Genomic DNA, 116,587 nt, shown 5'->3' with positions numbered 1-116,587 from the left:
ACCGCTACCCCCAAAATATCCCCCAAAACCCTCAAAAACACACCCCAACCCCCAAAATATCCTCCAAACCCTAAAATACCCACCCCAAACCCCAAAATATCCCCCCCAAACCAAAATATCCCCCCAAACCCCAAAATACCAACCCCAAAATATCCCCCCCCCCCCCCGCAAAACCCCACAAGTGACACCCCCCCCCCCCCCACAAAAGGCACCCCCAAACCCTGGCAGCTCCTTGCTGTGGGGGGGGGGGGGTGGGGGTGTCCAGCCCCCAGCTCCAGGATCGGGGGGTGTGTGTGTGTGTGTGTGTGCGCGCCCCCCCCCCCCCCCCCCCCCCCCCAAAACTCCAGCTCCTGCCCCCAGGGTGCAGAAAATTTTTTTGGGGGGGGGGGGGGGGGGTCACCCCCTTCCCTTCCCCCCGCCTCCAAGGGGCGAGGGGGGGAAATAGGGATGGATTCAGCATCCCTCGATGCTGGGTCTGTGTGTGTGTGTGTGTGTGTCCCCCCCCGTGCCCCCCCCCAAAAAAAAGGCCACCTATTTGGGGTGGCAGCGAGCCAGGGCCCCAAGCGGCGTCCTGCGGACCGGCACAAAGCCGCCCTCTGTGTCCCCGGGCCGGAGGGTGCCGGAATAAAAAAAAAAAAAAAAAATTGAAAAAAAAAGGAGGAAAAAAAAAAGAGAGAGAGAGAGAGAAGGGAAGCAAAAAAATTTAAAAATTATTAAATAAATCGGGGGGGGGGGGGGAAAAAGAGGGAAAAAAAAAAAAAAAAACCAAAAAAAAAAACCCCTTAAAAGCAGCGTTTCTTACGGGGGCCGGTTCGAGGGTCCCGCGGCTTGAACGGAGACCGGGCTCGGGCAGGACGGGGCCGCAAGGGGGGGGCGGGGGGGTGTGGGGTGTGGGGGGGTGTTTTTGGGGGGTGGGGCGGGGGGGGTGTGTTTTATTTTTTTTTTTTCTGGATGAGGAGCGGAAAAAAAGCAGCGGGGTCGCGAGGCCTAATGAGGGCCGGAGGGATTAGCGGGGTCGGGGGGGGTCGGGGAGGGGGGGGGGGGGGGGTTGGGGGGTTGGGGGCAGTGGGGGGGCGGAGGGGGGGGGGACCGGGGCTGGGCAGCGCCCGTCGTTAGGAGAAATTACGATCAGGAGTGTCGTGGAGTGTGCAGCCCCCCCTCCCCCCCCCCCCCCGGGGTTTGTCCGGTTTAGGGACCAAAAATTGCACGGTGGTGGCATTTTTTGCGAGGGGGGGGAAGAAGTGACATCGAGAGGGGGCTATCATCCCCCCCCCCCCCCCCCCCCCAAGATGTTGGCAGCTTGGGGGGAGCAAGAGGGGAAACTGAGTCACGGAGTGGGGCCGAATCATACGTTCCCCCCCCCCCCCCCCCCGGCTCCAAGCCCTGGGGTCCCCAGCTGCTGCGGGGGGGGGGGGGGGGAACGGGACTCGGGGGTCTCCCAGCTGCTGGGGGGGTGGGGGGGCCCAAAACGCCCCAGGAAATAAAAAGGGGGGGGGGGGGGGGCACAAGGGGAACGTCAGGCTTAACACACACCCCACACCCCCACACCCCCCCCAGGTCTCTAAATGCCAAGAATTGGACCCAAAGTGGATCCACTTCCCCCCCCCCCCCCCCAAAAAAAGCCCTGAGCAGCCCCACATCGCGGTGGGGGGGGGTCCCCCAAAGTGTCCAGAGCTCGGGTGGAAACTCCTCCCCAGCCGTTTTCGGGGGTCCAACGACACCCCCCCACCACCACCCTCCGCCCCCGAGGTATTAAGCCCCCAGGTTTTGGGGCTTAATCCCTGGATTTTGGGACTTCTGTCCCGGGTTTTGGGGCTCGTACCCCAGGATTTAGGGCATCTACCCTGGGTTTTGGGGCTCATACCCCGGGTTTTGGGTCATCTGACCCGGGTTTTGGGGCTCATACCCTGGGTTTTGGGGCATCTACCCTGGGTTTTGGGGCTCATACCCCGGGTTTTGGGGCATCTACCCTGGGTTTCGGGGCTAATACCGCGGGTTTCGGGGCATCTGCCCCACGGTTTGGGGTATCCCGCCTGGGTTTTGGGGCAGGTACCCCAGGTTTTGGGACATCTTCCCGGGGTTTTGGAGCATCTGCCCCAGGTTTTTAGGGTTTATACCCTGGGTTTTGCGGCATCTGCCCCGGGGTTTCGGGGTACGGGGGGCCCAGGGAAGCCCCCTCCCGCCTTTCCCCCCGCCTCCACCCCGGCACAAGGGCGGCTGTGTCCGTACGCGCCGTAAATCTGGGACTCGGCTTTGGAGGAACTCGTTTAATTATTTCTGGGGAGCGCCGGCAGCGAGGCGGCCGGGCTGGACAAAGTTTACCCAACAATGCGGATGCCAATCGCAACACGCCGCCGCTCGCCGCTGCAGCCCACAAAGGGCATTTTTGTCCCCAAACGGTGCTTTCCCCCCCCCCCCCCCCCCCTTAGCAGCCAGGATGGATTCGGCCTGGAGCGGGGGGTGGGAGACGAACCGCCGCTTGTCACCGTGTCACCTTCTGCGCCCTGCGTTGGGGAGGGGGGGGGGATGCGCGTTGGGTTTGGGGCGAGGGGGTGGCGGTGGGATGTTCGGGGCGGGTTGGTGAGGAAAGACCCCCGGGACGCACGGCCCGGCCCGCGTCCGCGCCTGGGCGTCGAGCGGTGCCTCCTCCCCGGTCCCTCGATCGACGCGGACGTGGAGCTGCTCCGGGCACGGCTGTGGGACAGTGTCACCCGATTGTCCCCGTGAGGGACCTGCCGGTGTTGGGACCTCCCGTCTGGGTCCTGGCTCAAGGGACTCGGGGGCTGCAGATCCCAAAACTGCTGCAGCCGGAGCTCGGGATTGGGCTGGATCCTTCATCCATGGTGCAAACGCAACAGCAGTGAGACCAGATCCACCACCACCAGTGACCTCCTGTGTCACCAGTGACCTCCTCCACCACCACCAGTGGCCGGGTGGAAGCCCACAGCCCACCTTCCACGGAAAGAAGCTCCTGGACCCAGGATGGGGCTGGGAAGCCCAGAGAGAGGTGGCCCAAGAGAAGGTCCTGGCCCATCCTCGCTCCACGCGAGCCGGAGCTCAGCTGTTCACCCCCCGCGTCGAGCAGGAAGCCGGGAGCCCTCCATGGAGGTGACCCCAACCGTCACCTCGGTCCCTGTCTGAATCCACCGGATCCAGGGCAATATCGGAACCGGCTGCGGAAACCAGCGGGGCCGGCCGTCGGGAGCCGGGAAAAAGGGACAAGGGGGAATTTTCAGCAGATAACAATTCCTGTTTTCCTCCTTCGAGGAAGCCAGAGGGACGCGGAGGGTGGGAGGGAAGGATGGAGAAGGGTCCCCGGGGCAGAAGGGACCCCGCGGCAGTGGGGACCCCCTCGCCGGGGGGAGAAAAGAAACAAAACTGCTTCTTTGCAGCAATAATCGCGAAGGGTTTTTTGGCCGATCGGGGTGTTTGCGGAGACGCTCTCGCTCCCGCGCTCCCTGGGCAGCAGCATCCCAAGCGCCGTCTTTCCCTCCCGCTCCACCCCCCCCACCCCCGAAACCACCCCCCACCCCCGAGATTTTGAGAGAAGCCCCAAAAAAACCCCCTCTCGGGGGGATAACGGAGGCTGGGGGCAGGGGGGAGACGCGCGTCACGCCGTTCCGGGAGGCATCCGAGCTGGAAAAGCTCGTTAGCGCTCGGAGCGGAGCAGGTAATTCCCGACTTCGAGGCAGAGCGTGGGGAGCGGATGAATGGAGCATTGAGCCCCCCGGGGTGGGGACGGGACGGGATGGGGACGAGGAGGGGAGGCAGCGCCCGCGGGTATTTACAGAAGCCACGTGTGTGCGTCGGGGAGGAATTTCGGGAGCCGCCAAGAACTGGGCCCTTTGGAAACAGCGGGCAAAAAAAAAAAAACAAAAAAAAAAAACCCACCCCCTTGCTCATGTCTAGGAATAAGGCTACAGGAAGGAGGGGAAAAAGTCAATATGACCTGAAAAATCCCCGGGCCGGGGGGGCCGGGCAATATGATTTATTCTATTAATAAGGCAGAAAGAAGGGCAGGAATAAATGCTGAATGCATTTTTGGTGGCCGCAAAAGGCCGGGAGCCGGGCGGGGGGGGGAGGACACACGCGGACGTGAGCCTCTTCGGGGCACCGGCACAAGCCGCCTTTGACGGGACCATTTTCTCCCCCGGCTTTTTTTGGGAGCGGGGAGCCAAGGAAAACAAGGGAGTTGTTGATTTTCTTGCCGCGACGTGGTAAGGGGGGGCTCTTTTCAGGCCAAAACGACTGGGTTGGAGGGGGACGGCGGGGGCTGGAAGCTCCTTCCCCGGGCGGGTGGGAAGGGAGGAAAGGCCCTAAAAGCAGGTTACTGGGACAGGATCCCCGTTCCCAACTCACCGCCTGCGGAAAACAGCAAAAAAAAAAAAAAATCAAAGGCGATAAGACGCAGCGCGGGACCGTAAAGGCCTTTTAACTCCAGCTCGGGCTCCTTCCCCCACCAAATTGGGCGAAAAGACCCAGACGGTGGGAGGGCTCGAGCCCGCGGAGATTGATTTGATTTGATTTGATTTGATTTGAACCTCGAGGGTGAACGGCGCGACATCGTTTTCCCCAAGCAAGGGCCGCTCGCAAAGGGCGACGCGGGGTTGGGGGGGGGGCTCCCGCGGCAGGGAGAGGGCTCGGCCCTCGCTTTATTTCACCAGGAATCACCAGAGGCGCACCAAAAAAGAGCCAAGATACGGTCGTTTGGTTGGTTTTTTTTTTTCTCCTCAGATCTTTACTCGCAGTAAAAGATAGAAAAAGGTAGTAAATGAAGTCGGTATAAAACACACGGAGGGAGAGGGGGGGGTACAAACCAGCCTACAAAGAACACAACCGGGGGGCGGGGGGAGGCGAGGGGGGAAAGGGAGAAGTTTTGTACAAAACTACTGCTTACAGGTAGAGAAAAAAAAAAAAAAACGTATAAAATATCCCTCCCTAGCTGGAGACCGAAAAAATACAAAAAGGGGACAATTATTTCATTCTTTACTTATACTTAAAAAGGTTCTGTACAGCGGAGCAGGCTGAGCGCCTCGGGAAGCCCGTCGAACCCTCGCCGCTTCCTCCCGCGTCGCGCTCGAGAATAAATTAAAACAATTAAAAGCACGAGCCCAGCCCCATCGGCGAGCGAGGGGGGGAGCGCGGAGGAGCGAGACGCTGGGGGGGGGGCGCAAAACCTTCAGAAGCGTGGGGGCACCTCCCCCCTCAAAAAAAGATAAAAAAAAATCCCATTTTTGGCGGGGTTTAAGCGCTTCTGGCTGTTTTTACTGCTTTTTTTCCCCCCCCCCTCCCCACCATGAATGATGGGGCGGCTGCTCGTCCTCGAGGCTCCCAGGAGCTGAAGGTCCTCGGAGATACCCTTTGGAAGCACTTCCCGCCCTGGCCGCGGCGTCTCGCCTTCCTCGCAACCTTTGCCCTCGCGGCAGCCTTTATCCCCCGGCAAAACATGTGCAAAATCTGCCGGGAGAGAGAGAGAAAGAGGGAGAGAGACGGGAGGAAGGATTCATTCCGCTCAGCCGGGGGCCCTCGGTGCAAGGACAAAGGTGGGCAAGGAGCCGCGGCCCCAGGAAAAAAAAAAAAAAAAAAAAAAAAAAACCCAAACAAGAACCAAAAAAACCCCCCCCCCCCAAAACCCCCTTAAACCCAAAGCCAACGCACACGCGGATTTTGTTCTTTGTCGCTCCAGGGGAAAAAAAAAAAACCAAAAAAAAAACCCCAACCAAAACCCAACCAAACCTTTTGGAAACATCTACAGAACAATTCAACGGGCGCACGGGCTCAACGCTACAGTTTTGTACCTGAATTTCCGTAAACAGTTGATGGCAAAGAACCGGGAGGCCGGTTCCTGGGGCAGGGGAAAAAAAAAAAAAAAAAAAAAAAAAAAAAAAAAAGGACTCCGCGAAAGCGGCGTTTAATATAAAAGTGATTTTCGATGGCTTTTGCCACCCCCCCGAGGGACGCCCGACCTGCCTCCAGCTCTCCCAAACCCACAGCCAGGCCGCCCTAAGCACCGAGGGTGCCAGGCAGAACTCTTCAAATTAGGGCAGAAAAAGAAAAGGCCGGGTTTGAGGACGGGGGTGTGTGTGGGGGGGAGGATAATATGGGCGCAGCAGGGACCCAAAAAACGTTCCTCCGCGCACCAACCTCCCGAACGCCGAGCCCCAAAGCGGCTTTTGCCCACCCGACTTCAAGCGCAGAGCGCCCAGAGCCACCTAAGTGCCTTCCCCACCCCTGAAATCCAGCTTTCCCCCCCCCAGCCCCGAAAAACCAAAAGTCACGCCATCAGCTCAGCAAAGCTGGCAGCAAGAGCTGGAAAAAAGAAAAAAAATTTAAAAAAAAAAAAAAGCCAACGTAAAAATTTAACGTTCCTTGAATGCTGTCCCCTCGAGTCTCAGCACCTGAAATTGCTTGTAAAAATAGGTCTTGAAATAGAATTTAAAAAAAAAAAAAAGAAAAAGAAGGGGAAAAAAAAAAAAAAAGCAAGTGTGCTTCTGAACATTTCTATTGCGCATTGGTCCGTGAACGGTGTTTTATCAAAAATAGGATACAGAGTTCGCTTGCTGTGTCTTTTGAGTCGACGCCTGCCCCGGCTCAGGCTGCGGAGCGGGGCAAATCTGGGCACTTCTGAGACAATCTCGCAAGGAAGCGGCTTTTCGGCACAACGGCATCATAACAGCTTGCGGTGAAGGATTTCCCAGGCCATCCGCTTGCGGAAATAGGGCATGTGTTGCTTCGCGGGGAGGAAAAGAAAAGAGAAAGGAAAAAGGCACATCAGCATCTCTCGCTGCTGGACCAGCCGCTCTCCCGGGCGCAGCTTTTTACGCGGCGCCTTTTTCTCGGGGGAAAATTTACTTTCCCGTCATTCCAAACGGGATCGCGGATGAGATGTAGGTAATAATATAACTCTGGTGTGAACAGACGTTCTCCAATAATCACAAGTGAAATATTCACGCACGGGGTGTATTCCCTGGAGGTTGACAGAGTTAAGTAACACCCAAATTCCCCGGGATTCGGGCTACAACGCCCCACTTTCGTTACCGCTACGAGCGGGTCGCAGGATGGGTTTGGGAGCTTTTCCCCAGCTCACGCGTTTTTCGGGGACGCGCGCCACGGATCCCAGGACAACCGAAGGCCTGAGGGTGGCTTCAGAGGAACAATTTTGCGTGGTGTTAAAGCCTTGGGGCAGTGCCTTGCGCCAGCTCTGCTCCAAGGAGAGTCCCAGGCGGGCTGGGGACGCTTTAAACCCGCCGAGATGGCAAAGGGCGCGTGGAAAAAAAAAAAAAAAAAAAGTCGGAACGCGCACCCAGAAGTGCCACGTGCCCGTCCCTCTCCCTCCCCGAGGACAAGGGGCACAGGCCAAGGCGGGGTTTACCTGAGTGAAGTTGATGGGTTTGTCTTTGGTAATGCAGTCGGCGTATTTGCAGGCGAACATCCCGCAGTCGCTGCCGTTCATCTGCTGCGGGATTTCCTTTAACGCAAGGACACGAAACCGAGTGTCATTTCCCAAGGAGCCATCCCCCGTTTCCTGAATTCTAAGGATAAAGAGCTCCAAACGAGGGACCTCTCCCAAACGAGGGACCTCTCCCAAACGAGGAATAAAGGTCATGGGGAAGAGGAGAGGTGCCTGAGGACTGGAGGAAGGCTGACATCGCTCCAATCTTTAAAAAAGGCAAGAAGGAGGAGCCAGGGAACTACAGGCCGGTTAGTCTCACCTCTGTCCCTGGGAAGGTAATGGAGCGACTCATCCTGGATGTCGTCTCCAAACACGTTGAGGAACAGGAAGTCATTGGAAGTGGTCAGCATGGATTTACCAAGGGTAAATCACGCTTGACCAATCTGATCGCTTTCTATGATGTTATAACGGGTTGGCTGGATGAGGGGAGAGCCGTAGGTGTCATCTACCTTGACCTTAGCAAGGCTTTTGACACTGTCTCCCATAACATCCTCGTTAGGAAGCTGAGGAAGTATGGGCTAGATGAGGTGACGGTGAGGTGGATCGAGAGCTGGCTGAGTGACAGAACTCAGAGGGTTGTGATCAGCGGCACAGAGTCCAGTTGGAGGCCTGTAACCAGTGGTGTCCCTCAGGGGTCAATACTCGGTCCAATTTTGTTCGTTATATACATGTATATTCATTAATGACCTAGATGAGGGGACAGAGTGTATCCTCAGCAAGTTCGCTGATGATACCAAACTGGGAGGGGTGGCTGACACTCCGGAGGGCCGTGCTGCCATCCAGCGTGACCTGGACAGGCTGGAGAGCTGGGCAGAGAGGAACCTAATGAGGTTCAACAAAAGCACGTGCAAGGTCCTCCACCTGGGGAGGAAGAATGCTCAGCACCAGTATAGGTTAGGGGTGGACCTGCTGGGAAGTAGTTCTGAGGAGAAGGATCTGGGGGTCCTGGTAGACAGGAAATTATCCATGAGCCAACAATGTGCCCTTGTTGCCAAAAAGGCCAATGGAATCCTGAGCTGCATAGGGAAGAGTGTGGCCAGCAGGTCGAGGGAGGTCATTCTCCCCCTCTACTCTGCACTGGTGAGGCCACAACTGGAGTACTGCGTCCAGTTCTGGGCTCCCCAGTTCAAGAGGGACAGGGAACTGCTGGAGCGGGTCCAGCGTAGGGCAACTAAGATGATTGAGGGACTGGAGCACCTCCCTTCTGAGGAAAGGCTGAGAGAGCTGGGACTCTTTAGCCTGGAGAAGAGAAGGCCGAGAAGAGAATACCTTATTACGGCATACGAGTATGTAAAGGGTGGGTTGAAGGAGGACGGAGCCAGACTCTTTTCATTGGTTCCCAGTGACAGGACAAGGGGCAAGGGGCACAAGCTGGAACATAGGAAGTTCCGTTCAAATACACGGAAAAACTTCTTTACAGTGAGGGTGACGGAGCCCCGGAACAGGCTGCCCGGGGAGGGTGTGGGGTCCCCTTCTCTGGAGATTTTCAAGACCCGCCTGGATGCAGCCCTGAGGGATGTGCTCTGGGCAATCCTGCTTTAGCAGGGGCGTGGGACTAGATGATATCTAGAGGTCCCTTCCAACGCTGAAGTTTCTGTGATTTCTGTGACCTCTCCCAAACGAGGGAGGTCTCCACGGATGGGAGAACACGAGTAAGGGGCGGGGGGGTGGGGGGCGCTGAAGAGAAGGGGGCGGGCAGCAGGAATGGCGGCGGCACTGGGGCAGCCCTGGGCTCAGAAAAGCCTCCCGGCTTCCACGAAGGTCCGGATGGGAAAAGCACCGATGAGCTGGGATTTGTTCTACCCCCTACAGTCACCGCGGGAATGTGCCCAGCGGGAAAACCAGCCAGAAAAGGTGCCCTGAGGCCAAGAAAAAAAAAAGCAAAGACACAGAGAGACCAAACCTCGGGCTGCCCAAACCTACCTGACTCTTCTTACTCAGCAACGACCAGCCATTAGTGTCGAACTCTTTCCTCTTCTTGTCAAGACTTTCCTGTTTTAAGTATTGCCTGTAGGAATAAGAGAACAAAGAAAGCTTACTGAGAGGAACGGGGGGGGGACGCCAGCCAGTACGCTATATGTCAGTTTACCTAAGATGGCCTCTGCCGTGTTTGCAGAATTAATGCAAAAAAAATGGAAGTCCAATATTTTCGTCTCAGTATTGGCCATTTTTAAAAGGGCTGCACAGACCCGGGCTTTGAGACAGGCAAAAGAAGGACCAAACAGACCTGAAGAACTCATCCAAAAAAAGTACCTGCCAAGCAGAGAGTCAAAACCACAAATAAACCAAGCGAGAACGAATCTAATTCATCGGAGAGAGTGAGTGACGGCGGAGAAAAGCTCAGCAGCCACGGGGCTGCCTCGCCAGGCTCCTGCACGCGGAGCGCTACGCTCCAGGGGGGACCGGAGACCTGAAGCCCGTCTCCGATGGCCTCCCGTGAACTGGTGCCGCTCGTCTTTTGAGGATCTCACTTAGCATAAAAATAGACAGGAATAAATTCATCGCCAGCTTTACAGCATCCCAGCAGCTCTGGAACAATCCCCCTGGGTGTAAAGCCTCAAAAAAGCCACCATGAAGCTCCTCTCCTGGCTGGTGGTGGGGGTTCAGGCGCTGGTAGATGTTCTCCTGGAGCTCTTCTCCCAGGTTTCCCTTCCACTCCTGATTTGATTTCTTCCCACAGCAGAAGACAGACGGCAAGTGCTTTCAAGGAGAGGAAAAGTAGGGAACGGCTCTGATTTTCTCCAAGAATGTCCAAGGCCTGGGGATGGAGAGGAGGCAGCACCGGGAAGAGCCATATTAGTGCTCTCCGACATGCGTTCACAGGGATGGGGTCCAGCAGGAGCACAAGTGGGAGAAGGAGTCAATGGTGGCGGGGGTGGGACATCAAATACCTTTCACAAGCAGAGGGAGAAGAGCCACAAAGCCAGCCCCGTTCCAGTTCCGAGAACCGGAGAACAGGGAAAGCTCACGGGTACTGGCCCACCTCCTCTGCCCAAAGAGGCTTCCACCAGTTTGGCCTCGATTGTACCACCAGAAGAACCAAAAAGTGGGGTTTTATTCCTGCCCCCTGGAAAAAATTTAGAAACTCTATCAAGATCATGCCCAAAGCACATCCACATGTTTTCCTTTGTAGATATAAACACCTTGAACCATTCCCTTCACTGGGAAGTACGGAAAAGGGAGCTCAGGGAGGACACAGACGTAAAGGTGGACTAGAGGGAGCCCAAGGAGACGAGGCGATGGGCCCAAGACACCCTCAATGGCCCTAAAGAAGCCCCTCTCTGTTGGCTGCCGGCGTCATTAAGAGACATCCAGCTCTGCAGACACCTCCTGCTCATCTCGGTTACCAAAAGGACCGGGAAGATCTACAGAAACCATCTCCTGCGCGTTTGGCACCTTCTCAAAAGAGCCCGAGGAGCCTTCTCACTGTGGCGGCTGCAATGAGAAAGTTTGGAAAGGAAAAGCAAGGGATTAGATGCTGCTGGCTGGAACGGAGGGGTCAAGAGAGCGTCTGGCGCGGCGAGGGAGGTGGGTTTGGCCGCCAACGCGGGGAGATGTGCCATCTTTCGGAAATCTGATCCACAAAGACTTGGCTAAATCGCATCTTGCTGTTAGTAAACGCCGAAACGCGATGGCAGGAAGGGGCGATGTGATCCGCAGAGATCATTTAGGGTCAAATTTGCCGCCTTGGTGCCAGTCAGGGGATTTTTTTCTACCGTAACTCCAAAGAACTACTCAGAGAAAAACTCTCCTGGGCTCAAAAGTCGCTGAAACACCCAGGGGCCATTGAGCGAAGTACTCAAAGTGGCAGCAGAACGACCCAGCGGCCTCTGAACACGAAGCCAGACCTTTTTTAGTGATCCTACCTCTAGAAAACAGCCAGAAATGGGGTTTGCTGGGTGTAGAAGTGCCAAGGAGGGGAGTCTCCCTCCTGGGAGCCCCCCCCAGAGCAGATCAGGTCCGGACAAGCGTTTTCTATCAGCCTTCATTAGCCGGACGCAGACTCGCAGCCCGGGGGCTGCCGGCTGCCAGCGACTGCTGTAATTGCTCCGGGGAAGCTCTGCTTGGCTGCTTCGCCTCGGCTGCAGTTTGGACAAGACAAGTTCAGCAGGGGGTAAACCTCAGAAAAAAGAAAACCAACCCAACCCCTTTCACTGAGCACGAGAAGTCTCCGTCTCTCGTCTCCGAAAATAAAACCTAATGGACGGCGAAGAAACTCCTCGCAACGAGGTCAAAACAAGGGTGAGCCGAGCCTCCAGTTCGGTGGCTGGCGGAAGGGAGCGGACTACCTGCACCACAATAAACACGGTGAAAACGTTAATTCATTAAACACCCTCATTTCAATTGCATTAGAAAAAAAAAAAATCCTAGCAATTACTGCCTACTACAGAACCCACTTGAATCCTCAGCTAAATAAAAAGAGCAGCAGCAAACGGCCCGCTCTGTTCTGCGCGTCGGAGACGGGGAGTGAAGCTGTGGAGATAAATTAAGGGACGCAGCACACAGGGAACGGGGATGAAGCCTCCAAGCAACGTCTCCGCATGGACCGGGACTGCACATACGGAACGGGGGCGGAGACAGGATCCGAGCGCGAGACTCGTCTGGCGGACGAGGAAGAAACTGGTGAAGTTTAAATGACGCCGTGAGCTTCAGCGATTAAAGCCATCAGGTGGCTTCAGCCCGTCCAGTTTTATCCGCCACTCCCACCAGCCAGAGCTGCGACGGCAACGCGCGCACGGCAGCCAGGAGATTTTGAGCTGTTTTCTAGAAGAGCGAGGAAATGACCCACTACGCACAGTTCGCGTTAACTGGGACCGTCACCTCTGTGGTTTCCTAAAAGCAGCCTCCAGCCATCCAACCTGCACGGGGAGACGGGCGAACACCAGAGACGTCGTGTAAGAAATACAGCACCTGCCCAGGCAACCGCCTGACCCACCTTTTCGGAAGGGACTGAAAGAAAACGCCTTAACTTAAAACCGCGAGGCAACTTTGGGAGGCAAAACTTAATTGATGAACTTTGTCAGGACCTCAAGGAGCAAAAAAGCTCGACGCAGAACGGTTAAGCGTAATTACACGCCAAATCAAAACCCAACATGCCTGAGATGTCCCATCAAATACTACAGGCTTTTAACCTTGCTTACCTAAATCTGAAAACGGGTATTTGCCCTCTACAGCGCTTCCGTGCACGAAAACCTGAGCAGGTGCCTCAGGGAATTGTTGAAATCTACTCCACAGCATTCCGCTAAACGTCTGAAAGCCCCGAAGTAAAGGGCAGGGAAAGGTAAGCATTTCAAGCCCTGCTGCTAGCGGGAGATAAGAAGGTTTCTCAGGCCCGAGTCGCTTTGTGCGCTCTATCCCCTACGCTTTCCTCCAGCCTCGGTACACCAGAATCAAGTTTTTAACTGATTTTAACAGGTTGCTTTAGGTCAGCTCCAAAAATCAGGCCCTTCCAGCAGAGCTGAGGTACCAAGCACCGTGTTTCCCAAGGAAAAAAAACCCAAAACCAGAGGCAGCTTTCTTAAAATCAGCGAAACCGATCAAATTAGAGAAACAGAGGATTTCTTAAAACCCTCTCCAGGTCTCACACCCAAGTTGCGTGAAAACCCCGCTGCTGAAGCAAAGCACGGCGGCCACCAAACCATGGACATCTTGTGGTCCCTGCTCACCCCGAGCCTGACCAGTGGCCCTCGCATTTCACCAGTTACCTTCCCTGTGCCTCAGTTTCCCTCCTGCATAAAGCCTGGCTAACGGTACGACACTCACCACCTTTAGGAAGCTCTAAAGATTGAAAGCATGAAAGGGTCACTAACCATGAATAGGACCTCCGTCCCTTCTTCCCGGTGTGATCCTCCCACTGCATTCAACCATTAAAAGCCTCCTAAAAGGAAACAGAGGGAAAAAAATTACGTCCAGGGCAACAGTGACCTGAAATCACGGCTCTCTACCACTCACCCTGCGTGGCCGAAACACCTTGTATCCTCCTGTACTCTCTACTACCAATTTGGGGACCTGCTCCCTCATCCCAGACCCCTCAACGAGGCACGGGCAGGACTCCTGGGTCCCCCTCTCACCTCCCAGGTGCTCCCTTTCACCAGACTTTCCCTGCCTTTTTCCCGGGAATCCAAGAAATTCAGGTAGAAAGGAGCCGATTTCACCCAGACCGTCCCTGCCCCGAGGCAGGCCAGCTCTGCTCGCACCGCTCTTAAACGCGGAGGGAGAAACCGCGCTGCGAAGCTGAGAGATGCTGCCCCGAGCCGTTTCCAGAGATTTTATACTTTTCCTTTCCCTTGCCTCCCTTTAGACCAACAGCACAGAACGGTGTGGAAAAGGGAAACAGCTATTTTTACAGTTATTTATACGAACGCGGTGCACACAGGCTGCAAAACACCTGGACTGGAAAACGAAGGTGCTAAATGGACTGGAAATGGCATTTGTCTGCTGCCTGTCTTTATCAGCATTCACATTCCTTGACTGAATGAGTGACACCTCCGCTGACATGCTCAACCTCATGCCAGAAGACTCGGGATCAAATTCCCAAATCAGCGTCAGAACGAAGCCGAGACGAGAAACAGAACCGACGGCCGACCCAGGGTCAACCTGGGAGCGACAGAGGAGCTGGCGACCGACTGCGTTTTGTAAATCACTTCGCAATCAGATTTGCATCGAGCCTGACGCCCCTACGTGACTAGAGACCTTCCAAAAGAGGTTTGGGTTGTTTTTTTTTCCACCCCTAGCCCAAGGAGTAGCTCATTTTTAATCACGCTCCATTCAGGAGCGGCTTCCAAATATGGGAAGAGAGTTGTGGATTTGTCATGCAAGCACCTGTATTCTACAAGAGCCCGGAGCAGGCAGCCGGCTCCACTCCCTCCCGGAGCATCGCTCGGGGTGGGAAAGCCAAGCCCCTCTCTGCGGTTTGAACCGGGAAGAACGACGTTCACCCAGCTCTGGTTTGGAGACACGGCCCGTAACGCCCTGCAGGAACTCCGTACAGAAGAGATCCGCGCGAACCTTTATCCAGGGCCTGATGCAAGAGGCACTCCCGCACCCACCGCGCTCTCCAGAATCTCCCTCTTGAAAGAAAGGGCCAAGCGACCGAGCTGAGCTGCGCCACGGGCAGGAGAAGCTCCCACCGGAGAAAGGGGCCAGGAGATGCCATTTCTTCAAGCGGCTGCAGGACACAGGAAGGACTCCCATCCCTCAGGGTCCAAGAAGCCATTTTCCTCCTCAAGATGATGCCCAAGATGACTCTCTAAGGCCGGTAAAAAGCCTGACATCCTGAACAGCGCGGGTCTGGAACCTGTCTATGCCCACAGAGATAACACCAGCCTGACTGACAGATCTTCTTGGGAAGAGGCGGAGACGGGGCATCGGCACAGGACTCCCTCGCAGCCCAGCGGCAGCAACAGCAACGTGTGGTGAAACACGAAGCATGAAAACCAGGATGTTCCTCGGAATCCTCCTTTCAGGACCCTGAACGGGGCCGTCCCCACGGAAGGGTTGTCTCTTCCAGAGGAAGACAAGAGGCTGTTCGATTTTTTTAAACAGGCACGACTCAAACACGCGTTACTCACAACAGTATCCTGCAGGCCTCGCTGTTGATTCCACCCATGGAGTCGTAATAGGTGATGGTTTTTTTCCTGAAGTCTACAACCTACACAGAGAGAGGTCAGTTAATAACACACAACACGAGGAGCTCATCCCTTGGCCAGGACACAGGCTCTGCCGATAGGAAGAAGCCAATTTAGACCATTTCAGGATGTCAGAGGGTTTCTACCACCCTCGGTACAGCCCTCCCCAGCCCTCCCCCACTTGCTGCTGTGTTCTTTAACCACCTGAATCTCTAAATGGGGTAAAACACAAGAGCACTCTGTTATCCTTATTGTTAAAGCCGCAGACAGATCGGTTTACAAAGGCGTTGCTTCGCCTGACGTGTGTGTAACTGAGCAGCTGAAGACACGAGTCCCCCCAGGTGTTTTTTGGGGGTCCCAGGCCCCATTTCCACCCCACCGCCCGGCCCTTCTGAGCGCAGCTTCACAGCGCTCCGAGGGCTTTGAGCCGCGGAGGCTGACGCGGGCTCAAAGGCCACGCGCTGTCTGTTACCGCAGCCAAGAGAAGGGACAGAAGAAATCAGGGGCAGGAGGCAGAGAAAGCTGCGGTATCTGTCGTCTAAATCTCGTGGCAACGTCTCTAAAGGCGAGTTTGTGGGAACGTGGAAAGGAGACCTTTCTCCGGAGAATAAGCTAGCCTAACGTGACCTTCGCAGCCATCTTTTTTATTTTAAAGACTAGAAACACACCAAAAAGTTGCAGCTACCTTTTTACTCCCCCTAGGCTTTGGTTTTAGCCACAAACACAATTTTTCCCCCCCGGCCCCGTGCAAACACAACTGCATCACTCAAAAGCCACGATATTTTAGCCTTAGCCGGGTGGGTTTATAGGATGCTCTACCGGGAATCACTAAAGCACTCACGGCCAGGCACCAGTGCACTCCCAGATGAATAGGCACCAAGAGGAGATCCACAGAGAAGACATCCACTTTCTTAGTCCACCGTTTCACGGCTTGGTACCCCGCCGTTTTTAATTTGGTAAAGAAGAAAGTATTGAACGCATGAACTGCCGGCAAGCCCTTCTCTTTGCTCCGCTCCATCAACAAATTCATGTAGAAATTAATTATCTGGGAAAGAAAAAAAAGCATCCAGGCCACGTTAGAGTGTTGACGCTTCTCCACAAGGTGCTCTGCCCCTCTGCAAAATTCGGTAAGAAATTGGTTTTGCCTCCACCTGTCCCTCTGACAACCTGTCCCTGGGGGGATTTACACCAGCTCAACAGCCTTAAAGCCTTCAAAAATCCAGAAAGATTTAGGAACGCAGTCTTCTATATGTTTTTGGCTTTTCTCCCTGCTCGTGCCCACGGTCAGTCCCGCTCACCCCAGCATTACTATTTCTTCGAACGCCTGGTCTACACAGGGGTCTCTCCACAGATTAACTGCTCCAGAGCGTGAAGTGCAGCCCACACCGACCATCCACTCTGATTTCTTTCAGCACGGAGAAGGCAGACACGTTTCTTCACTTTAACTTACTTTAAATCGCCAACGAAAAACACCTCAACAGCCCAAGGCAGACTCCTCACCTCATCGTTGAGCCAGTTCAGATTGTTGAGGGTCTGAATGTCTTTCCGAGTGATTGTTAACCGAAAAGCTTCACTGAGGACCTCGTCCTGGTTCCCACCTCGGAACACGTTCTTTATTTCCTTTTCCATTTCCTACAGGGAAGGCACAGAGAGCATGGGAAGGGAGAGCTCCTGCTCTTCCCGTCACCGAGGCTGGACTCAAACCCAGGTTTATTCTTTGCTCCTCAAAGGATGAACTTGCTACAAAATGTACACGGCAAAAGGGAACACTTTCTACACACGGATTTCAGGAAATCGCATCCGTATTTAGAGCTTTCATACACACAAGCGTCTGTTGTGTAGCCTAGATCCAAGCGGATTTACCTCGGTGATTTCGGGGAACTCCTCTTCGCCATCAGCTGATTTAGCGTCCTCCTTTTCTTCCGGAACCACCGTGACAGGGATCTCCTTCTCGAGGGGTACTCGAAGATTTAAATCCACCAGATCCTGCACCGAGTGTTCCTGCTCCTGCAGCCGCTGGAGGAGAGACCTTCACATTTAAGTGGTGGCCAAGGGAGTCACCTCCCCGGGGCTTCGAGGGAGCTACGGAGGAACAATTGCTCCAGGAGATGCAGAAAAGGGCACGGAGGGGGAGCATCTATCCTGGCCACGGGAAGGGGAAGACACCAGACCCCGCAGGAGTGGATTTCTGTCATTTTTCCATTTCCAATTTGCTTTCTGCTCTGTGGTTTAACATTCAAACTTGCAAAGGCTGTTCTTTTAGTAACCGCTCGCCGTTACCTGGCTTTGCAGCTGTAAGGCCAGTGCTTTCTGCTCTTCGATTTGCCGCCACCTCTCCCGCGCTCGTGAATCGTAGACGCTGGTCCTGAAAAGCAGAGTTTCCGTGAACAAATCAGGGTTTCGTTTCTACAGGTGAACACCCACGAGAGAAAAACAGAGCAGAAAACATGTACTTACAGTTCTTTGATCCATAGCTCTGCTTGGAAGAACGGGAGGCTAGAAAGGGGGAGAAAGGAGAGGTGTTAAGTGTTGCTCTTTGCACACAGAGTAAGCAATTGCTGGAAAAGTGATTTGTAAGTATTGTCCGAGGGCATCCTGGTTGCCAGAGCAAAAAGGGTTACGGACACATCTGCCAGCGGGTCTCAACTGCGGCCAGGTCTCAAGAAAAGAGGTTTGATAAATCCCACTCGAGTTCCTGTAACTACAGCAAAGCGGTCTCTCGTTCACGAGACATTCAGAAAGCCGCTGGTCACCTTTTACTCCGCATTTTAACCTCTCCGCAGAATTAAAAAAGCGAATATAACCCACCCCTTCCTCCAGATACCTTTTTACAGCCTCTTACCTTGGTGCTGGGGTTCTGGAATCCTTTACTTTGAGCAAAATGACAGAGTCCGATCCTAAAGACAGTAAATTTTATGGAATGTCGTTATCCTCACAATTACTGCCCACTCCCGCAACCGCCGCCAAGAGTCCAAATACAGGGCGGGGAGGGAAAGAGCGGGTTTGCCACATACATTTAAGTCGATTGCCAGGTTTGGGGGTTTTGTTTTGGGTCTGGCTGGGTTTTTGTTGTTTTGTTTTTTTTTTTACCTTCAGACTGCGCGTTAGATGCTGGTAGATTTTCTTGCTGATGCTGGGCTGTGGAGTTACTGGACTGAAAGACACCGGAGGGATAGGCGGGGGGGGAGTAGAGCGAGGGTTTGTGCGAGGGCTGCTCCTGCGCTCGGAGGACGCTGGCTGCTGAGCTGGCTGGTGCGAGGCTGGGAGCTTCAAACAGCTTCGAGTTCTTGCTGGGAGTTTCTTTCACTACGGTTTTGCTGGAATTTGAACACCTGGATCTAGGGAGGACAGAGAGTAAGTTCCCAGCGACCATGTGGTGGGGGCTGTCGGCTGGGGCAGAGCATTTCGCATACTCACAGGTGGAAGGGGAACAGCGAAGAGGGCTTGGACGTGGAAAATTGTTTTCCTGTGACCATCTGAAGCAACTGCCTGTAGATCTCTCGCTCTTCCTCTCGAACAGTCTGCGGGGAAATAACCAGGTACGTCTAGCCAACGCGATTTCAGCACCGACACCGCGAAGAGTGAGCAGACAAACACGGAAGTGGAGATTTTAAGGGTAAAGGCACATCCAGGAGCCTTGAAGAGTTCAACCATCAGTCTCGACCAGACCAACCGCAGTTGAAGTCTGGACGTCAGCAGAGCGGAAACCAGTTTCTGCCCAGGAGAAGGAGCGAATCCAGAGCTAGACAAGTCGGATAGAGCCGCCTCAAGCGCTTTGCGATGCTCCAAAGGGATCTCCTCAGAAATAACCACCCCCCAAACGGTCTCCCGGCCTTTTCTTTACCTCTTCGGCCGTGCTGATGAACCGCCGGGGAGTTTTCTTGGGGCTAAGCAGGCTGCGGCGACACGGCCCGCTCCAGGAAGGACTCTGAGCCGGTTTGATGGGAAAAGCCGACGCATGGCAATGGTGGTTTGATTTTCCTACAAAACTGTTGGACGTCCCACTGCGAGGAAAGAAACACACACTTTTATTTGATTCCATGCTTGTTTCTGTCCATAACCTCATTCTCTCCCATCCCCACACCCTGCCAAGAGGCAGGTTGTCCAAATGCGATCGAAAATTAGTATTTTATTTCCGTTTTTAGGACGATCTCAAAGCTGAAGTCTGGCTCTCCATCAGCTTGATCCGAAACCATTCCCGAGGCCCGTGCGGCCAAACCGATGCCACCAGGTGGCACTGCGAGGCCGAGGAGCCACCGCCTGGAAACCCCCGGCCAGAGAGACCTTCCCGCCAGCTCCACCAGCTCCCGCTTCCATCCCCGCACCACAAAATGGCTGAACCTGGCCCTGAGACACCGCTCTCCGCATCTGTATTTATCGCCAGCAGCCGATGCCCTCCCTCGCCTTCCTTCTCCTCACTCCCACGCTCGGGCTCACCCAACAGCCCGTAAAAAAAAAAAACCAAAAAAAAACACACCACAAAAACACATGGGGCGATTTGGCGTTTCTCTTCTTGAAATTAATTTTCCCTCTTTGCAAACGAGCGCTGGCCGCCGCGGGGATTTTTCAGGAGAAACAAAGACTTGACCCGGTTTGGAAAGGTCTGAAGCCACACGAGATTATACCAGCTGCAAAAACAGCTCCTGCACCCAGCACCCCCTGCACGAACCAGCACGTCTTCATCACAAAATGACGTGGTGTTATTTCTCCCCCATATCCCAGCGGTGTAACGATGTTCCTGTTCTCATCCCACCACTGCCGATACACTCAAAACCGATCCGTTACACCACCAGCTTCCGCAAGAGGCAGGTTACATCATGCTCTGCCCTCTAAAAATCAGCACTCACGCCCTTCACGAAGCACCTTTGCCACCGGGAGGTTTATAAACAGCGAAAGGCACCTACAGACCTGACCAACCTCAACCCACTCGACTATTTCCACCCCGAATTCACTCTGTATCAATACCAGTGGTTTGTGCGGGTAAAATCCCCACCTGAAGCCCCTCCCCGGGGCTCTGCGGGGAGGGCTGAATGCGAAGGGGAGCTGAACGCACCTGGGGTTTTTGCGGGCATCAAGGTAAGAGCCTCGGCTCACCCTCGGCTTCTGCGGGACGGAGCCCAGAGAGGGAACCAAACCCCTCCACTGCCCGTTGGCGCTGGAGCCAAAGGCTCGAGGCTCCCCCACTGCCCGGTAGCTCTCGGGGCAGGGGATTTCTGCAGGGAAAAAACACGGCAGCGGTCAGTCAAGAGCCACATCTTCCTCCTCAAGCTGCTGGGGAGGGAACAGCCAAAAAAAATGACACTCCAGGGCAGAAAACGATGCCTTACCCGGGCTGTAATTGAGAGCACAGGACGCATTTCCAGCGGGACAAGCGAAAGCGCCGATCTTGTTGGGCAAAAACTGTGTGAAAAGATCGCAGCATTTATTAGAAGAAAACAGAGCTCAATCTTAAACTCCAGGCACGATAAAACTAAGGGGGAAGGGGGGGGCACAACACGTTACAGCTCCTCCCCAGTCGACTCGTTATCAACTAGTGATTACTAAAGCAGACTGGTGTAATCACACACCAGCACTGGTGTGACAACACAGCCAAAGTCTCACTCACTCGTCTGCCCCCTCCTAAAATCCGCTCTGCCACTGTAATGGCAGTTTTAACGAGGAGAGAAAACCCAAACACTGTTTTCATTTTGTTACAGGGCAAAAAAATTAGCAGCTTCACAGCGACGCTGCCGACTCCTCGAGACAGAACGGCAGCGACAAGATACACGCACACACTTGCTGAGGCCGTAAACGGAGCACGCCCGCGTGTGGGTTCACCGTCCATGGGCAGATTCCACCTGCGATTTTGGTTTTACACACCCGTCAGTAACCGACAGCGCGAGCAGGGCTCTCGCAGCACAAAAGTGTTGGGCATTAATGAGACGGAACTGTCAAACCCCAGAACCCCGTCACGGCCTGGGCTGCATCCCCAGCAGGGTGGGCAGCAGGGCGAGGGGGGGATTCTGCCCCTCTGCTCCGCTCGGGGGAGACACCCCCCCTGCGGTGCTGCCTCCAGCGCTGGGGCACCAACAGCAGAAGGACACGGAGCTGTTGGAGCGGGGCCAGAGGAGGCCCCGGAGATGCTGGGGGGGCTGGAGCCCCTCTGCTGTGGGGACAGGCTGAGAGAGCTGGGGGGGTTCAGCCTGGAGAAGAGAAGGCTCCGGGGAGACCTTCCAGCCCCTTCCAGTCCCTCAAGGGGCTCCAGGAAAGCTGGGGAGGGACTCTGGAGCAGGGAGGGGAGCCATGGGACGAGGGGGAAGGGTTTTACACTGCAAGAGGGAGATTTCGGTGAGATCTGGGGAAGAAATTCTTGGCTGTGAGGGGGGTGAGCCCCTGGCCCAGGTTGCCCAGAGAAGCTGGGGCTGCCCCATCCCTGGAGGGGTTCAAGGCCACGTTGGACGGGGCTTGGAGCAACCTGGGCTGGGGGAGGTGTCCCTGCCCAGGGCAGGGGGTGGCACCGGGTGGTGGTTACGGTCCCTTCCCACCCAAACCGTTCTGTGACTCTATGAACCCACCCGGCCGTTTCGCACTCCAGGCTGGGGACGCCGCGCAGACAGACCCTCCCCAGGGGCACCCGCTCCCCACCGACGGGACCGGGAGAAGCCCCAAACCCCTGTCCCCCGGCTCAGACCCCAGCTCGCTCCCCCCGGGACTCGCACCGCACCTTGCTGTCGGGCTGGCAGAGGGGGTCCCGCGGGCCAGGAAAGGCCTTGAAGGCGGAGCCGTGGTTGGGCCGCGCCGCGTCCCGGGCCTCCATCCTCATGGGCTCCGCGGCCGCATCGGAGGGAGCGGAGCCGCCGTCAGCCCCCCCCGGCGGCGACGGAGGAGAAGCGACGGGACCGGGCCGGGCCGGAGAGCGGCGGGTGGCGCCGGTTTTCCCTCTAAAACTGAAAATAACGAGGAAAAAAAAACCGGTCAGGGGAAGGCACGGCCCCGCCGGTCCGCGGCGGCCCTGAGGCGGGGAGCGGGGTGCCGGCACCGGCCGAAGCTCCCTGAGGCGGCACCGCCGACCCGGTGGGGACAGGCCCAGGCCCAGCCCCAGGCCCAGCCCCGCCGTTCCCGCCGCCCCCGGCCCGTCCTACCGGAAGCAAAAGCGTCCCGCGGAGAGCGCGCGCCTTTCCCGGGCTCGGTGGCGGCTGCCGGCAACGAGGCGGCCGGAAGCGGAACGCGGCGGCGCCGGAAGTGACGCCAGAGAGAAGCGGCGGGACGCGGGCGGGGTGACGCGCATGCGCCGTGTGCGGGGGGAGGCCGGAGGAGGGCGCCCCCTGGCGGCGCGGCGGTCCCGGGTGAGCAGTGTCACCCTATGCTGGGGGGGCAATCACCCTGTGGCGGGGTGTCACCCTGTGGGGTGTCCCCTATGGGGGGGATCACCATATGGGGGGGGTGTCACCCTGTGGGGTGTCCCCTTATGGCGTGGGGATCACCCTATGGGGGGCTGTCACCCTATAGGGTGTCCTCCTATGTGGAGGGAAATCACCCTATGGGGGGGTGTCACCCTGCAGGGTGTCACCCTGGGTGGGGGACGACTGCCATGTGGGACTGTCACCCTATAGGGTGTCCTCCTATAGCGGGGGATCGCCCTATGGGGGGTGTTACCCTGTGGGATGTCACCCTATAGAGAGGGGATCACCCTATGGGGGGGTGTCACCCTGGGTGGGGGAAGGCCCCTATCTGGGGCTGTCACCCCATGGTGTGTCCCCTGATGGGCAGGGGGGCACCCCATGGAGGGCTGTCACCCTATAGTGGGTGTCCCCCTACGGCAGGGGACGCTGTGGGGCACCATCACCCCATAGCGTGGCCCGCTGTGGGGAGGGGTGTCACCCCACGGGGGCTCACGCTGTGGGGCCGCGTCACTCCACGTGGTGTTCCCTGATGGGGGAGTGTCACCCCACGGGGCAGCCGGTTCCTACAGCCCATCCCGTTCCGGTTGATCCCATCACAGCCGATCCCGCTGCTGCTGCTCCCTGAAGCCCGATCCTGTCCCAGCCGATCCCACTGCAGCTGATCCCAATGCAGCTGATCCCATTCCAGCTGATCCTGCTACAGTTGATGCCAGCACAGCTTGTGCCTCTGGGCATTCCCGCAGAGCTGATCCCTACAGCCGATCCCATTACAGTCGATCCTGTTCCAGCCGACCCCGTTACAGTGATCCCATTCCAGCCGATCCCGCTACAGCTGATTCCATTCCAGCTGATCCTGTTACTGGTGATCCCAGCACAGCTTGTGCCTCTGGGCATTCCTGCCCAGCTGATCCCATTCCAGCCGATCCCATTCCAGCGATCCCATCATAGCTGATTCTGTTACAGCTGATCCCATTACGGCCCATCCCATTCCAGTGATCCCATTCCAGTGATCCCATTAGAGCTGATCCCATTACAGCCCATCCCGTTCCAGCTGATCCCAATCCAGCTGGTCCCGTTCCAGCTGGTCCTGTTCCAGCCGATCCCATTCCAGCCGGTCCCGTTCCGGCGGCTCGGGCGCCGGCGGGGATGGTGGCCGTCCCCGAGCTCTCCCCCGAGGCCTCCCGGCTGCTGGTCTCGGCCGCGCTCTCCCTCGCCGCCCTCCTCCTCTTCCTCACCTTCCTCCCCACCGCCCCCAGGGGGGGGCACCCGCCAGGTCAGCCCCGCGGCGGGGGACGGGGGACGAGTGGGACCAGCGAGGGGGGCAGACTGGGACCAGTAAGGGACACAGACTGGGATCAGTGAGGAGGGCAGGCTGGAACCAGCAGGGAATACAGACTGGAACCAGTAAGAAGGAGAGACTGGTACCAGTAAAGAAGACACACTGGAACCAGCAGGGAATACAGACTGGAACCAGTAAGGAGGGTAGACCAGTAACTGCAGGGAATATAGACTGGCACCAGTAAGGAGAACAGACTGGAACCAGTACGGAGAACAGACTGATACTAGCAGGGAATACAGACCAGAACCAGTACGGAGAACAGACCGGCACCAGTAAGGAGAACAGACTGGCACCAGTAAGGGATACAGACTGGGACCAGTAAGGAGAACAGACTGGCACCAGTAAGGGATACAGACTGGGACCAGTAAGGAGAACAGACTGGCACCAGTAAGGGATACAGACTGGCACCAGCAGGGAACCCAGACTGGCACCAGTAGGACCATGCCCCCCCCCACCACCACCGGCGGGTCCCTCCCCCCTCGGGCCCCATTTAGGGGCGGGCGGGCGGCGGGTGCCAGTCGGCGGGTGACGGTGACACCGGGGGCACCTCGCGCCCTCCCCACCCCGGCTTTTGCCCAATTCTCTTCTTTTTGCAGCCAAGAAGATGGCGCAGCTGCCGCGGGGACACATCCACGCCGAGAGCCTGGGCATCGGCAAAGCCATCGCCGTCCTCACCTCCGGGGGGGACGCCCAGGGTAAGCGACACCCCCGGGACCCCCCCAAGCTGGCGGCTGCGTGAGGGTCGAGCCCCGTTTTGGGGAGAAATCGGGTGAAAATGGGACTTTGCGGGGGGTCAGATCCTGCAACCGGTTGAGTTGCTTGAGTTTTCTCCCTGCTGCGGTTTGGGGGTGACCTTGGGGGGACAGTGGGGTGACAAAGCCATGGGGCAGGGTTAAGGGGGGGGGTTTGGGGTGCGGGGGGGGGGGGGTCTGGGTGCCCCATGCCAGAATTTGAGGGGGCTTAAAGGGCTGGCACAAAGTGGTGGGGTTGCCCAAAAATGCAAGGATTCAACCCAAAGCTTGTCCTGCACCTGGGTGGTCCCAGGGATGGGGGATACTTCATGGCGGGGGGGGGGGTTCATCCAGCCTGGGGGCGGTCTCCACTCACCACCACCCCCACCCCCCCGCTGCCACCGCGCTTGTCACCCGGTGTCATGTGGCACCGCCGCTAAATGTCAACGGGGCAAAAATAACCCGGGCAGCTGCGGGGCCGGATTCAAGGGGGGGCCTGGGGGGGCCGCCGAGCCCGGCGCTGTGATGATGGCTTTAGGGAGGGGGTGTCCCTATGGGGGGGGTGTCTCCCGGGTGACACTCTTCTCCTGCCCCCCCCCCCCCCCCCAACCAGGCATGAACGCGGCCGTCCGCGCCGTGGTACGGGTGGGCATCTACACCGGCGCCAAGGTCTACTTCGTGCATGAGGTCGGTGCTGTCCCCTTGTGCGTGTCCCCCCCCCCACAAAAAAAACCCAAAGCCTTGGGGTGGGGAGGGGTCATTTCAACATTGCGTGTGTGTGTGTGTGTGTGTGTGTCCCCTCCCAGGGCTACCAGGGGCTGGTGGACGGTGGGGACAACATCAAGGAGGCCACGTGGGAGAGCGTCTCCATGATGCTGCAGCTGGTGAGCTGATGGCTGAGCCCGGCCAACTCATTGCACCGATGGCTGGGGGGGGGCGGAATATGGTGTAACCCTACGCCGCGACGCCGGGGTCAAGCCTGAAAATAACCCGAAATCGGAGCTGAGATGGGGGTGGGGGGGGAAGAGATGGACAGATGGACATGGGGGTGCTGGGGAGGACCCAGCACCCACGGTGGGGGTGGGGGGGTCCCGCAGGGGGGCACCGTCATCGGCAGCGCCCGGTGCCAGGATTTTCGGACGCGGGAGGGACGCCTCAAAGCCGCCCGGAATCTGGTGAAACGCGGCATCACCAACCTCTGCGTCATCGGGGGCGACGGCAGCCTCACCGGCGCCGACACCTTCCGGGCCGAGTGGAGCAGCCTCTTGGCCGAACTGGTCAAAGTGGGTACGTTTGTGTGTGTCCCCCCACCACTTACCAGAACCCCCCCCCAGATTTCATCTGCGGGATGAAAAAGGGGGGTCTGTACCAAAATCAGGGGGTCTGTACCAAAATCAGGGGGTCTGCACCAAAATCAGAAGGGTTGTACCCAGAAAAAGTGAGGCTTTTTCCCCCACGCCGGAGGTTTGTGCCGGTGTTTGGCCCCTTGGGGGTGGTTTTGGAGGGGGGAGGGCAGAGGGAAAAGGGGGTGTCGCACCCTGCGGCAGGGGGAATCACGGCGGAGGAGGCAAAGAGGTCGAGTCACCTGAACATCGTGGGCATGGTGGGCTCCATCGACAACGACTTCTGCGGCACCGACATGACCATCGGCACCGACTCGGCGCTGCACCGCATCATGGAGATCGTGGATGCCATCACCACCACGGCCCAGAGGTGACGGGGACACCCCCTCCCCGTGTCCCCCGCGCCGGGGTTGGGGGGACGATGACGACCCAGGTGTCCGCACCCCGCTCCGCTCTGCCGTGGGGTGAAACTCCTGTCTCCCGCAGCCACCAACGGACCTTCGTGCTGGAAGTGATGGGTCGCCACTGCGGGTACGTCCTTGTGCCACCACCCCGATCCGCCTCCTGAGACAGAAACTGGGGAAAAAACCCTAAACAACCTCTTTTTTACCCATTTCCAGCTACCTGGCACTCATCACCGCCCTGGCCTGCGGCGCCGACTGGGTTTTCATCCCCGAGTCTCCCCCCGAGGATGACTGGGAGGACCATTTGTGTCGGAGGCTGACGGAGGTAGGACGGGCTCCGGCGGGCGCCTTGTCCCCATCCCTGTCCCCGTTGTCACCCCCCGGCTTCCACCCCCCAGACCCGCCTGGGCGGCTCGAGGCTGAACATCATCATCGTGGCCGAGGGTGCTGTGGACAAGCACGGCAAGGCCATCACCTCCGACGACATCAAAACCGTGAGCGGGGAGGGCAGGGGAGGGAGAAACCCCTTGATTTTTTTGTCCCAGCCCTTTCCCGGTCCCGCTCCGGGACCGGATCCAGGTGCATCCCTGTCTTGCAGCTGGTGGTGAAGCGTTTGGGATATGACACCCGGGTCACCATCTTGGGTCACGTCCAGCGCGGTGGGACGCCCTCCGCCTTCGACCGCATCCTGGTAGGCAGCTCCCTCCCACCCCGGCCCCGGGGTAGAGGGGGTCTGGGGCAGCGGTAATGTCCCTGTCCCCGTCCCTGTCCCCACAGGGCAGCCGGATGGGTGTTGAAGCTGTCATGGCTCTGCTGGAGGGGACCCCCGAGACCCCCGCCTGTGTCGTCAGCCTCTCGGGCAACCAGGCCGTGCGCCTGCCCCTTATGGAGTGCGTCCAGGTGGTGAGTAGGGGCAGGGGGACGGGACCCCCCAGGGCACCCCCGTGCTCCCCAGTGACAGGTGCGATGCAAAGCCGCGTGGCACGACGCAAACACAAAACCAGTGTGCAGCAAACCCAGGTGGTGGAAGGCAAACCAGCGTCCAGTGCAAAGGCAGGCAGCGTGATGCAAACCCCCCCCCGGCCGCGGTGCAGAGCTGGCTGACAGTGGTGCAAACCCGGCCGCCGCGGTGCGGCGCAAAGCCATACAGTGCGGTGCCAGCCCAGCCGGCACGCTCCGAACCGTGCCGGGGCAATGCAAACCCCTCTGACACAACGACAAACCCAGCCCGTGCCGTCCAAACCCGGCCGGTGCGGCACAAACCCATCCAATGTAATGCAAACCCAGCGGGGTGTGGTGCAAACCGGGCCAGTGCGGTGCGACGCAAAGCCAGCCAGCACGCTTCAAATCCTGCCGGGGCAACGCAAACCCATCCGACGCCAACGCAAACCCAGCCCGGGCCATCCAAACCCGGTCAGCGTTGTCCAAATCCGGCCGGTGCGGTGCGATGCACAGCCATACGGTGTGATGCAATCCCAGCCAATGTGATACCAACCCGGCCAGCGCAGCGCAAACCCACGTGGTGCGATGCCAGCCCGGCTGGCATGCTCCCAACCCCACTGCGGCGATGCAAACCCACCCAACACAACGCAAACCCAGCCGGCGTTGTCCAAATCTGGCCGGCGCGGTGCGATGCAAAACCACGCGGTGCGATGCAAAGCCGTCCAACGCGATGCAAAGCCAGCCGTGGTGGTGCAAAGCCAGCTGGGGTGGTGCAAAGCCGTGCAGCGCAGTGCAAGCCCAGCCAACGCGATGCCAACCTGCCCGACGCGGTGCGAATCCGGCCAGCACGGTGCAAATCCACGCGGTGCGGTGCCAGCCCGGCCGGCACGCTCCAAACCCCGCCGGGACCACGCAAACCCATACGACACAACGCAAACCCAGCCCATGCTGGCCAAATCCGACCGGTCTGGTGTGCCGTAAAGCCATACGGTGCAGTGCAAAGCCATGCGGTGTGACACAAAGCCGCGCGCTGTGACACAAAGCCATACGGTGTGACACAAAGCCATGCGGTGCGACACAAAGCCATACGGTGTGACACAAAGCCAGCCGGCGCGGTGCAAAGCCACACGGTGCGGCGCAAACCCCTCTAACGCGATGCAAACCCGCCCATCTTTGCTCCCCGCAGACCAAAGACGTGACGACGGCCATGAACGAGGGGCGCTTCGAAGACGCCCTGAAGCTGCGGGGCCGGTGAGTGTCTGCAATCCGTCCCCAGTGGGGGCCCAGGGCTCCGGTCACCCCTCGGAGCTCCGACCACCCCCCGGGGCTCCGACCACCCCCCGGGTGTCCCACACCCACCTCCTCCCACTTTGCAGGAGTTTCCAAAACAACTGGAACGTGTACAAGCTGCTGGCACACATCCGCCCCCCCTCCACCAAGGTATGGCAGCGGGGAGGGGGTGACGGGGACACCCCCCGAGCCCCAGAACCCACCCCCCCAACACTTAACGCCGGCTGCGTTGTCCCCGCAGAGCGGCTACACGCTGGCCGTGCTCAACGTGGGCGCCCCGGCCGCCGGCATGAACGCGGCCGTCAGATCCACCGTGCGGATCGGGCTCATCCACGGGCACCGCATGCTGGCGGTGCACGACGGCTTCGAGGGGCTCGCCTTCGGGCAGGTGCGACACCCCACCCCCCCTCCCACCCCGGGGGGGGCGGGGGGGAAAGGGGGGGTGCACAGGGTGGGGGGCAGCCCCGAAAAACCCAGGAGCCCCCAAGATGGGGATGCTCAACGCCCTTCCTCATCCCAGCCCCCCACGGCTCATCCCGCTGTCATCCCCTGGGTTGAGGGGCACCGGGTTACCCCAATATCGCTCCAATATGGTCACAACACCCCAAAAACCTTCTCCTGCCTGCCCCCCCCCCCATCTTCTCCTTTAACGCCCCCCAACTTGCTGCGTTCCCCCCAGGTGGAAGAGATCAGCTGGGAGAGGGTCGGCGGCTGGACGGGGCTTGGGGGATCCAAACTGGGGACGAAGAGGTAACGCTCCTCCCCCTGAGAAATCCCGTGGGGGGGAGTCTCCAGGTGGAGCCCCCCCACCCCGGGCGGGCTCAGCCAGGGCGGTTTCACCCTCCCAGGACTCTGCCCAAGAAATACTTTGAGGAAATCAGCGCCAACATCAGCAACTTCGGCATCCACGGGCTGATCATCATCGGCGGCTTCGAGGTGAGCGGGGAAGCGGTGGCAGCACAGGGTGGGGGGCACTGTGCTGGCACCAGCACTGACCCCCCCCCCCCCCCCCGCCCCCCGCAATGTCCCCCAGGCTTTCACGGGCAGCCTGGAGCTGATAGAGGGGAGGGCCAAGTTTGAGGAGCTCTGCATCCCGCTCTGCGTCATCCCCGCCACCGTCTCCAACAACGTCCCCGGCTCCGACTTCAGCATCGGCGCCGACACCGCGCTCAACACCATCACCACGGTGTGGCCCCGCTCCCCCCGCCCCCCCACAACAGCAACACTCCCTTAACCTAAATCCCCTTTTTCCACCCCAATTCTTCCGCCTCCGGCAGACCTGCGACCGCATCAAGCAGTCGGCGGCTGGGACCAAGCGCCGCGTCTTCATCATCGAGACCATGGGTGGCTTCTGTGGCTACTTGGCCACCATGGCGGGGCTGGCGGGGGGCGCCGATGCCGCCTACATCTATGAGGAGCACTTCAACATCCACGACCTGCAGGTTGGGGACCCCCCCCCCGTACCCCACGTCAGTGGGGGCTGCATTTATTCCCCCTTCCAAGCCCCCCCCCCCCGCAACACCCATTTCACGCTCCACGTAGGTCAACGTGGAGCATTTAACAGAGAAGATGAAGACGACGGTGAAGAGGGGACTGGTGCTCAGGTACGGCCCCAGGCGGGGTGGGATGGCATTCGGGGGGGGGGACAGAATGGAATGGGGATGAAGAGGTTGCAATGGGATGGAGGGGCTGGAATGGGGATCGGGGCAGGGGGGCGGAACGGGGATCAGGATGTTGCAATGGGATGGGGGGGGGGGGCGGAATGGAATGGGGAGGGTGGGATGGGGGGTGGAATGGGAAGTGGTAAGGGGTGGGATGGGGGGGTGGAACAGGGATTTGGGGTGAGATGGAGGGGTGGAATGAGGATTGGGGGTAGGATGGGATTAGGACGGGAGCGTGGAACAGGGATTTGGGGTGGGATCGGGGGCTCCGGAAAGGGATTGGGGGGTGGCTGAGCACAGCCGCGCTCGTGTCGTCCCCGCCATGAGCCCACCTTTCCCCCCCCTCCGGCGCAGGAATGAGCGGTGCAACGAGAACTACACCACCGACTTCATCTACAACCTCTACTCGGAGGAAGGGAAGGGCATCTTCGACTGCCGGAAAAATGTGCTGGGGCACATGCAGCAGGTTCGGACCCCCGCCCTCGGCAACGGGGGTGCAGCCCCCAGGGAAGGGGCTACGGGTCAGGAGACCCTCGCCCGGGGCTTCCTCCAGTTCACCCAGTGATTTTTCCGGCGTAGGGTGGCACCCCAACCCCCTTCGACCGGAACTTTGGCACCAAAATGGGTGCCAAGGCGGTGGCCTGGATCACCGGGAAGATGAAGGAGTGCTCCCGGCACGGTGGGTGCCGCACAGGGCGGGGGGGTTCTCTGCCGTCTTTCCGAAAGCCCCTACCCTTCCCCACCCCCAAAAGCAACCCCCTGGCTCTTTCCCAACATCCACGCGTGCTCCGATCCCTCAATGCCAGATTTTGGGGGGTGCTGGCCCCCTCCCCCGGAGGGACTGAATGGCTGAGCTGGCTCCCCGCCTCCCCTCGCAGGTCGCATCTTCGCCAACACGGCCGACTCGGCCTGTCTGCTGGGCATGCGCAAGCGCAGCCTCGTCTTCCAGCCCATCACCGACCTCAAGGAGCAGACCGACTTCGAGTAGGTGGCCCCCCCCAGCCCTTTTGTCCCCCCCACCCCGGGACCGTGCCCCAGCCCCAGGAAGGATAAATCACAGAATAGAATCACAGAATTGTCTGGGTTGGAAGGGACCTTTCAGATCGTGGAGTCCAACTGTCAACCCAACGCTGCCCAAACCACCACTGACCCACGTCCCTCAGCGCCGCGTCTGCCCGGCTTTTAAACACCTCCAGGGATGGCATTTAGGGATTGGAGCCATGGGACGAGGGGGAGCGGTTTCAAACTGGAAGAGGGAGATTTAGTTGAGATCTGGGGAAGAAATTCTTGGCTGTGAGGGGGGTGAGCCCCTGGCCCAGGTTGCCCAGAGATGCTGTGGCTGCCCCATCCCTGGAGGGGTTCAAGGCCAGGTTGGACGGGGCTTGGAGCAACCTGGGCTGGGGGAGGTGTCCCACTGGATGTGGGGGTGGAACGAGATGATCTTTAAGGTCCCTTCCCACCCAAACCATCCTATGGTGACTCCACCACTCCCCTGGGCAGCCTGTTCCAATGTTTGATAACCCTTTCGGTGAAGAAATTTTTCCCAATATCCATCCTAAACCTCCCCTGGCGCAACTTGAGGCCGTTCCCTCTCATTCCTTGGGAGAAGAGACCAACCCCCCCTGGCTACCCCCTCCTTTCAGGGAGTTGTGGGGAGCGAGAAGGTCTCCCCTCAGCCTCCTTTTCTCCAGGCTGAGCCCCCCCGGCTCCCTCAGCCGCTCCTCACAAGTTCTCCAGCCCCTTCTCCTCGTGCTCCAGACCCCTCACCACCTCCGTTGCCCTTCTCTGGACTCGCTCCAGCCCCTCCATGTCCTTCTTGGCGTGAGGGGCCCAAAACTGAACACAAAATTCGAGGTGGGGCCGCCCCGGTGCTGAGAACAGGGGACAATCACTGCCCCAGTCCTGCTGGCCACGCTATTCCTGATACAGGCCAGGATGCTGGTGGCCTTCTTGGCCACCTGGGCACACTGCTGGCTCATCTTCAGCCGGTTGTTGACCAACACCCCCAGCTCCTTTTCCACCGGGCAGCTCTCCGGCTGCTCTGCCCCCAGCCCGGAGCGTTCACGGGGTTATTAAACAGAAGCTGGGAATGGTTCCCTGGGCGACGCAGCGTTGCTTCCACCCGCGACCATCCCACCGCCCTCTCTCTCTCGCCCAGGCACCGCATCCCCAAGGAGCAGTGGTGGCTCAAGCTTCGCCCCATCCTCAAAATCCTGGCCAAGTACCACATTGAGCTGGACACCTCGGAGAAAGCCCACCTGGAGCACGTCATGCGCAAGGGCGTGTCATTCGAGGCCAACATCTAAGAGGCGATGGTCGGCACGGCTTCCCCAGAGCACGTCCCCGTGTCCCTCCGGGGAACCTCCAAAACAAGCGCTCCCCGTTGTAGCTCGCACTTCCCCGGGAAGCCGGGCAGCACCTCCACACCCCAAGGGCACCCTCTGCCTCGGCAAAAGAACCGTTTTCCCGAAGCACAGGTTTTCCTCGGGGTAAATTTTGGATTGGTTTAGGTATTTTATGGGCTTTTTAAACAGAAAAGAGTTTCCCCAAGCGTTGCGGCGGGATGTTGCGATGAGCTGAGAGCAAACGGTGCGGGTTAGAGACCCTCAGGCACCACTTTAGTGTTAAAAATTCAGAATTGAGATGCTGCAATAAATTCACCACTCACTCGCGGTGGCAAACACGAATCGTGTTCCAACCCTCCAGCGCTCACCCCCTGGGGAAGGGGAACGCGGCTCCCACCGCCCCGCATGCACCCCTGGCCCCGACGGCTTCGTTTCCCAGCCCAACAGGGAGGAATAAAATATATATAACCTGATTTCCGACACCAACCCCCCCCCCGCCAAGTTTCTCCCATAACGCAATTATGAAAATTTGCCCGCCTGACTTCACCTCGGAGAGCACGGGGCGGCTCTCCCAGGATCCCTGGGTACAGCTGGATCCCTGAAGCCCCAGGAGCCGCGGGGACATGAGCTCTGCCCCGTCTGGGGGGTGTTGAGCTGCGGCCGCGTGCGAGTGTTGGCACCGAGTGAAGGGGCCTGCCAGCGTCGTTACACAACACACAGCCTCGCTACGTGTGCTTACGGTGGGTTTTTCCACCGGAATCCCAGCTGACACGTTCCACAGGACTTCTCCGGGTCCGACACCACCTTCTCTTGAAGGTCCTTCAAAGGAGGAGGGTTTCCCCATTCTCCCCGCACCCAGAAAGCTTTCCTTTCCCCAAGGTCCGCCCCAATACAAAAAAAAAATTTAAAAAAAAAGAGAAAAAACCCAGGTTAATCCAACAGCTGGGATATAATTTGCCGTTAAAGGGGGATTGTTCATCTGATGAGGCCGAATTTGAGGGGAAAGCGCGTGTGAGGAGCCGCCGAGCAGGCGCTGTGGGCAGGGAGACACCACAGGGCCGTCTGTGAGCGGGCACCGGGAGATCCCCGCTGCCCCGCGCCGGCTCAGGCGGAAAAGCAGAGCAGGAGGAAAAGAAAACCAGGACAGCAACCGGGGAGGGGAATGTGGCACCTGGAAGTTCCAAACCCAGCGGCGAACCTCATCCCCGGCGCTGCCAGGAGGAAGCAGTGACAAAGGAGCCGAAGGCCGGCGAGGAAGAGCCCCGGCGCCTCCTCTTTCGCTTAGCTAAGGAGCAACACGTACTCCTTCAGGCAGGTGGGCAGCGGCAGCTCCTTCACCGCCTCCGGGAGGAACCGCACGCCCAGGCTGCGGCGTACGGCGTAACGGGAGAGCGTCTGTAAGGTACCGGGGGCCGAGCAGAGCCGGGTGAGCTTTTCGCAGAGCTGCTGATCCCTGGTCACCTCCCAGGGCATGCTGCCGTTTTTTCTCAGCTCAAAATGTCCGATAGCTCGATGGAGAAGATCAAAGCAGGAATCTTCGCGCTCCGTACCCAATCCCCGCACCAGCAACGCCACCAACCGCGAGATGGGGGTTTGACCTTTCAAATTAACCACCCGGACCTCGGCCCCGAAGTCGAGCAGGATGCTGACGCTCTCCAGGTTCCCCTTCATGGCGGCCCAGCTGAGCGGCGTGTCGTTGTTGTAATCGCGGGCGTTCACCAGGGCGCCGTTCTCCAGCAGCGACCGCACGCACTCGGCGTTGTTCTTGAAGGCGGCCCAGTGGAGCGGGGTGTCCTTGTTGCCGTCCAGCGCGTTGGGGTTGGCCCCGTATTCCAGGAGGATTTCCACGCAGGTTTCGTCCTTTTCCGCCGCGTAGTGAAGGGCTGTTCGGTTGTAGCCGTCCAGGGCATTGACCTGCAGGAGAAAAGGAGGGAGAAGAAAGGATCTGGGGGTCACTGAGACACCCCAGTTCCTGCCAGTGGCAGGGGAAGCTCCGCAAAACCATTCCTGCATCCCAAATTTAGCGGATGGGAAAATAATGCAGGGAGGGAGGGAGAGTACAACCTGCCGGCAGACAGAAGGAACTGGCAAAAATCAGGTAATATATAGGTTTCAGTTCTTCCTTCAGGCTTGCACCACAAAACCACCCTCCCTCCCCAGGCAGCGGCACCCCTGAGCTCTCGGGCACAAACGTTTCCCTCCCTACGGAGACGATAAACCTTCACCTGGGCCCATTTTTCCCCGTCAGGGGGCACAAAACCGGCACTGCTTAAAACCATCGGCTCAAATCTCAGCTGTCCATCGGCACCCACTGCCGCCGCCTCCCGACTTCCCGGCCCCTTTTCAAAGGGATCTTTGCATTTTTAACGTGCTTTTGTTTTTTTTATTTATTTTTTTTTTTAAAAGCCTTTACCTCCGCTCCCTTCTGCAGCAGCAGCTCGACGCAGTCGGCGTCAGCCACCATGCAGGCGCAGTGCAGCGGTTTCAGGGTGCCGTGCATGCAGTTCACATCCGCACCCTGCGAGGAAGACAGGAAACCGCAGCCGGGATTAACAAACCCACCCGTTCTTGGCCCTTTTCCACCCCCAAGCCAGCAGCTGATACGCCTTGATTTGCATCGTTAGAAAGCGTTTATTAATAGATACACGGCGTAACGCTCCTGCGCAAGCCCTCCTGGGGTTTGTTTTCAGACCGGGCACCGCGGTTGCACAGAGCTCCCCGCCGGGCAGAAACGCTCGACAGCCTGTGTGTCTGCTCCCAGCCTCAATTTTAATTAACTCATCATCGTTAAACGATGCTTGAAGAAACCTGGGTGCTGCAGGGGGCTGGAATAACCCACGTGGAGGTTCGCTGCCCGCACACCGGCTCTCTGCGCCAGCAGGATCCTGAGGAACGGCGGGTGCGAGGCCAACAGTGGGGCTGGAGAAATTCTGCCTCCGGCAAATAAACCGGGAGCCGTTTAAAAGCCGCCGGCGTGGCGCGAGCTGCCCCGGGAGCATCCTCTGGTGGGACACAGCCCCGGGCTGAACCCAGGGACTTGTCAGCTCTGAAAGGGCGTCTCTGAGGAGGCTTAAGAAGCTCGGAGGAACCTTCACCACCCAAAATAGCTCAGCAGCTGCCCGGATCAGCCAGGCTTAGCCAGGGTAGAATCGCAGAAAGCCAGGTCAGAAGGGACCCTGAGGAACACCTGGTCCAACCTTTCTTAGACTTATTTTAAAGTCTAAAGCTTAATTTTAGGGCCTAAACCCTCATTTATAGGGTCAAAAGCCGCATTTTGAGGGTCCAAACCCCTCTTTTTAGGGCCCAAAGCCTTTTTTTTTTTTACTGCCTGAAGCTACTTTTACAGGATCCAAACCCTCATTTTCACTTTCCAAAGCCATTTTTGTGTTTCAAAGCCTCATTTTTAGGGCCCGGAGCCTCATTTTTATCATAGAATCTCAGTGTGAACCATTTTCCTCTTGTGTCCAGTCGCAATCTCCCCAGGAGCAACTCACACCCATCACGCCTCATTTTTTTCATGGGACCCCTTGCAAAAAGGGAATCTCCATCTTCTTTGTAGCCACCCTTTAAAGACTGGAACATGGCAATAAGGTCTCCCCAAACCTTCCTTTCTCCAGGCTGAACAAACTCCATTCTCTCAGCCTTTCCTTACGTGACAGCTTCCCAGTCCTTGGATCATCTTGGTGGCCCTTCCCTGACCCCTCTCCAGCCTGGCAACAGCTTTTGTGTGTAGAATCACAGAAAGGTTTGGGTTGGAAGGGACCTTCAAAGGCCACTCAGTGCCACCCCCTGCCCTGGGCAGGGACACCTCCCCCAGCCCAGGTTGCTCCAAGCCCCGTCCAACGTGGCCTTGAACCCCTCCAGGGATGGGGCAGCCACAGCTTCTCTGGGCAACCTGGGCCAGGGGCTCACCCCTCTCACAGCAAACAATTTCTTCCTCAGATCTCATCTCAATCTCCCCTCGTTCAGTTTAAAGCCACCATCGCTCATCCTCTTGTCCAGCGGGGACCAGAACCGCTCGCTGCGTTCCAGGGGTGCCCGAACAGCACGACCCGGGCCGAGCCCAAGCTCCCAGCGCCCCAAACCCCTCACCCAGACGGGCAGCGATGCCCCCGGCCCGGCCGCCGCGAAACGGGAGCGGGAACCCTCCGGCAGCACCGGGTCTCAGGGAAGGGGTGCCCCTCCCCCCCATCCCCGGCAGACCCTCCGTTTCCCTCCCGAGCGCTCGGCGGCGCCGGAGGCTCACCCTGCCGATGAGATCCTCCACGTTGTCCCGCGGGAAGGAGCGGATGGCGGCGATGGTGCGGATGAGCCGCTCCGACAGCGAGTATTTGCTCTGGATGCTCTGCATGATGTACCACATAGTGCGGGCCGGCCCGGCCGCCGCCGCCTCCGCATGCCCCAGGGACAGGCCCCGCCGCGCCCCCGCCGCCAGGCCCCGCCGGGCCCCCCCGGCTGCGGCGGGGGCGGGAAGAGCTGCCTGGGCCGCACCGAGCGCCGCGAGGAGAAGCAGCGGGTCTCGGGGGTGGGGTCCGGGGGGTCCCGGCGCTCCGCGCCGTCCCGACGCGGCCGCTCCAGGCCCAGCGGGAGGCGGAAGCCACCGCCGCTACCACCCGGAAGTGACGCGATCAGTCAGGACGCATGCGTAGCCACGCCCCCGCCTACCCCTCCGCCAATCCGGCTCCCGGCCTTCCGCGAGGCTCCGCCTCCTCGCAACTCTTCCGCCCCCGCTTCGGGAGGTCCCGCCCTCCCCACTCCACGTCGCTCTCCTCCAATCGCCAGCCGCTCCCGCCCGCAAGCCCCGCCCCCCTCCCGGCTCTCCACCAATCCGCCTTCTCCGTGCGCACCCGCTGGCTTCCGGCGGCCCTAACTGGGCGCGGGGGGAGGGGGACTCTATGAGGGCTCCGGGGGATTCTGTAGGGGCCTGTGGGGCTCTATAAGGGTTGGGGGGGCTCTATTAGAGCTGGGCGGGGTCTGGGCCAAGGCCAGGGGGGGCTCTATAGGGCCCTGGGAGGGGGGGGTCCCGCCCCCTCCCCAGCCAATGGCGCGGCGCCGTCGCGCTCGTAGTGACGTCACGCTCCCGTCCCTTCCGACGGCCAATCCACGGCCGGCGACCCCACCCCGCGCATGCGCGCCGCTCCCGCCCCCCCGGCTGCCTCCGTAGAGGTCGTGACGTCATCGTGGCGCGCCGCGGGCACGGGCCGGGATGCAGCGGGCGGCGCTGAGCGCGGTGTGCGGGGCGGCGCGGGTGAGCGGGAACCTTCCCCCCCGGGACACCCTCGGGGCTCCTTCCCCCCAACCGCGGCTCCCCGGAGACCCCCCTCCCCCCTGTCGGGGCCGTCCTCGGGCCCCTTCCCGCCAACCGGGGCCCTCACGGGGCCCCTTCTCCTCCCCCAGGACTCCCCCCCACCATCCGGGACCCCTCCCGAGTTCCCCCCCGCCCCGAAGCCCTCCCGCGGTTCCCTCGGTCTCCTGCCGCCGTCCCCCCCATGGCTCCTTCCCGCCAACCGGGCCCCTCCCGGGGGTCCTTCTCCGCGCCCAGGACCACCCTCCCATCCCCCAGCCAACCGGGACCTCTCCCGAGGTTCCTCCCTACTCCGGGACCCACCCCCCCCGTCAACCTGGGCCATCCCGGGACCCCTCCCCCCGCACTGGGGCTCCTTCTCCCCAATCGGGACCCCCGGACCCCTCTCCCCCCGCCCCAACCCCGCACCGGGTCCACCCCCGGGGCCTCCTCCCACCAACCCGGTCCCCCCCGAGGCTCCTCCACCCCTCACCGGGACCCCGCCGCCGCCGCCCCGGGACCCCCGGACTCCTCGGTCCCCTCCGTGGGGGAGCCCCGGTGCCGGCTCACGCCCCTCCCTCCCTCCCCCCCGCAGGCCCTCCCGGCCCGGTTCTTCCGCGTGTCCCCCCCGGTGCTGGCGGCGGACAAGGAGGCGCTGCTGGAGCTGCGGCGGCGGACGGGGCTGCCGTTCATGCAGTGCCGGGAGGCCCTGCTGCGCTGCGGGGGGGCCCTGGCGCAGGTGGGGGGGCCGGGGACGGGCGGGGGATGAACAGGGAACGAGGGGCGGGCGGGGCACCTGTGGGGGTGGAAGGGGGAATCGGGGGGGGGGACCTGGGGCACGGCGGGGGCAGGGGAACGGGGACACCTCGAGGGGGGGGAGGGGGTCAGGGATATGAGGGGGGAGGGGGGGGAACGGGGTGGGGGGGTGTGACCGGGGGGAGCCAAAGGGGGAGGCCCCAAGGGGGAGGGACGGGACAGGACTTGGGGGGAGAACAGGGGCCTGGGGGGACACCAGGGAGGGGGGACACCAGGAGGGGGAGGAACCAGGAAAGGACACCCGGGAGGGGAAGGGGGGGGTGACAGGGACCTCGGGGGGGGAAGCCGGGGAGGGGGGGGGGAGCAACAGTGACCTGGAGGGGGGGAACAGTGACCTGGGGGGGGGGGGTGACAGGGACCTGGGTGTCTCTCTCGGGGGCAGCCGCAGTGGTTGGGGTCAGCGGCCCTGCAGTGAGGGGACTCCCCTGCTTGTCGTCGTCCCCCCCCCCGCAGGCGGAGGCCTGGCTGCAGGAGGAGGCGCAGCGGCGGGGCTGGAGCCGGGCCAACACCGTGCGGGACCGTCGGGCGCAGGAGGGGCTGGTGGGGCTGCTGCGGGAGGGGACGGCGGCCGTCATGGTGGAGGTAGGTGACGCGAGGACACCCCCTAAGGGGGGGGGGACGGACACACACGTCCTGCGCCCCCCCCCCCCAGTGGTGTCACTGTCACTCCCGCAGGTGAACTGCGAGACGGATTTTGTGGCCAGAAACGCGGAATTCCAGCGGCTGGTGGAGGCGGCGGCACTGGGCACCATGGCCCTGTGTCAGGCCACCGCCGCGCCCCAGGACGGCTGTGCCAAGGTGGGGGGGGGCGCAACAGGGAGGGGGAGTCACCTGTACGCCCCCCCCCCAAGCCCCCCTAAAACCTCTCCCCTCTCTCCCAGCACCTGCTGCAGGAGGAGGAGCTGGCTCAGCTCCGGACAGGACCTGGGGGGGGGCTGCTCAGTGACCACATCGCGGTGGCCATAGGTGAAGGGGGGGGGACAACACCAGAAACCCGCTGGGCGGGGGTGGGGGGGGAGAAAGCCGGGGGACGGCGGGGGGGCAAGAAACCCTGGGGCGGGGGGAGGGAAGGAAGCCCTGGTGGTGGTGGGGAGGGCGCAGAAACCCCCTGAGGGGTCAAGAATCCCGGGAGGGGGGGTGGGGGAGAGCAAAAAACCCGGGGGGGGGTGGGGCAAGAATGCCCTGGCGGGGCAGAAAACCTCGAGGGGGGAGGTGAGTAAACCCGGGGGGGGACGGGACACGACCCTGGGGGGAGGAAGAGGGCAGAAACCCCTTTGTGGGGGATCAGGAATCCCTGGGGAGGGGCGAGAAACTCCTGGGGGAGTGGGGGTGGGGAAACAAGAATCCCCGGGGGGGCAAGAAACAATGGGGGGATACCCCTTTGCGGGGGGTCAGAAACCCTGGGGTGGGGAGGACCCCTTGGCGGGGGTGGGGGGCAGAAAACCCTGGGGGGGCAGAAGAAAACCCTGGGTGGTGACCAGAGCCATGTCCTTTCCCTGGGAACAAGGATGTGGCTTGGGAAGGGGTATGGGAACCTGGGGGGGGGGGTGGTGGGCACTGGGACAGGACCCCCCCCCCTCCTCCTCCCCCCCCAGCATCCTGCCGACCCCGAACTGGTTTTACAGGGAAGCTGGGGGAGAAGCTGGCGCTGCGGCGCGCGGGGTGGCTGCGGGTGCCGCAGCGGGACGGGTTCATCGCCGCCTACGCCCACGGGTGGCTACCGGCCACCGCCCCGGTGGCCATGGGCACCTACGGGGCGCTGGTGGCCTGTCAGGTGACGGAACCCCAAGCCCCTGCGGCCACCTTGGAGGAGGTGGGGCGGAAGGTGGCCCAGCACGTTGTGGGGCTGGCGCCCACGGCCGTGGGGAGCCCCCAGGACGAGCCCCGCGGCGAGGAGGAGACGCGGCTGCTGGCCCAGAGCTTCCTGCTGGAGCCGGAGCTGAGCGTGGGGCAGTTCCTGCAGCGGCACCGGGCGCTGGATGTCCGCGACTTCCTGCGCTTCCGCTGCGGAGAAGAGACCCACGGCCAGACCCACGGCGAGGAGACCCACGGCCACGACCAGACCCACAGCAGCGAGGGGACCCACGGCCGCGAGGGAAACTACAGCAAACCAGCGGAGATGGGGTAGTGGCAGGGGAACCCGCAGCGAGTTCTGCCCCACACCTCCAGGTCAGGATCAGCCCCAGAGCGAGCTCAGCCCTACACGGAGCTCTGCCCCACACCATAGGTCCAGATCGGCCCCACAGCGAGCTCAGCCTGACGGCTGTGGGTCAGGATCCAGCCCCATGCTCTGTGTCTGGCTTAGCCCCATGCCTTGGGTCTGGATCAGCCCCATGTCGAGCTCTGCCCCACATCTCTGGGGCAGAATTGGCCTCACGTTGAGCTCAGCCCCACATCTCTGGGTCTGGGTGGGGCCTTCAGTGGATGCCCCGGCTGTGGGGGGGGGGGGCTTGGGAGGTGTATTGGGGGTGTCACCGTGTGAGCCGCCCCGGACGAGGCAGAATAAAACCACGGAGGAACCGGCCCCCGGTGCTTTGTGGGGTGGGGACATGGCGGGGGCCCCAGTTCCAACCCCCCTGGGCAGGGGGGGCCCTATCATCCCCCCCCATCTGCTCCCCAACATCCCTGTGCCCCCCCCGCCCCCCCACTGGAGCTGCTGCTTTTCTGCTGGGCTTTTAATGGCAAACGAGTAAAAAAGGGTCAAAAACATGGAGGGGGGCGGGGGGGGGGGGGGCGGCACTTTCTGGCTCCCCCGGGGCTGAGCAGGGGCCTGTGGGGGTGACACCAAGGTGGGGTGTAAACAGGAAGGGGGGGGTCCTTAACACCTTGTATTGGCGGGGGGGGGGGTGCCCCCCTGGGTGCTGCCCGAGGGGCCACCCCACTCCTGGCCCCATCTTGACCCTGGGAGGGGGGAACCCCTGGTTGGGGGGGGGGGGGGGGGGCCACACACACATGACAGTGGTCATCGGGCCACCGTGGCGGGGGACACACGGGGGGGGGTGTCCCTGGTCCCTGATGGTGGGGGGGGAGAACACGGGGGGGGGGCGGGGGGGGGCTGGCAGGGACACGGGGGGACAAGGGAGCGGGGGGGGGGGGGGGGGGATGACACGGGGGGGGCCTGGGGTCCGTGGGAGACCCTCCCCGTCCCCCCCTTGCTCCCGGGGTTGGGGACACGGCCCCCCCTCCCCGCCCCGGTCACCGTAGCGTGTGTGTCACAACCCCCCCCACACCCCCCCCCCCCCCCCCCCCATGTCCCGTCGTCACCGGCCGCCTCCCGGGACAAGTAACCGGGAACAGGCCGGGCTGGAACAGCCTATCCTGGATTACTTGAACCGGGCCGCGGCCGCGCTCCGCTGCGCCTCCCCCCCCGCTCCCCCCCCTCCACGACCCCCCTCATCCCCTCCCCTTCCCCCCCCAGCCCTGTCCCGCTCCCTCTGCGCCGCCGGGGGGTCCCTGCTGGGGGTGACACGGGGAGGGGGGGGATTTAGGGAACCGGTGCCCCCCCCTCCCCCCCCCCATAACCCCACACCGGGGCTGGGGGCGGGGGGGGGCACATCCCGGGCAGAGCCCCCAGCCGGGGTGTCGCGGTCCCGTGTCCCCCCTCCCCCCGGGACAGCCCCTCACCGCGGCCTCGGTGCCCCCCGGGAGGGAGGCGACAGCGGGGGGGGGGGGGGGGGAGACACGCATTGACGGGGGGGCGACAGTGGGGGGGCAATAATGGGGGGGGGGGGGGGTGTCTTTACCGGGGGAGGGGGGGCTGACAGCAAGGGGGGGGACGAGGGGGGGGGATACACACACACGCCGCCCGGCCCTTCCCCCACCCGGGGGATCTCAGCCCCGCCCCCCCCCCCCCCTCCCCCCGTGCCGCTGCCGGGGGGCTCCGGCTCCGACCCCCCCCCTCCCCTCCTCCCCCCGCCTCCCCCCCCCTCCCCGGTACCTGCTGCCGCCGCCGAGCCCGGGGGGGGGGCGGGATGGGGGGGGGAGACCCCGCACCGGGGGGGGGGGAGGGGGGGGGGGGGCCGCACCGCCCCGCACGCGCCCGCCGGAGGAAACGGGGCCGCGGCGGTTTCCAGGCCCCCCCTCCGGGGGTTGGGGGGGGGGCGGGGCGGGGGGGGAGGGGCGGCCGCGTCCGGCGCTTTGTTATTTTGTTACCGACGGCGGCGGGGTGGGGGGTGGGGGGGCGGGGTGGGGGGGGGGGGTGTGAGGGGGGGAAGGGGGGGGGCCTTGAAACGGCCGGCGGGCGGTGATTGGGCGGGCGGCGGGAGGGGGCGGTGCCGGCGGGGGGTGATTGGCCGAGCGCGCGGAGGGGGCGGGGCCGGGCCGTGTTTACCTCGCAAACATTCCAGGCGCCGCGGGCGGGGAGGGGGCGGGGCCTCCGGCGCGGGACACGCCCCCTCCGGGAAGGGGGCGGGGCTTCGGGGCGGGGGGGGATCCCTCCCAGTGCCCCCCCAGTGATCCCAGTGTCCCCTCAGTGCCCCCCAGTATCTCCTGTGCCCCCCAGTATAACCAGTGCCCCCCACTGCCCCTCAGCATCCCCCAGTATCCCCCAGTACCTTCCAGTGCCCCCCCAGTACCTTCCTGTGCCTCCCAGTATCTCCAGTGCCCCCCAGTGCCACTCCGTGATCCCCAGGATTCCCAGTGCCCCCCAGTACCTTCCTGTGCCTCCCCAGTATCCCCCCAGTATTCCCAAGTGCCCCCCGTGCCCCCCAGTGCTCAAAGTGCCCCCCAGTACCTGCCAGTATCCCCCCAGTATTCCCAGTGCCACAAGTGCCCCTCAGTATCCCCAGTGCCTCTCAGTATCCCCAGCGACCTTTTGTGACCCCCCAGTGCCCCCCCCGTACCCCCTAGTACCCTCCAGTGCTCCCCCCAGTATCCCCCAGTATCCCCCCGTACCCCCCAGTACCCTCCAGTGCTCCCCCAGGAATCCCCCAGTGTCCCCAGTACCCCCCAGTATCTCCAGTGCTCCCCAGGATCCCCCAGTACCCGCCAGTGCCCCCCCCAGTATCCCCAGTACCCCCAGTATTCCCCAGTACCCTCCAGTGCTCCCCCCAGTACCCCCAGTATCCCCAGTATTCCCCCAGTACCCTCCAGTGCTCCCCCCAGTATCCCCAGTGCTCCCCAGGATCCCAGTACCCTCCAATGCCGCCCCAGTAACCCCCAGTGCTCCCCCCAGTATCCCCAGTGCTCCCCAGTATCCCCAGTATTCCCCAGTACCCTCCAGTGCTCCCCCCAGTACCCCCCAGTATCCCCAGTATTCCCCAATACCCTCCAGTGCTCCCCCCAGTATCCCCAGTGCTCCCCAGGATCCCCCAGTACCCTCCAATGCCGCCCAGTAACCCCCAGTGCTCCCCCAGTATCCCCAGTGCTCCCCAGTATTCCCCAGTACCCTCCAATGCCCCCCCAGTGCTCCCCAGTATCCCCAGTACCCTCCAGTGCCCCCAGTGCCTCCCAGTACTCCCAGAGCCCTTTTGTGACCCCCAGTGCCCCCCGCCCAGTATCCCCCAGTATCCCCAGTGCCCCACAATATTCCCCAGTACCCTCCAGTGCCTCCCAGTATCCCCAGAGCCCTTTTGTGCCCCGAAGTGACACCCAGGGATGCCCAGGATTCCCAGTGCCCTCCAGTATCCCCCAGCACCTTCCAGTGCTTCCCAGTATCCCCCAGTACCCTCCAGTGCCACAAGTGCCCCTCAGTATCCCCCAGTGCCTCCCAGTAGCCCCAGTGCTTCTCAGTGCCCCCCAATGCCCCCCAGTACCCTCCAATGCCCCCCAGTATCCCCAGTGCCCTTTTGTGCCCCCACAGTGCCACCCAGTGATCCCCAGTGCCCCCCAGTATCCCCAGTGCTCCTAATGCCCCCCAGGATCCCCCAGTACCCCCCAGTATTCCCCAGTCCCCCCAGTATTCCCCAGTGTCTCCCTGGTGCCCACCCACGCCCCCCAGCATTGCCCAGTGCCCCCAGTGCCCCCCAGTATCCCCAACGCCCCCCAGTATGCCCCAGTGCCCCCCAATATGCCCCAGTGGCCCCCTGGTGCCCCTTCAATGCCCCCCAGTATCCCCAGTGCCCTTTTGTGCCACCCAATATCCCCAGTGCTCTCAGTGTCCCCCCTGTACCTCCCAGTACCCCCAGTGCCCCCCATGCCCCCCAGTATTCCCCAGTACCCTCCAGTGCCCCCAGTGCCTCCCAGTATCCCCAGCGCCCTTTTGTGACCCCCCAGTGCCCCCCAAGATCCCCTAGTACCCTCCAGTGCCCCCCCCAGTATCCCCCAGTATCCCCAGTACACCCCAGTATTCCCCAGTACCCTCCAATGCCCCCCCAGTATCCCCAGTACCCTCCAGTGCCCCCCCAGGTATCCCCAGTGCTCCCCAGTATCCTCCAATGCCCCCCCCAGTATCCCCCAGTATTCCTCAGTACCCTCCAGTGCTCTCCCCAGTATCCCCAGTGCTCCCCAGTATTCCCCAGTACCCTCCAGTGCCCCCAGTGCCTCCCAGTATCCCCAGCGCCCTTTTGTGACCCCCCAGTGCCCCCCGGGATCCCCCAGTACCCTCCAGTGCCCCCCCCCAGTATCCCCAGTACACCCCAGTATTCCCCAGTACCCTCCAATGCCCCCCCAGTGCTCCCCAGTATCCCCAGTACCCTCCAGTGCTCCTCCCAGTATCCCCAGTAACCCCAGTATTCCCAGTACCCTCCAGTGCCCCCAGTGCCTCCCAGTACTCCCAGAGCCCTTTTGTGACCCCCAGTGCCCCCCGCCCAGTATCCCCCAGTATCCCCAGTGCCCCACAGTATTCCCCAGTACCCTCCAGTGCCCCCAGTGCCTCCCAGTATCACCAGTGCCCTTCTGTGCCCCCAAGTGACACCCAGGGATGCCCAGGATTCCCAGTGCCCTCCAGTATCCCCAGTGCCCCCAATGCCCCCCAGTATCCCCCAGTACCCTCCAGTGCCCCCCAGTATCCCCAGCGCCCCCCACTGCCGCTCCATGATCCCCAGGATTCCCAGTGCCCCCCAGTATCCCCGGTGCACCCCAGAATTTGGGGACAATTACCCCAGAACTGGGGGTTTCGGGACCCCAGAATCGTGGATCGAATCCGTGGGTCCCATTTCCCCACCAATGTGTCCCCCCCCCGCCCCCCCATCAGCGTCCGCGGGGGATTTGGGCCCGACCCGCGTCGAACACCAGATATTTAATTACCTTAAACCCAGCCGAACGCCAACGGGGCAACGCCGAGCACGGAAAAAAAACGGGAATCTAACGAATTCCCCGGGGGAAAAGGGAGCGGGAACATCAGTTTTTATTTCTAAAAGGGGCTGAAAACCGAACAGAAAAGATTTAAATCGAATCTTTTACCGGAAAACTCCGTCGCACTTTCCTCCCGGGCCGCCGTCGCGCGGTGGAGGACGTTGGTGCCGAAGTATCGTAGAAACAAAGGTAAAAAAGGCTTAATTGGGAAAGGATTTAATTAAACCGGATGATTTAATTAAAGGAAGGGCAAGGTGGGATGTCTAAAACCACCCTCCGGCGGGGGCTCGAAACAAATCACCCCAAATAAAACAGATTTTTGGAGGGGGGGGGGGGAGGTAAAAAGCGCATCGGGGAAGGGGGGGGGCTCAGACCTGAAACTCTGCCTGAGGCGGGGGTTTGGGCTCCGGGGGTGGGGGTGAGGAGGGGGGGTCGGGGGGGGTTGGGGTGGGGGGGGTGGGTGTCCCGGCAGCGCCCAAAATGTCACGAAATGCCGGAAAAAAACCGGCTCCGTTGCGCGTGTGCGAAGGCCGCGCGGCCTGGCCGAGGCGAAAGGCCGGGGGGCAGGCCGCAACCTGAGAGGAAAAAAAAAAAAAAAAAAATCAGCTTTTTTCCTGAAATTCTAAAAATTAGCAGCTTCGCTGCCGCCGCCCCCGCCTGCGCAGGGGTAGAAATCGGCCCTGAAATAAGGTGGGGTGCGGGCGGCAGGTTTTTTTAGGGCAAAAAAGCTGTAATTTGGTGGTGGGTGTAGGTTTCGGCTGGGGAATGGCCCCGCGCGTCGCGAACCCCCCGTTTCTCACCGCGGTTCCTCTCATTCCGCGGAATTCGAGCACGACCCCGCCTCTATAAAAATCGCTGATAATGAAACTCTGTCCCCCCTCAGTTTTCCGAGGCAGGAATTTTCCCTCAAATTGAGACACCCCGCCCCCCCAAAAAAAAATCAGAATAAAAAGGGCTCGGCATCCCGGCAGCTCTACCGGGCAGGCAGGAGAAACGGGAATCAATATCAGGAAAAACATCGCCGAATCCTTTCCCGGGTCGGATCGATTAAAACATCGACGAGTCCCTTCCCAAATGGGATCAACTGTTTTGGGGAAAAACAAGAAAAAAAAGCCGGGGGGTGTGCGGGGAATCTTTGCGGTACCCCACAGCAAAGATCCCAGACTCAGGATCTTCCCCTGCGGCTGACGCCGCTCTTCTTGCCGTCGGGACACTCGGATCCCATCGTCCTTCCCGCTGCAAATCCCGGGCTCCCGCTGGCGATTCCCGGCCGCGGGGAGCTGCAGGGCGGGATGTGTGTGTGGTGTTTCTGCGGCACAAAGTTGGGAGCGTGTCGGGGCAGCCCCGATATATCCGTCACCGTCCTGGCGAACGCGGCGGGATCATCGGGCGACCAGCGCGTCGGCATCGATGTTGTTGAGGAGGAAAAGCTCCGGGCGAGCGGCGAATCCCAGGCGGAGCTGGAAGAGAAGGAGAAGGAGAAGGAGAAGGAGAAGGAGAAGGAGAAGGAGAAGGAGAAGGAGAAGGAGAAGGAGAAGGAGAAGGAGAAGGAGAAGGAGAAGGAGAAGGAGAAGGAGAAGGAGAAGGAGAAGGAGAAGGAGAAGGAGAAGGAGAAGGAGAAGGAGAAGGAGAAGGAGAAGGGTTAGACCCGGGAGCAGCCCCAGTCAGGCAGGGCTTAACGAAGCCCAAATTGGGCAGGGTTTAACGAAGCCCAAATTGAGCCCTATTTAATGAAGCCCAACTCGAGCAGGGTTTAATGAAGCCCAAAGTGGGCAGGGTTTAACGAAGTCCAAGTTGAGCCTGGTTTGACGAAGCTCCACCCGAGCAGGGCTTAACGAAGCCCAAGTTAAGCCCAGTTTGACGAAGTCCAAATTGAGCCCAGTTTAATGAAGCCCCAGTCGGGCAGGGCTTAACGAAGCCCAAGTTGAGCCCAGTTCAATGAAGCCCCAGTTGAGCAGGGGTTAACGAAGACCGAAGCAGGCAGGTTTTAATGAAGTCCAAGTCGAGACCAGTTTAATGAAGTCCAACTCGAGCAGGGTTTAACGAAGCCCAGATTGAGCAGGGTTTAAAAAAGTTCAAATTGAGCCCAGTTTAATGAAACCCAGGTTGAGCCCAGTTTAACGAAGTCCCAGTCAGGCAGGGGTTAACGAAGCCCAAATCGAGCCCAGTTTAATGAAGTCCAACTCGAGCAGGGCTTAATGAAGCCCAAGTTAAGCCCAGTTTGACGAAGCCCAAATTGAGCCCAGTTTAATGAAGCCCCAGTCACGCAGGGCTTAGTGAAGCCCAAGTTGAGCCCAGTTTGACGAAGTCCAACTCAAGCAGGGCTTAACGAAGCCCAGATTGAGCCCAGTTTGATGAAGTCCAAATTGAGCCCAGTTTAATGAAGCCCAGGTTGAGCCCAGCTTAATGAAGCCCCAGTCGGGCAGGGCTTAACGAAGCCCAAATTGAGCCAAATTTAATGAAGCCCAACTCGAGCAGGGGTTAACGAAGCCCAAGTTGAGTCCAGTTTGACGAAGCCCAAGTTGAGCCCAGTCTAATGAAGCCCAAGTCCATCAGGGTTTAACGAAGCCCAAATTAAGCCCAGTTTGACGAAGTCCAAATTGAGCCCAGTTTAATGACATTCAAATTGAGTTCAGTTTAATGAAGCTCCAGCCGAGCAGGGGTTAACGAAGACCGAAGCAGGCAGGTTTTAATGAAGTCCAAGTCGAGCCCAGTTTAATGAAGTCCAACTCAAGCAGGGTTTAACGAAGCCCAGATTGAGCCCCGTTTAACAAAGTTCAAATGGAGCCCAGTTTAATGAAGCCCAGGTTGAGCCCAGCTTAATGAAGCCCCAGTCGGACAGGGTTTAACGAAGCCCAAAGCGGGCAGGGTTTAATGAAGCCCAAGTTGAGCCCAGTTTAACGAAGTTCAAATTGAAGCCAGTTTAATGAAGCCCCAGTCAGGTAGGGGTTAACGAAGCCCAAATTGAGCCCAATTTAATGAAGCCCAACTCGAGCAGGGTTTAATGAAGCCCAAATTGAGCCAGTTTAACGAAGTTCAAATTGAGCCCAGTTTAATGAAGCCCCAGTCACGCAGGGTTGAACAAAGGCCAAATTGAGCCCAGTTTAATGAAGCCCAAGTCCATCAGGGTTTAACGAAGCCCAGATTGAGCCCAGTTTGACGAAGTCCAAATTGAGCCCAGTTTAATGAAGTCCAAGTCGAGCAGGGTTTAACGAAGCCTGATTTGGGCAAGGTTTAATGAATCCCGAGTCAAGCAGGATACAACAAAGTCCCAACTGAGCCCAGTTTAACGAAGCCCAAGTCGGGCAGGGTTTAACGAAGCCCGAGTTAAGCCCAGTTTAATGAAGCCCAAGTTGGGCGGGTTTTAATAACGCCCGAATTGAGCCCATTTTAATGAAGCCTGAGTCGGGCAGGGTTTAACAAAGCCTGAGCCAGGCAGGGTTTAACGAAGCTTGATTCGTGCAGGGTTTAACGAAGCCTGAGCCAGGCAGGGTTTAACGAAGCTTGATTTGGGCAGGGTTTAACAAAGCCTGAGTCAGGCAGGGTTTAATGAAGCTTGATTCGTGCAGGGTTTAACAAAGCCTGAGTCAGGCAGGGTTTAACGAAGCTTGATTTGGGCAGGGTTTAACGAAGGCTGAGTCAGGCAGGGCTTAATGAAGCCTGGTTTGGGCAGGGTTTAATGAAGGCCAAATCGAGCTCCCCCGACCCCTCACCGGCGCTTTTCCATCCGCAGAATCCAAAGCTTTGGGGTTTCTCGGGTTTCCGCTCCCGGCTCGTCAAAGCAAAGCAGCGTTAGAGCAACTTTTCCACGTGAGAGTGAAATAAATCAATAAATCAATACTCGAGCCCTCCCGAAATCTGGGGAGGGGGTCACCGGTGCCGGGTAATTGCGAGCGCTTAATTAATCTGCAGGGCACATGGCGGGAACTGCCGAGGCTGATAGCGAAGGGAAAGCCGACCATCGCTTACAGCATCGGCTCCTGCCATGCCTTCGTTAATTAGGGCTTATTAAGCAGAGGGAACTTGGTGCAGCCCAAATATCGCTTCTGTTTATTAGCAAATCCAGCCACTGCGAGGGCTCTGCCCGCGGTGATGCTCCAGCCCAGCCGTAGCGCATCCCCTCCGTCAGTTTAAATTCATTTCCTTCTCGATTTGAATTAAGTTTTGGGTGTAGACGAGCCTTAATTAGCACGGATTACACAGGTTGGCTAATTAAGAGAATACATTGGAGGTGGAGGGGGGTGTCCGTCTCCTCCCAGAGGGGAACGTGAGCAGGGAACGTCCCTCGGCCAGTGCAAGGGTTTAACGGAGCGAGACTTACCGGGAGCGATCCGTACCGGATAGAAACAAACCCTAAAGGGCTCCCATTCTCCCCGAGCGCCGCGGCAGGTTTACCGATTAATAAAATAAGAATAAAATACCCCGAGAGAGAGAGAGAGACTAAGAGAGAGAGAGAGAGAGAGACGCGGCGCCCAGCTCAGTCCCGCGGGAGCGGGATGTTCACCGAGGTGGGAAGGTGAAATCCCAGGTATTGGAATAACATCGATTTCCAGCCTCCGGAGCCGGTGTCCGAGGTGGGATGGGGGCACCGTCAGCGCTTTCCCCAACGATTTTTAAGCAACGAGTGATAATTAGCTCATCCCTCCGACCTCCCGCGTTACGAACCCACCAGGTTACTGAAACTTATCCCTGTTTTAACTAGGTCTGCGCCTACGCTCGGGCTTAGCTAAAGGAAACGCTCCGGGGGGCGGGTGGTGGGGGGGATAAAAACCAGTAAAATAGGAGGTTTTTTGGGTGTAGCTGATAGTTTGACCGAGGAGCAACGCGCCGCCCGGGGTGGAAAAGCCGGGAAGGGAAGAGCAGGGCAGGATGCGTGCTCCGTGTCCTGGACACCAGCAAAGAAATCCCGGCGGGAACAGCACAGCCCGGCTGACGGTGACCTGATCCTTGGCTCTCTCGGAGGGGACACGGTGGCAGTGGAGCCGCTGCGTGGGTTCGGGGATGCCGGGAGGGTCCGGATGCCACAGGGAGCGGGATGGTGCCGGATGGAGCTCGTCCCGCCAGCGCCGTCCCGGGGCATCGGAGCCGTCGCGGGGAGGGGGGGGGACTCCTTTACAGCCAGGTATCGCCGGCGATTCAGAGCCACCCCCCCCAGCTCACCCCCCACCTCCAAAAAAAAAAAAAAAAAAAAAGACCCAGGAAGCCAAGTTGAAAAAGTATCTGTCTTTTAATGGAAAAGGATGTTTGTACAAACTGGTTCAAAGGCAGATACGGGGGCGGGGGGGGGAGAATAAAATAAAATCAGTTTCCCAAGGAAGTCAAGAATAACTCGGTGCAGAGGCTCCGCCGGAGAGGCATGAATTATTTCAGGAGCATCTCCTCTGACAGCTACAAACCAAAAATCCCCCAAACAGGAGAATCGGGGGGACGGAGACAGCGGGATTGCGGAGCCCGGCGGCCGAGGAAGGCTCCGGTCCGACAACTCCCCCCCACCCAGTTCCCACTTACAATGTACATGCCAGCTTTTTTTCATGGAGATAGGTATAAAACCTCCAAGCATTGCCAACGCGGGGGTTAAATCCCGCCGGGATTTTTGAATTAGTTAAAATTGCAAACCTAGAAACACATGGCGGTTTTAACGCTCGCACAATTTAAGGAGGAGCAAGCGAAGTCCAGCGGGTTTCCTAAAAGGCAGGAACAGCGTAAACGTTAATTTGCCTGGAATTCAAATGGAGTTTTCACGCTGCGTTTTGTCACCTGCGTCTACGAAAGGCGTCACTGGCGCTGGGGTCAAGACACATCATGAAGTCTATAATATTTAAAAGCCATTAATCTTCCACAAGGATAATTTTGTCTTCAAAGTATATATCTATTTGGGCAGGCAAAGTAAGTCTCCTCGTTTGATACTGTGTACAAGTTTTAGTCTTTTTTGCGCACTTGTTCAATGAAGACAACGTCAAAAAGCTTTTGTTTTCCCCCAAAACTCAGGCAGCGACAGCTGACAACGGCCTGCTCCCCCCGAGTGTGCCGTTGGCCATCAGACGAGCAAGCGGCAGAGCCTGGGGCTTGTTCGTGCCAGAAAAGAGATCACCGAGTCAAACCCAAACCCCAAACCTCGTCTTCTCTCCGAGGCTCCGAACTCCGCGGGGTTTATTCCCTGCCTGGGACGAGAGGGGACGGGAGGAACGCCAGGGAAGGGGAGGAATTTCCCGAGAATGCCTGTGCCTCGACCGCGCCGGGCCAGTCGCGGCATCCCGATGTCAAAGAGAAACCTCGCGAAAAAATAAACCCCGGGTTTACACCCGATTTTTGTGGCCAAGACACCGAAAACCTCCCCCCCACCGCGCGGGATGTAACCGCAAAATTCCCCCGAGGCCGGGAGAAACGACGGGCGACCTTTGCTAACGGCAGAAGCAAAACGTACCGTTCTCTCTATCACTCGCTTACGCGGGGTTTCGGTCGCCTTCCAGGTGAAGGCATCTCCCGAAAAGGTACCTGAAACTCATTAAACGCTAACGAGAAGGGCAACGAGAAAGGCTTCGTAGTGAATTTACATCAGGGCCAAGCCAGGAGCAGCAAATAAAAACCTGCACTTGTGTTACAGCACTGACCTCCCCCCCCCAGAATGTGACATTTTGAGCCATAAACCAGGGATTTTTGAGAACTACAAAGAGCGTTTTCCATCAATCGCATCCATAGGGAACAAACCCATAAATAACCACAAACTCGTTTCCTTTGCTGACCACCAAAATCACATGCCAGGCAATTAAAAATAAAATAATGATAACTGACGAGACTGAGATTTCCTGACGTCATTCCGCCCTCGTGGAGGCTGCGCCATGGCGGTCAGCCCCGCACTGAATTAGAAGTGTTTTCAAGTGAAAAAAAAAAAAAAAAATTAAAATGAAAATAAATCAAACGCAGTCAGCTCGGGAACGGCAGCCACGATCTGACCGCAGAGGTAGACTCCGGACGTAGTGTCACTGCGTCACACACTTCGCTTAGTGTCATCAGCGGCAGCCGCGTCCTTCAAACATGGCCCAAAAAGGTGCGTTTTGAATTTCCCAGCTTATCGGTTTTTGTTTTTTGTTTTTTCCTCCCTTCTCCAGTTGCATGCAGAAGCAGTTACCTGGAGCTTCAGTGTTTCTGCTACGGGGATTACAATGCCGAGGGACAAGAGGCTGCCGGTTTTAATGCAAAAATGAGAGGCTGGCGGCAGAGGTTGGCGGGGACGAGGAGCCCGTTTGCAGCACGACGCGCTTCCCTCCGCGCCGCCACCTGCGTTTCGCGTCTGGAAACCAGGCGGCCGCTGCCGTATTCGCACAACCGACGGGACGCTCCTCCTTAGGGGCGTGATTAGAGGCGTTCAGCAAAGAAAACGTCCAGTTTCTGAGGATTTTCAGCAGCAACGCATTTGCCAACATGTACATCTGATTGGTTGCCTTTGAACGCGCGCATCGCCTGCGCAGACCGCGCATACGTTTGTGTTACGTTCACACAGTAAACCATAGAAACGCACTGGCTCTGATGGCTACTCGCTGTGTACCGACACCTCTATTTAGTGGAGGGAGGTGACTCTTCCATCAGCAGTGTCCTGGTGACGCTTACCGTTTTCCCACAGGCCAGGAAGGAGACTCCCAGAGCAATCAGGCACAGCCAGGTCTGCAATTAAAGAAGGTGCCGGTGATCAGAAACGTGGGGGAATATTACAGAGACCCAGACTCGACGTGGCTCGACGGGAAATAAATGGTCATTCCGAGTCATAGGGGTTAGAGGTTAAGATCCCGGAGCGAGTCCAGAGAATAACGGAGCTGGGGAGGGGTCTGGAGGACAAGGAGAAGGGGCCGGAGAACTTGTGAGGAGCGGCTGAGGGAGCCGGGGGGGCTCAGCCTGGAGAAAAGGGGGCTGAGGGGAGACCTTCTCGCTCCCCACAACTCCCTGAAAGGAGGGGGTAGCCAGGGGGGGTCGGTCTCTTCTCCCACGGAATGAGAGGGAATGGCCTCAAGTTGCGCCAGGGGAGGTTTCGGATGGATATTAGGAAAAATTTCTTCACCGAAAGGGTTATCAAACATTGGAACAGGCTGCCCAGGGGAGTGGTGGAATCCCCATCCCTGGGGGTGTTTAAAAGCCGGGCAGATGCGGTGCTGAGAGACGTGGGTGGTTTGGGCAGCGTTGGGTTGATGGTTGGACTCCATGATCTGAACGGTCCCTTCCAACCTCAACGATTCCATGATTCTATAATTCTGTGATTCTATAAACAAGCACTGACGGGCAGCACTGACGGAGCCAACAGGTGGAGCAGTCGGTGGACAAGGAATTGGCCAGAGGGTGGCACTCAAAGAGCTGCAGCCAACGGCTCGATGTCGGGGTGGAGACCAGTGACGAGTGGGGTCCCTCAGGGTCTGTACTGGGACGGGTACCATTGAACATCTTTGCTGGGGACATGGACAGTGGGATCTCCAGCCCTGTGCTGAAGGACTTGGGGCGTGAAAAACTGAATATAGGCCAGCCATGTGCGCTGGTAGCCCAGAAACCCCCCCGCAGCCTGGGCTGCATCCCCAGCAGCGTGGGCAGCAGGGTGAGGGGGGGATTCTGCCCCTCTGCTCCACTTGGGGGAGACACCCCCCCTGCAGTGCTGCCTCCAGCGCTGGGGCACCAACATCAGAAGGACACGGAGCTGTTGGAGCAGGGCCGGAGGAGGCCCCGGAGATGCTGGGAGGGCTGGAGCCCCTCTGCTGTGGGGACAGGCTGAGAGAGCTGGGGGGGTTCAGCCTGGAGAAGAGAAGGCTCCGCGGAGACCTTCCAGCCCCTTCCAGTCCCTCAAGGGGCTCCAGGAAAGCTGGGGAGGGACTCTGGAGCAGGGAGGGGAGCCATGGGACGAGGGGGAAGGGTTTTACACTGCAAGAGGGGAGATTTAGATGGGATATCGGGAAGAAATTCTTGGCTGTGAGGGGGGTGAGCCCCTGGCCCAGGTTGCCCAGAGAAGCTGTGGCTGCCCCATCCCTGGAGGGGTTCAAGGCCACGTTGGACGGGGCTTGGAGCAACCTGGGCTGGGGGAGGTGGCCCTGCCCAGGGCAGGGGGTGGCACTGGATGATCTTCAAGGTCTCTTCAAACCCAAACTGTTCCTGCTTCTCTGACCATTCCATGATTTTACACCTCTGGCAATGTACAGAGATGTACAGAAGAAATGTGCATTATTCCGAAGTCTCCGCCAACCTTTCACCTGCTGCGTCATTAAATCGAGGCCTTTTTGGGAACAACAAACGAGTGAGTTGCTAAAGAGATGGTCAAAAAAGCAGGGGAAAGGCCGTGTGGGTCAGTGGGTGCAGCACACAACAGATTCCTAAGCAAATCTGGCCACGAAAGCCTCAACTTCCCCATCTGTTCTGAGCCTGTGACCGACTTTAATGCCTGTAAAGTGTGACAATGGTGAGAAAACAAATCCATCGGCTTATTCTGCGTACAAGGATTCTCAGCTTGAACCAGACTTACCAAATACACCACAAAGGACAGGTAGATCACACTGAGAATGCCAGCCCCGATGTACAAAGCCAAGTGGTTCAGGGACATGACGTAGGCCACCACGAAGTACATGTTAATGCTGCAGATCAGGAGGATGAGGACGCCACCAGCGATCCTCCAGAACCTGCGAGCAAAACCAGAGCACAACGGGGTGAGGCGGAGGGGCCACTCCCGCGTTTGGAGGAGATGCTCTAGGCCAGGAGGGGAGGGGAGGAATGAAACGTGCGCCTGAGGTGAGCAACACGCCGTCTCCTGCTCGGAGGCGATTCCCTTCGCACTTACAATCCGTTGGCAAAATCATTCATCACGCTGGGCAGGCTGGTGAACGTCAGGACAGGGATCAAAGCGAACGGAAGCTGGAAGAAGCAAGAAAATACAGAAGAATAAAGAGTGGAAATTGTTCTGATTATCTCAGCATGGACAAACATCCAAAGCTTGCTCATATCCGACAGCATTTCCCCAAAGCTATTGTAAAGTGAGTCAAAGGGACTTCCCCTGGCTGGAAGAAGGAAGCAATTTCAGACCTTGGCTGATCCTCTCCACCTCCCCCCAGTAGATCAACATCTCCTGACAGTAATTCGCTCTGCTCAGCTGCTCCTGCGAGCCCTCAGGCACCCGAAACTGAAATATTCAGTGCTAGATGTTTTTCTCCGAGAACTGACCCCCCGAGTCGGGCACTGCTGCTCACCTGGAGGCTCATAAGAACATTTAAGAAGTCGTTCATTCCCGTCAGGTGTTCGACGTCCTGAAAGATGGCAACCAAGAGGGTGGGGGTGATGGCGATAGAGCGAGTCAGCAGCACCCGGGCAAATCGGGACCACCGCAGGTTCAGGAAGCCCTGCAGGAAAAACACAGAGCAGCTGCTGCGTGAAAATGGTACGGAGACGTCAAGGAAGAGGGGGGCTCGGGGCAGGATTAAAAGCTAATTTATTTGAAAGGAGATTTATGGAGCTTCCACCAAGAGTACGTCCATCTATATTAGCTTTAAAGGCTCAGGAATAGAGAGAACGAGGATGCACACAGACACTAAGAGTGCTAATTACCTCCATGACGAACTGCCCGGAGTACGTCCCTGTCATCGTTGAGCTCTGGCCGGCAGCGAGGATCCCGATCGCCCAGATATAGAGAGCAGCAGGGCCGAAGTAACAGCCCAGAACGACGCCCTGGAACAGAGATTTGCAGTCTCACGTCAGTTCAGTCTCGCATCTGAGAGCGGGAACAACAAAAAGTAGGCGCATTCCCTTGTGACCACATTAATCACGGGCGTTGAGTTGAAAGAGAAACAACAATCCATCTGTAGGAGCGGGAAAAGCATTCCCCATGCCGGCAGCAGATAAGGCAATACCTCACGGGCTGCAGTTTTAACAAAGCAGACTGAGGATGCATGCAAGGAAAAGCTTCGTCGTGGCCAAGCTAATAAAAGAGGGGAGCAGACAGCAGGGAGTCTCTGGGGCCAGGCTGGGTGCAGCACGATTCGGAAGGGACAGATAATTTTGCTTGGTCAAAGGGCTGGGCTCAAGGATCCCCAGGGATTTCCTCCGGCTCTGTTTTTGGCCATCCCATCACAGGTCCCGGCCTTCAGCTTCCAGCAAGAGCTGTAAACAGAAGCAAACAGCTTCTGTTTACCCAAAAGCAGCGGCCGCCATCAGACAAGGACGCCAGGCTGCCATCGATGGGGACATCCCGCCCCACGGGTCACTCACCCCTTTGTAGATATCCACTTCCAGCGTCTCGTTGTTGCTGGGGAAGAGCGAGGAGTGCGGGCTGCTGGCGTTCACGCAGACGGTGTTCTGCAACGACACGAAGGGGCAGGAGGCTTGGGTTTGCTCGGCGAGAGGGAAGGCAGGACGAGCAGAAAAGGCTGCACGCGAGGAGCAGCGGGTGCTGGAGGTCCCAAGGTGCTGGGTGCCTCTTCAGGCTGGTTTAAATGGAAATAACCAGCACTCCCGTTCTTTCTCCCCCAGATTTACACACAGAATATAGGGGCTGTGCTTGACCCAGGGGCACTGATAAGGGCCAGAGCTGCCCCTCTGCCCACACAGTCCCCGTTACTGCTCCAACAGCCCCAGGGTTCGGCGTCAGCTGGTCCGCGATAAAGCAAAATCCCAGCCCCAACTCACCACATCCGCATTCGTTTTTTCAAAGAAAGCCTCAGCGAAGACGGTCACAACGAAGATGTTAATGATGAAGGAGACAAAGAGAGCGATGCAAGACTCGATGAAGAAATACTTATTGGCTTCTCGTACTTCCCTCTTGTTTGCACGGTTCACTTGCCGGGACTGAAAAGGGGATTGTGACAACAACAGGCTTGAGAAACAGGAATTTACTATTATATTGCTTCTATCTGTAACTATACTGTATTAGACAGTGGGACACGGGTCACTGGATGGGAAGAGAACATGCCGGAGGGAAGAAAAAGCAAACCCCAACATTTGCAGAAGCGAACGGCTGGTTTTGCCAGCGTGGCTGCGCTAACCAAGAGACCACTTCTGGCCCCAGATCCACAGGTAAAGGACACGCATCCCTGGAGCTCTCACGGCTTTCCCCGTGCCAGGAATCCGACCAGCCCCCTTCAGGGGGTTTGTTATGTCCCCAACAAAGCAAATGCTTAAAGCAGACTCCCAGAGGCTGCGATCTCTCGAGTATTTCAGGCCTCCCAGGGCGCCATCCCAATAAATCATGGAATGGTTAGAGTTCGAAGGGATCCTGAAGATCATCTGGTTCCAGCCCCTCTGCCCTGGGCAGGGACAGCTTCCCCTAATTAGCGCAGCCGCTTACCTTGACCAAGGCAGAGTGCAGGTACATGTTGTGCGGCATGATAACGGCGCCCACGATTCCCACGGCTTGCTCCAGCTGCGGCGTCCCGCAGTTCTGGCAGTATGGGATGAACATCCCCTGCAGCAGCTTCTTCTGGTCGGGTTTGACTGTGATATACTGGGCACAGAGACAAAAGAAACACGGGTATTTTCAGCGCGACACACGTCACGCAGCCGCTTAGGCTGCTCGTTCGAAGATGCTCGAAAGCCAAAATGTGGCCGCTTTGGTAAAAAGCAAAACCAGAACGCGCAATTGTCGGCTGGTTAATAAAAGCGGGGATGCTGCACCGCCGGTGCAGCCAGGGTGTGAGCTGGATGGTGGCCACACATCGGAAACACACACCCGGCTTCAAAAAACCTTAATTTTAAGTGTCTGCCCCGCTGTTTTGGTGCTGGTCGGCACAGGAGTAGTGATAGGGGAGAGGGAGCGTGTCACCAAACAGCGAGAGAGAAGGTGAAGGTACCTCGTATCCAAACGTTAGTGCCATGATGGTAATGAGAAAACCAAAGAACGCTTCCAGTTTTCGCAAGCCTGTGAGAAGAAAAAGAACCATCAGCAAATTGAGAAAAGCTGAATCTCAGCTTTAGTTTCTGGAATTCGGGAGAAGAAATTACCGTATTTGTCCAGGAAGAGAAAGACGAACGTGTCGGCGATGGTGATGAGCACGCCGCCCCACAGCGGGATCCTGCGGGAGACGAGCAGGAGCAGACATCAGCTCACAAACCACCCCGACCTCATCCGCCAGCCACAACAACGCTTCAGAGTCCAAAAATCTCTTTTTATTTAGGGCCCTTGTTTGGGGCTGGAACCCCAAGGTTTGTTTGCAGGCCGACAAGGCATTCGGCTGCGCTGGGCAAGGGACCGTAGGTTTGTTTTCTGCACAAACAGCTCAGATAAGAGCTCTCTCCCCAAATCTGGAGAGCAAATCCCACGTGCACGCTGAGAATGACAGGAGCGAGCAGGGCTTTGACTAGCTCCTTGGTACAAAATTGTAGCTTGCTGTTACATTTGCATTTCCAACCTTCCTGGCCGAAGAGGACACCTTTCTAGGAGTCCTTTATTAGGAATATAAAATTTGCCAGGAAAGCTGCAGCCCAATTTTGGCGCGTATCAGTTACAGCTAAAATAAAAGCCAGAACCCGCAGTTCTCCTTATAGCCAAAAAAAAAAAAAAAAAAAAAGAAACAGGCACCAAAGGCTGAGTCATCCAAGAGCTATCACAGCTTAGATGAATCACCCTCGACAAAGAGCTGATTTCGGAAGATTTATAGGAAATAAATGAGTCTTTTTTGGCACACACAGTGTCACTTTCTTCCTCCTAGAGGGGAGCACTCATTTCCTGCTGCCCTCTGACGACAAACCCAACTTACTTCCCCACAGACAGGAGGTTAATGGCAATCGCCGAGCCGATGACTTCTTGCATATCGGATCCAATGATAGCGAGTTCGACCATCAGCCACAGGATAATCCGAGGAACCTAGAGGTGAAGAAATATCCGACACCATTAAAAAGAGGGAAAATGTCTTCTCCCTTTAAATTCCTAGGTGAGTGCAGGGTTGTGGCGATCAAGCCTTTAGGAATGTTTTCCTTTCCCCAGCCATGGTGTGGAAAACACGTTGATAATTGTCACTTCATGGCTGGTCCAGAGCAGGAATGCAGGTTACCTGTGGCAATCACTGGAGGAGGTTCCCGGGTCACTTATATAATCTAAATTACTCGCCTCAATACGTTTCGCTCATTGCCAGAGCAGAACTAGGTGTTTCTGTGTACCGAGGCGCTGGAAAGGAGCATCAGAAGGTATCTGACATGGTCAGACCCATGACAAAGTCTCGGGTGTTGGATGAGAAACGTCAAACTCCCCAGATTTCCCCACAGCCCTTTCCCAAAGCCCAGCCTCACTCATCTTCAGCTGAACGAGACGCAGGGCCCTTTCTTACACAAGCCGTGAAGGTTTCTTAAGCAAGGAAATGTAACAGCCATGGAAGGGTCTGGTCTTAAAGCGCCATTTCTCTCCTCATGATTCCTTGAGTTTATTTAAGCAAAAAGTATTTCAGCTTCAGGAGGCAGTGGTCCAAACAGAAAAGCTGAAATCCTGGCTTTTATTCCTGACTCTGTCTGCAATTCGCTGGCAAATGCCAGGACGTTCACCCACCTCCCGCCTCGTGCTTTCCTTTTCCAAGATGGAGAAGACACCGATGGGACCTGAAGCATCCCCCATCTGCTCTTCTAATGGCCTGGGTTCTTAACGAGCCCTTCGTTGCTGCTACATTAGGGCCACAATTAAAATATTCCTTTAAATCTGCCTTTCTCCCAACTGTGAGCCAAACCACAAGAAATCAACTTAATCCCCCAGCTGGGAGAGTAAAGCAAGATGTGACAATGAAAATGTATTTCACCAATGGGAACGCTTTCTCCTGAGGAGGATTTGGCACTCACCAGGCAGCAGTGACGCTTCACGAGTCCCCTGCGACCTGCCAGCCCCAGGTGAGAGAACCCAGACCCGTGGGATGGTCCCAAGAGCCCCTCCGTACTGCCAAGGACCGGGATGTCACCCGGGATGCCACCCACCTTCTGGTACTGCCGGTTGCAGACTTCGGCGAGGTGCAGCCCCGTCACCACCCCCAGCCTGGCCGCCAGCCGCTGCAGGAGCAGCCCGATGATCGTCGCCAGCATCAGGACCCACAGCAGCTGAGGGAGACACGAAGGCAGCAGTGGGTGCGTTGGGGCAGCAAGAAACGACGGCCACAAACAAGGTCCCAGGTCCCCTAAGACGCCTGCGCCCTACATGCACCTTTAGGAATCACAGGCCTTTTAAAATACACGTTATTGTCATTTGGAGGCTGTTTTATGTGCCCGGAGCTTGCACAGGAAGGATCCAAATGCATACAAAGCCAGGAGTCACTGCTGGAGAGGGCATATGAGAGCCTCACGCTCCCCTTCTCCTTCCCCGGAGTGTTTTCAGCTCAGCAGCAACAGCAGCACCGCCAGTACTCCTGCCCTAAACCATGGATGGGTCCACGGTTTGCACAATTTACAGCGTTTAATCTGTAGGTTTCTGCACTGACCTTAAATCCCGCGACAGCCCCGGACTGTAAATCCGACTCGATGTTGCCCGGATCCAGGTAGGCAATGCTCATCAGAAAACCCGGCCCCGTGAAAGCCCAGAGCTTGCGGAAACTAAAGCAGGAGTGCTATAGAAAGGGAGAGAGGATCGAGGCGTCAGGCATCAGCCCTGCAGCGGAGCCCTCTCCTAACACAGGGGACACATCGTCCCCGTGAACCACCCCGGCTATCAGGCATAAAAAATGGCAAGAGACAGCTGGGATTTGATTTCGATTTCCTCGCTGCCACAGCACTGGCCAGATCAGCCTGTTCTTTCATCCCATCCTAAACCCTCCAGCAATTTCTGCTCCTAATCTAAAGAGTTTAGGACCAGATTCTGGAACAGCCAAGGACATGCTGCTCGTGTAAACCTGGGTGGGGGATGAATCCTCCCGAATTGTTGCTTAACCAAAAGCACAGAGGGCACCTATACACCCCCACGAAGGGGCCAGTGCTGTCGCAAAGGCCATGAAGCACTCTTCCTTGATAAGGGAACAAAGAACCAAGGTCCCTTCCCCTGGGGCTACGAGACATTCCTCTGCTCTTTAGCAGATGCTGATGCCTGGAGCTTCCCAGGAGTCAAACCCTGAGTGATGAATCATTAACTCCGCAGCAAGCACAGGAGATCCCGCACTCCCTTCTCCTTCAGACCTCCATCCAGACGCCCGGCCACCCTTCCCCAGTCTGGGCAAGAAGGGGAACTGGCACCCAAGGGAATGACTCAAGCGCTTGCAGGTTTTTCCGATGGGATTTTGCTATCGGAAGGAGTGGAGGAGGGCTCAGCCGCACTCACCGTTTCATCTTCGGGAATCGGGATCTTGCTGTCGAAGTAGGTGGTAAAAGGCTCCTCCGAGGAGGCGTCCGGCGGCTGCAGCGGGTTCATGCTGCTGGAAATGGTGCTGACCACCTCCCCGTGATCCCCAGAGGCATCTTCTGCCAGGGGGGGAAAGAGAAGCAGGAAAGGAAGGAGGAGTGAGCGAGGGTCCCCGGAAACACAGAAAAACGTGGCAGAGGCCTGGCAAGACCCACAGGCAGAGCAAAAATGAGCGTGTTCTGCCCTCACAGCTAATGCTAATTAGGCTACTAAGAGACAATCGAATGAAAATAACATGTACTGCTGTAAACCCACCTTGGGAGACCACCCTGCCTTGCCCCTACTCTCCCTCTCCCACGCAGTGAGAGGAGGCCGGCTAGCTGGCAGTTTATTTATTCAGATTAATTTTAAAAAAGCTGTCATGGGGCACTGCGCGATGTAATAGCAGCCCCGCAGTACTACTGTAATGATTAACTGGGATCAAACATGCCAGATCCAAGAGAAACCTGTGGCTATTTACGCTCCATTACGGAGAGCGTTACCCCAAACTCTCCGGGCTGAACAGACCACCTGCGAGAAGTTTAGTCCTGGAGGGACCCCGATTCCCTGCGAGCTGCAGGGAACGCACAAGGCAGCACTTGTTTGGAAGCAAGTGACGGTCAGGAGCCTGCCTGACAATTTTCCCTTCTCCTAGAGCAGGAGAGACAGGCGGGAGAGCCAGCCTGGGTGGATTTTCAGGACAGTTTCTCCATTCAACTTGTGAGGAAGGTGCGCAGGGTTCGTCCAGCCACGCAAATGCACATTCTCACAAATCATGTGTTCAAACTCATAATAGCACCCGATTCCTCCCCTGCCCGCCTTCAGCAAAAAGCCCCTTTTCCCGAACCGAGCCAATACTCACTTTTTCTCTCCCTACGTGGCATTTTGCTCTAAGAGCGGAAGGGCCGCATGTGTGCCGAGCGCCCAGCCTTTGTAAGAGGAGGAGGAAAACCAAGGCCAGCTCTTTTACCAAGTTTCCTATTGCATCATCAAAGTAAAGCCAAGTTGGTTGCTCCTCCTTTTTCCCTGCCTCCCAAACACCTGGCAGGGCTGCCTGCCCTGGACAGCCCCGTTTACATAAGGGATTTAGAGCCGTGGGGGAGTGTGTGTGTGTGTGTGTGCGTGTGTGGGCAGCAGAGAGATCGGTCTGCACAAGACAGGCTTGTTCACCTGGTTAAACAAGGCTGAGTGAGCCCCAGGAACCGCAAATCTCCTCCTGGGGTCATGTCAGAAGCGCGAGGGTTTGTGTCCGCTGTGATAATCAGGTGTATGGGGTGGTAAACAGGCACATAGACTCCTTGGGGTGGTTTTTGCAGGACAAAGGAATTAATTAAATGGAAGGCGGATGTATGAGAGCAAATCTGCCGTGCCGCGAAGCAAGCCTTACCGTAGGATGCCTTCTGGTCCGTGTCGGAGTTCCCCATGGTGGAACCCTTCTGGTGGCCTGGGAACTGGTTTATATTGGCTACCTTGGCTGTAAAGAAGAGGGGGAAAAAACCTGTCAGGAAGGAGAATAAAAACCAGCAAGAGAGCCCACAGAACCAACAGCTCCTGGCAGGGACAGACTCACTTCTCCAGCCCTTTTCCAGCTCCGAAGAACCTTGCAGGGCCAGGAGAGGAGTGTTTTGTCTGGGACCTGCTTGGAAACTCCGTGTTGCAACAACACGAAGGCGGCATGAGTGGACCGACCGGGCAAACCAAGGCGACACAAGTGTTTGCAAGCGGCCAGGCTTAGGACAGCGGCTGTTGTGAAACTCCAGCTAAAGAAACAAGAGTGGAATTTCCTTTATGTGTAAAAATCACACACCATCCCTCCCCTTCCAGGCACGGTTATTAGATCTACGCCGCACCCTTTACAGGCCATCTGAAGTTTCTTTTAAGGGCACGATGTTAACTCTTTCATCACAGTGTATTTTTAAATTTTAAATCTAACCCACGCAGGAAGGAACTGGGATCTGGTACGGGACTTCGGATGAAGCTGGCGTCCTCCGGGCTTTAACAAGGTCAAACCCCCCAAACCCCTCAAGGACAAGTCAAAGTGCCAACAGTATATTCGTTTGGTATGTAAAGCACTTAATCTCCCTCAAAGCCCATTGTAAATTAACGGGAGATCTCCTTATAACAAGGCAATATTGGTTCACCGAAGACATAAATGGAAAACATTAGCCAAGAACTCCTTTTCGGTGATTTGAACCGATTTTAAGGTTTTCAAAGATGAATTTCTCAGTTCCATAACCAGCTCCAAAGGTGGTTTGTAACCCAGCCAGGCACACTAAAATAATGCAGAGAGGGAACTTCAGGCAGGGCTGGAGCCATACCATTTGTTGCAGGCAGGGCTACAATAGCTATTTCTCTATCCCGATATACTCAAATGTTAACGCGTTGACTCCGGGGCAGCAGGAGGAATAAAGCAGGCTCCAGCAGTGGAGCGAGGTGATGAGGTTTCACTAAACCATAACATTTCCCATCCCACTTATGTTGCTGCTCCTCGAGCATGACTTGGAAGGAAGCGAGACGCCAGATGCCACCGCGGAGAGCCGTGCCACCGCGATCTTAAACACATCAGGGCCCCGAACAGCCCCTGCCCCTTCCAGGTTTTAACTGCCACCGAAGCACTACATGCCCTGGGGAGAAACGGTGAGTCAATACCTCCCGCCACCACGGCCCAGGGAGGGGACATGTGCCACCTCTCCAGCCACCACAGTGACCACAGTCCCCAGACTGCTCCCTCCAGCAGCTCCCGCTTGGACGGGGACAGCCCCAAGGCTGGCACGAAGCTTTTATTTATCACATACGCTATTTTCTTTCTCTACAGGCTCCTTTTTAAAGCACTAAGCCTACGAGCTTTCATTACAAAAAAAACCCCTAAAGTTTAGCAATAAGCCATCTTTTCCCTGAAATCGAATTCCTTCAGGAGGAACAGCGCTTACCCTGGCAGCGAGTCCCACGAAACACTCACTCCGTTAACAAAGGCGAAGAGGAAGAAGATCACATGGGGAACATTCGTTATGCTGCCACACCGACCTTAATATCTCCTCGCAAAACTCATCCCAGCTTGGGTGGGAGCGAATTCGGTTCCCCTATCTCCGCCGGCAGCTGCCCAGCTCGTGACGAGCTCATTCACAACCCGGTGCAGGGATCACTTCCCTACACGTGCCGGGCTGGAAACACTGCCCACAGAGCCTTCTCCCACCGAGCTCCAAGAAGAGCAGCCACCGGCTGCAGCCAGGTGCGAATATTCTGCCTGCGCGGCTTCGCAGGGTTCCGGCATCGCTGGGAAGCGGAGAGATATCAACACAGAGATGGTGAAAACGCATCTGAGGGATGTTTTTTGCCCACTCTGAATCCACGCCTGGCTGCTTTTCTAAAGGGAAAGCTCTAGGGAGACCCTGCCGCTGCTCTCAACACAGGTGAAATTAGGGAATAAAGAAACTGCAGGATAAAAATGGTTGGGATTTATCGCTCCTTCTACCCGTAACCACTGTGACATCATGACATCATCTACCTGGACTTGTGCAAAGCATTTGACACTGTCCCGCACGGCATCCTTTTCTCGGAATTGGAGAGAGGGCTGGAGCCCCTCTGCTGTGGGGACAGGCTGAGAGAGCTGGGGGGGTTCAGCCTGGAGAAGAGAAGGCTCCGGGGAGACCTTCCAGCCCCTTCCAGTCCCTCAAGGGGCTACAGGAAAGCTGGGGAGGGACTCTGGAGCAGGGAGGGGAGCCATAGGATTTTAAGGGTTTTAAACTGAAAGAGGGGAGATTTAGATGAGATCTCGGGAAGAAATTCTTGGCTGTGAGGGGGGTGAGCCCCTGGCCCAGGTTGCCCAGAGAAGCTGTGGCTGCCCCATCCCTGGAGGGGTTCAAGGCCACGTTGGACGGGGCTTGGAGCAACCTGGGCTGGGGGAGGTGTCCCTGCCCAGGGCAGGGCGTGACACTGATGGTCTTCAAGGTCCCTTCCCACCCAAACTGTTCCTGCTTTTCTGACCATTCCATGATTTTACACCTCTGGCAATGTACAGAGATGTACAGAAGAAATGTGCATTATTCCGAAGTCTCCGCCAACCTTTCACCTGCTGCGTCATTAAATCGAGGCCTTTTTGGGAACAACGAACGAGTGAGTTGCTAAAGAGATGGTCAAAAAAGCAGGGGAAAGGCCATGTGGGTCGGTGGGCGCAGCACACAACAGATTCCTAAGCAAATCTGGCCACGAAAGCCTCAACTTCCCCATCTGTTCTGACCCCGTGACCGACTTTAATGCCTGTGAAATGTGACAATATTAATAGAATGGTGAGAAAACAAATCCGTCAGCTTATCCTGCCTACAAGGAGTCTTGGCGTGAGTCTCAGCCCTTCCAACCCAAACCATTCTATGATTCTGTGGTCTTCAAGCAATTCCTCAACACCAGGAATGGGCTCACCAGGCCACATGCTGCCTCCTGGAGGTAACACACTCACCGTAACCATTGCTGGATTTGACTTTATACCCCATATTCACACTCAGGCAAGGCAGCCGCCTTCCCAGGAGAAATATTCCTTGGAATAAGACAAAAAGCCAAGAGCAGAATATCATGAGGTTGCTCAAATCGAAGAAGCGAAGACACTAGCACTGTTGTCTAAGACCTTCAATACCCGCGGAGCGAACAACGGATCATTCTCCCATCTACACCCTCCCTTTTCACTGATGAAACCACAAGCCTCGGTCCAACGGGTCTTTTCTTCTCGACAGCCACAAAAGCAGCGAAGCCGACAAGGGGAAAGCCAAGGAGCCGACGGCTGCTCACTGATCCTCAATGTGGAGACACAGGGGTTTGTTAGACAAGTCTTGTCTCATGCTGGGAGCGGTTCCTGCGATTGAGATTTCTGCATTTGATGTCAGGCTTTGAACTCTGGTTCCTGTGGGGCACGCCGCCATCGTTAACTCTTTTAGAGTGGTTTTGGGGACGACGTCTCGTTAGCGTGGCATTTTGTTGGTACGCAGGCCGCGCCGGGCAGCCCTTTACATGGTCACACCGAAAACCCGACCCCGTTTCTCCCAGCTCTTGTTATACAAGTCACTCAAGGGTGGCCCTGAGCGCAACACGCCTACCAAAACCGGGGCAGACAACCCGGTTAATCACTCATCTTCCCAACAGGGGTAACTCCTTGCCCGCACAACCAGGTCACCCCCTTGCCTGCTTTCCAGACGCCCACACCGCTCTGCCGGCACTGGCACCGCCAGGTCCCAACCCTGGAAAAACCTTTTCCTCTGCACGGACCTGGCGGAGAGTCCTAGGCGGCGGCGTTTGTCCCCACAGGATTCCTCCTCGCTCTCTCACCCACGCTCCTGCTGATGACCAGAGATGACAAAAGCAGGTGAAGAAAAGGCTGCGACATTGGCTTCGCTCCCATCGCTGAAGTCCCCACTCAGCTGCGCCGAGGCAGGTCACCCGGCTGCCTCCTAAATGGGTCAGACGAGCTCGTCCCCTGCTAATTGTTCACCCGGCGTCGCCCACTCGCTCCACCTGAGCTGGGACATGGCCTGGATGCAGGAGCCAAGGCATGGGGGGACGAGCCCGCCCTGCTCACCCGAGCACACTCTCCTTCTAGAAAGACACGGCACGATGTATTTATTTCTATGGAAGGAGAACAAGACCTGGGAAACGAGAACCTGGAAGCAAGGAGCAGCTCTCCTCACCAGCCTGCTCGATCCAAAGGCTCCTGGATTCAGGAGGCAGCCCCTGCAGCTGCTCCCCGCTGCTCTCATCTGCTTTTAGTAAGCGTGGAAAGGAGGGGCTGGCGCACACCGGAGACTTCAAATATTTTCACAACATGTAATAAATCCAACTGATTGAAAAGCTCTATTCTAGCAGCAGCCGTGAGGCTCGGGGCTTAAAAACGCCCTCAAAAAACGTAAGGCAACTGTGGAAACTTTGGTTAAGAAGTGCTGTCAAGTGGGGAAAAAAAGAGATTAGCTGTGGGGCCACCACGTATGGCCCTGGATGCCCCAAGCCTCGTCCCACATCGAACACGGAGCTGTTATCTCATCACCGACCACAGAGTCCCGCTCTCCCAACAAACTCCGGTGCTCGAGAGCTGGTTTGATGGTTCCCCCTGCCCGTTTAATGAGCTGTGCTCACTGCAGGAAAGAGCATTTATCCCTCCTCGGAGGAAACCTCTGCCTTGCAGTCATGCGAGGACTTTGGTCAGGGACTGCACCTCCGGAGGGTGAGGCTGAGACCGGGTATGTGAATCCCTGCCAGGGTCACGCTGACCTTCGCTGAGCTCGGCCTGGCATGAGGCACCGGCAGAACTGCCCCGGGAGCCATCGCCACCGGCCGGCCTCGGCTTCCCCACCGCAATAACCCGAGACAGGCGCCGGAGATTGGACCCCGGGGACGCTCGGCTGTGGCTCTGCCACGATAACGGGGCACGAAACACGTGTCATGGATCCCTCAGCTGGGCAGGCAGAGCTCCCCAGGGCGGCTGCCGAGCCAGCCGAGGCTTTAAGAGCTGTTCTCTAGTCACAAGCCCCGGTACGAAGTTCATCTCTAAACATCTATAAACACTCGGACACACAAGGGACAAGGCTGGGGCTACATGGGACAAGTTTGTCCCAAGCCCCGAGGGGAGGGTACCGCGCCGGAGGATTAATGTCTGACCCGGCCCTCGGCGGGGAGGCAGAGGATGAGTCGGGGGATCCAACCCTGGGCCACCAGCGGCTTCAGTGTGGCGAGGAGAGCCTGTCCTCGGGGAGCCCCCCCCGGGCCAGGAGACCCCCACAAGGTCACCGAGCACCCAGCGAGCCTGGGCTCATGGGGGTCCCTGCTATGGTGGGGGGTGGGCAGTGCCCGGGGTGCTGGGGACCAGCGGCTCCATGGCACCCCCTTGCAAAACTGATGCGGGGATCCTGCAGCACACCCAGAGGATCCCTAGGGATCGCTTAAGGAAGGATCCCACCCCCCCAGCACATGCAAGGGACCCCCAGGGATCAGCTGAGGGGATCCCTCCCCCCTGCACGCCCAGGGGACCCCCAGGGATCAACTGAGGGGATTTCCTCCCCCCTCCCAGAGCACCCAGGGGACCCCTCTGGGATCACTCAATGGGGGGGGATCCCCCCCAGCACACGTAGGAGACCCCCAGAGATCACTCAATGGGGACACCCCCCCCCAGGGATGACTCGATGGGGAGGGATCCCCCAGGGACCACTTGAGGGAGGGTTGCCCCCCCCCCCCCCCCCCCCCCAGCACATGCAAGGGACCCCCCGACCGAAGGAGAATCCCCCCCAGAATATCCTGGGATCCCTCAGGGATCCCTCGGGGGGGGGGGATGGGACCCCCCCAGCAGGATTAGGGGACACCCCCCCCAGGGATGAGGGAGCACCCCCCAGCACCCCCAGAGCACCCCCCAGGGATCACTCAAGGCGGGGGAACCCCCCCCAGGGATCACCTGAGACGGGGATCTCCCCCCTCCGCCCCCAGCACACCCAGGGGGGGTCCCCCCGCCATTCCCTCAGCGCGCCCCAAGCCCCCCGCCGCTCACCGCCTCGGCCGCCCCCGGCCGCCTCCGCTGCCGCCGCCGCCGCCGCCTCATGCCCCGGCCGAGGCCCGCACTGCCGCCGCCGCCGCCATCGCCTCAGCCCGCCCCGTGACGTGCTCCGAGCGACCGGCGACACGGGAGACGTGGGGCCGGCGTGGGGCGGGGGGGGGGGACGGACGACGACAGTCCCCGGGACAGGCTGCGGGGTTGGGGGGGACACGCCGGCCGCAGCCGTGCCCTCCTCGACCCCCGGGCCCGGCCGGGCCTTGTCCCTGCCCCGAGGATTTACCTCACAGCGGCTTATTCCGCCCCAAAATACGCGGGTCCGTCAGGAGCCAGCCCGCCCCGCCAGGACCTCGCCGGCCTCAGCGGCGCTTTTCATGCCAAAACCCCAATTTTCCAGATTTTTGGCTGCGGGCAAACGGCCGCAGACCCAGTTATGTGGGAATTATTTCTAAATGCAGCTGCATCTCACCAAAAAAAAAAAAAAAAAAAAAAAAAAAAAAATCTGTATTTTGGGGGAGAAGAGTCTTGATTTGGCTTTTGTTTCCTTCTTTTTTTTCAGAGAGAAACGCTGCAGTTCTACAGAATTCCTCGCACTCTGCACGCTCCCTTGAAAATTTAGGATTAAGCAACCCCTTCCCGAGAATTAAAGCAACAGATTTAATTGTTGAGACGCCCCCGGGAAGCAGCGCGTGGCAGGAGCACCACGGCATCGCTTCCAGCGGCACACCAGCTCTCCGTGTTCCGATCTCCACCATCCCCATCTTTTAATTTCATGGGAGATCACCGAGAGCGCTCCTTTGGAAGCACGGCCTGACCGTGGACAGGCGGGAGAGTGCGTGGAGATCCCGGCTGATGGACCAGGACACCCCGATCCGCACGGGAGAAGCCGCTTGTTGAAAACCAGAGCCCTTCGCCGAGCCAAGCGGCTCGCAGTGGGGAGGGCAGCTCCTTGCTTTTCCCAAACATGGAGGCTTTGCAACCCGTGTTCCTTATTATTTAAACGCAAAAAAAACCCCCAAAAAAACCCAAACCATGGGATGTTGCTGAAATGACCGAATCCTGGAAAAATAAGAGGAGAAATCCGGGAGATGAGAGACTCCGCTGTCGCGGATTTAACCTTATGGCTGACCTGACAGCGTGGGCATCGGAGAGGGAAATTAAAACCAAATCGCAGCATCGCTCCCGCACGGGAATGCGAGTACAGCACCCTCACCGTGCCGGCACGCCGCCCGGCCTCGCCGAAAGCACGGGCAGATGTGAGAAACCTCACAGGAGGTGCTTTAGCAACAGCTTTTGGCTTGAAGCTGGAAAATTCACACTATTCCCCAAATCCCAGGGTATTTTGGGATGAGGGTGATGCCTCCTATCAGCAAGACCACCTCGCGGGAGGTGGTTTACCAACAGCTTTTGGCTCGAAGCTGGAAAATTTACATTATTCCCCAAATCCCAGGGTATTTTGGGATGAGGGTGATGCTTCCCATCAGCAACACCACCCCGCACCTCGCCAGCATCGGCGTTTGCGGCACTCACCCAATTCGCAGCTGGGCGAGCTCTCCTTGAGGGTGTATTTCTTGGGCATGGTGTTGCCGCTTCTCCCTCTTGGCGGTTTCTGGGACCAGACAGCCCGGTCTGCGTTCCACTCTCTATATAAGAGGTGTCCCCACCCTCCCCTCCCTCCCTCCTCCGCCCGCAGCACCCACACCGATCCGCTGGTGCGGAGTTCTCCGAGGGAAGCTCAGGAGACAACTCAAAGTCTCCCGAAAACAACCACATCTGCTTCAGCCTTATCGTTTATTAAAGAACTATAAATAACGCCGAGTTAAGGGGGGGTTAACAGGGCGGCCGAACGCTTTGATGTGCAGCCTTGTCCCCATGGCGAGCGGCAGCGTTGGGCTTGAGGGGGGAAAGGTGAGTTAATGCTGCCCAGGGCACATTATCAACCCAGGAGGCTCAATTAAAAGGCCATTTGGTCGAGCATCAGACGTCCTCTGGTAATTAGCACATGAGATGGCCTGGACTCTGCTCCACTAGAGCTATTTGACAGATTAGAGCCCAAACTGGCATTTACAGGGCATTTTACAGACGCCGGTACGTGCAGCGCTGATAAGACACGATCCCTTCCCAGCTTGGATCAATACAATCTATTATCACCGATCCCCGCTGGTCCGAAACCCGCCGAGGCAGAGCGATAACCCCGGGTTTGTCGTTTTTTTTTTTTTTTCTTTTTTCTCTACAAAAGAGCCCCTGGTGCCTCTTTCTGATAAGCAACAGCTGAATGTGCAACCCTTCAAGACTCACCAGGCAGGAGGGCAAAGACGCGGGCGTGCGTGACCAGCACCACGCACTCCGGTGTCCCTGGGCTGCTGAGAGGGAGCGGGGAGGTTTTGGGGTCCAGCCAGAGGAAGGAGAGGGGGCTCGGCCGGGAAAAGCATCCCCAAGGATTCACAGAAGACGGAAGAGCTGCCAGAGACTTGTAAGAGGCAACATAGCGCCTGGTTTTAGCGGTGCCCAAAGGGGAAAGGAGTCGGCAGAGCTCACAGGCAGGGGTAGAAACAGCAGTTTTTTCCTAAAAGGCCTCTGAAGGTGTTTCTTGTGGCACTTCAAATTGAGAAAGCAAACATGACCCACACGGAACTGCTCCGGGAGCAGCTGCAGAACTGGTTCAGTCGCTCAGCTGCAGGTTGTCTGCGGGAGGGACGGACAGAGGTGTCCTGCCCGGCTCCGGTGTCTGGAGCCGGACGTGAGCCAGGGAAACCAAGTCAGAGCAGGGGGAGCCACCCAGAGCAGGGACCGCAGGGCTCTGGGGGGGACCATGGCCTCTCTGCTGCCACACCCTCCCTCGCTGGGGACCCATAGTGGGGATTTGGCCTCCCCACTATGTCTTGGGCAAGGCAGTGGCAGAGAAAGGGCGAGTTACAGCCCTGCCACAGGCAGGGGCACCCCTTGAAGGGCCGGGGAACGGCCTTGATCCCCGGCTCCGGTGCTCAGAGAGCTGGGGAATGGGCTCGACCCCCGGCTCCGGTGCTCAAAGAGCTGGGGAATGGGCTCGACCCCCGGCTTGGGTGCTTGAAGGGCCAGGGAATGGGCTCGACCTCCGGGTCCGGTGCCAACCACTGGCTGCAGGAGGTGAAGAGGCAGAGGGGGCTCAGCTCACCGTGCCTCAATCACCCACTACCCTGACGTCTGAGCACCCGGCGCCGCTAGGAAGCCAAGGGCCCGGGAAGGGGACGGGCAGCCCGGGACAAGGCCACGGCCCGCCCGAGCACCCCCACCACTGCTCCGTGGGCCTTAAAACGGCACCGGAGAGGGGGAACCCTCGGCGGGGCACGACCCCGACCTCGGGGGGGCTGCGGGGGTGCTCGGTCCCCGCCCGCGGGCCCAGGGCCCCGGGCCGGTACCGGGGTGGGGGGGGCAGGGCTCGGCCCGGTCAGGCCCCGCTTCGCACCCCGACAACCCCCAGGGAACACTTCCGCCTTCGGTCACATGACCGGCCGCACGGTGCTTCCGGCTCCCGTCACGCGGGCACCGCCCCGCCAGCCAATCAGCGCTCAGCTGCCCGCGCTCGCGCTCTCCCCCCTCCCTGCGCCGTGACCTTCGCCCTTTGCCCCCCGGCGGTGACCCGCCAAGATGGCGCTGTCCAGGGCCGGCTGCCGCTGGGCGCTCTGGCGCCTCGGCTCCGGGCCCGGCCCCGGCCCCGGCCCCGCCGCCGCCGCCCTCAGCCGCGCCCGGGGGGCGCCGAGGTGAGCGGGGACCGACCCCCCACCCCCCTGGTATCGGCCATCGCCCCCCGGCACCGGCCGGGCCCCCCGACCCATCCCCGCCCGATTACCGGCCTTCTCCTCCCCCCAGTTCCCACCCCCCCAGTACTGGCCGTAGCCCCCACCCGCTCCCCAGCCCCAAGGGACCCCCCATTCCCCCGAAGCCACCCCCCGTTTCCTACCGAGGTGTCTCGTGTCCCCCCGTCCCCCCACCAGCGCCAGCTATCGCCCCCCCACCCGTTACCGACCCTGTCCCCCCAGCGCCACTGACGGCCCCGCCCAGGCACTGGGGAGCCCCCCAACCCCTGCCGGGCCCTGGTCCTGGTCGCAGCACCCCCCAGTGCCCCCCCCAGACCAGGTCATGGACTTGAGCCCTGTCTCAGGAGCTGCCTGGGGCTGGCCAGGGCTGCCCATGTGGGAGAGGGGGGGTTCCCAGTGGCTGGGGGGGGGTGTGTGTCCCAGCACCCTGTAGCCTTTCTGGGGCTTTTGGGAGTCCCACAGCCCAGTGTCCCACCTCTCCCTGGGCCATCTCCACTTTCACAGAATCCCAGAACGGTTTGGGTTGGAAGGGGCCATAAACACCACCCGGTGTTTATGGAATGGTCAGAGAAGCAGGAACAGTTTGGGTTGGAAGAGACCTTGAAGATCATCCAGTGCCACCCGCTGCCCTGGGCAGGGACACCTCCCCCAGCCCAGGTTGCTCCAAGCCCCGTCCAACCTGGCCTTGAACCCCTCCAGGGATGGGGCAGCCACAGCTTCTCTGGGCAACCTGGGCCAGGGGCTCACCCCCCTCACAGCCAAGAATTTCTTCCCCAGATCTCACCTAAATCTCCCTCTTGCAGTGTAAAACCCTTCCCCCTCGTCCCATGGCTCCCCTCCCTGCTCCAGAGTCCCTCCCCAGCTTTCCTGGAGCCCCTTGAGGGACTGGAAGGGGCTGGAAGGTCTCCGCGGAGCCTTCTCTTCTCCAGGCTGAACCCCCCCAGCTCTCTCAGCCTGTCCCCACAGCAGAGGGGCTCCAGCCCTCCCAGCATCTCCGGGGCCTCCTCTGGCCCCGCTCCAACAGCTCCGTGTCCTTCTGCTGTTGGTGCCCCAGCGCTGGAGGCAGCACTGCAGGGGGGGTGTCTCCCCCGAGCGGAGCAGAGGGGCAGAATCCCCCCCTCGCCCCCCTGCCCACGCTGCTGGGGATGCAGCCCAGGCTGCAGGGGGGTTGCTGGGCTGCCAGCGCACGTTGCCAGGTTACATTCAGTTTTTCACACCTCCGAGTCGTTCTCCTCAGGGCAGCTCTCAATCCTTTCATCCCCCAGCCTGTGTCCATGCTTGGGGTTGTCCTGACCCAAGTGCGGGACCTTGTACCTGGCCTGGTTGAACTTCATAAGTTCGTCACGAGCCAGCCTTTTCCGTAAAACACTCACAGAAATAACTGGGGGATTGTTTCGCTGCAGGTCCGCATTGTGCTGCCTCTCCACAAAGGCTGGTTCCAGGTCCATCCTCGCCGCCCTGGCATCGAAAGCGAAGCACATCAACGGGAGGTACGAGAGGTTTTTGGAAAAGACCTTCCCCCGTTTCTACGTGCTGTACGCGACTTTCACGAAAGGTGGGTCCCAGGGAGGAGGAGACATTTCTGCTTCGCTGGGGAGAATGGGGGCAGCTGGCTGCGCTGCCGGTTCCCTTCCCGGGGCTAAAATCCGTATCACTGGAGGCAGTTTTCTGGGGATCGGGACCTGAGGGCGCTCTCTGTTTTGGCAGGAATCCAAGCGCTCTTCCTGGAAGTCAAAGAAATAAGTAAAATCAAATCGAAAATGTCCCACCAGAGACTGAGCGTTCAGCAGCTTCCCTACCGGGAGATGGAGAGGCTGCGGCAGGTACGGCGCGGCGCTCGGGACGCCCTTTGGTGCCACCTGGCTCTGCCTCGCCAGAAAAAGGGTCTTGAGTTCACGTGTGGGGCTTTGGCGGGGGCTCGGAGAGGCCAATTCCTCTGGGCGAGGCACGTTCCCTGCCTAAAAACAGGGTTCGGAAGCCGCGGCCAGGGCTGGGGCTGTTAATTATGAGGGAATTTTGCGAGTTTGGCGTCAGATCCTGATTCTCTTTTCTGATTTCGGAGGCAGTTTCGCAGGGATGTGATCAAGGCCATTCCCATCGGAATTATCGCCATCCCGCCCTTCGCCAACTTCTTGGTCATCGTCCTGATGTGAGTACTGGCCCCACAGTGACCGCCGGGGCTCGGCCGCAGCCCCGCTCTTTGGGCTCCTTTTCACTGATACCTTAAATTTCATGGAATTGTGGGGGTTTTATAGAGTTATAAATCCAGCCAGATGGTCTCCCTTCCTCCCTCCACCTCGCACTGTAGTAAAAAATGCCCGTAGCCCGACGAGCCCGGCGATTGTTTCGCAATACCAGCTCCTGCTTGCCAGCAACCCGTCCGGCTCCGTGTTTCTAACCCAGAGAAATAATCCCCGGCATGCAGGGAACAGCCCTGCGCGTGCTTGGCTGGAGAAACCTCCTTGCACAATTCCCTCCCAGCTGTCTCTGTAGCGCTTCGAACGTCCCTCTCCCTGCCAGCTGTCCTGCCGCCAGAGCTAAATCCAGGCTAAATCCCTGGATTTTTCAATTCCGCTCCCTGGCTTTCGTGTCCTGCGGGTGGGTGAGAGCCCCGCCGTGTAAAATGGCGCAGGGTGGAGATCTCCGGGTTGTGTGGAACCTTGGCCGCAGCGGAGGAGCTCCAGTTGGGCACGACGGCGATCCGATTGCTCGGAGCTCTCCTTTCCAAGCTCTCTGTGGCCTTTGGAGGAGCCAATCTCCTTCAATGACAAGGTGACCCGCTCAGTGGAGGAGGGAAAGGCCGTGGATGGTGTTTACCTTCTCAGAGCTGATTGATTCATTCCTGACACCATTTCTCCCGGCATTCTCCTGGCGAAACTGGGTGCTCGGGGCTCGGACAGGGATTCGCCTCACCGGGTTAAAACCTGTCTGGGCCCAAAAGGTCGGGAATGGAGTTAAATTCCAGTCGGCGGCCGGTCGCAAGTGGTGTTCCCCAGGGCTCGGGGCTGGGGCCAGTTCTGTTTAATATCTTTATCGAGGATCTGGAACAGGCTGCCCAGGGCAGGGGGGAGTCACCGTCCCTGGAGGGATTTAAAAGTCGTGCGGATGCGGCACCTGGGGATGCGGTCAGGCGGTGGGCTTGGCAGCGTTGGGTTAACGGTCGGACTTGATGATCTTAAAGGTCTTTTCCAACCGAAACGATTCCGTGATTCCTGGGCTCTCCCCTTTGGAGGAGCGAACCTCCGCAGCTCCTGGGGGCGAGAGGTGCTGCCCTGGCGCAGGACGTTGCTTGCGTTTCTTCCCAGCAACACAAAACCCAACTGCCCCAGCTCGTCCCTGCGGTTTTCCTCCCTGAATCCCCATCTCTTCTTCTCTCCAAGGTATTTCTTCCCACGCCAGCTGCTGATCCGCTACTTCTGGACCCCCAGCCAGCAGGTTGAGTTCCTGGACGCCTACGACGCCATCCGGAGAGACTCCTACCCGGATGTGGTGAAGAGTATAGCCCTGGCAGCGCGTTCCCTGCCTGAGCCGCAGCTCCAAAAACGCCTGCAGGAGCTCTGCGCCGAGGTACGTCGGCGCCGCGGCTGGTATTGCCCGTCCTGCCTGTGCTGCTGCTTCAGCCCTGCCTGGTGGTGGTGATGACGAGCACCGCCGGGAGGTGTCGGCAACGCATGCCGTGGCTCTTTCAGGTGCAGCGAGGTTCCCAGCCGCGCGTGGCTGAACTCTATGCTGTCAGAAGCTTGTTTTCGGGATCTCCACTGGGTCTGAACAAGCTCCAGGTGTCTCATGTCGTGAGTGTGGCTTTTCTCCTGCCGGCAGCTCAGAGCTGACTCTTACTGAAGGGCGCCGAGGTGCCACGGAGGCCCCGGAGATGCTGGGAGGGCTGGAGCCCCTCTGCTGTGGGGACAGGCTGAGAGAGCTGGGGGGGTTCAGCCTGGAGAAGAGAAGGCTCCGCGGAGACCTTCCAGCCCCTTCCAGTCCCTCAAGGGGCTCCAGGAAAGCTGGGGAGGGACTCTGGAGCAGGGAGGGGAGCCATGGGACGAGGGGGAAGGGTTTTACACTGCAAGAGGGGAGATTTAGGTGAGATCTGGGGGAGAAATTGTTTGCTGTGAGGGGGGTGAGCCCCTGGCCCGGGTTGCCCAGAGAAGCCGTGGCTGCTCCATCCCTGGAGGGGTTCAAGGCCACGTTGGACGGGGCTTGGAGCAACCTGGGCTGGTGTGGGGTGTCCCTGCCCAGGGCAGGGGGTGGCACTGGGTGGTCTTTAAAGGTCCCTTCCCACCCAAACCAGTCTGTCATTCCATGAAAACAGCCCCCAAACGAGACCGTTTGTCCGTCCTTGCTGTAGCTGCCTGGCTCGGTGGGGCCATCGGCCACTCCTGAGCCGTCCCACACCCCTGGACGTGCCCCAGACACCCGCGTCCAGCCCAGGACAGAGCTCGTTTCTCTGGACACCGCTCCCTGCTCTGCTCGTCGGGCCAGGCAGCCGAGCTGGGTGTAACGAGAACGGCCAAGGGCAGCTCGGGGTTTCAGGGTGGGCAGGACAATTAGTCAGATAATTAAAGAGGAACAAAACGTGGGGCATGTCTGGAACGGGAGAGGCTTTGTCTGATTTAAGTTGTGCCTGAATGGGTCAGACACCCATTTTTGGAGGAGTCGGTTGTCCTCACCGGTGACCCTGCCTTCTTTTCCCTCTCAGAGAGCCCTGAGCCAGGTCCTGTTCCTGACCCCTCACTTGCCGGCCTTTTTCCTGAGGCATCGCCTGCGGAGCCACGTCCTGGAGATCCGGCACCTGGACCGCGCCATGCTGCGCCTGGGCTTGGGCCAGCTGTCCGAGGAGGAGCTGAAAGCGGTGAGGACGCCTCCTCCAGCCCCTTTCCCCTGGGCTCGCGTCGTCCTGGCCCTCCCCATTGTTAGCGGAGCTGCGTCGGGGCGCAGCACATTCCTCCAGACCCACCGCGAGGTGGATTGTGGCCACTTTCCTCCAGAAAGGCGTTTTCCGAGCCCATTTTCCATGCTGGGACCACACCGGGGCACCATAGCTCAGCCCTGCTTCCCCGCTGGATCCCAGCGTGATCTCCGGAGATTCATGTTCCTGAATGTATCCGTGTTTTTTCCCTCTCCGCAGGCTTGTTATCTCCGTGGCCTGAACTCCACTCATCTCGGCATGTCGGAGTGCAGAGCGTGGCTGGAGCAGTGGCTGGGGCTCTCCTGCAAGCTGCGAGGTACCGCGAGGCAGCTCCCGCCTGGGGCAGGAGGCACCTGGGAACGTCGGTTCTGGGGAAATTTGGGATAAACGGGGGCTTTATCCCCCTTGGGGCTGCCCCATGGATCTCCTGGCCCTGAGAGAAGGACGTGGCGGAGCCCACTGGCTCTCTGCAGGGACGCATCTGTGTGGGACGCCCACAAAGGACAGCCTGTGCCCGGGTGTCCCCGTCCCGCAGAGACCTCGTGGTGGCGGATTCCAGCCGTGCAGCAGCACTGGGGGAAGCAAAATGGGAGCGGGAGGGAAACGGGGAACCCAGAGCAGAGCAAAAAGCCCCCGGAGAGAGTGCGAGGGGGAGCCCTGCAGCCTCCGGTGCCGCACCGGCAGCTCGGGATGAGCGTGTTTGGAGCGGTTGGGCCGTGGCGGCGCCGCTCCGACCCCTCTCTCCTGGTTTTTTTTTTGTTTTTTTCAGCTTCCGAAGCTTCTCTCCTGGCGAACAGCATGGTCCTGCTGTCCCTCAACTACCTCAGGGCCAAGGAGTGACGGCCGAGCCGCCGGCTGCGCACCCTCACCCCAGGCATCGCGCGCCGACTCGGCCGTTCCCAGCCTGGTGCCGCCAAAACCAAACCCGCCTTTCGGTGACCTGAAACCGCGGCCCGCGGTCGGCGCTGGGACCCCGGTGCTGCCGCGGGGGCGAAGATGCGATTCCCTCGGAGGTTTGTGCCAGCGCCGGCTCTTCTCTTCCCCTTCGTGCTGTCGGAGAGGGCTGGCGATGCCGTGGGGCTGAGCCCCGGCCCTGCCCTCCCTCCCTCGGCGTCCCGGGAAGGCGGCTTCGCTGTTACGGCTCTGAAACTGCGTCACTTGAATTACGGGAGGGGAGAACCAGCGTCTCCGCTGCCTGTGGACACTTCCCTTAGTATCTCATAGTCGCGGGCTCCCTTCAGCTTGGGTTTTGCTGCTCTGTGCCTCCATGGAGGGGTTTTGTTTAGTTTCTTTACTCCACTGAGCAGTCTTAAAGATAAAAATCTCCCCGAGGGTTTAAGAAAAGACCCCAAATCCCCGTGCGACCGAAGCGGGAGCCTCGTGGGGTTCCCGTGCTTTTTATTCCTCTGCCTCCCGGAGCATCCCCATCGCAGCCCCGCACCCGGGGGAGGCTGGAAACGCCGCTGCCGCCACCAACGGGGTTAGAGCGAAGGCACCGACGCCTTCAGCGGAGGCTCCGGGCTGCCTTCGTTAAGTTCTGCCTAATTAGAGCGCAGCCCCCCCGCTTTCTGCTCGGTGGAGGCGGCTCTGGGGGGGGTGGGGGGTGCTTCAGTGGCAGCTCCCGGCCCCGAGGCTGCGTGAAGGGGTTAAAACCCGCCGTGTCTCACCCGGCCCCGGCACTGCATGAGAAACGTCCCCGCCGTGGAGTGAATTCAACCCAACTTTCAGTGTTTTATTAAAGAGAAAAGCAAGCGAGCGGCTCCGGCGTCTCTCTGGAGGCCCCCTCCCTGCCTCCCGCACCGGGAAATACTCTGTGTCCCCCCACCGGCTCCTCCACCCACAGCCGGGACGCACCAACACCTGGAAAATTCCCTTTTTTAAGCGTTATTGGGGTATAAAGGAGGGGTAGGAATCACCCCCCCACACTTCCCCTCCCCGTGCACCAGGTCAGCTCCGAGCTCCTCCCTCACCTCTAGGAGAAGAAAACCCTTCCCTTAATCCTCACCCACCCCATTTTTGCAGGAATTCGAGTTCCCCTGGGGCGCGGGGGGGGGTGAGGGGTTGGGGTTAACCCCCTTTAAGACAAGAGCGGTGCAAGTTTGAGCATTTCTTTATTTTTACACTTAAATATTCTCTTTAAATACAGCATTGTCACCATGAAAAGAACATAAAAAGGCTGGAAACAATAAGAATTGGGGGGGGGGGGGGAAAGCAGAGGACAAGCTTTGGATTCACACTGGAAAAATGAAAAAAAAAAAAAATTTTCAAAAAAAAAAAAGCCACCTGCGGACAGTGGGAAAGGGAGGAGGTTTGGGAGCTGGGGGCGGGGGGGCCGCCTGGATTTCGGCGCTGCCCGTCGCGGGGCAGGCGCCATCACCGTGCCGTCGGGGCAGGGCGGTAGCACCAGAGGGGAGACAGGCCGGGGGGGGCTGGGGGGGTCCTTACGCAGCCAGGAACGGAGCGAGCGACCAGCGGTAGTTAGCGTCGGTCAGGAACGTGTCAACCAACCCACCCCCCACCCCCCAAAAAAACCCCCACCAAACAACCCAAGAAAAGGCAGAAAAGCGCTTTCATTGCACTATTAACAGCATAGTTTTCTTTGTTAAAAAATAGAATAAATCCGATTCTTTGCTTATCGTGAAAGCACCCATCCTAACCGGCGTTTTAGGATTCATTCTGTCGGTTGAGGGAACCGCCGGGCTCCCCTAACGAGTCGCTTAAACGAGCCGCGGCGGCCACCGGGGAGGGAGCGCGGAGGCCGTGGGAAATAAAAAAATTTAAAAAAAAAAAAAAAAGGGGGGGGGGGGAGGAAGTAAAAGATTTTTTTTTTTATTTTTTTTTTTTTAACCCATTCAAGTGTCGCCGTTTGCTCCGGGTTTTTGCAGCTCGGAGTCGCTCCGGTTCTTGCGGGAGCTGAACAAAACCACCCCCCCCTCCCCCCCAGCCATGGCCATGGCCTTCCCGCCGGGAAGGGACGCGGGGACATCGTCATCGCCGGGAACATCATCCTGGCCGGGGACGCGCCCGACACGGGCTAAGGCTTCGTTCCTCCCGAATTTAGCCCTTGTGCGTCGGCCGAGGGCAGGGGGAGCTGCCCCCGGGATCCCACCGGTAACGGGCACTGAGAGCCCCCCCGCCCCGGCCCCCAGCCCCGGTTCCGGGCAAAGGGGACGGTGTCCCCCAGGCTCGGTGCCGGTGGGGAGGGACGGGGCTGGGGGGGGGAAAAGCGGCTTTGCCGGACTTAAGGCTCGGTTGGAACCGCTGGCCGAGGCGGCGAGAGCAGCAAAAGGGGCTTTAACCCCCTTCAAACCCCTTTCGACAGCAGGAGGCGACCGCCAGGAGCGCGAGAAGAGCCTTAAACTGCAACAAACCCCCCCCACGCACACCCCCCCCGGCAAAAAAATAATTAAAGCACTTTGTCGGGCCCAAGTCTTCCCCCCCCTCCGTGTCCCTGCTCTCCATCGGGAGGTTTCCCTCAGGAGCAGGATCCCCTGGGAGCAGCTCCGGGGCCGTTTTCCAAGGAGAAGCCGAAGGCGGCAGCCGGGGGCCAGGTCGGATTGGACCCCCCTGCCCCCGCAGAGGAAGGTCCTGGGCATCGAGGGCTCTTCGCCCCCCCAGCTCTTGATTCTCTCCTTAAAAAGAGCGGATTTCCTCATCCAGAGTCCGGTGAACGGCGGGAGATGGAGGGGAGACGCTTCCCATCGGCCGGGATAAGGCTGGAGCCTGGGAGGGGGGTGCCCGGGACTGGGGGGGCGAGTACGGAAAGTGCTTTTCCTGCCCGGTTGCCTTGACCGTTCCTCGAGGCCGGCGTGGAACACAGGGACGGACGGACGGACACGGGGCTCCGTCACGGCCGCGCCAGGCTCAAACTCTTCAAATCCAGGTGGTTAAACCGCCCCCCCCAAAAAAAAAAAATTTTCTAGAAGTTTTCAGGCCGTGGTCTCGCCCCCACCTTGTGCAATTGGAGCCTCCCCACCGGCTCCGGGTCCTTCCCGGTCCATCCTGGCCGTAGGGAAGGGGCTGGAGCATCCCTCGGAGGCGCCGGGTTGTGACACGGCCTGGTAAACATTCATTAAAGCCGGGGGGGGGGGGGAGAAAAAAAAAAAAAAAAAAAAAAAAGAGGAAAAAAAGGTCTTTTTTCATTAAAAACTGAAGAGGGCAGAGGTCTGCTGGCAGCCGGGGGCTGCGGTGGGGGCAGCCGAGGGGGGGGAGGACGGGAAGGAGCTGCCACAGGAAGCAGGAGGCCGCGGGTCCGGCGTGTCCCAGCGCGCAGGTGGCAACCGAGCGGCCACCAGAACGCGAAAACCGTCTCTGCCGGGCAAGCGAAGGGCTCCTGGCCCCCGGGGCGAGGGGACGCCCTTTAAAATCCTCTGTACAAGGCAGCCCCCCCGCGCTCCCCCCTCCCTCCCCTGCAATTAAATAACCACCAGTGGCCGCTGCCGGTCCAGAAAATATTATTGTCAATAAATAAATGAGCGCTGAGGGGGGGACGGGGCCGCTCAGACGGGCAGGACGGGCCCCGGTGAGGGCTCCTCGGCGGAGGGTGGCTCCGGTGGCACCGGGGACGGGGAAGAGGGAGCAGCCGCCGCTCGGCAGCCCTCGGAGGATGGGGCGGCCTCTGGGGACGAGGGAGGATTTTTGGACGCTTCCCCCTTGCTGGGAGCGGCGGCTCGGCCGCAAGTCACCACGGGGCCGGGGAGGACGCCGAGGTCCTTCTCGCCCGGGCAGGAGGACGGTGCCGGTGGCTCCGCCGCGCTGCCCTCGCCCTTGGCGCCCAGCGCCGGCCTCTGCTCCACCTGGTAGTAGACCACAGGGCCATCGTTCAAGTAGGGTTGGTCGCCCACCGCCGAGGCCGCCTGCTCCGAGCCGTCGGCGAAGCAGAGGACGGACGAGCCCGGAGGTAACTGGGCTTGGATGAGGATGGGGGCGGCCAGACCCGGGCACAAACCTTCCGGCACGGCCAGGGGCTCCTCCAGGATGCAAACGCCCAAGCTCTCCACGCTGGAGCCATTGCTGGAGTCTTCCTCAGCCTTCAGCCTCTCCAACTCCTCCGCCGTTTGCAGGTGCATGACGGCCGTCTCATTCTCCGCCATGAATTCCTGGAAGTCCTGCGTTTCGGCCGGCTGCGGCCCCAGCCAGTCGCCGGCTGAGCCGTGAGCGGCGGCAGCCGCCTCCTCCTCCGGCGCCGGTGGCCGCCCGCCCTGACGCTTGTTCTCCAGCTCCAGCTTCATGATGGTGTGGAGGTAGTGAGTCCGCACCCGGATGGGATTGAATTCGATCCGACCGGCCATGTTCCCGCAACCGTCCCGGGAGCAGCCGCAGGGGAAGGACATGCGATCCACCTGGCAGGGAGACGGAGACGTGGCAGCTCCAGGATCCCAGAGAATCCCTCCCCGGAGCCTAAAATCCACCCCCGCCATTGAGAATTTGGCACTGGGGGAAGTTTTGCCCCCTGCGAGGTGTCCCCAAAACAAGGCTGGAGCTGCACCCCGATTCCTCCAGGACGAGCCGGCCCCCGAGGAGAGTACGGGCACACCGGCACCAGGACGAGCCCCGGCAACCTGGTTTCGCCGCCGGCGTCTCCTTCCCTGACTCACCTGGCATTTAATCCCTGCCTGGCTGCAGGCGCAGGCCTCCGGGTCGCAGTAGAGGCGGCAGTCGCAGCCGCACTCCTCCCGGGACAGGCGGATGGCCCGCAGCTCCTGCTTCTCCTCGGCGTCGATGCGGTGAACGCCGGAGGCTCGCAGCAAAGCTCGGCGGCGTTTGGTGGGCAGCGGCTGCAGAAAGAAATAGTCGTCCACCTCCACGTTCTCCACGTCGATGTCGTCGTCCGAGACGTCCTCCAGCGTCAGGCCGTCCGCCTCCTCCGACTCCACCGTGCCGTTCTTGGTGAGCTGCGGGGCGGCGGGGCAGAGTCAGTGCCCAGCCCGGGGGGGGGAATGCCGAACCCTGGCGACGAGGCAGGAGGAAGGACGGACAGACGTCCCTCCATCTGCCTCCTCGTCCCCCACCGACCACCCCCCACCCGGCTCAGAGCCTTCCCTGGCCCCCCAGCACCGGGCAGGGTCCGACCCGGTCCCGCACAGAGCCATCCCTGCGCGATCCCCCCCCAGTCACACTGCGGGCGGGCTCCTGACAGTTTATAGGAGAAGGAAGCGGGGAAAAAATTAAATAATAAAAATAATTCAGAGCAGAGAATCCCTTTTCTGTCTTCCCTCCACTACGGTGCCCTGCAAGTAGCCAGATAAAAGGAGGCCGCCGCTGCTTAAAATGTCAGGGTCCCGGGAGAGCGGCGGCAGCAGCGGAGCCGCAGAGCATCCCCCCCCCCACCCCCAGCCCCGGTAAAACGAGGTTTGAAACAGCGGCGGGGCCAGAGCCGGATCCTGCAACGCGCCTTCACCTCCCTGCTCCGGCCCTTCAACCTCCCCTCCTCCCCACGCCCCCCGATACCCCCGAATCTCGGCGCTGAGGAGAAAAGGGGGTCCCCGGCCCTCGGAGAGCCAGCACCCGCAGAGGCAGCAGACGGAGGGGTCCCCGGCCTCCTGAGGAGCTGGTGGAAAAGCCCGTTTTTAAAAAATAATCATCAAAAAATAAAGAAAATAAAGAGGCTGCCGGCTGGATTTGAGTCCCTTTGCCCAAAGCAGGCTGTCCCGGCAGCGGGAGCCGATGGCGGGCTCTGCAGAGCGTCCCCAGGCAGCACCCGAGGGCCCAGACCCGGCAGCGGCAAATTGGGGCCAGGCTGGAAAACAGGCAGAGCCACCCCAGATCCTCATCGTTCCCCGACGCAGCCCGGCTGCCTCCTCCCAGACCGGAATTTCTACCGGCACAGACCTGCTAGAATTTGGCCAACCCAGCACAGGTTGACGCTGCCCGGCCGGCACTGCGGGCGGGCGCAGCATCGACACAAAAAAAGAGATAAAAAAATATAAAAAAGAAGAGTTTAGCGGCGATAAACCCATCCCCAGACGGTGTGAAACGGCAGCCTGGATCTCTCTCCTCCGACCTGGCTTACGCTCAAGCTCCACCGAAGCTCAGGGAGGCGTTTCCCGGCCGCGATTTCACCAGCGACACCCCGCTGCCCCGGCAATACCTTCATTTTCTTGGCGTGGAGTTTCTCTTCCTTGAGGTGCTCCCGTAGGATCTCCCGGTGATTCACCTCCTGCTCCTGAGCGAACTCGCAGAGCGTGTAGCGGCGGACGGAGTTGTGGCGTTGGGCCATGCCCAGGGAGCTGCCGCCCTGGCTGGGGACGCTGGTGAAACCCTGGCGTCGGGCGAAGTAGTAGACGGTCACTTGGTCGAAGCGGACATTCTTCCTGCGAAGCTGCTTCTGCCGCTTCAGGATGGAGGTGGCTGTGGGGGGCCGGGGGGGGGGAAGGCAGAAAAGGGCTGTTAGGAGCAAAAAACCCTTTTGAGAGTCCCATGAAGACCTTCCGCCCCACTGGAAAGTGGCTTTTCTGCAATCCCTGAGCCCTCGGGCTCCCAGGAGCAGGTCGAGCTCGTGTTGGTGGCCCCCAGCTGGCTTTGGGTGACAGCTGCGTCCTCATGGGCTGCGCTCTTACCTCCAATGCCACCGAGACCAACCCCATTGATCCCCAATCCCCCTACACCACCATCACCATCAGCCACCAAAATATTTCAGGTGGGGCAAACGCCGGGAGGGGGATAGAAAAGGTCCAGGATGGACCTTGGACAACCAATTTGGGGACTAATATTTGAAACTCCCTGGGGTCCGGAGCGACCCGAACCCGTGGGACGGGCGAGTAGATCTCTGCTCATCACCCCAAACGGGTTGTAAGGGATGAAGAGGGGAAGAGTGGAGCCAGCCCCACGTCCAGGGGAAGGACAGAACCAGCCCCACACCCAGAAGAGCGGAGCCAGCCCCACGCCCAGGTGCCCCATGCTCGATGGCAGAGGCTGGGGACACGGCCGGTGACCAGCCCCGACCACTCACGTATGAAGCCGGTGGAGCTGGAGGGGTTGACGCTGTCGCAGCTATCGGCGCTGTCGCTGTTGGAGATCTCGTCGTCCGAGTTGGAGCCCGGCGAGCCCACGTCCGCATCCTCGCACTTCCTCTTGAGGCCGGCGCTCGCGATCGCATCCATTTGGCCGTGGTTCGCATGGAGAGCCGGCCACCGGAGCTCCGGGCGGGCTCACCGCGGTCCTGCCGAGAAGGCGAGAAGCTGTAACGGCGTTTCGGTGAAGGCGGGATATCACTCGGGATAACCAGGAATGGTAACTAGCGGTGTTCCCCAGGGTCAGTTCTGGGTCCAGCCTTGCTAAACGTCTTCATCAACGACCTGGAGGAGGGGACAGTGTCCCTGCAGCCGGTGACACAGGACAGGGGGAAGGCTGTGCCACCATCCAGCCAGGCCTGGCCGGGCCGGAGAGTTGGGTGGAGAAGAACCTCATGGAGTTCAATGAGGGCAAGTGTAGGGTCCTGCGCCTGGGGAGGAACAACCCCCCGCACCGGGACAGGTTGTGGGGTGACCTGCTGGAGAGCAGCTCTGTGGAGAGAGACCTGGGAGTCCTGGGGGACAACGGGATGCCCACAAGCCAGCGATGGGCCCTGGTGGCCAAGAAGGCCAATGTTCTCCTGGGGTGGCCAGCAGGGCGAAGGAGGTCATCTTCCCCCTCCGCTCTGCCCTGGGGAGGCCACAGCTGGAGCACTGGGTCCAGTTCTGGGCTCCCCCGTTCCAGAAGGACGGGGAAGTGCTGGAGAGAGTCCAGCGGAGGCTACGGAGATGCTGAGGGGCTGGAGCATCCATCTCTGTGCTGCGGAAAGGCTGGGAGCCCCGGGGCTGTTCCGCCCGGAGATCCCCAGAGATCCCTTCCAAGCCCTGCCAGGCTGGGATTCTCTGATTCCCTGGCTCTCAGGAGCAGCTTCTCTCCATCCCTGCCCTCCCCAGTCCGGATAAAGCCTCCAATCTCCAAGGCGAGCCCATCCTCCCCGCGTCTGGTCTGCGGGAGGGAGCTGCGCGTGGCTATTTAATATTATTTAATAACATCCTTTAATTCTTGGGCCGCCCCGGCGGGGTCAGGCGGTTGGGCAGGGTGACGGCCGCAGGTCCCTTCCCACCAAACTCTTCTGTCCTAAACCCGTTCGGCACCAAATCAATTCCCGAGCACAAGGAAACGCCAGTTTTACAAAGAAAGGAGCTCGCGCCGCCCCGGCACGGCCGACCACCGCACGCGTCACCCGTGAAATAACCTCTGCCGGCGGCTCGGTGTGCCTGCCGCCTCCCTCGCTAAACAAAAAAAACCAACCCTAAAGCTTAAAAGGCCCTCGGGACGTGCCCTGGGTCACCCGCCCATCACCGATGCCGGATCAGTGGCTCCGTCCGAGCCTTCGGGAGGGATTAAGCCCCTGTAGGATTTTGCTGGGAGAGTCCCTGGCGTTTTCCTGCCCCCTCGTTAATGCCCACACGCTCCAAAACGGGCGGCTTTGCCCCCAGAAAGCCGGGAAACGCTCATCTCCGGCTCGGGCGAGGAATTTTTGGGAGCGGATCCTGCGGTGGGGAGACCGGCGAGCATCGCTCCTCGTCCTCCTGATGCTTTCGGGCCACCGCAACACCGGCGGCTTTTGCTTTTGAACCAAGCCCAGGGCATGTCCCTTGTCCTTGTCCCCATCCCCGGGGCCCGGGATGCCCCGTCCCCCCCATCCCCGGGGAGCCCAGCACCCACCCGCTCGTACCATCTCCTCTCCGCTTTGTGTTCCCTCGCTCCAACCGCCGTTCTCATGGCAACGGAACAACCGGCTTCGAAATAACGCGTGTCAGCCGAGGGCACCCTCGCGGAACCCCGCGTCCCGGAGGGATCTGAGGGTCTTGGGATGTGATTCGGGGCGAAGGGGCAGCAGGAGGCACTGCCCGTCCCCAGGGGAAGCTCCGGGCTGGGTTCCCATCGCCTCCGGCCTCTTTAAAGCCGGAAAAGAAACGCTAGCGCCATCAAAAAGGACACAGGGGTGCCCTACTTCTCCCCCTGCCCTCCTTCTCCCCCAAAAAAGACACGCCAGTGTCCTTTTTCTCCCTGCAAAAGGACATGCCGGTGCCTTTTTTTCCCCCCAAAAAGAACACGCCAGTGGCCTTTTTCTCCCCCAAAAAGGACGCGGTGGTGCAAGAGCCGCAGCGGCACGGGGGTGGCCGTGAAGCCCCCAAGCAGGGTGCGATTTCCCAGCCCCGCCTGGGTTTAAACACGGCTTTTTGGGGGTATTTATTTGTAGGCGAATCGCTTCATCCTGTTGCTAAAGTCGGGGAAAAAGCAGCTGTCGAAGCAGGGTAAGCAGCAGCCCAATTCGGGAGCCGACTGAACGACACCGATCCCGCACACGATCCCAGGGGATCAGGGGAGGTGGAAAACACCCGCTCGAGCGTGGCTGCCACCACAACCCTGACATCCCCGCCCCCCAACACACACACCCCTTGTTTTCCCACCTCCGTCGCCCCAAAACGGCCCCCGTTTCCCTCCCCAGGAGGATAAAGGCCCGAGGAGGGGATTTGGGACGGGGAAAGAAAAAAAACTTGACTCAAATAGTGTGAGGAAGGAGCCACGCGACCCCAATTCCCCTCCTTTCCGCTATTAAACCACACCGAAAGGAGCTCAACTCAAAACACTGGTGTTTTCCACGTCAGCCGTTGCCTTTGGGAGCGGGGAGGCGTTCCGGAGGGAGACGGGACTCCCGCGATCACGGATGCCAAGAGCATCCCGAGGCGGAGCCGGTCCAGCCGCGACGCTCCAAGATCCGATCGGGAAAACCTGCCGCCTCAAAGCTCATCCAAGGTTGATTTAACGAGCCCGGACCATCATGAGTGATTAACACTGTCACGCTGCAAAAACAAACAAACAACAAAAAAAAAAACCAAACCCCCCCCGGCTCCTGGTTTGCGGGTTCCCAGCTTTCGGGAGAGGAGGAAAAGTGGGAGCACCTCAGGGTGAGGATGCTCCGTGGTCCCCAAAGCTCGTTGGGTGGCGGATCCGCCGCCCTCGGTCCAGCTCTAACGAGTTTTGTTTCGCCTCCCGCGACTCCGGCATCGTCTCCGATGATCCCCGATCCACGTCGGGACGCGCTGCCGGGCTGCTCCCCCATCTCAGCTTGTCCAGGCGGAGACTGAAATAGCAATTCCGGAGCAACGAGCGGTTTGATTTCCAAATATTCAGAGCAATTAGTAATCACCAGGCGTGCATCCCGCGGATTTTGTGATCCTTTGGGCATCCTGTGGGTGTTGTGATCCCTCCTGAAAAATCTCACGTGGATCAAAGGGCTCCAGGACGGAGTAACTCCGAAGATGCTCAAAATTTCCTCCTCCTCCTATTGACTCCCCTCTATAAACTGCTTCAACCACATCCCTCGAGCATCAATTTTTGGGGGGAGGCTGGTTGAAATAAGTCGCCCAGAGAAAAAAAAAAAAAAAAAAAAAAAAAAAAAAAAAAAGCCAAAAGCGGATCCTGACAAAACCTCCCAGGATTTCAAGGTGCCAAATACCGGGATGCGGGATTATTTCAGCAGATGGACAAGGAGAGGGTGGGAATGATATGTAAGAAGGAAGAAAATAAAGAGAGATATACACAGGGAGAGATCCCGGGGCTAAGCAGCAGCATCCCGACCCCGTCCTGGTCGATAACGGGTGTATTTAAGACCGGATCATGGCGCACGAGATAAAACCAGAAAAATATAATCGAGGAATAACCAAAGGAGCCCATTTTATTCCATCGCAGCACCCGGCGTCTCCCGGGAAGGTGATGCTGGAGCGCAAAAGCGGCTGCAATTTCGTATTCCCCCCCCGGCTCCGGAGATAAGGATGGCTCTCGGCGGCGATTTCAACAGGAAAACGGCTCACCCCGGGGTGAAACCCACCCAAAAACGCGGCTTCCCCTCCGGCAGCCGCCCCCCCCGCCCGGCTCTCTCCCTCGTTACCCATTACGCAGCAGGATGAGCATCGCCGGGATGACACGGCAGCATCGCTGCGGAGCATCACGCCGTCACGTCGGGGGGGGGGATGGAGCGTGCGTCGAGGTGCCCAGCACACCCCCACCCCCAGCCCCGCCGACGCAGCCCCGCAGCTTCGCGGTCGTGCAGAATGAAGACCCTTCGGCACTCACTGGGAAGCGGAAAAGCAGCTCCCACCGTCACCCCGAAGCCCCGGCAAAGCCTCGGCCCCACCGAGGTGGGGGGAAACGGGGAGTTTATCGCTGAGGGAATGCAAAGAGAAAACCCCGGGGAAGCCAAACCCTCGCTCCACGCGTCCTCCAAAGAGCAAATAAAGCAGCTCACCTCCTCAAGGACGGGGAGCCCCCCCAGAACCCCCCAGGGGTGGCAGAAGGGCTTTGGGTCAGGTTCGGCACCACCTGGGAAGGGTCCGTCACACCCGAGCACGTGGCCGGACACCGCGGAGCACAGAAACCCCCACTCCCAAGGGGGAAAAAAAAAAAATGAGGCTCACGCTCAATAATCGCTGCAGAATTAAACCTGGAGCCGGCAAAAATGGTCGGATCCGGGGGCACCTCCACCTGCTCGACACCCGGCACAGAGCTCCCGCTCCCGGCTCGTGCTCCTGTCATATCCCAGCATTATCCCAGAGCAGGAATTCGGGCAGAAGCTCGTATCGATGAGCCCAGAAATGAGATGAAAGAATTTCCACCCTGGATGGAAGGGTCGGCTGCTCGGCCACCGGGAAGAGTTCAGCAGGTTGTCTCTTTTACAAATTTGCCGTCGTCGGAGGCTTTTCCCTCAGGATTGGTCCCGGCAGCCAATGGATCCGCTGGGCTGCGGTTCAGGGACACTCCGGTCGTCACTGTGGTGAGACGAGTCCAGCCCGGGCTGGTCCTTACACCACCAACACTTCGGTTTCGGGTTTTTACAACAAATGGCAAAAGATTTGGTTTCCTCTTATACGCTGCCGCTAACGAATGCGGCTAACGAATAAATCTAGGCTACAGCTCCCACGGCTCGAGCACCGGCGGCGCTGGAGCCGGCGCTTACACAACCAGCATCGCAGTCGGTAGGGATGGGGCTGGGTTGTCCTAGAGCCCCGAATCACCTCGGTGCCCGCTGAAGGCGGGCGGATCCCCCCACGCCGCTGCCCCACCTCCCGGGGAGGCTCGGGCAGGTGCTACGGAAAAGGCTGGTCCCAAAAAACCCCACTCGGTCCCCAGAAAAACCTACTCAGTCCTTTTGCCCATCACCAGAATCAAGTCATAAAGGTGGGTCCACCCCACATCCCACACGGTGGCTCCACGGAACACCTTGACCCAAAGGCCCTGAAGGCGAGGAAGACCTTGAAGGTGAAGCCGAGGGAGATCTTGAAGGTGAGGGAGACCCTGAAGACCAGGCCAAGGGAGACCTTGAAGGCGAGGTCAAGGGAGACCTCCCCTGAAGGCCAGGGAGACCTCAAAGGCAAGGCCAAAGGGAGACCCTGAAGGTGAGGACAAGGAGAACATTGCCATGGTTGTCCCACTGGCCCAGCTCCTCCCGAGGGTGAGCGTGGGGTTGCTGAGCTGAACCCTCACTCCTGGGTGCTCTTCTCAGCTGGGTGAGAGGGGCAAGACCTCACGTGCTGGCTGATGTGGGCTCCTGGGCTCCCTCCGGACAGTGGCCACAGCTGAGGACAGCTAGAGGCCCCTGGCCACCGGCAGACCATGGAGCACCCGAGTGCGTGGGACTCCAGACCCTCGGGGTCACCTCCGTCCCCACGCAGACCCTGGCTCCTGCCACGATAACCCCGAGGAGGGTCAGGGCCGCGGCGTGAGGGCCAGGCAAGGAGGAACCTTCTCCACAGTGGGCTGGTGGAGTCCCACCACCGCTCACCGAGAGGGGGGAGATCCTCCCAGCCCCCTCCTCACCTCCCAGTGCTGGCGACGGGGGCAGCCCCCCCCCGCAATACCCCCCCACCATCAGGGACACCGGACCAGCACCTCCATGATGGTTCCTCCTCCAGACCAACGCGTCCCACCGCCATCACCGGCTCCATCCCACCACAACAACCCTGTGAGGCTTCTTGGGGACCCCCGGAACGGCCTCCCCCAGCCCTGCCTGCACCCCAGCATGACTCCTGTACCCCCACACTCTGTGGCCCCCACCTATACGTCCTGTCCCCCCCAATCCTCTATAGGTCCCCAGCTAGAGGACAAAGCAGCTATAAGGGCACCTCGTGTCCTTCATAGGGCCACTGGATATAAACAACCCCCCCCATATCCCTCATAGGCCCCCCAGGTACAAGAGAAGGGAGACCACAATGACCCCCCACATCCCCTACAGCCCCCCCCCCAAATATAAGGGTGTCCCACACCCCTTACTGGCCTCCAAAATACAGCAGAGGGGAGCGCCCCGGCTGTGGGGGCCCCCACATCCCCTACAGACAGACCCCCAGCTGTAGGGGCCCCCACATCCCCTACAGGGCCCCCCATCCCCTGCAGGCCCTCAGCTGTAAGGGGCCATAACCCACAGCCCCTATAGGTTCTCCAGGGGAAGAACCCCCACTTCCCCTATAGACACCTGCATCCTCTATAGCACACCCCCCCCCGGCAGCTGGAAAAGGCCCCCACATCCCCTATAGGCTCCCCAGCTATAAGGGCCCTCCGCATCCTCTATAGCCCCCTCTATAGCTAGAAAAGGCCCCCACATACCCTGTAGGGCCCTGCATCCCCTATAGGCCACCCAGCTACAAATGGCCCCCACATCCCCTATAGGCACTGCATCCCCTATAGGCCCCTGCATGCTTGATAGGTCCCTGCAACCTACGAGCCCCCCAACCATATAGGTCCCCCAACTAGAAAAGGCCACCATGTCTCCTGTAGGCCCCTGCACCCTCTATAGGACCCCGTATCCTCCTATAGGCCCCCCAGCTAGAAAACACCCCCACAACCCCCATAGGCCCCTGCATCCCCTATAGGCCCCCCAGTGAGAAAAGGCCCCCACACACCACATAGGCCCCTGCATCCCTTATAGATCCCCCCAGCTGGAAAAGGCCCCTGCATCCTTTATAGGCCCCCCATGAATTAAAGGCCACCCCATCCCCTATAGACCCTGCAACCTCTATAGGCCCCCACATCCCTCGTAGGCCCCCCATCCCCTGCATCGCCCCCCAGCCGTAGGATCCCCCCATACCCCAGAGCACCCTCCATCTCGCCGGGGCGGGGCGGCGGGACCCCCCTCCCCCCCTTCACCCCCCCCACTCACCGGGTCCCCCCGGGCGGGGCGGGGGCGGCTCCCGGGGGGGCGGGGGGGCCGGGGGGCGGCCGGGCGCGCGCTGGGGCTGCGGCCGCGCGGACCCGCCCCGCCGCCGCTCGCCGACAACAATGGGGCCGCCGGCGCTGCGCCTCCCCTTATATACCCCGCGTCACGTGACCGGCACGCCCCCCCCCCCAGCGTCCCCCGCCACCGCCCGCGCCGCGGGGCAGGCTGGGAAAGCGAGTCCGGCGGGGGGAAGAGACCCAGCGCTAGAGCGGCGCGGCCGCGAGGCACGACGGGAAATGTAGTCCGGAAGTGGAGTGGGAGAGGCCGCAGGTTTGAGACTGGGGTGGAGGGCGCAGTGGGGCCTTCCCCCCTTCCCGCCGGCGGGACCCAGCTCGGATCCTGTGGGGCTTCACCCCCCTCCCGGGGCTGGGGAAGGGCCTGAGGGGGGGGGGTGAGGGGGACAGCGGGAGCCCCCCAGGCCCGGCGCCGGGTTGGGGGGAGGCTGCAGGCCGCAGCTCTCCACAGGGAGCCGGCGGGAGGAGGAGAGGGGGCGGCCGAAAACTGCCGGCGGAGGAGTCTAGACAAGAGATTAGCGAGGCTGGAAACAGCGGGAAGAGGCCAAAAGCGCCTTATTTTAGCAAGAACAGAGCAGCTGCAGCTCCGGCAGCGGGGAGCCCACAGGGCAGTTCACCACGGGGGGGGGGGAGGGGAGGGGAGGGGCACGGCCTGTCCTGCCTCAGGGGATCCCCCACCCCGCTCCGTCCTCCTCCCCAGGCCGGACAGGGCTCTGGGCCCCGGAGAAGGACAAAATCCGGGGGGGGGTGGTGTGTGTGTGACTCTCACCCTCCCCCTCCCCCCGAGACCCACACACTCACCTCAGCAGCCCCCCCAACACGCTCCTCCCTGGCGGAGTTCAACCAGGTGCCGCGGTGCTTCCCGCCCCCCGGATTAGGGATTAGCTGAGTTATTAACTAATAAACAAGTCAAATTATAGGATTAAAATATCCTCTTCGTTCCCCCCAACTCCAACCCCTTCGTCTCCCGCCTTGTTTCCAGCCAGCAACCAGGGCCAGAGGAAGGACTGGCCTGTTGCTACCCCCCTCCAGCTGGGGGCTTCTCCTCCCCAAACCACGAATCACTTCCCTGGCATTCTCCTCATCCAATAGATTAAAGTCAGCCACACGCACCCAGCAACATCAATACAAAGGGTTGATGGAGCAGACAACGCCACAACTGTACAGATCCATCGCATTTCTTGTATAGTAAGGGAAAAAAAAAACAGGATTAAAACAGACATCTTCCCTAGGTGGATCCCTGCAAGTGAAGGACGGGAAGCTTGGACCAGACCTGAACCAGCTCTCGTTTGCATCAGGTATCTTGACTGCACCTTCAAGAAGACAACGGCTGGCTGAGGAAGGTGGGAACAGAATCCTTTACGGCTCACGGACGCAGAACAGCAGCCAATATTCCAGCAGCAGGGACGTGGCCGTCACAACTGTCACATCCCCGGTGCCTTTGCTTACCCCACAGGCCATCCCCAGCCTCAGCCAGCACCTGCATCACCTGCCTAGGGCTGGATCTTGTTGCAGCCTTATTTAAAAATAAACCCTCTGCTTTACATTGTATTTTCCCCCTATTTTTTGGCTGAAAACATCCTCGGGTAGTGCTGAAGGTTCAAGGCAAGCGTGGCACCGGGGAACAGGATCCATCACCTGCAGAGCAGGGCAGATCCTTCACTGCTGTCCTGGAAACCTGCACACTCTGTGCACTTTTGTCACCATCAAGTCCAACGGCTTTCAATAACCCTTTGAACTTGTTGTTCGCCTCCTCCTTTGCACACACAAGGCTTACACCAGCGCTGGGGCAGCTCCGGAGGCTGCGCAGGGGGACGCAGGAGCAGAAAATGAAGCAGCAGGTAGACATCGCTCAATATTTCCAGGCGAGATATAGCTAAGCCTTTTTTCCTTCTCCCTAAAACATGCAGAAAAGAATCCCACAGACCCGAGCTAGTCAGCTATTTCTTTATCCAACTCCGCTTCACGTTTTGCTCCAGCTTTATACAACTAAAATGCGTAGATAAAGTTCCTGACGACCTTACACGCGCCAGGGAAGAAGGATGGCGCCACAGCCAGACCTGCACAGACGCAGCCAACGCCGTCTTCGGGGTGGGTGGATTAAAAACGAAGTCGCCACCTTTGTCTAACAGACACGTTGTAATATTAAATGAAAGCTTAACAAAATCCTTTAAGAAAATCCCTCCCAGCCCCAGCCTACCACTCCATCAGCACAGTACATAGCGTATTTGAGACCTGCTCAGCTCAGCACGTGCCCAGTTGGCTTTGTTGGGCCAGCTGGATTCATGTTCTCTTGCCAGTCCGCGAGCCTCACGGGAGCTGATGCCTCTCAGAAAAGCAGAGCACGCTTGCCACAGAAAAAGGCCTCACGCAGGTTTTAGGTCCCAATGGCAAATTTCTACCCAGAGCCACACGAGAGCGCGACCTGGGAACTTCAAGCCTCAGAGCTCCAGCAATTAAAGCAGCACGTTACCGTTAACGGCCATTTAGAAGCCGTCAGAGCAAGGAGGTGCCCTGCCAAGAAAGACAGCCGAGGAACCAACAGCTCGGGGTCTTTCCAGAGGGTGCCCAGGAGTTTCCAGATCTCTGCTCGTGTCCTTGTGCTGGAAGTGAAGGGTCTTCATGCACGATGAGAGGATCGCGGGCGTTCCTCATCCCGTCCTCTCTATTTTAAGATGATGTGGTAGCTATCATTGGTTTCAGCTGCAAAAGAAGCAAAGCTCGTGAGCCACCCGCAACGGCAAAGGAATCTGCTGGGCTGAGCGGCTGTTGACAGAAGAGCCCCCCAAGAAGTATGGAAGGGAAATACAAGACATTTACGCACCTTTCATGGTGTCCAGAACGAAACAGGATTCGTCTTGGAAGTTCTGTATCATCTGAAAGGAGCCACAAAAGCCAGCTGAGTCTGAGGCTGTATTTAAACCCAGCAGAAGCACTTCCCAGCCCTACGTGAAGGTTTTGTGTTCTGCTGTTAGCGATGGGCATAGACTGAAAGGGCTAGGAGCTGCTCAGGCAGGTGCTTAGTGCTCTAGGAAAGGTGACAGCCATAAATATTTATTCCTTCCTCCAGCTCTCCAGAACCGAAGCTCGGAACCAGCAAGCCGAGAGAGAAACCATGGGACTCTGGGATGCAGGTCTAAAAGCAAAGTCCTCCCACAACAATTCCCCTCCCTGCTTTTATAGCAAAGCCAGACGAAACCCAAGCGGGAAGGAGGAGGGTGTGCTCGCGGCCTGAACTAGCTCAGGGAGAGCTGTTCACACCCGATAAACCTCATGGGTTTCAGTGAGGAGCCCCCGGCAGCAGAGCAGCGTCCCCAGACTTCAATGATTAACTCCCAATCCTTCGGAAACTGGAGGGGATGGAGCAGGGCCCTTCCTGAAGGCCTGCCCAGAGGACCTGTTCCCCCGCAACCTCCCCAGCGGAGCTCAGACTGCAATCAGACACAGACCAGCTGAAGCAACCCAGCGCAAGAGGGCGAAAATAAGGAGCACCCAGAGGCCGTCACCTCATCACTGATCAGCACGTGTATCCCCGTCGGACCCTGCTTGTAAATCTGGCTGATCTGTTGGGAAGAGATGCTGAAGAGCTGGGCCAGCTTTTCCGTCAGTTCCACCGCCGTCAGTTCCTCCAGATAAATAGCGTGGTACACTGTGGGGAGAAGAACTCTTACAGCTAGACGTCAAGCACCGCTTCAGTGTCTACGCTACGGATGCGGAGACTCTTCTGCTAGCGCCACGTACGCTCGCCTGGGGAGCAGATGCTTAGAGAAGCACCACGAAAAGGCTGTGCTCTGCCCAGGAACATCAGCCAGCAGGGGTTTAGGAAAGGGAGGTCCTGCTTAACCAACCTGATCTCTTCCTACGACCCGCCTTCTGGACGCGGGGAAGGCTGTGGGCGTTGTCTGCCTGGACTTTGGGAAGGCCTTTGACACTGTCCCCCACAGCATTCTCCCGGAGAAGCTGGCGAATCGTGGCAGAGACAAGTGTACTCTTCGCTGGGTTAAAAACGGGCTGGATGGCCGTGCCCAGAGAGTTGGGATTAATGGGGTGAAATCCTCTTGGCGGCCGGTCACCAGTGGTGTCCCTCAGGGCTCAGTTTTGGGGCCGGTTTTGTTTAATATCTTTATCAATGATGTGGATGAGGGGATTGAGTGCACCCTCAGTAAGTTCGCAGATGACACCAAACTGGGTGGGAGTGTTGATCTGCTGGAGGGTAGGAAGGCTCTACAGAGGGCCCTGGACAGGCTGGATCCATGGGCCAAGGCCAACTCTAGGAGGTTTAATAAGGCCAAGTGCCGGGTCCTGCATTTCGGCTACAACAACCCCAAGCAACGCTACAGGCTTGGGGAAGAGTGGCTGGAAAGCTGCCCAGCAGAAAAGGACCTGGGGGCGCTGGTGGTCGGCCAGGGTGACGTGAGCCAGCAGTGTGCCCAGGTGGCCGAGAAGGCCAACAGCATCCTGGCTCGTATCAGGAACAGCGTGGCCAGCAGGAGCAGGGAAGTGATGGTGCCTCTGTACTGGGCGCTGGTGAGGCCTCACCTCGAGTGCTGTGTTCAGGTCTGGGCCCCGCTGTACAAGAGGGACGTTGAGGTGCTGGAGCGTGTCCAGAGGAGAGTGACCAGGCTGGTGAGGGGTCTGGAGACCAGGGCATGTGGGGAGAGGCTGAGGGAGCTGGGCACGTTGAGCTTGGAGAAGAGGAGGCTGAGGGGAGACCTCATTGCCCTCTACAGCTCCCTGAAAGGAGGGTGGAGAGAGGTGGGTGGTGGCCTCTTCTCCCAGGTGGATAATGACAGGACCAGAGGAAATGGTCTGAAGCTGCGGCAGGGAAGGTTTAGGTTAGATATTAGGAGGAATTACTTTACTGACAGAGTGGTCAGGCACTGGAAGAGCCTGCCCAGGGAGGGGGTTGTGTCACCATCCCTCGAGGTGTTTAAGAAACGTCTAGATGTGGCACTTCAGGGCATGCTCTAGGGGCAGAGAGTGTAGGTTGTGTGGTTGTTTTTGTTTTTGTGTGTGTGTGTGTATGGTTGGACTCGATGATCTCAAAGGTCCTTTCCAAACATGAAGATTCTACCATTCTATGATCACAGCCCCGTTGGGAAGGGACTGTGCACAGCCCATCTATCGAGTCTTGCTTTTCGGCAGGTTCAACACCCGCTCTGCTGCTCCCGCCTCCCGCAGCTATCACCTTGCCCAGCCCAAGCTGCTAAATCTACGTGTAGCGCGACTCTGGTGTCTGCTTTTGCCACATGGCTGCATCATGCCCTGAGCCCCGTAAGCATCAGCTCCACAGTAACTCGGCTGCCATGAGTGTCCTGCACTGCCTGCTCTGCGCTTATGCAGTCCTCGACTCAAAAAGCTTCTATTTTGACTAGAATCAGAGCAATGTTCTGTACCATTCCTGGCAGTTTTCCATCCCAGCAGGACGAATGCACCACCCCAGCAGCTCCCCAGAGCCCCCCCGTACCCCCGATTCCTGGCGGTGGTGGTGGTGGGGGGAAGCAGGAGGATCCGAATTGGAGCAGGGCAAGGAAAGGACAAGCCGTTTGCTTTTGCACTTGCCGCTCCAATCACGGAGGTGGATAAACCGGCGCCTGGCTGCTCCACAAATGTAGGTCACTCATTGTTGTCTGGGCAATGCTGGATTCTCGCAGGAGCTATCGTTTGTCGGCTCAGAGCAGGCAACATGCCGACAGTCAGATTCTGCAGCCACCCATTTGGTGGGCAAATAAAAAAAGGGTTTGCCGCGGTCTTTTGGCACCCTTACCAAAGGAAAGCGTGCCCAAGCCCTCGGTTTGCGTACAGAGCCTGCATCAGGCTGCAAGTGAGCTCGCACGTGAGCTCGCTGCCTCCTTGCAGTGAGGAGACAAGGATGACAGCAGCCAACACCAGGCGCAGCAGCTGAAAGCAGAAGCCACAGACCCTCTTTCGAGCCGCTGTGCGGGCTCTGGTCACACAAGCAGCCTCTCTGGTGAGAGGGGCCTTTCGCCAGCCCAAAATCCGCAGGGAGAGTGGTGCGGGGACAAGGGGATTGGAAGCAACTGGCGCTGAGCACCTGTGAGCAGCAGCAGCAGGGCTTGAAACCGCGTTTCTGTTTGCTTTTGTTTTCCCCTTCACGCTGTCGGCAGCAACCCAAGCCCACGTGCCCCCAGCCGGGCTTCGAAGCCCTTACCAAAAAAAGTACTGGTTACTGTGTCCCCGTCCTCGTGTTTCTGCTGCAGGTCCCTCAGCTGCTGGGACTCCTGACACACGTAGATGGTCAGTCTGGGCCGCACCATCCTATGGACAGAGCAGTGAGTGAACGCCATCGGATTTGCTCAAGGACACCTCTAGTTCCCGACACTTTGCCAGCCCTCTTCCCTCCCCTGTATCCTCAGAAGGAAAAGAGAAGATCAACAAACTCATCTCAAAGCAAAACCGTCCCCACCTTGCTGATGCAGCAAAGGTTTTTGCGAGAAGGGGATGAAGTTGGCACGGGGACACGGTGCCAGCTGGCTACCGGGCAGCTAAACTGGACGGTTCCCTCCTGAGGACGGAGCAGCCACGGGTCAGCCTGAGCTCTGCTGGTAACACGCACGCTCCTGCTTGTTCAGTCTCATTTTGCAGTGCAAAAGCCGGCAGTGTCTCCTGTCCTTCGTGCCCTTCTCCCCAGCGCAGTGCGACCACGTTTCCCTGCTATCTCCCGAGCCATCGGAGGCAGTACATTAACCCCCTGGAATGCTTCCCACCTGCACAGCTCTTGGTGCCCCACATCAGAGTCCAGCGCCGATGCCGCCCCAGACTTTCCCTCCGGCATCCAGCCCACCCTGGGCCCCTCCGCCCGGCTGCAGCGGTGCCTTCTGAAATGCTCCAGCTCAGGCAGGAGCTCAGTTAAACACCAGTCCCTCCTTCTTCAGGGAAAGGTGCAGAGGGATATTCCCTTTCCAGGAAGGTAATTCCAGCGAGAGGCTGTTCAGAGGATGCAGGGAACAAGTACGGCACCGGCGGGACATCCTGGCTTGTGGCTGGATTCTCTGACGCTCAAAGTGTAAGATCATTTCTAACGCTTCCCTCCCACATGGATTTTCTTCCCCAGATTGTCTCTGGAGCCATTACCCTGCTGGCTAAGTTATCAAATTTGACTGAAAGAGGTTCAGGAAGGTTAATGAAACTCTGTTTTCTAGCAAGAGCCAAGCAAACAGACTAAATCAAATACAATTTACCCACCAGCAGCTTTTAAGCAAACAACATACCGTCCTTTTAACGCATTGAAGAGCCTGATGCCATCCGCAGGGCCGCAGATCTGGATAACGTCTTCTCTGGTCAGCTTCAGTAAGTCTGCACCTATGGTTTCAAAAATCAAAAGGAGAGAAAAATCACACAATCCAGCCCAAAGTGTCCGGGATCGGGGGGGGGGTGTCTCCGGACACCGCAGCCGTGCTGGCTCCCCCTTGCAGAGCTCACCCCATTCCCAAATTTCTTCTCCCCCCGCCCCGAAGGACACTCGCTAGGTTTTTTTTTTTTTTTCCAGGCTGGTTTCACAAGAGCGTGTTTCGGTACAACCTCGGGTCCTGCCTTATCATTTACAGCCGGCTATCCAGCGCCTCGCTGACCCTGGATAACGGAGACCGTTATCATCAGGAAAGGAGAGGAAAATAAACGCAAAGCATTTCTTTACACACAGTGCTTTCCCCCAGATCAGCATTTCTCAGCTTGTTTTAAGACCGGAGGGTGCTGCAAGAGAAACCACCCCAGTCCCCATTATTTTGCCAGTTAAAGAGCGAGGTGAGAAACAAAGAACACAGCTTTCAGGAAGCCAAGTTTTATTGTGTTACAAAAAAGACGAGATTTTTAAAACCATTTATATTTGCAAAGGTAAGACGAAGGCGGCCTCAGGGGCAAGGGGAGGCAGAGCGACTCGGCACAGAGGAGGGATAGACACGGAAGGGATGTCGTAACCTACCTGAGAAGTTTCTGAAAAGCCGAGAAAAAGTAGAGAAGCGGTTTCGGTGCAGCCACTGCTGGGCCTCCTGGGGCGTGCTGGTGGGCAAGAGGTTCTGCAATGTAGGAAAAAAAGGATCACAGCCTCAGAGGTGACGTGGAAGCCATTCCCAGTGAGGAACGAGCACAGGTCAGCTCAGTCAGTGTTTATAATTAGTCTTAAATCGAGACCTGAGCGTGGCAGGCTCACAGTACACGCACGCAAGAAAGGCTGCAGCCTGGACGGGTTTTGATTTAAAAGGCTTCAGAAGGACAACGAAAGAGGAAGGAAGCAAAGGGGAAAGCAGAGTGAAGATCAAGGCAACGAGAAAAGGTCACAGCGAGCTACAGAAAGCTTGCTCACAGCTCCGCATCGCTGTACTGGACGTTTTTCCACCCTGTCACCTCTTTTTCCAAAGAGGAGTCAAAAAGAAGTGGTAACTCCCCCAAGACATTAAACCAGAGCGGTCTCTTCCCCAACAAACTACAGCCACCCGCAAACCCGCCCCCGCTGCATCCCCAAATCCCGTTTTCTGACCTGTGCACCGTCCTTACCACAAGCATAAGCTCTGAGGTGTGACTTACATCTGCGATCGGAGGGGGTGGCTCGGGCTGATGGTTTGGAGAGCCATTGCTAGGTTGGGGGGAAAAAAAAGAGCCAGAAAGAGCAGAACAGGAGGTTAGCGCCTCTCTTCCCCCTCCGGCACAGGATCCCGACACGCAGCAACCGCCACCCTCCAAGTCCCATAACCAAAAGCACCGAAACACAGGGGCCGCAGCAACACCGTCATCGTTGCAGCGCAATATTTTGCAAGAACGGATGGCTTACGGCGGAGTATTATCGCGATGGGGACAAGGCAGAGCGAAGCAGGCTGGATGCTGATCAGCAGGGGGAAAACCGCTGATCAAACGCGCGCGGGTTTCTCGTGCGAGAGCTGAGCTTTGCTGCAGCCAGGAGAGGTAACAGCGCTCAGCTTCAAGGCTTTAATTTGATTTTCCCCTCGCTGACGCTGCCTCTTAGGCTGCTTCCACCCTGGAACCAGGCCCTTCCTTTCGTTAGTTGTCACTGCCAGCTCAGACACATCAATCTCTTGCGCAAGGCAGAAATCGATAGCCAGCGTCTTCTCCGGACTCACCCTTCGCCAATGGAAAAACTGCTGTGGGAACTGTTGAAGCCAGGGGACGGCGCGTTATTGACGTACGTTATCTCTGGCCAGGGAGAACACTAGAAAGGAAAACCCAAGAGTCACAGGATTGCTTTGAACAAGCGCACGCATCTGCTCTGGTCGGCAAAGGTTAACAGCTATTCGCTGACCGACAACCGACTAGGAAACAGAATTAAAGTAGGGGATTACAAGAATCTAAGCCAATTCACTGCAGACAGTCACAAAGCTCCGATTTAGTGAGCCTTGATCTCAAAAGGCCAAAAGTCACAAAATTCAAATGCGGGGAGACCTGGGATCTAAACCATCGCTCTGGCACTGGGCTGACACACGCGGCGCCCGCCGGCCTGGGCGGTTCCGTGCAGGAAGGATCCACGCAGTGGATCCAGCCTGAATCGGGCACTGATGAGTGTCCCCAGATTCAGCTGGGGCAGGATGAGGGCTCCCTCCCCAGGGCTGCTCAGCACCAACCCCTCAGACGGCCTCATTTCAATAGACCGACGCTTTCCACTAGCGGAGGGGGGAAACAACAGGGCTTTCTGCCAGCTCACAACCTCGGTGGCCAGTTGTCACATGGGCAAAGCAAAGCTTGCAGGGAGAGGTAAAAATCTTTTATTAGGAAAAAACCCATCACGTTTGCAGGCACAAGAGCCCTTTTTCGGGTCTGGTAAGAAACACCTCTTCTGCCTACAAAATTTATCTTGCTTTTGTCTTGCGGCTATTAACAACTTGGCCAAACGTTTCACAGCAGAACAGCCAGTTCCTTGCCACCTGCGAGCGAGGAAAGCCAGGTTCCGTTAAAACAATGATGCCAGCACCCCACCTCTGTGAGTATCGTAGTTTCGTAGGAAGGCTGGTATTTCTCTTTCTCATGAGGCGTTCGCTTCTCCATCTTTTCCCTGTCCGTCTTCTGCTTCCGATCAGCTCCTTTGGGCTGGAAAGGAGATATTCCTGTTAGAAGAGCAGCCTGGAAGGGTGGCAGCAGACGGTTGGATAGATACGCAAGAAATACAAGCACCAGCAGAGGCGACTCGTGCCTCTGCTCTACCCACTTGTTGCTTTACAGAGGGAAAAGGAAGAGGGCTGGGAGTATCTGCGCGGAGGATTAACAACAGCATTGCTTCTGTAACGACCACAACACCCTGATCTACCCACGCCCCTAAAAAGGGACCCAGAACGTCTGAACAAGGAGGTGAAACATTTTTCGGAAGAACCTTCTCCCAACAGCAGACGCTGGCTTGAAGGGGACAAAGGCCAGGTTCTGGTGTCACTTATCTCAGCCGTGTCTTCTGCACCTACCTCAGCCACACGGAGGGGCGGCATTTCAGTGGCACAAACTGCACCGGAACACGAGAGCGCTCAATTATGTCCTTGCCTTTGCCACGACCTTGAAAACCCGAGCACTCTCTCATACATAAGATTAAGGTGATTTTACTCGTTGCCTTTATCAAATGCTCAAAGCCTGGGGAAAGCAGCAAGCAAGAGAGCGCCTTTACAACCACGAAAGCCATCCTGGTGCTCCCCTAGGCAAAACCCTAAAAAAAACTCCTTTAAAACTCGGCTGCGCGTGGCCTCTGCCTGCACTCACAAGTGGAAGGAATTTGGCCTTGGTGGACCAACACAGCTGCCTGCCAACATGCAGATGCCTCCTGAGTGGATGAGCGCATCCATGGCACCGGCGGGGAAGCTTTAGGACTGCAAATACAACCAGGTACCACAGCCCTCCTGCTCCCCCCACAAGCTCCACATTTCTTTTCCTCTGGACAGCAAAGCCAAGACCCGAACAAGCTCCCACCACGCTCGGAGCTGGGCGAGGAGATGCTGCTTAGCTGTGGCTTGATTAGACAGTTTCCGCCATGAAAATCTAATGGTTGCTCTTATCTTTCCGTGGTCAGCGCTGCTGCTTCTGGCGGCTAGAAAGGATCCGTGCTCCAGACCCCGCTGAGCGTGGGTAAGAGTGTCAGCAGCTATCTTGAAAGCACTGAAATCTCCCATCTTTGAGGGGCAGAAGGGAGAAAGGGAAGAGCAGGGCAGGAGCCCGAATCACGTTAACCCACAAAGGACAGCCTGCGGTGAACATACCTCAGGCAGGCACAGGGAAACGCAGGCACGGTGTTGAGTCTGGTGCCCAAACGGCAGCCCTGACCCCAGGAGGGCGGCTGCGTCAAACCAGCAGCAGATAAGGCCGAGCCCATCAGAGACCATCCTCTGCCGGGAGGCCCTGCCCTGAAGCCACAGCGTCACCGCTTTGGGATTGTTCTGGTTCAAGGTCATCAGAGCCGAAAAAAACAACAACGTATCCCCTGGCACAAAAAGCTGAAGCTCTGGAGAAACGTGGCGCCAGATGCCTCGCAATCTCGCTGTCCTCCGGGTGCTTGTTTGCCACCAGCCTTATCCCTTAACTCCCAACTCCGCAGCCATCCGCTTTGGCTATTTACATCCAGATATCAGCCAGAGCTCAAACAAGCCCTAACAAATCACTCCCCTGCCTTCGAAACGTTAGAATCCAAACAGGCAAAAGAGAAGAGAGGGAAGGGGAAAGATGCCAAGCTCACAGCGGCAGGGCGTGCTGCCCGATATCCCACAGCAACTTCACGGCAGAACTGCAAAGCAGCACAGACGCCCAGCCAGGCAACCAGCCCCACTGCGTGCCACGGGCCCCTAACGGGAGGGGAGAGGAGCCACGGATGAGATTTTGTGGGGTGTTACAGGGAGAACGGGGTAACGGAGGCAACCTCAGCGTAGCAGACAGCGTGGGCATGGTGTGTCCCCACTTATTCCCTGCACAGCCACCCTCGCGGCACCTGGGCACCTCTCAGCCACCCACGCCATCGTGCTGCCGTGGCCGCCACCGCCAGGTCGTGGCTTTGGGTTTCTGCAAACAGTTTGCAACTGGGACAAGACGCCCGCACCGCTGGAGAGGCTGGACACAGACGGACCATCAGATGCAGATGGACTATCAGCAACAGGTAATAATGAGGGGTTTAGAGAGACACCAAAGCTCCTTGAGGGATCTCCCAAGCTGATAAGACTCAAGACTAAATGTGGGAGGTTTCAGACACAGGCAACACAACCCATGTTCTCCCTGTACATTGTTCTTGGCTTACTGGTTTTGCAGCCTCAACAGCATCCAGACTCAATGGACACAGAGGAACCAGGGGGAGAGCGTCAACGCAAGACCAGAAGGACCGGGAGGCCCTTTTGCAGGCAAGCTCGGCCACAGTCCTGCACCCGTGATGTTCACTGGGGCTGCAGCGTGAATTGGGGCTGACTCCTGGTTTGTTTCCCAATGGGGGAAGGCCACCAAGGGGCTGAGGTACCTTGAAGACCTTGATCTGGCAGCTGGCGGAGTGCAGGTGCTCCGTGTACTCCCCGTTCTCGTTCTCCTTGAACGTGTCTATTTGGACCCGAAAGGGAACCCCCTTTTCTCCTCCGTGCTTCCGCATGGTGAACTCCGTGCTGATACAGTGAACCTGGGGGAAGGCGAGGCAGCCTGCGGTGAGTAATTCCGCCACATTCGACTGACCGCATGCTTCCCAATCCCCTCGTGGCAGCCAGGACAGCGCTCACGTAAAGGGCAGCCCGGTCAGAAGGGCGAAATACAGAGCTGGGATGGGATCGCATCAAGTACCCCCAGCAGTAAGGAGTTAAGGGGATGCCACAGCAGAGGTGGAGCCACATTCTTCCAACAAGTTTTGCAACCTCTTAACGTTACAAGCAAGCCCCGGATCAGCAGGGCAGGGAGCTCAGCTCCACCAGCCGCCACACGCTGCAGCCTGTTATCCTAGGCGGGAGGGCCAGACTTCCAAGAGGTATTTTAGGCAGCTGGTGAGATGTGCAAAAGCATCTAAGCAAGACGGAGACACAAATCACAACGCCAGCGGGACCTAAACCACCAAAAAAACCCGTGTAAAACAACTTATTGGTGGTGGTCAACTGTGCCTGTGCTTTGCTAATGCACAAATTGCTGCTCTCCGGCACTGCTTGAGGCAGGAGGTAGGGTGTAGTTTAGTTGACATCCTTCTACTGTAGCATCTGGCTGCTATTTCAATGCTCCAGGTTAAAAAAAGCATCTTCTCCCGCCTTGGATAACTCATTTTTTTTCCCCCCTAGACCCCCGCAAGAGGAGTTTCCCCGCTTTTCTTGTACCTGGATGAACACAGAAGTCCTCTTTGAAGGATCCCATAGAAACTCCACTGTATTGAGCTGGGTTGGGTTTGCTCTAGGGTCGATGATGCCCACGGACATCGGGATATCTGTAGGGGCACATACGGAGAACACGCTGGAGTTTGCAGTAGAAGGAGAAGGAAGATATTCACAGGGAACACATGGAAGAACCAACCGTGTCTCTCAAAGTGCAGAATCGTGACCGCACTTTGTCCCTTAAAGTCAAGGGAGCGGGAACCCGGCTGGAGGCACTTCAGGCACCCACATCTCCTCCAGCCTTGGCCAAGGTGATACCATGGGGACTCACCTATGTCCAGTATCCTGTCCCCAGGCCTGTTCCACCGCCAGCCCTCCAGCTGCTGATGCTCTGTGTACTGCAGCCGCCGGTCATGAAACACCACCCGGAATATGCTCTATAGAAGGGAGAAACGGTCAGTGCCTGGAGCTGCCCCAGGAAACCTGACGGTCTTCAAGCTGGGAGGCATTTCCCGGTGCAAGAAAAGGGGCAGGGAGGAGAGCCGAGGAGCCTGAAGGCTTCATGAAGAAGCCAAAGCTATAAAAGAAAGCCCAGACAGACCCTTGGGACAGAAGCACGGAGGCTGCAGCTTATCTTCCTGAACACTAAGCGATCAGCAATCGCCTCTTGGCTTGACCCCAGGCCCCATGAGACTGGTTGGACACCATCAGCCAGACTGGTCTCACCAAGGCAGGAGAAGGGGAAAGGGAAAATAAACCCCCCAAGCAAGCCAGACCCCCCCCACACCGTCATGAGGGCTGCTGTGGGGATGCAGTACAGGATCTCGCTCGCTGCTCCCTGCGGCAGGGGATGGCCCCAGCTGGACACACGTACCCGTGCTCTCCGCTTACCTTTACTAGTTTCCCATTTATCTCCGGCAGCTCTCCGATTTTCCTGTTGTCCAGCATCCGGATTTCATAGGACTGCCCTGGGGGAAAGAAGACAAGGGCGCTTCGCGGTTAGTCGTGGATGGACCCTCACTGCCACCCCTCCTCTGGCATTCTGACATCTTTTCCTGCCACACCAAGCATGCCACTTGATCTTCTTGCCGTGTTTTAGTGAGGGGCCGTAGGAGCAGGAGCCATTAGAGCCACAGCTATAACGCCCCTCTCCAGGGCGAGAGAATCCTCCCCCCATCCTGCAGCAGTACTTTCCAGGAACTACCCTTATTAACCCAAGATCGAGAACAGGGAAGAAATTGATTACACAAGCTTCATCTGCCTTCCGTCGCCAACCCTGATCTTCCAGTTCTACTTGAAAGCAGCGGGGACAACTTGAACCTGTAAAACACGCCGGCTGCAGAGCACCCCAGCACGGATCCACCACTTAACCACCTTACATCGTGCAGGTTTTAATTAGGTTAAAGCCTACAGGCGATTCACCGCCATAAGCAGATGGCAGGCAGCAAGGTGGAGGAAGTGGCGCTTCCAGACAGGAGCAATCTGGGGTTTACTATCGAGGCGCTTTCCATTTCCAAGGGGAAGTTTCCAAAGGCAGAATTTTATTTTTCAGAGTGTTTACGGGAGGCGCAGACAGCCCGCGGAGGGCACGGGGCGTCCCTCACCTTGGTTGAGATAGGTGAGCGTTTCGTCGTGGAGTTTGACGGCGGGGGAAGTGGCGGCACACAGCACGTACTGGAAAGGCAGAATTTTGTTCTCGTTTTCAGGGGGCAAACTCGATTCTTCCTGCTTGAAGATGGGCAGGGCAAGGACGTCGCTGCGAAGAGATTTGTCAGACAGATTCATTTCAGCTCTGGCTAGAGAGAGATGATGCATTTGGCATTTAGTTCCTCCTCCTAGGAAGAGCTTTGAGCTTTTTTTAGTTAAAAAACCCCCACATACCCTGACATCTCTCTGCAGAACTGCAGAGGAGCATTAAAACAGACCAAGTAGTTTTAGAAGAGGACCTGACACCTGCTCTTGCTAAAGTTTTTTTTCAAGTTAGCCTCCCTGTCTGCCCCAAACCTGCACATTTCTTGCTTCAAAGCTAAGAGACAAGAGAGTTTGTGTTTCTGACTGAAGCCCAGCTCCTCCGGCAGCGCGGCTCCTGCACCGCTTATGCCTCAGCGCAGAGCTGCTGCAAGGACGGACACACGCAGAATGACATCCATGTCGTGCCGATAAATGCCCGTCCTCTTCCTCGTGGTACCGGCCCACTCACCTCCACCAGCCCCTAACCCCTTCCCCTGCTCCGCGCAGAGCGGCCAGGAGCTCCTCTACCCTCCAGGAGAGGCTTGGCAGGAATTACAAGCCTTGTTCAGGTCAAGGTCGGCATTTTGTTTGCCGTCCTCGGTACTTATAAAAGCCCCCCAGCGAACAGGCGTGCCAGCCAAAGCGGAGGCAGAGACCTCGGGGTACGCTGGATGCGGGGGGACGCACAGTCAGAGCACCAAACCCTCCCTCGGGCAGCCGTAACCTGCTGCATAATGCACACAAACATCTCGGTGGAGCAAATCCTGTAGGCTCCGACATGAAAAGAGCCCTTCTGGCATGAAGGCAGCAGGATGCGGACCCCCCCAATTTTCCCCAAACTCATCGACAAGCCCCCAGAGCCACGAGCCCTTTTGCTGGGCACCATGCAACCAGCCAGCCCTGACCCAAACCCAGAGCGTGGGATGCCCATGGAGGTCAGAAGATGCTGCGTGTCACTGGCAGCAAAACCCACGCCGTGGGTCCCCACGCCTCGGGATGTGGGAGAAACCAGAGCCAGGGTTCTGAGACAACCACAGGCATCTCTCTTACACCTCCCAGGTCTGCCTCTTGCCGAAATCTGCCACGACTCCTGCCCAGCCTACATCTGATGACAGGAGGAACTGCCCTGGGGAGCCATCAGGGTGGCTTCACCACAAACCATTAACCTGCAACAGCCCCAGCACCTTCCTGGCGATCGGGTCAGAAGAGATGGGTTCTCCGGGAGCTCCACGGAGCCGCTCCAGCTGGCACGGGCCTGGGCTCATCATCCTCTGGATGCTGTCGTGCCGCTCGCAGCGCTGGCTGGGAAAAGCGAGGGTGTTCCAGCCCCGTGCTACCAACTTTTCTCAGGAGAAGGATGTCTCCAGGTCTTTGCGATCATGCAAAAAACTCGCTCTCTCCACTTCCCTGCCATCACAGACACTTTTCTATACTCAAAAGGCCACGTGGCAACAATAACTTGCTGAATAATGTTAATTTAAAAACTATCAGCGATAACCCTGAGCCTATGGATACGTATTTAATAGAAATCATTTCAGAAGCTGACTCTCGGCAGTTGTTCCGAGCCACAACAACGGCCAAAAGTGTTGCCTCCGTACTGCATAAACCAGAACATCCTCCCTCCCACCCACCCGAGCGGAGCCCAGGCCAATGTGCTTGAGCACGGACGCGAGGGCAGAGCCGTGGATCGGCTGCTGGGGCCACCCAGTGCCATCCCACCGCCCCCAGGTGAAACAACGCGGGGACAGAGCTATCCAGGTCCCTTCAAAGGGCAGTAGCGAAGCACCGAGCCCTGATGAAGAGTCAGGTGGCCTTCTTCTCCTGTTACAGACTCCTGGGCTTTGGATGCTCAGGGGAGAGCAAGGAAGGAGGAGTTAAATCAGCTTTTTTTCCCTTTAGTTGAATATTAAAAGCCTTTCCCAAGGAAAAACTGGACTTATCTGGCCAAATATCAGCTCCCACCCTAAGAGGGCTTTAACCCTTTGGTCTCAAGTGACCAAACATCCACCCTTCCTCCAGCGCTGTGCAAGAAACACACCATCCCTGCTGCCCAAACCCGAGCAGGAGAGCCCTTCCCTGCTCAAAGCCCAACTTATCAGACATTACACAGAGCCGTGCGGACGCCCCGGGGTCTCGGCATCAAAGCACGTGCACGCAATTAGGCAAATTACACAACCCGGAGGACAAACTTCCCTGCAGCTCCATCTCATTAGCAGAGGAACGGCGTTTCCTCCCGCAGGATTTCTCGCCCGAGCGGGCTGCCGAGGCAGGACCGAGCACGGCTGTTACCGATCCCTGTAAGAGAGCACAAGGCGCGAGGACGGGGAAGACCAGCATTAACCTGCTGCGCCCTGACAGACGGGAAAATTAATTCAAAGGCTACGCCCTGCACAAATCCTCCCGGCAGCCGGAGGAAGGCAGGATGCACTTCTCCTGCACGCACGAGCGCTCATTTTCCTCGTAGGCTTTGACACGGCAATGCTTCAATCCCACTTCTGAAGCCTCGGGACACCCTGGATTTGCTCTTTCGTTTGCTTTGCCTCGCACAAAACCAGTCTGGGTGATAAAAAGGCAAAGCTTGACTGTAACCCCCCCCTGCATGGGGAGCACATCGCCGCCATCCCGGCTTTCACTTGCTTTTCCCGTGCGTGCGTAGCTCTCACGCGACGCTGGACCACGCAGCGCAGCGGTCTGCTGAAAAATCACAAGCTGCTTTTCGGGGCTCCAGGAGCTCCCCTCGGCCACTAAGACGGCTCAGACGCCCGCCAAGAGGAACGGCAGAGCCACCCCTGCAAGACCTCCCCAAATCCAGCCTCTAGATTTGCGTTCGCTAAGACCCCGCGTGACCACAACCCAAAACCCACATTTTATTGCAAGCTGCAAAAGGGGAAAGATAACTTAGGGTAGTCGCATCCCGGTATTTCTGGAACAAGAGTCCAACCCAATTAATCAGGAATGATCACCAAGCAAATGCTGATTTGCTTTTGCAAGCAGCTGTTGGGGAAGCAGAGCTGCTTTCGGTGCGAATCTGCAGGCACGGGCAGGGCGGTGGAGCGTCGACGCGACACCTCGGTCTGCGGGGAGCGATCCTTCAGCGTCACAACGCCCACGGGTCTGGCCAAGAGCTCTCGGCTGGGACCTCCGGTTATTCAGACACCGTTATGTTCCTGTGCTATAGGACCCAGGTAATGGGGTGAGCTTTACGTATCGCAGGGTGCAATAAAACGTTAAAACCACTTATAGATACAGCACAGTTATAAAACAGCAAGGGAAAGCCCGGCAGCTCCCGGGGCTGGTGCCTTCACGGCATCTCCAGGGGAAGGAGAACCTCAGACCCAGCCGCGACCTGCAAAGCGATTCATGGCGGCACAGAAAGCACTGTGTTATTTCGCCTCCTGCCTGTCTCCCAGGCTGCCATCGCTGCCGAGTTCAAGAGAAGCCATTTTACAGGCTGTTTGGAGAGAGCCGGGAAGCTGGGAGTCCTTCAGGCACCGACATCCCACGAGCAGTCCCCAGCGATGTCCCCAGACACCCAGCGTGGCCAAACCCTGCAGCCACCAGCGGGTTTTTCTTTGGACAAACCCACACAAAGCCCTGCCTGCTCCAACGGCACCTGGAGAAGTTCCTGCAGCTCCTGGCACCACACCTCCCTTTAAAAAAAAAAAACACCACCACAACGATATTTCACTGTGCAATTTAACATGCTTTTGGGGAAACACACTTCACTTAAGGCCTCCGGTTCCGGGGTGAGAGAGAATCTCCTGGAAAAAAGGTGAAAAAAATAATTACAGGAAAACTCTGTGGATGGAAGTGTTCAGTCAAAGCCCGATTATCACCTCTAAAGCCACCTCCGCTCGCTTAAAGACCTAATTCCAGGGAACAACAGTAACGCCAAGAATTAAGGCTCGTTAACAAACGCAAAGCACAATCCTAACATACAACTCAAACAAGAAAAAGCTTCCGGCCCGAGCAACAACCCTCATCCTCCTCCACCACCTACCAGCACTCGCTCCCAAGGTAGTATCGTGCCTCTTCCATAGGGAGAAGGGATGAACGCAGAAAACCCCCACGGGGCAAGCACAGGAAAAGCCGCAAACGCTCTCAAAACCCGAGGTGCCTGTTGAAACCTTTCCCCGCTTCCCGCGACACGGAGAGAAAATGTCAGATGTCAGGACAGGAAGGTCGGCGCGCTCACCTACGGGGGCACACGCTCTATTTACGGGCAGCGTAGGTCAAGAAAAGTCTCCGAAAAAGAGAGTCGGGTTTCAGGCGGCCGAGCGAGCCCCACAGAGAGCACAGCACGGGCTCAGAGCAGCGGCACAGCCACCGCGCCACCGTCACCCAGCTCAGAGCCCTTTTGCGCCGGTGACGCCGGTGTGGAAAAGCTTTGCAGCCGGTTTGGTGAAGAGTTGTGGCCTCGGGAAACCTCCAGCGCCGAGAACTGGTGCCCAGCTGGGTCAGCCACGGTAGGTAAAGGATGTAAACGCCTCGAAGCTCACAGCTGCAAGATTTCCTTGTGCAAGGAAAACTTTGCTGCACGGCCAACGGGTTTTAGCTCAGCGGGGGCGAGTTAAGGTGATCCACAAAACCTTCGCTCGCCCCATCTGAGAGGGGGAGCGTTAGTGCACGCGACCCCTTGCCCGAAAGGAAGGGGAAAGGGGACAAAAAAAGAGCTTTGAAGTGTCACGAATCCCCCCCCCTCCAAGCAAAGCTTGACCTCCCCTGCACACCTGGGAAACTCATTCCCTCCCTCCCCATCAAAGGTAATGCAGGAGGAATCCCTCCTCCGAAAAGCGCTCGGTGTCACCATTGCCGGGAGAGGTGACGGACACGCTCCCTCCGAGCCCCCACGTCTTTGGGGCTTTAATTTTCCCCCAAGCACTCCAGTTAAATAAACGCCAAAGGTTGTGACAGATCCTAACGGCGGTCAGGGATAACTTTGGGAAGGTGCTGACACTCCTCATCCCTGGAAGGCAGGAGAGACGGAGGGATGAGAAGAGCTGCCCTTCCACTTCCCCTGGAAAAGGGCAGCGGGCTGGGAGCTGCTTTCCAGCCTGTTTTACCGCGAACAACCACCCGATGGGTCATTTTTAATTCTGACTTTTACCATGTCCAGTTGCAGCCCCCTCAGAAAGCCCCAGGCTGGAGTCAAGGCATCCTCCTGCGGCATCTTCCTCCCGGACGGCTTAACCTCAGCCCCAACCTCCAGACCTTTCCTCGCCGCCCGCCTGCGTGCCCAGCTCCTGCCTCGGGTCTGTGGGGACGGATCCACCTCCTCCTCCCTCCTGACTTCCAGCCGAGGAGCTCCCAGGATGAACACAAGTGGAACAGAAGTTGCGTTTGAACTAACAAAGCTCTCGCCCCAAATTACACCAAGGCAGCTCTCTCACTGATGGCGGTGGACCTGCACTGGACCACAATGGAGCTACTTAATCAAGGATGGCAGCGGGGACGCGTGTGGCCGCTCGCGAACCAACTGGGCTGACCCCATCCAGTCCAACACCTCATCCACGGGCTGCGCTTCCCTGTTAGAACTCACACAGCCACAAACGAGGCGTTATCGGGTCTCAAACCGCAAGCACGATGCAGCGCTTTGGCCTTGCTGCTGCACGGAGGCTCGGCCGAGCGGCTGGATGCCAGAGCCGGGAGCGGGAGGGCAGAGAGACGAAGCAAGCCGGGACCCATCTCCAGAGCATGGGCCACGTATTTGTGCAATGAGGGTTGAGAACCCGACGCTACGAGGTCCCGATTCCAATCCCTGCACGGGGCGTTGGACCCCGTGGGGGTCCTGGTCCTCTCCTTTGCTCCCAGTTTAGCTCAGAGTCAGAAGGACAGAGCTGGTCTGACACGAAAAAACCTGAAGTGTGTTCCTCCGGGAGGATGGTTAATTAGGGCAAAGCACTGCTCCTGGGGCGATTACCGTACGCTGCATAAAACCAAAGCAACCAGCCGCGGGCTCTTCTAACCAGCAGCAGAGGAGAAGCCTGGGACTAAGCCTGGGCGATTCAGCTGCACTTTGTGGACATGAGGAGACCAGAGACCCAGTGCAGCGCTGGGGCTGCGCAGCCCCACACCCTCAAGCGCAACCACTCTCCAAAAGGGCTGCCCAGCGAAGCCCCGACAGGCTCTTTCCAACCACGACTCCGTCCCAACTTCAGGCGGCCACCACCATGCCCCAGAGCCGAGCGCCCGGCTCCCTCCTGAACCACCCCCTTGGCCACCGAACGTGCCATCAGGCAGCTCGGTTCCCATCTTTAGGTGCATTTTGGGGGTCATCAGCCCACCCTGAGCCCCCCAGGGTGGCCAGCTCCTCTCCCAGGCGCAGGACGGGCCCTTTGGGGTGACCTACCTCATGCTGTAGGCCCCGGCGCCCAGCTCCTGGCCGATGCCCGACAGGCTGGCATCGAAGTCCTGCACCAGCCCGGACTCGATCACCTCGTCGGCCAGCGGCAGCTTCAGGGCCCAGGCCATCCTCACCCACAGGCGGGGGGCGCAGGCCCCGGGCAAGGGGGCCGTGTCCCCCGTGGGGGAGGGCAGCGGGGGTCGCCCCTGGCAGCGGGGAGTTGAACTCGCTCTCCCTTTCTCCTCAGGGGACCCTCTCCCGGGGTGGCTGACTTGGGGACCCCCAGGACCCACACCCCGGCTGCTGCACCCCCCCAAACCCTTCAAGGGGCTGCGTGAACCCCAAACACCCCAAGGCCTACAGACACCCCCCAGGGGACCTTGTCCTCCGGGGACCCCCAAAACCCTCAGCCCCCCTCCCAAGGGACTGCACCCCCGGGGGACCCCGGGCCCTACTGACACCCTCGCCCCGAGGCGCTGCGCCCCCAGGGGATCCCCAGGCCCTAGAGCCCCCCCAAAGCCCTACACCTCCCCAGGCCCTACAGCCTCCCTAAAGCCCTAGAGCCCCCCCAGGCCCTAGAGCCCCCCGAAAACCCTACAGCCCCCTCAGGCCTTACAGCAAACCTAAAGCCTTACAGCCCCCTCAAAGCCCTTCACCCCCCACACGGGGCTGCCCTCCGAGAGGACCCCTCAGGCCCCACCGCCCCCCTCTCAAAGGCCAACCCCCCCCCAGAAGCTGCCAGCGGCCGCCCCCGAGGCCCCGCGCAACCCCAAGGCCGCCTTCCTGAGGGGCTGGGCCCCCCGGACCCCGCTGCAGAGCCCTCCCCGGCCCCGCCGCGCCCGCTGCCGCCCCGACGAGGGCCCCGGGCCGCGGCCCCCGCAAGATGGAGGCGGCGGCGCCGCCGACCCCCCGCCCCCGCCGCCAGCGGGGAGGCGGCCCCGCCCCGCCGCCTCGCCCAGCCAATGGGAGCCGCGCGCCGCCGGGTGACGCGCGGAGGGAGGTAGCCAATGGAGAGCTTCGCTTCTGGCCCGCCACGCGGGGATTGGTCGGGGGGCGGGGCGGGAGAGGCGCGGGGTGGGGCGCTCGGGTCCGTGCAGAGGTTCCCGGAGGTCGCGGGTTCGAGGCCCGGCCCTGGCTCATGCGTGTGCTGAGTTGCGCGGGTCTCAACCGGCAGCGGGCCGGGGGGCCCGGGAGGGGGGTTGGTCGTGGTGTTTTCTCCCTCCCGGGGCTGCTGCGGGGGTGGAGGGAACGATGGCGGCCCAGCTCCATCCTCGGAGCTGCTTTCCCAAAAACCTGGGTGCCAAGAGCAGCCTTCCCTCCGTGTCCCCCCTGGGTTTGGGAACAGGGAGGGGGAGCAGGTACACACACACCCCCCCACACGCACCCACACCCCGAAAAAAAGGGGAAAGGAAAAGAAAAAAGAAAAATACTGTTTATTTCACATCACTACATCAAGTGCATCAGTCTGCCGTGTCCAGCGTCCCCTCCCCGTCCCCCCAAACCTCCCCCTTCCAGCCACCTCAAACCTCTCCCCGTCGCTCCCCGGGCTCGGGCGGGGGCGAGGAATGGAGTCCCCCAACCCGCCTGGCCCCCAGGTGACGGTGGGGGGAGGCGGGGAGGGGGTGCTGCCTCTGCTAT

General features: G+C 58.8%; 8 protein-coding genes and 1 long non-coding RNA gene across 36 annotated transcripts; 4 read left to right on the top strand and 5 right to left on the bottom strand.

The window, feature by feature from the left end:
* Positions 1–4,706: 4,706 nt before the first annotated feature.
* Positions 4,707–22,275, bottom strand: SENP1 (SUMO specific peptidase 1). 4 transcript variants are annotated; one of them, XM_074564884.1, is made up of 17 exons: positions 22,203–22,275; positions 21,785–22,007; positions 20,409–20,481; positions 20,135–20,294; positions 18,926–19,085; positions 18,499–18,602; positions 18,172–18,419; positions 17,924–17,978; positions 17,539–17,577; positions 17,362–17,446; positions 16,945–17,097; positions 16,582–16,713; positions 15,923–16,126; positions 15,025–15,104; positions 9,377–9,461; positions 7,373–7,468; positions 4,707–7,236 (listed from the first exon to the last, which is right to left on the bottom strand). In XM_074564884.1, exons 2-17 carry the CDS (start codon positions 21,881–21,883, stop codon positions 7,084–7,086), a joined length of 1,926 nt encoding a protein of 641 aa, XP_074420985.1. In that variant the 5' UTR covers positions 21,884–22,007; positions 22,203–22,275; the 3' UTR covers positions 4,707–7,083. The 4 variants fall into 4 exon arrangements, 3 of the variants coding, with proteins under 3 accessions (XP_074420985.1, XP_074420986.1, XP_074420984.1); XM_074564885.1 differs by having other exon boundaries at positions 4,707–6,730; XR_012584408.1 differs by lacking the exon at positions 4,707–7,236 and adding an exon at positions 13,264–13,331 and having other exon boundaries at positions 7,407–7,468.
* Positions 22,276–23,581: 1,306 nt separating this feature from the next.
* Positions 23,582–32,860, top strand: PFKM (phosphofructokinase, muscle). Of its 6 annotated transcripts, none has more exons than XM_074564876.1 (23): positions 23,582–23,736; positions 24,399–24,497; positions 25,147–25,220; positions 25,340–25,417; positions 25,631–25,820; positions 26,081–26,246; positions 26,363–26,407; positions 26,497–26,605; positions 26,679–26,774; positions 26,879–26,971; positions 27,058–27,183; positions 28,409–28,473; positions 28,599–28,662; positions 28,754–28,900; positions 29,192–29,262; positions 29,361–29,448; positions 29,546–29,698; positions 29,790–29,954; positions 30,055–30,116; positions 30,528–30,639; positions 30,753–30,852; positions 31,052–31,157; positions 32,332–32,860. In XM_074564876.1, the coding sequence occupies exons 1-23, from the start codon at positions 23,610–23,612 to the stop codon at positions 32,477–32,479; spliced, it is 2,484 nt and encodes an 827-aa protein (XP_074420977.1). In that variant the 5' UTR covers positions 23,582–23,609; the 3' UTR covers positions 32,480–32,860. The 6 variants fall into 6 exon arrangements, with proteins under 6 accessions (XP_074420977.1, XP_074420978.1, XP_074420979.1 ...); XM_074564877.1 differs by having other exon boundaries at positions 23,712–24,074; XM_074564878.1 differs by lacking the exon at positions 23,582–23,736 and adding an exon at positions 23,752–24,189.
* Positions 32,861–33,448: 588 nt separating this feature from the next.
* On the bottom strand, positions 33,449–37,146 carry ASB8 (ankyrin repeat and SOCS box containing 8). The gene is made up of 3 exons (XM_074564887.1): positions 36,765–37,146; positions 34,932–35,036; positions 33,449–34,432 (listed from the first exon to the last, which is right to left on the bottom strand). Exons 1-3 carry the CDS (start codon positions 36,879–36,881, stop codon positions 33,800–33,802), a joined length of 855 nt encoding a protein of 284 aa, XP_074420988.1. The 5' UTR covers positions 36,882–37,146; the 3' UTR covers positions 33,449–33,799.
* Positions 37,147–37,667: 521 nt separating this feature from the next.
* Positions 37,668–41,137, top strand: TSFM (Ts translation elongation factor, mitochondrial). The gene is made up of 6 exons (XM_074564886.1): positions 37,668–37,766; positions 38,398–38,541; positions 39,072–39,200; positions 39,294–39,416; positions 39,500–39,584; positions 40,244–41,137. The coding sequence occupies exons 1-6, from the start codon at positions 37,725–37,727 to the stop codon at positions 40,744–40,746; spliced, it is 1,026 nt and encodes a 341-aa protein (XP_074420987.1). The 5' UTR covers positions 37,668–37,724; the 3' UTR covers positions 40,747–41,137.
* Positions 41,138–45,868: 4,731 nt separating this feature from the next.
* SLC11A2 (solute carrier family 11 member 2) lies at positions 45,869–69,945 on the bottom strand. Of its 2 annotated transcripts, none has more exons than XM_074564953.1 (17): positions 69,662–69,945; positions 63,533–63,619; positions 62,086–62,225; positions 61,256–61,381; positions 60,759–60,878; positions 59,561–59,667; positions 58,806–58,876; positions 58,655–58,722; positions 58,153–58,308; positions 57,495–57,653; positions 57,078–57,164; positions 56,418–56,537; positions 56,063–56,212; positions 55,657–55,730; positions 55,345–55,498; positions 53,460–53,513; positions 45,869–47,311 (listed from the first exon to the last, which is right to left on the bottom strand). In XM_074564953.1, the coding sequence occupies exons 2-17, from the start codon at positions 63,567–63,569 to the stop codon at positions 47,234–47,236; spliced, it is 1,701 nt and encodes a 566-aa protein (XP_074421054.1). In that variant the 5' UTR covers positions 63,570–63,619; positions 69,662–69,945; the 3' UTR covers positions 45,869–47,233. The 2 variants fall into 2 exon arrangements, with proteins under 2 accessions (XP_074421054.1, XP_074421053.1); XM_074564952.1 differs by having other exon boundaries at positions 62,086–62,222; positions 69,662–69,784.
* Positions 69,946–73,259: 3,314 nt separating this feature from the next.
* LETMD1 (LETM1 domain containing 1) lies at positions 73,260–80,122 on the top strand. 2 transcript variants are annotated; one of them, XM_074564927.1, is made up of 9 exons: positions 73,260–73,404; positions 74,865–75,016; positions 75,169–75,284; positions 75,528–75,610; positions 76,842–77,028; positions 77,151–77,240; positions 78,158–78,310; positions 78,587–78,683; positions 79,137–80,122. In XM_074564927.1, the coding sequence occupies exons 1-9, from the start codon at positions 73,292–73,294 to the stop codon at positions 79,205–79,207; spliced, it is 1,062 nt and encodes a 353-aa protein (XP_074421028.1). In that variant the 5' UTR covers positions 73,260–73,291; the 3' UTR covers positions 79,208–80,122. The 2 variants fall into 2 exon arrangements, with proteins under 2 accessions (XP_074421028.1, XP_074421027.1); XM_074564926.1 differs by having other exon boundaries at positions 77,151–77,252.
* A 478-nt stretch (positions 80,123–80,600) lies between these two features.
* On the bottom strand, positions 80,601–93,678 carry CSRNP2 (cysteine and serine rich nuclear protein 2). Of its 15 annotated transcripts, none has more exons than XM_074564923.1 (7): positions 88,969–92,397; positions 88,059–88,280; positions 86,319–86,664; positions 85,371–85,717; positions 83,965–84,261; positions 83,316–83,709; positions 80,601–82,425 (listed from the first exon to the last, which is right to left on the bottom strand). In XM_074564923.1, the coding sequence occupies exons 3-7, from the start codon at positions 86,467–86,469 to the stop codon at positions 82,241–82,243; spliced, it is 1,374 nt and encodes a 457-aa protein (XP_074421024.1). In that variant the 5' UTR covers positions 86,470–86,664; positions 88,059–88,280; positions 88,969–92,397; the 3' UTR covers positions 80,601–82,240. The 15 variants fall into 15 exon arrangements, with proteins under 15 accessions (XP_074421024.1, XP_074421026.1, XP_074421016.1 ...); XM_074564925.1 differs by having other exon boundaries at positions 85,458–85,717; positions 88,969–92,395; XM_074564915.1 differs by lacking the exon at positions 80,601–82,425 and adding an exon at positions 93,540–93,678 and having other exon boundaries at positions 82,805–83,709; positions 88,969–91,202.
* Positions 93,679–93,827: 149 nt separating this feature from the next.
* LOC141733867 (uncharacterized) lies at positions 93,828–97,260 on the top strand. The gene is made up of 2 exons (XR_012584403.1): positions 93,828–93,866; positions 94,843–97,260. It is a non-coding gene; the product is annotated as an uncharacterized LOC141733867 (long non-coding RNA).
* TFCP2 (transcription factor CP2) lies at positions 95,544–115,679 on the bottom strand. Of its 4 annotated transcripts, XM_074564848.1 has the most exons (17): positions 112,607–112,828; positions 110,796–110,901; positions 109,791–110,013; positions 108,480–108,631; positions 107,767–107,843; positions 107,207–107,312; positions 106,882–106,988; positions 106,053–106,205; positions 103,556–103,666; positions 102,706–102,794; positions 102,125–102,203; positions 101,553–101,646; positions 100,843–100,933; positions 99,783–99,889; positions 97,117–97,259; positions 96,435–96,486; positions 95,544–96,313 (listed from the first exon to the last, which is right to left on the bottom strand). In XM_074564848.1, exons 5-17 carry the CDS (start codon positions 107,821–107,823, stop codon positions 96,276–96,278), a joined length of 1,227 nt encoding a protein of 408 aa, XP_074420949.1. In that variant the 5' UTR covers positions 107,824–107,843; positions 108,480–108,631; positions 109,791–110,013; positions 110,796–110,901; positions 112,607–112,828; the 3' UTR covers positions 95,544–96,275. The 4 variants fall into 4 exon arrangements, with proteins under 4 accessions (XP_074420949.1, XP_074420946.1, XP_074420947.1 ...); XM_074564845.1 differs by lacking the exons at positions 109,791–110,013; positions 110,796–110,901; positions 112,607–112,828 and adding an exon at positions 114,956–115,679; XM_074564846.1 differs by lacking the exons at positions 109,791–110,013; positions 110,796–110,901; positions 112,607–112,828 and adding an exon at positions 114,956–115,675 and having other exon boundaries at positions 102,155–102,203.
* Positions 115,680–116,587: the final 908 nt, after the last annotated feature.

This window comes from Larus michahellis, chromosome 22, assembly GCF_964199755.1.
Source record: "Larus michahellis chromosome 22, bLarMic1.1, whole genome shotgun sequence".
Lineage (NCBI taxonomy): Eukaryota > Metazoa > Chordata > Aves > Charadriiformes > Laridae > Larus > Larus michahellis.
Note: the sequence above shows the minus strand (reverse complement) of the source record. Positions and strands in the feature narration are given on the sequence as shown.

Coding starts and splice junctions, on each gene's coding strand:
- SENP1 (XM_074564883.1), bottom strand. CDS start 21,883: ATGAGGATGGAGGCCCGGGACGCGGCGCGGCCCAACCACGGCTCCGCC. Junction 19,086..20,134: donor GATGCCCGCAAAAACCCCAG/GTGCGTTCAGCT, acceptor CTTTCCTCGCAG/TGGGACGTCCAACAGTTTTG. Junction 17,578..17,923: donor TCCAGAACCCCAGCACCAAG/GTAAGAGGCTGT, acceptor CCCCCTTTCTAG/CCTCCCGTTCTTCCAAGCAG.
- SLC11A2 (XM_074564953.1), bottom strand. CDS start 63,569: ATGGGGAACTCCGACACGGACCAGAAGGCATCCTACG. Junction 55,731..56,062: donor ATGTTCTTATGAGCCTCCAG/GTGAGCAGCAGT, acceptor TGCTTCTTCCAG/CTTCCGTTCGCTTTGATCCC. Junction 47,312..53,459: donor TCCTGGCCTGTGGGAAAACG/GTAAGCGTCACC, acceptor CTTCTCTTCCAG/CTCCGCCTGGGATTCGCCGC.
- CSRNP2 (XM_074564915.1), bottom strand. CDS start 86,469: ATGGATGCGATCGCGAGCGCCGGCCTCAAGAGGAAGTGCGAGGATGCG. Junction 85,718..86,318: donor CAGCTCCACCGGCTTCATAC/GTGAGTGGTCGG, acceptor GGCCCCCCACAG/CCACCTCCATCCTGAAGCGG. Junction 83,710..83,964: donor AGGCAGGGATTAAATGCCAG/GTGAGTCAGGGA, acceptor TCTCCCTGCCAG/GTGGATCGCATGTCCTTCCC.
- PFKM (XM_074564876.1), top strand. CDS start 23,610: ATGGTGGCCGTCCCCGAGCTCTCCCCCGAGGCCTCCCGGCTGCTGGTC. Junction 26,606..26,678: donor TGTGTCGGAGGCTGACGGAG/GTAGGACGGGCT, acceptor TCCACCCCCCAG/ACCCGCCTGGGCGGCTCGAG. Junction 26,972..27,057: donor CCGCCTTCGACCGCATCCTG/GTAGGCAGCTCC, acceptor CTGTCCCCACAG/GGCAGCCGGATGGGTGTTGA.
- TFCP2 (XM_074564845.1), bottom strand. CDS start 115,077: ATGGCCTGGGCCCTGAAGCTGCCGCTGGCCGACGAGGTGATCGAGTCC. Junction 96,487..97,116: donor ACGTGCTGATCAGTGATGAG/GTGACGGCCTCT, acceptor GGCTCCTTTCAG/ATGATACAGAACTTCCAAGA. Junction 96,314..96,434: donor CGTTCTGGACACCATGAAAG/GTGCGTAAATGT, acceptor CTTCTTTTGCAG/CTGAAACCAATGATAGCTAC.
- LETMD1 (XM_074564926.1), top strand. CDS start 73,292: ATGGCGCTGTCCAGGGCCGGCTGCCGCTGGGCGCTCTGGCGCCTCGGC. Junction 75,611..76,841: donor TTCTTGGTCATCGTCCTGAT/GTGAGTACTGGC, acceptor CTTCTCTCCAAG/GTATTTCTTCCCACGCCAGC. Junction 78,684..79,136: donor GCTCTCCTGCAAGCTGCGAG/GTACCGCGAGGC, acceptor TGTTTTTTTCAG/CTTCCGAAGCTTCTCTCCTG.
- ASB8 (XM_074564887.1), bottom strand. CDS start 36,881: ATGTGGTACATCATGCAGAGCATCCAGAGCAAATACTCGCTGTCGGAG. Junction 35,037..36,764: donor TGGAGGATCTCATCGGCAGG/GTGAGCCTCCGG, acceptor TCTTCCTCGCAG/GGTGCGGATGTGAACTGCAT. Junction 34,433..34,931: donor TGCTGCAGAAGGGAGCGGAG/GTAAAGGCTTTT, acceptor TTTCTCCTGCAG/GTCAATGCCCTGGACGGCTA.
- TSFM (XM_074564886.1), top strand. CDS start 37,725: ATGCAGCGGGCGGCGCTGAGCGCGGTGTGCGGGGCGGCGCGG. Junction 37,767..38,397: donor CGGTGTGCGGGGCGGCGCGG/GTGAGCGGGAAC, acceptor TCCCCCCCGCAG/GCCCTCCCGGCCCGGTTCTT. Junction 38,542..39,071: donor GCGGGGGGGCCCTGGCGCAG/GTGGGGGGGCCG, acceptor CCCCCCCCGCAG/GCGGAGGCCTGGCTGCAGGA.